This window comes from Microcebus murinus, chromosome 1, assembly GCF_040939455.1.
Source record: "Microcebus murinus isolate Inina chromosome 1, M.murinus_Inina_mat1.0, whole genome shotgun sequence".
NCBI classification, from domain to species: Eukaryota; Metazoa; Chordata; class Mammalia; order Primates; family Cheirogaleidae; genus Microcebus; species Microcebus murinus.
The window spans coordinates 91,412,878-91,556,359 of NC_134104.1; the positions used below are offsets into that span (position 1 = coordinate 91,412,878).

The 143,482-nt window shown below is 39.7% G+C and overlaps 5 protein-coding genes, 1 non-coding gene and 1 pseudogene across 16 annotated transcripts; 4 read left to right on the plus strand and 3 right to left on the minus strand.

Annotated features, from left to right (window-relative positions):
* Nucleotides 1-22,289: 22,289 nt before the first annotated feature.
* LRRC31 (leucine rich repeat containing 31) lies at nt 22,290-50,867 on the plus strand. Of its 2 annotated transcripts, XM_020286253.2 has the most exons (9): nt 22,290-22,511; nt 28,496-28,639; nt 31,859-32,026; nt 35,422-35,589; nt 35,810-35,977; nt 36,728-36,895; nt 39,934-40,101; nt 44,288-44,455; nt 49,955-50,867. In XM_020286253.2, exons 1-9 carry the CDS (start codon nt 22,337-22,339, stop codon nt 50,284-50,286), a joined length of 1,659 nt encoding a protein of 552 aa, XP_020141842.2. In that variant the 5' UTR covers nt 22,290-22,336; the 3' UTR covers nt 50,287-50,867. The 2 variants fall into 2 exon arrangements, with proteins under 2 accessions (XP_020141842.2, XP_075860108.1); XM_076003993.1 differs by lacking the exon at nt 31,859-32,026.
* A 1,099-nt stretch (nt 50,868-51,966) lies between these two features.
* Nucleotides 51,967-70,630, minus strand: LRRIQ4 (leucine rich repeats and IQ motif containing 4). 3 transcript variants are annotated; one of them, XM_012779252.3, is made up of 6 exons: nt 70,464-70,630; nt 64,559-65,617; nt 62,008-62,181; nt 60,610-60,748; nt 57,614-57,810; nt 51,967-52,695 (listed from the first exon to the last, which is right to left on the minus strand). In XM_012779252.3, exons 2-6 carry the CDS (start codon nt 65,600-65,602, stop codon nt 52,543-52,545), a joined length of 1,707 nt encoding a protein of 568 aa, XP_012634706.2. In that variant the 5' UTR covers nt 65,603-65,617; nt 70,464-70,630; the 3' UTR covers nt 51,967-52,542. The 3 variants fall into 3 exon arrangements, with proteins under 3 accessions (XP_012634706.2, XP_012634705.2, XP_012634702.2); XM_012779251.2 differs by having other exon boundaries at nt 70,316-70,630; XM_012779248.2 differs by having other exon boundaries at nt 70,295-70,629.
* A 128-nt stretch (nt 70,631-70,758) lies between these two features.
* On the plus strand, nt 70,759-99,279 carry LRRC34 (leucine rich repeat containing 34). 3 transcript variants are annotated; one of them, XM_076004014.1, is made up of 12 exons: nt 70,759-70,905; nt 74,327-74,447; nt 74,998-75,119; nt 75,219-75,283; nt 75,751-75,834; nt 79,570-79,698; nt 82,723-82,818; nt 84,921-85,075; nt 85,721-85,876; nt 86,509-86,635; nt 88,709-88,894; nt 98,721-99,279. In XM_076004014.1, the coding sequence occupies exons 1-12, from the start codon at nt 70,818-70,820 to the stop codon at nt 98,832-98,834; spliced, it is 1,443 nt and encodes a 480-aa protein (XP_075860129.1). In that variant the 5' UTR covers nt 70,759-70,817; the 3' UTR covers nt 98,835-99,279. The 3 variants fall into 3 exon arrangements, with proteins under 3 accessions (XP_075860129.1, XP_020141838.2, XP_075860135.1); XM_076004020.1 differs by having other exon boundaries at nt 70,812-71,306; XM_020286249.2 differs by lacking the exon at nt 98,721-99,279 and having other exon boundaries at nt 70,760-70,905; nt 88,709-89,084.
* Nucleotides 95,341-113,092, minus strand: MYNN (myoneurin). Of its 4 annotated transcripts, none has more exons than XM_076004010.1 (8): nt 112,380-113,092; nt 111,115-111,281; nt 105,385-105,612; nt 104,160-104,319; nt 101,817-101,995; nt 100,862-100,945; nt 99,695-99,781; nt 95,341-97,655 (listed from the first exon to the last, which is right to left on the minus strand). In XM_076004010.1, exons 2-8 carry the CDS (start codon nt 111,248-111,250, stop codon nt 97,393-97,395), a joined length of 1,137 nt encoding a protein of 378 aa, XP_075860125.1. In that variant the 5' UTR covers nt 111,251-111,281; nt 112,380-113,092; the 3' UTR covers nt 95,341-97,392. The 4 variants fall into 4 exon arrangements, with proteins under 4 accessions (XP_075860125.1, XP_075860115.1, XP_075860121.1 ...); XM_076004000.1 differs by having other exon boundaries at nt 105,385-106,178; nt 110,985-111,281; nt 112,380-113,091; XM_076004006.1 differs by lacking the exon at nt 100,862-100,945 and having other exon boundaries at nt 105,385-106,178; nt 110,985-111,281.
* Nucleotides 113,093-113,982: 890 nt separating this feature from the next.
* Nucleotides 113,983-114,055, minus strand: TRNAV-AAC (transfer RNA valine (anticodon AAC)). The gene has a single exon. It is a non-coding gene; the product is annotated as a tRNA-Val (tRNA).
* Nucleotides 114,056-115,317: 1,262 nt separating this feature from the next.
* On the plus strand, nt 115,318-119,619 carry ACTRT3 (actin related protein T3). Of its 3 annotated transcripts, XR_012919722.1 has the most exons (5): nt 115,318-115,599; nt 116,185-116,932; nt 117,035-117,118; nt 118,644-118,726; nt 119,494-119,619. XR_012919722.1 is itself a non-coding variant. In XM_012779247.3 (3 exons), exons 1-2 carry the CDS (start codon nt 115,400-115,402, stop codon nt 117,101-117,103), a joined length of 1,119 nt encoding a protein of 372 aa, XP_012634701.1. In that variant the 5' UTR covers nt 115,318-115,399; the 3' UTR covers nt 117,104-117,118; nt 119,494-119,619. The 3 variants fall into 3 exon arrangements, 1 of the variants encoding a protein (XP_012634701.1); XR_012919721.1 differs by having other exon boundaries at nt 116,185-117,118; XM_012779247.3 differs by lacking the exon at nt 118,644-118,726 and having other exon boundaries at nt 116,185-117,118.
* An 18,953-nt stretch (nt 119,620-138,572) lies between these two features.
* The window catches only part of LOC105879165 (phosphatidylinositol-3,5-bisphosphate 3-phosphatase MTMR3-like), a 26,005-nt pseudogene continuing 21,095 nt past the window's right edge, over nt 138,573-143,482 (plus strand).

Below are 143,482 nucleotides of genomic sequence, written 5' to 3' on the forward strand. Positions count from 1 at the left end.
CTTAAACTGTGTTTACTGCCCAGGCTTGTGTTCTGACGAATGGCTGGGATGTCCGCCCCACTGAATACTATAAAATACTATATACACAAATATTCTTTTAAAAAATTTTTTTTATTTCAGCATATTATGGGGGTACAAATATTACCTTTAAAAAAAGAGACAGAACAATTAACCTGAATGTACAAATTATGTAGCTACAACAATCACAAACTCGTGCCCACTCTTGTTTCATTTATACATACCTTCTACTTCTCCTTCCCCACACTGGGGTATGTGGAAGGAAATGCCAGCTATGATATTATTTCATCCACAAATATTTCAGTGTGTATCTCTAAAAGAGAAAGATATTTTAAAAATTACCAGAAAACCACGACCATACCTAAAACCTTAACAACATGTAAGATTACCTATTATGCAGGTAGTGTTCAAATTTTCCCGATTGTCTCATAATTTTTTAAAAAGTTAGTTTGTTTGAATGAGAATTCAAAAAAGATCCACAGGTTGCATTTCGTTTATGCGTCTTCAGTTTCTTTTAAGTATAGGTTTTCTTCCTTCTTTTTTTTCCTTGAAATATATTTGTATAAGAAAAGAGGTTATCTTTCCAGTGTAGTCTCCTACAGTCTGGCTTTTCTTATTGTATTCCATAGTGGGGTTAACATGTTCTGCACTGAATTTCCTAAAACCTGGCTATTAAATGTAGATGTTCGATCTGACTCAGGGTTGAGTTTTTGGCAGGACAGTCACATACATGGTGTGGCATGTTCCATCAGGAGGCTCATCATCTGCAGTTATTTCTCTTCTTGTGATAGTGGCTACTGATAGTCATGTATTAGATCTTATTTGAGATATGCCAAATGATAATATTCTAATTCTATTTTTCCTTGAGTCTGTGTGTGTATGGAGAGAGAGAGAGAGAAGACAGAAATCTTCCCTCATCAAGTATTTGGTATCCTAGGGTACAGCACACACAGGAAAGTCAGGTTCAATGCTTGATTCTTTACAGAATAATTAGTTGGTTCACTAACATCCTTCAAAGGTGAAAAATGAGTTTATTTTTAAAAAATATCATTATGGTAATCCTAGCTCTTGGGAGGCCGAGGCGGGCGGATTGCTCAAGGTCAGGAGTTCAAAACCAGCCTGAGCAAGAGTGAGACCCCGTCTCTACTATAAATAGAAAGAAATTAATTGGCCAACTGAAATATATATAAAAAAAAAAAAAAAAAATTAGCCGGGCATGGTGGCGCATGCCTGTAGTCCCAGCTACTCGGGAGGCTGAGGCAGGAGGATCGCTTGAGCCCAGGAGTTTGAGGTTGCTGTGAGCTAGGCTGACGCCACGGCACTCACTCTAGCCTGGACAACAAACCGAAACTCTGTCTCAAAAAAAAAAAAAAAAAAAAAAAAAATATCATTATGAATTCATCTATTTTTAATTTATTTAATATGTCTTAACCCATTGTATTAATGCTCAAATTGTCCCATCTTTGGCCACTTGGAGCTGTTTCAAGTTGATTCTTGAGTCTTAGACACAAGCTTTTTAATTGCCTGTGGGAAAAGGGCACAGAGACCCACTCTAGAACTTTTGCTCATAGAGCAGCGGTATCCAAACTTTTTTGATTGGCAACTCCCATCAGAAAATATTTTCAAGCATGACTCTCCTCTATATGTTTGTATATTTATAAATTATACACATGTCCTGTGATTTAATATGCTCTGTGTGTAATAAAACACCCCCAAATAGAAATTTTAAATGATGAGGTAAAGATGAAATAAACAATGTTTTATAAGTGGTAGCCACTGAGGAGGTTACTGGATACAGCTCCCTTAGCCAACACGACAGAGCGGAGGAAGAGTCTTGGCAGTGGCAGAGAGCCCCACCTTTGCCTGGTGAGAAGCCGGGCAAGAGCGAAGGGACCCGGCAGCTGGCCTCTGGCACGGGAGCCTGGAGTGCTCAGGCCAATTTCCTGCCAAGAGTTTGGCATAAGCACAGCCAAGATTCCTAAAGTGTCCTGGCCCCCAACCAGGTCCTTTCAATGTCCAGCAATCCGGTGAGCAGGCCCGAGTTCAGGAGAGGAGACACACAGGATTGGCCTCATAGAAGTGGAACCAGAATCGTACACGTCTTCTTTCTCAGAAGGAAACATTTGAAGTTAGAAAAATGCAACAGTTTTTAAGAAGGGAATCAGCTTTAATTTAAAAGAATTGATAAAGCAATTTTCCAAAAGTACTTTTTCATTGCTTTTCTAGGCTGATAAGCCAAGGGATAAACAAATATTTATGACTCAGGGGGCCAAACAAATGCAAATGCGGCTATGTTATGTGGTTGAGACAAACTCTCAACGACTCAAGTAAAGATTTTACTCCATCTTTAAGTGTCAACATATCCTCTGTTGTGTTTTTCTGTTTTCAGTTTGAAACATGAGGAAAATTGTCAAATTTTTCTAATATCCCCCATCTAGATTGCAAACTTACGTGCTTGCCATTATCTCTTTGATGTATCTGAACATAAAATCAACTCTGATATTTCCAACGAAAAAACAGTTTTTTGTTCTTCGAAACAAAAAGTCAGAACAGTATTTGGCTTTTGAAATGGTGATCACAGTTCCCTTCCTCTCTTTTGTAGAAATTTAAAAAGCCAATTTGAATAAAATTGTCTCTTCTGACAATTTCTAAATTTAAACATGCAAACTTTATTCATTTCAATTTGTAACTATAGTAAAGAAAGTTAAGAGCTGGAATAAACGTAGAGAGTAAGATAAGCTTTAAGAGGAAGTAGAGGCCAGGTGTGGTGGCTCACCTGTAATCCTAGCACTCTGGGAGGCCAAGGCAGGCGGATTGCTCTAGGTCAGGAGTTGGAAACCAGCCTGAGCAAGAGTGAGACCCTATCTCTACTATAAATAGAAAGAAATTAATTGGCCAACTAATATATATAGAAAAAATCAGCAGGGCATGGTGGCACATGCCTGTAGTCCCAGCTGCTCAGGAGGCTGAGGCAGTAGGATCGCTTGAGCTCAGGAGTTTGAGGTTGCTATGAGCTAGGCTGATGCCACAGCACTCACTCTAGCCTGGACAGCAAAGCGAGACTGTCTCAAAAGAAAAAAAAGGGGGGGGGGGGAGTAGAAAATTCTAAATGGTTCATCATCTGAAATTTTATCCTCAGGTAGACATTCCTTTGAGTTAAGGATCGTTGACCCCGTAAGAATACAAATATGCCTGAGAAACAGAACATCCTGTCACTAACATTTTGTGTGACTTGGTGGTGTTTTCCTACTGATTAGAGGGACCTAGGTAGGGACACTCTGCAACTTTTAGGTGATAGCGTCTTTAATGATGGGAAATCATTTTGCTATTGATTTTTTTTTAATACTAGCATTTAAGCCCTGTTTTTGTGATGCCAACCATCTTTTACTAAAAATAAAATTTGACCAATTTTAGGATCTATTCTAGAGATTTATTCCAACAGTTCTGTTCTAAAAACTGGAAACAAAAGGCCAAAGCCGAAACCTAGAGAGCCTTTATGTGAACAAGTCACCTCCAACGGAGGAGGGGACAGATCTTCAGTTATGAGATAGTGACCCCCTACCATTACTGCTTCACTTATAAAATACTTGGGATTCTAAGTGATTTTTCCACAAACACTCAGTGTCACCAATTTATCCAAAACAGGAAACAAATAGATTACGTCATCATCTTGGAAAAATCTCCCAGTTCATTTGATTTCCCAACAGGATTAAGTTCTTAGAGGCCCTGGTGTTGAAAGACAGAGAGTGCTCTCTGTGTCATGTAAACAAGTAAAAACAATTCCAACTACAGAAGACTTGTAGAGAATCCAGCATAGGATTTATATTTCCCATGATGACTACTTCCATTTTTTAAAAAAATATAAAATATCAAATATTTTTAAAAAGAGATTTTTCTGGTGCTTCTCCTTTGCTGATCAGCATATGCCTGTCTTCCCCTTCGTTGATGAAGTCTCATATATTTTCACCACAAAAAGCAACTAGCCACATGCGGTTGGCTCAGTGCCCAAATTTCAGTCCCTTGCGAACATCCTTACCAGTTAATAAACAAATTTTTATTGAGCATTTGCTTATGCCCAGTCCTGTGCTAAGTACTGCAGGGAACTCCAAGACTCCTCAGTATGCAGGTGGTCATTTCATTCAAAGAGTTTACAATCTGGTAGAGAAAGATGAATTACATAAAAAAAAAAAATGAGACAACAATCAAATGTCAGTTGTTGGGATATGTGGATCCGGAACTGAGTATCTAAGAGGTACTTTGGAAAGAAGTTGGACTTGTGGCTTTTCTTTTTTAATTTAAATTTTATTTTATATTTTGACTATATATAATAATAGATTCACAAGTTTCAGAATTCCAAAGATCTTTCTTTCTTGCTGTCCTTGAACTCCAAGTTCCCTCCTCAAAGGCCATCAATGTTACTGCCTTTTAATATATTTTATCAGAGATGTTTTATGCATATATAAATAAATGTGAACACATATTTCCCTCTCTCCCTTTAGAATTACAAATGGTAGCTACTCTGTGTCTTGAAACATTATAGAAGGGGAGAATGACCTCCCTGGGGCTTTTTTTATGAGGGCACGAATCCCATTCCTGAGGACAAAGGCCTCACTTTCTAATACCATCACTTTAGGGGTGAGAATTTCAACATACAGATTTTAGAGGGACATAAATATTCAGTCCATTGTAATTACTCAGTTGAGGATTTTTTTTCTTTTAAATGCTTTGTTGAGTCAATTAATATTTATTTATTGAACTAAACTGTTTTGTTTTCTTAAGTAGAAGATGGGAAAGAGTTTAAGGTGTCTGTGTGTGTGCAGTGTGTGCACGTGTGTGTGTGTTGTGTGCATTTTGGAGTGGGGCGTGTGAAGAGCTGGCTCGTGAGTAGTAAGGCTGTCTCAATTCAAAGTCATTACTATTCTCCTTACACCAGTGATTCTTAAACTTTTTGGTTTCAGGATCCATTTTCGCTCTTAAAAGGTACTAGGTGCCTCAAAAAGCTTGTTTAAATGGGTAAAAATATCAATATCTATTGTATTAGAAATAAAACCAAAATTTTTAAAATATCAATTCATTTAAAAATAATAAAAAGTCCATTATGTGTTAACATAAGTAACATTTTATGAAAAATAACTGTATTTTTAAAAATTTAGGGACAAAAGTGGCATTGTTTTCCATTGTAGCTAATCTCTGTAATGTCTGGTTTACAAGACAGGTGGATTCTGATATCTGCCTCTTCATTCAGTCTGTTGTGACATCGCATGTTATGTAGCCTCTGGAAAACTCCAGCACACAGTCATGAGAGCATGCGAGTGAATAGGCAAATGACATCTTCGTACTGTTGTGAAAATTGTTTTCACTTCAAGGACCTCAGTGAAAGTGTTTTTGTCTGCCCAACCTCTCCTCTCTGGGAGGGACCTGGAGCCCATGTCTTGTAGGACCACACTTCAGTCACAGCATACAGCTGAAAAATCCATCCTGTTTTAAAAGAGTATCATTGACTGACAGTCAACACTTTCCCCAGATATTTTACAAAATATTTACCTGATAAAGTAGCTTGAGCTTCAGAAATGTTAGGCTGGTGGAAAAAAAAGTGAATATTTGGCCAAAGATTATTAGGAACTTTTGTATATTTAATTAATATCTGTCCCCAAAGCCTTAACGAACATATCAAGACTAGATTTTTAAAATCTTCATCATGGCGAGACTCTGAAAATTGAGCCACTAAATAAAACACTATTGCTGTAGCAATAGAGGGAACTGTCTCCTGACCACATTTTTCTTGAATGGCAACAGTTTCCACTGTTCTCCTAAATAAAAACAGTTAGTCATTAAGGGCCCTTTTAGGGCCAGAACATGGTCTTCCTCTCATACCCAAACCAGTGGATTGATTTAATGTAATTATACAGCAGAAACGCAGTTCTGTGTGTAAGTGACACTGTTCCTAGCTATAGAATTTGAGAGTTGGTAGTGATTGTGTCTCCGGAAAGGTCTAACTTCATTTAATGTATAACTTACATAAAGCCTATTTAAGGAACAAAAAAGTCAATAGGTTTTGATTGTGTATTGGTTCTTGAGGTTTACCACATATTTTCCCAGTGGGAGGAAAATCAAATATATTAAAAGCCAGAGTGAATTGCCTCCTTTCCCACACTCTAGTTCTTTAGAATTCTTTCTGTTTCCATTCGATCATGTTTAATTTCACCTCATCAGTGTAGTGCAGAAGATCTGTGATAAATAGGCATAGAATACTATTAATAGTATTAGCCTTTTTTCTCAATAATTAACCCTGAAACAAGGGAGTAAGTGCTTTAATGAAGAAAGTAAAAGGAAAAAAGGAAAGAAAAGAAAAAGTTTAAACAGTTGTATTTGGGGATATGTGTCTTAATTTGGGCCTGAGGACTTGGAGTTTATTTGGGGACAGGGAAGAAGGAAACAGAGGAGGAGGAAAAACCAGAGTGTGTTAGAGAAGGGGTTACTCCTGTGGGCAACAGTGGTTCATGCCCTCTGGGGACCCTGAGGAGATGTGTAAAACCCGCACCATTGTCAGCCCAAGGTGCAGAAAAGGGGAACATATATGTACTGAGGATCCCCCAAGTTTCTCATTGGTCAAGGTTTGGCCCAGGGGATGCTAAGATTGGGCCCTGGCACTTCCAGACTTGCAGCGACGGTAGAATGTCTGGGCAGCTCCTGGAGCTTCATTCCCGGTGGTGACAGAGAGGCTCAAGGCAGAGAGGACACACTGCTGGGTTCAGCTGGGGGTGCTGTGGGGTTATACCTGCACACAGCAAACGGTGAGCCGCCAGGATGTGAGACAGGACACAAAGAATGTCTGACACGGAGTGGGATTCTGATGTGAATCCAAAATCTGGACTTCCTGGAAGAGGCAGAATTTCTGGAATCCCAGGCAGCATTATGATCTGGGCAAGAATCGAAGTCAGAACTGAGACGACCTGACAATCGGGAGGCCAGAGCGGGGCGAAGTGCCCTGCTTTCAGCGTTTCTCCTCTGCAGCTGGAGGCCGCACTCCGCAGCTGCCAGTGGTACCTGTGCTCTCTCCCCAGCCCTGTTGCTGCTCTTGTTCCTCCTCACCCTCTCTCAGCCTCCCCCTGGAGAAGCGCAGGCGCAGGAAGGCGATCCAGCCTCCACGACCTGAGTCCTACCAGCCCAAGCCAGCTCACCTTCCACATCCCCATAGCCCCTCATGACATTGTAAGATACTGGGCTATAAGGACAATGGACACCTTCCAGCTTCTGTTTACTGCTTGTTTGCTAGCCGCAAAGCATTATGAGTACATTATGGGATGCAGAGGAGAAAGACAAAGAACGCAGAAATGGGAGTCTCTCAGCTAGGACCTGGAACAGGTTAGAGCCTATCAGGGGCAGGATGAATCACTGTAAGGACAGATGCATGATCAGTATGTAAACAGCTTAGGTATAAAAGGCTCACTAGCACACAAAGGGGGGTCCCTGCCTGAAGAAGAGGCCACTTCCCTGGCACTCTGGGGGCTCGGACCCTAGCTCAAGCTAGACAATAAAACTCCTTTTGATAATTATAGCCTTGGTGACTCTGTCTCTCTGTCCCACAGCCCTGTGAATCTCGGCTATATAACAACATAACCAGTTGTGTGCAGCTTTCTCACCTCTGAAATTCTTTTATTGCCTGGCCACCAATACTGTATTTAAAAATACATGGCCATTAATTTAGATAATATTGGAGGGATTTGCATCTCAGGACCTCAGTTAAAGAGTTAGTTCCTTGAGAACAAGAGACATGAGTTGTATTTCGTTGCACCTACCAATACCTGGTAAAGGCACTATAATTTACAGATGTTCAATAAATGTGTGATTGATTGCTGATGTAGGCACATTCTGCAAAGCTCCAAGAGCAGCAATGTTTCAAGGCAAATGAGAGAGAGCAACAGCACATCAGGGTTCATGTGTAACAAAGGGACCAAATCTGCTTGTGCTGTGAAGGCAATGAATAGAGATAAGCCTGCCTGGGTAAGCAGATTCTGCTATTGACCTAAAGCTCATTTTCACAGGGGCATTTCTGGTAAAGCCCTGAGCTTAGGACTGCCAAGATAAGAATGTACATTAGCCAGTAGAGAACATGACAATGAAAGTGAAATGGGAAAAATATTCTTAGAGCAGAGAATCAATGTGCTCACTTTAGGAGGTGAAACTCAAGTCACCAGTTATAGAACAATCAATACTTCCCCTCTACCAATCCTAATGTTTAGGTCAGCATCTTGGGTAGGAGGCTGCAACAGACATTGCACACTATTATTTGCAGTCCTCCTCCTCTTTCTGGATCACCCTTTTGGATGGCCTTGGAACTTGCTTTGGCCAAGGAAATGTTCATGGAATTGATGCGCGTCACTCCCAGGCAGAAGCATTTAAGAATCAGTGCCCAGTTTTTCAAGCTATCTTCCCTTGCTGCAGCAATCATGGAAGCAGATACTCAGAGATGCAACAAGATTGGAGCAGGGAGATGGAGTGCATTCACTCAAACTATGCTTATTGAGCACCAACCGTGTGCAAAGCACTGGCCATGGGGATACTCTACTGCACAAGGCAAGGTCTCTGCTCCCATGGACTTTCCTGTCTGGCAAGGAAGGCATCTATTTTTAGGTATAAATCATTGTTTATTTCTGGCTGCGACTCATTATAAAGAGAGCAGAACACAGCAAGAGTGCACATAACACAGGCATCCTGAGATCTGAGATTTAATGGAAAGGTTGATTTAAGAACAGTAGGAGTTGCCGGTTAAGGGGTAAGGCTTGGGTTAAGGCTTAGTAAGGAGTGCAGGCTGAGGCTCTGAGTCGGGGAACGGTGCAGTGAATCTGAAGAAGGAAAGGCCACTTCCAAGGGAAAGTGGAGGAATAGTCCGTCAGACTCATGAAACGTGCAGAGGCCAGACTGCGCGGGGCCTTGTGGAATCTGGTAAAGAGTTCAATCTCTTATTCTGAAACTGATTTGGGTATTCTTGAAAGAACAATTAATGGTCACTAACCACCTAGCTATCATACTTTTCTTTTACCCCAGTAGCCCTTGTGGAGTGGCACTGCACTCTTCCTCGTTGGGAAAGTGTTAAGCAAATTGAGTTTGAGCACGTCCCCCTGCCAAGAGGTCAGTGAGTGGCCTCTCCCACTCCTCCAGGAGTGACCTCCACCTTCTGCCATCCCAGGGTACTGGGGAGGGATTTTTGGCAGAGACCAGGATTTGCTCTGGCTAGCGTAGGTAAAAAGGGATTTGTTACAAGTATTAAATAGGTTATAGAATCACGGAGGAATGGATTCTAAGTTGTGTTTCCAGGAAGTACTCCCAAGGCCCACGTAACTGGGTTACCCAGAAAGCTGCAGGCCTGCCACAGTGAGGACACTGCTTGTTGCAACTGGACGCACTGTCACGGCTGCTGGCTCAAAAACACACACCCCAGGAAATTGGATGTCACATGACCTGCCTCTCACCCCATATCCCTCAGTTACAAATTCAAGGTTTGCACAAATGCAAAGGATCAGCAGAGCCTAAATCACATCCTGAACCTAGCTCCAAGATAGGCCGGGGAAAGTCATGTTTAACTTTTTGTTCTCTGCAGTGGGGAAAGCCTGCTAGTAGAACGCTGAAATTCAGTGTATAATTCATTGTATTCCTCATACCACATTTCAGAAGCATTACGGTTGACAAGTGGGACCCTCACTTTTAAAGCCTTCCAACTTTCAAAACTTTAGCTCCTCATAACGCTGTATCTGGTGACACTCTCCTCGTCTCCCTATTGTCTTTTCCCCTATCCAGAATAAAACCACTGTAAAGTATGTACTTCGCCTATCTTTAATGACAATTTCAGGGATATACAAATCCCAATCTTGCTCTTCTCTTTGAAAATATGTTTCTGGGAACAAGTTAGGTCAGCAACAAGTCAGATCACTGTGAGCAGAATGTGTCCCACCAAAGCAATGAGAAAGCCCCTGACCCTGGATTATTTCTAGCTACTGACTACATGAAATGAGTTTAGTGACCAAAATTCTTTCTTTTTCTTTCTTTCTCAATCAATTTCTAGCACTGACATTCTAGTGGCATCATTTCCTGGACACCATGCTATATTATTAAATATAATCTTGGCTTTATTTATTTTTTCCCTTTTTTCCCTTCTTTTATTTCATTATATTATGGGGGTACAGATATTGTTGGGGTTACATATATTGCCCCTGCCACCCCTCCTCCCCTCTGTGCCAGTGCTTCATGCGAGTCCAACCCCCAGTTGGTGCACAGCACACCCATTATGTAAGTATACCCCCTTCCCCTCCTCCCCCCTCCCCCCTGCCCATAATCTTGACTTTAGACATGGCACCACAGTCAGACAAAGCACACAAATTCACACTAATTTCTACCAGAATATAATGGAAGGTGCTCTGTTTGTTTTGTAAATGATTCCATTTTGTCTTTTTTTGAAAACTTAAAAGTTTAAATATGCAAAAGATATCAATTATAATCAGAAACATATCCCAGACACCAAATATATTACAGTGTAGTGGAAGCACTGTGAATATCTCAAAGCTGAAAGTTTCTTTGGTTCAAATTTGCCTGTTGAGCAAAAACTAATGAAATCTGGCAAGCAGCCTTCCCTGGCCAGCTTCTCTCACTAAATGATTGGAGACTGACAGCTCATCCCAGAAATAGTACACAAAAGACAGTCTTTACTTACATCTCTTCCTTTGTAATTTTTGTGGGATATAGAGCATTTATTTTGTCATTTTGCATGCTGCACTAGAAAAGCATTGCAGCATGATTTAATAGTTTGTTGGAGAAAGACAAGGTGGTGTATCTGAGGACTAGAAGCAAAGGTTTGGAGTCTGATAGTTTTGGGTTAGATTTTTGACTAGGCTGCTTACTAACTTCATGACCTCTAATGAGTTTCGAATTTCGTAGGCGCCCAGAGGCTCATTTCCTTACCTTGTGAGTTAGTTCCCCTCCCTTTAGTGATCTGCTAAATATTCACCTTTGAGAGGATGTTTTGAGACTCTTGACTTCAATGGTTGAAGTTAAGACATGTCACAAATATTCTTCCAGGATTATCATAAATAAATAAATAATCAAACATGCATAAAAATTGATGGTACTTGAGAGTCTTACAAAAGATGTTTTATTTTACACAGGCTTCTTTGCATGTAGAATTATAACAATTTAAAAGGGTTTAACCTTTTTGTTTATTTCTCCCTTGAAAAATACTTGCAAAAATTACGTGCATGAAAAAAATTTCAATGGTACAGGAATGTAAAAAATAGAAAATGAAATCCCATCAATGAATTGGATAGGCAATCTTTTTGATCACACAATGCCTGAAAACGTTTCTAGGTTTGGATTATCCTCCACATATGGAAGCAGAGTCACCTCCCATTATGGAAACTGAAAATGCCCAATTCTAACTTTCCCAGCTGTCTTTGCAGCCACTCACTGGCACAGGACTTAGACTCTGCCAATAATTTTTCTAAAACCAGAGAGGACTTGTATGTTGTTTTTAATTCCACAGGTATTTCACAGAATCTCTGGGGATGCTTGGAACCAGGAGTTATGTCACCAGGAAGCAGGGAGCTTACAGAATCCAAGAAATGGCTTAGATGTTGCAATTCTATTAGGTTTCAAAGGCAGCAGGGGCCAAGGCCCTAGCAGACAGCCCAGGCTCCCACATCAGTGGAGTTGGGGGGGGGGGGGGCAGGCGGTGGCGTCTGCACTCGGTAATAATAAGGAGAAAACAGGGAATAAAATTATTTGTGTCTCTTTTCGCCCGGCTTTGATTAAAAGGAATAGCAAAGACAAAGAGTCCTGCCAAGATGCTATGCTGTGAAAGGCCTTAGTGGCAGCAAGTTCCCGGTGGTATTAAGTAACTGTTTCTTGCTCTGGTTCATAGTAAGAGAAAACTCTCAGCTTGTCTAAATACTTATAATACTTATAAGCACTTTGGTATAATCTTTTATTTCTAGACTAGAAATAATTGCTTGAATTTAGGATTTTTTCCAAGAAATTGTTAGTTCATAAAATAAATGCCTGTTATTCTTTATTTTGGTTGTAAATGACATCACCAGTATGTTTTTTCTTTCTTTTCATCATTCTCCAGAAGGTTATAAAAAGCCAAAACAGCTTTTAGTTCTTTGAGGTCATCACTATGATTCCTCATCTTCCTTTTCTAAAGGACTTAATAAAAAAATTTTTTTTAAACTTAATGTGTTTCTATCAGATTCAGAAAAACCTAAATACCATAAATAAGGATTTTGTTCAGACAACTTATCTCAACTCTTTTACTATTTTGTCTGTTATTTATCCTGCATTTCTAAATAACAGGCTTATACTATTATTTCATTTTTATATATTATCTATTGTCTTGTTTATAGGGCAGATGAGGATTTATTTCTGTTACATATTTACAAATTTCCCCTTTCCTCAACATTACAATATGGTTATTCCAGAATTGTGTTTAAATTAATATATAATGTTTATAGTATTATGGCTACATAAAGTTGTTCACAGTTTAACCACAACATATACCAAAAATGTGTATGCATTTGTGGTTTTATTCTATAGTTAATAATTTCTTCATTTTTAAGTAACAGCTTTATTGAGATATAATTCACATAAAACATGACTCGCTCATTTAATGTGTACAATTCAATGTCTTTTAATATATTCAAAGTTGTGCGACCATCACTACAATCAATTTTAGGACATTTTCGATCCTCCAAAAAGAAACCCTCTACCTTTAGCTATTATACCTGTATCGCCTCACCCCTTAAGCAGCTATTAATCTACTTTCTGTCTCCATATATTTGCCTATTCTGACCATTTAATATACATGGAATTATATATATGACCTGTTTGTTGTATCTGGCCTCTTTCATTTAGCATAATATTCACAAGGTTCATCCATGTTCTAGGTAGCATGCATCAATACTTCATTATTTTTTAATGACTGAATAATAATATATTGTATAAAATCACATTTTATTTATCCATTCATGAGTTGATGGGCATTTGAGTTGTTTTCATCTTTTACCTATTATGAATTATGCTGCTAAGAGCATTTGTATACAGAGTTTTTGGTACACGTTTTCATTTCCCTTAGGTGTATACCCAGACATGTTTTCATGTCTCTTAGGTATATACCTAGAGTGGAATTGTTAGGTCAAATGGTAACTCTCTATCTAACTTTTTGAGGAACTACCAGACTCCTTTCTAAAGTGGATGCACTCACTCTAGCCCGGGCAACAGTGAGACTCAAAATAAATTTAAAAAAAATAAAGTGGATGCATTATTTTATATTGCCACCAGCATTTTATGAAGGTTCTAATTTTTCTATATCCTTATCAGACTTTTTATTTCTAGCCATCCTACTGGTTGTAAGGTGGTATGTCATTGGGGTTTTGATTGGCATTCCCCGTGACCAATTTTGTTGAGCATCTTTTCATGTACTTATTGGCCAAAATTTGTATATCTTCTTTGGAGAAATGTCTAATCAAATCATTTGCCCATTTTTAAATTGGATTATTTGTCTTTTTATTATTGAGTCATCAGAGTTCTTTATGTATTCTAGATTATATCCTTTAGATGTAGATTATAGTCCCTTAACAGATAAATGACTTACAAATATTTTCTTTCCTTCTGTGAGGTGTCTTTCACTTTCTTGATAGTGTCCTTTGAAGCACAAAAGTTTTAAATTCCGATAAAGTCCAATTTATCTATTTCTTTCCTTTGTTGCTTTTATTGCTTATGTTTTTGGTATTATATCTAAGAATTGGCAAATTCAAGTCACAAAGATTTACCCCTATGTTTCCTTCTAAGAATGTTGTAGTTTTGGCTCTTACATTGAAGTCTTTGATCCATTATAAGTTAGTTTTTGTGATGGTGTGAAGTAAGAGTCCAACCTCATTCTTTTGCATGTGGATACAGTTGTCCTAGCACCATTTGTTGAATAGACTATTCTTCCCCCATTGAATGGTCTTGGCACCCTTGTCAAAAATCAACTGACCATAAATGTTCGCATTTATTTCTGAATTTCAATTCTATTCCATTACACTCTATGGTTATTCTTATGCCAGTACCACACTGTCTTGATTACTATTCCTTTGTAGTAAGTTTTGAAGTCAGAAATGTGAGTACTCTAACTTTGTTCTTCTTTTTAAAGATTGTTTCAATTGTTTTTGGTCCTTTGAGTTTCCACATGAATTTTAGAATCAGCTTGTCAATTTCTACAAAGAAGCAGGGATTCTGACAGTGATTACACTGAATCTGTAGATCATTTGGGGGACTATTGCCAACCTAATATTAGGTCTTCCAATCCATGAACATGAGATGTTTTTCCATTTGTTTAGATCTTCTTTAATTGCTTTCAACAATGTTTTGTCATTTTCAGAGTATAAATCTTACACTTCTTTTGTTAAATTTATTTCTAAGTATTTTATTCTTTTTGATACTATTATAAATGGAATTGCTTTCTTAATTTCACTTTGGATTGTTCAATGCTAGTGTATAAAAATTTAACTGATTTTTTGTATATTGATCCTGCAGCTTTGCCAAATTTGTTTATTGATCCTGCAACTTTGCCAAACTTGTTTGTTATTCCTAATAGTTTTTAATTGTTACTAAATTTTAAAATTTGCTTTCTATTGTACTTATTATTAATTCATCCATGAATCCTGGCAGAGCTTCAAAACTCCTTCCAGTAAGGCTGGATACATTAGAAATCATTCCCTTCATTATTTTTCATCGAAATGTCCCTCTTAAAGTCCTCTGTTTTTGACTACTTATGATTTAGTTGATCCTGGATGGGTGCTTGTCATTCTGGAATTTCCTTGTCATCTTGGGATCCCTCTTCCTTTCTGCATCCTATGTTTTTCTTCATCTTGGCTAGCTCCCTCATTTTTATGGAAAACATCATCCATTGGTTTCCTAAGAAAGTGTGCATGAGAGAGAAATTTTCTGAGACTTAACATGTTTGAAAATATCTTTACCTTCCAAAAGACAATTTCCCTGGTAAGATAGAATTCTATATTGGAAATAACTTCCTTTAGAGGTTTTTTTCCAAAATATTAAGGAGGCACAAATGTTTTTATTACATGGATGCAATGTATAATGCTGTGCTTTAACACTAAAAGTTAACACTAAAAGCCCTAACACTAAAAGTTAGGGCTTTTAGTGTGGCTGTCACCAGAATAATGTTCATTGTACCCAATAGGTAAGTTTTTAATCCCTTCTTCCTTCTTTGTTTCCAATGTCCTTTGCATCTCTTTGTGCCTGTGTGTACCCATTATTTATCTTTCACTTATTTGTGAGAACATGTGGTGTTTGTTTTTCCATTCCTGAATTACTTCATTTAGAATAATGTTCTCCAGTTCCATCCAAGTTGCTGAAAAAAGCATTATTTCATTCCTTTCTATGGCTTAGTAATACCTTATGGTATATATATCACATTTTCTTTATTCATTCATGAATTGATGGACACTTAGGTTAATTCCATATCTTTGCAATTGTGAATCATGCTATGATAAACATTCAAGCACAGGTGTCTTTTTAATTAAATGACTTATTTTCCTTTGGGTAGATACTCAGTAGTGGGATTGCTGGATTGAATGATAGATCTACTTTTATTTCTTTGAGAAATCTTCATATTGTTTTCCACAGAGGCTGTACTAATTTGCAGTTCCACCAACAACATATGAACATTCTTTTTTCTCTGTATCCACGCCAGCATCAGTTATTTCCTGACTTTTTAATAATGCAATTCTGACGGGGGTAAGGTGGTTTTAATTTGCATTTCCCTAATGAACAGTGATGTTGAACATTTGGGGTTGTTTGTATTTTTCTTCCTGATTTGAGTTCTTTGTAGATTCTGGATATTAAACCTTTGTTGGATGTATAGTTTGTGAATATTTTCTCCCATTCTGTAGGTTGTCTATTTACTCTGTGGCTTATTACCCCTAAAAACTGCAATAAGACACTGTCACCACGTCTATTCAACACAGTATTGCAAGTCCTAGCTAAAGCAATCAGGCAAGAGAAAGAAATAAAAGGCATCAAAATCAGGAGAGAGGAGGCTAAAATTATCCCTGTTCAGCTACAATATGATCTTGTATCTAGAAAACCCTAGGACTCTACCAAAAGACTCCTAGAATTGATAAAAAAAAAAAAAAATCAGCAAAGTCTCAGGTTACAAAATCAATGTACACATGTCAGTAGCATTTCTATATACTAATAACAGTCAAGCTGAGAGTCAAATCAAGGACTTAATGCCATTTACAGTAGCTGCAAAGAAAATAAAATACCTAAGAATATAGTTAACCAAAGAGGTGAAAGATATCTCCAAGGAGAACTACAAAACACTGATAAAAGAAATCATAGATGACATAAACAAATGGGAAAACATCCCATGTTCATGGATTGATAGAATCAACATCATTAAAATGTCCATAATGCCCAAAGTGATTTACAGATTCAATGCAATTCCACCAAAATACCAATGTCATATTTCTCAGATCTAGAAAAAATAGTCCTAAACTTTAATGATCATGAAAGTATGTCTGCAGAGATTAAGTTTAGTTAACAGAATCCATAAAATCCTTAGCTCATTTTTCCTACTGAATATTTCAAATATGTTATTACACTCTGGAAATAAATAATAAACTATTGTTGAAAGTCTGAGTACAATCTGATTACTTTCTTTCATAAATGACTTGATATTTGTACCTTTCTTTCTCTTTAAAGTTCATTGGTTTTATTGGAATATGTCTTGGTGTAATCCATTCCAAATTGATTTTCCTAGGTATGCAATGTGCCCTTTCGTGTGTAGACTTAAATCTTACTTTATTTCATTAATATTTTCATGAATTAAATATTTTATTATAGTATTTGCTTTAGGTTTCTGTTTTGGGGAATCCTGTTTTACAATTATTAGCTTGTCTTTGCCTATCTTCTACTTATATCTTTCACTTTTTCTCTAACCCTTTTCATATTTTGGGGCAGTTTTTAAATGTCCATAAAGTTCTTTGGTACTCCTTCCTTCTAAAGGTGAGGCCTTATTTCCCTCACCTTGACAGTGTGCTGCACCTTGTGAGTTACTTCTAAGGAAAAGGCTATGGTAGAGTTGGTGGTGTGTGGCTGGGTCGCAGTAGGCACCATAGTTTCTCCTGCTCTCTCTTGAATCCTTTGCTTTTGGCAAGTCAACTGCGTTATTGTGAGATTACATCAAGCAGCTCAGTGAAGAGGCCCATGTGGTGTGCCTCAGGAGGGGAGGGGGGCCAGGATTACTTTCCTAGCTCAGTAGCTTTTCCATTGTTATTATAAAGAGGTAAGCAATATTGTCTTATACTTTGTGAAACTTCTCTTTCTGCTCTCTTCCCCGACTTTGATCTCTTCTTTTTCCTTTGCCCATAGTGCCTCTGTGCTGCTCAATTTAGGTTCCACTCTCAGCAGATCCTCCTCCTCTGTGAGGGATTTTGTCCTGAAAGGAGATTCAATTGGTGAGTGCTGAGATTTAGCAGGGCCCCAAGTGTCCCACACCACCTAACCTTCCTTTGTCTTGTCTTCACCCATAGAACCTCTTTCCAGCTCTGGCAGCTGTTCTCAAAAAGACTCAATGAGCTTTCTATGCTGAGTGTATATCCTTTGACTTTGGGATAAGTGTCTCTGGAAATTTGATTATGGGTTTGCTGACTTTCAGTGCCACCAGAAGGCCCTTTACCTGCTTCCTACATCCTTTTGCCCACTTGCTGACGCCATGTGGGTCTTGTTGCTATCAGTTAATTAGCCCCTTCCTTGTTTTCAGCAGTTCATGAGATACACTGTTTCTTTTATAGTAGACAGTAGTTCTGCATTTTATTGTGGTTGTTGTTGGAGGATTGGGTAGATTTAAAACCACACCATTGCCATTTTGCCCAGAAGCTGCTATCATATTTTAATTTCTAGAAGGCCTTTTCTTCTCTGGCTGTCCCCTTTATTATACTTAATTCTAAGTATAATAGTGATTTTTAAACGTCTTTTCTTCTCCTTGTCTTTATTTTCTCCGAGTTTCCTTTTTCTTATTGTTTTTCTGTGCCACATTTTCATGTCAGAATATTTCCTCAAATATCTTGAGTTCCTTGGTCCTCCATGCATATACAGCATTAGTCATTCTATTGGGATATCTATGGACATAAGTAGGACCTGTTAATCAGTGGACTTCTTTGTAATGTGCTTGGGCAGGGACAGATTCGTTTAGCTGAGGGACTCTCAACAGTCAATATCTAGGTTTTTTCTCTTGGGCTGACCAGTTTCCCCAGATAGATGTCCTTGACAGTACCTCTGTTGTATGGGAGAATGGGGCTTATGCTTAGTTTCAAGTGTGTTCTTAGAGGAAAAGAAGAGAGAATATTGAGGAGTCTCATGGTTCAATATCTAGACTTTACTTAAGCTCCTTTCAGATAAATTACTCACAACATGGCTCAACATGACCAGTGTCTGAGTCTAGATCCTTTATGTTTCAACCCGTCCTGAAAATAAACTTCTTATGTTTTGCCAGAGTGGAGAAGGCATAGTTGCCCCGGCATGAGAAATGGTATTTAACAGTTTAACTCCTTACAAATTTTTCACTAATTATCCTGTGTGCAGCCCTTCCTACACCTCTCTCTTTCCTTCAGAGTTACCTACCTGGTCCCTTCAATTACTGAGACGTTTGGGATTCTGAAGTTTGAAAAGTTTGTTCTCCCAACCCTTGCAGGCACTTCACTTTAAAGTCAGTTAAACTCATCCTCATGCTCTCGAGATTTCAAAATTGTGTAGACGTCTGTCTAGTTCTCTTTATCCTTTATCCTTACAGATTGATGATTTTAAAAATCCCTTAAATGTGGTTTCAAGAGAAGTGTAGGTAAACACATGTTCACCTCTACTATCCTTTTAATAGAAGTTCATTCTTTTAATAAATTCTTTTCTGCTTAAATTAACTGAGCATGGTAGGATTAACTAAAGTGCTAGAAATATTTCTACAATAATGCTTTTTCTAGACAAGAGTTCTGAATAGGGCTCAACTAAGCCCATCAGATACATGACTTAACATACTGCATGCCAGTAAAATGCCTTAACACTGAGTGACTGAAGATTTTTTTCCCCAATTACCTAAGATTTTTATTTTTATTTTATACTTATTAAAATCTATTTAGACATACTTAGGTATGGATTTTCTAAAATCATATCATACTTATGGTTATATAAGAAGGAAAATAAAAGCAGATATTGATTAAGGTTTTCTTAAAACTTTACATTTAGAGTTCTAGTCCTCTGAATCACTTTTTAAAAATACACTTTAATAATTTTTATTTGTGGTAAAAAACACATAACAAAATTTACCGTCTTAACCATTTTTAGGTGTACAGTTCGGTAATGTTAAATATATTCACGTTGTTGTGCAACAGATTTCCAGAACTTTTTCATCTTGCAAAACTGAAACTCTATAGCCATTAAACAACTCCCCATTTTCCCCTCCCCCAGCCCCTGGCAACCACCATTCTACTTGCCATTCCCATGAATTTAACTACTTTAGATACCTCATATAAGTGGTATCAAACATTTGTTTTAGTTTGACTGGCTTATTTCACTTAGTATAATGTCTTCAATGTTCATCCGTGTTGTAATATGCAACAGGATTTCCTTTCTTTTTAATGAAGTAAGTCTTGTGGAGAAAGAAAAACACACCTCCCTTTGACAAACAACACTGAAAATATGATTCACTCTGAAACTACATCAAAAAATGCAAGGCCTTTGAAAGCATTCCTCAAAAATGTTAAAATTATGTGGAGCCCAAACCTAAGGATGGAAAAAAAAGGAAATGTATTTCTCACTGTTGCAAAAGTAAAAAAATAGAAATAGCTTACATGCAAAAGAAATAACATGTCAAATATGCATTATTCTTAGTGTCATGGCAAATAACCTTACCCACTAAGAATACAGTAAATATCTAAAGCTACCCAATCAATGTTGTTAGGTTGAATTGAAATGCCAGCTGTTGTTTTTCCAAAGGGCTCTTAAATGACAGCCTCTAGTCCTGGAAGAAGAAACAGACATTCCTAGTTTTTAGCTACTGTAGTGTAGTTGCATTGCTGTGACCTGCAGATTTTCTCAAATGCCATTTCCAGGCTTTACCTTCATAAAGTCAAGTCGAGTGTAGAGATAAGGGGGGAAGGAAGGTTTGTTTAAGCCAAGTTTTTAAAGCTTGAATTGGTATAGAAAGCCTGGGGGCTTATTATTTTTATATAACAAGGAATTTTCCAAACACATTTTGAAGAAAAATTTTTTTTTTTCTGCATGTGAGCATGCTGACTATTATTACCTACCTCGTATAGAAGAAATGTGCTTCCCTTTCAACTCCCAAGTCTCCTCCCTCATCCGGGCTGCTTTCTAGATTCCTTGTTAGCCTCCCAGTTGTTTTCTTCTCTTGCGTTTCTCTCCTTTCTTTTGTTTCCTTTCCTCTTCCTTTGGTTCCTGCTCTGTTTCTTGCCTTTCCCAGCCCCTCCCCTGCTCACAGGGGTACTAATCTGCATGGAGAACCCAGCAATCTGCAGAGCTGGGTGGGGTTTCACCTGAGTAAATTACCACATCCTGGAGCTCTGGCCAGCAGTGTTTTCTTAGGACCTGGGGAGTTGGAGTCAGTGTACTTAGTTAGGGGTGGGAGGGAGTGAAGCCATTTGGTGAGCTAGCTCCCCAGAGAATGGGCCTGCATAAATCTCCAAAAGGTGAAATTGGGTGAAAATGACCACAGAGGTAAGTCTTGGGAGGGAGCCAGAAGGCCATCAAAAAGAGAAGTGCTCATGGGTGATGGTGAAATGGGGCAGGGTGGGCAGCCAGGGCTGCAGACTGTGCTTGGATTTATGTGGTCTTTCATTTTTCTTTCCCACCTACCTAACCCTCTGAAGCTCTGGTCAGCTGTGGTGCTATGGCCTGGGGCAATGGTCTGGTTCCATTGCTATCTGTTTCTGGGTAAACCAGGGCTGGACCCAGCTCTAATATGAAAAGAAAATTTAAAAAAAACCATGGAATGTCCAATTTTGATTCCCAAAGCAGTGTTCTAAGTATATGGAGGTGGATTTCAGGTATAGAAGGCATGGAGGTGGACCCTGCAAGGTCAATTTTTAGGATTCCTTGTGCAAAATGGTTTTTGAGCTATTACTGTTACAGAAAGAGCTATTTTATAGAGTGGAAACCATGAGCACTGTAATTTAAACACCTACATTTATTCCTTTAAATTATTTAATCTTCCTGTACAGGGTAAGCAAATTCCAAGAGAGGTAATAAATCGATCCTTTTTAGCCTCAAATAGCACCAGACTCCAATCCTAACTTCCAGCCTCCACATTCCCTTACTGCAGGCCAACCAGAATCCATGCCGAGAGCCCATGCTTTTGAGCCTGCTGTTTCTTTGGCCTGGAATGCCCTTCTGTATCTCCCCTTTTTAGCTAATGCCCAGTTCTTCAAAACCCAGGCAATGTCACTGATTGTCCACAGTCTGTGCTCCAAGACAGTCTTAGTTCACCTGGGGGGTCCCTGACAACTCCCATCTCTTCTCTCCAACAGCCCTTGTCTCCCATATTCATTGGTATACAGGTCCCTCTTTCTACCAGGTTAATTTTCCATCAAAGACAAGAGCTGTGTGTCTTGTTTGTTACCAAATCTCTTGCATTTAGAACAATAACTGGCCCACAGTAGGTTCTTTAAAAATGTTCATGGAATACATGAATTCTTTACTGTCAGTTTTGAATGGGGTGGCAATCAAGGGCTGGATTAGAGAAAGTGTGAAAATACCAAGAGGAAAAGGAGTGGTATGCAAAGGAGGGTACTCACTGGGAGTCAGGGAAGGCAAAGTCCTACTGGGACAGCTTTGCAAATGGCCAGCCCATCCTGGAGGCAGACGAACTACTTTACTACCGTCTCTTTCTTACAAGGTAACTCTAATTGACTGCTGTAATTTAAGATGTATTGACACACTTGATGTGTTTGCCAAAGTGGTGTTTAATGACCTGTATCTCACAGGATAAAATAGGGCAATATTAAAAACTCAAATTTGCTTTGGATTTATTTCTATTACCATCTGTTGGTTCCCGGATCCTGGGTTAAGTCATTCTTATTTTTATGTTAAACAGGGTCAGCAATAAAAAACAGGAAGAAAAAAGTGGGACTCATATAGGGGAGAATGTTTTGATTTCACAGAGGCTTGAGAGAGGCTTATTTTCTTCTCAGATATCCTAGCAAACAGAAAACAACAGGAAGGTGTCTTATGAAGAAGGACCCCCTTTAACTTGACTATGAGTCAAACAAGGAAGAAAAATTCCTCAGAAGGAGAAAGTAAATCCCAGACTTCATTTGTTAACAAATTCCTCAGGGACTCCAAAGCTGAAAGCAGAAAGGAGAACAATGACCTTAAAACAACTGATTCCCAACCCATCGATGGGTTACAGAAGACAGCCACCTTCGACACTGGTAAACTTCTGGTTGCTGGTATTTCTTTAATTTTTTCTTAAATAATGTTTTCTCCTACAGAGATCGTAAGGGTTAAACTACAACTATGACTCTCTGTGCTAAACATCTATTGTGTCACTTAAATGCTTTGAATAACTTGTAATTTTACTTATTATAAGTAGTGCATTATATAAGTGCATTCTTATTATAAGAAGTGCATTATTCTTCTTATTATAAGAAGTGTATTATAACGCTACAGAATGGTTTATGGGAAACACCTCATTTCCTTTCATTATAACACAAATGATCATTATTTCAAGATTCGTTTGAGTCTTTTTTTAATATATGTATTCATTTATGGTCGGTCATCCAGCCATTCAACAAATATTCACTGAGTGCCTACTATGTGCCAGCTGCTGTTCTAACTGTTAGAAATACAGCCATGAAAAACAGGGTCTTATGTAGACAACCAAATGCAGATATAATTTCAGGTGAGATAAGCGATATGAAGAAAAATAGTAGCCAGCCACGGTGGCTCACACCAGTAATTCTACCACTCTGGGAGGCCGAGGGGGAGGATCACTCAAGGTCAAGAGTTCGAAACCAGCTGGAGCAAGAGTGAGACCTTATCTTTACTAAAAATAGAAAGAAATTAATTGGCCAACTAAAAATATATAGAAAAAATTAGCCAGGCATGGTGACGCATGCCTGTAGTCCCAGCTACTCGGAAGGCTGAGGCAGGAGGATTGCTTGAGCCCAGGAGTTTGAGGTTGCTGTGAGCTGGGCTTGACGCCATGACACTCTAGCCTGGGTAACAGAGTGAGATTCTGTCTCAAAAACAAAAGAAAAAGAAAAGAAAAAGAAAAAGAAAAATAGTGTAGGCTAAGGAGATAGAGGATGATGGGATGGTGTGCTACTTTAGATGGGGTTGGAGGAAAGGAGTCTCTGATTTGGTGGCATTTGAGTAGAGATATGAATAAACAGCCATGTAGAATGAATGAATAAAGCCACCACTTAGGTATTTGTGGGAGTAGAGTCCTAGACAAAGGGAACGGTAAGTGCAAAGGTGCTAGGTAGGATTGAGCCTGGAGGTTTGAGAGAGAGCCAGGAGGTCAGGGATGCTGAAGCAGGATGAGCAATGCAGTGAGAAAGAGAGTAGTAGAAGATGCAACAGAGAGGTAGCTGGGGCCAGATCAGCATTGTTTGCATAGTTGTAATATCTTACGAATCCCTCCTGAGCTTACATGGAGCTGTGATCCTAATTCTGGAGCATACTTTAATACTGCTCAATTCCCACATTGCTGCATGATGCTCACATGCATAGTTTTCATGGTTGCATAATATTCCATTATATGCATATATCATAATTACTTAATAAGTTTCTCCTTTTATCCTTCAGTGAATATCTTTGGCTTTCCCTCTTCCCATTCCCTCTTCACTGGGTTTCAGCTTTTTTTTAGTATAAAATTCCCCAAACAAAGTTTGTAAATATAAAGGTTATGAAAATATTGCCAAATCTCTTTCCAAAGTTGTGTCATATGCAATGCCATCAATATATTATCTATTAGATTAAATGTATTTTAAAAACATTTAAAGTGTTTTATACAAAAACAAACAAACATATGCAAAAGTACAGAGACTAGTATAAGGAGTCCTCATAGTCACCCACCTTTAATAATTAACAACCTGTGGCCAATCTTGTTTCATTTCTACCTACCCTACTGTCCATCAGATTGTCTGGCATCAAATGCCAAAAATAATATAGTTTTACCAGCAAGTTGACTAGATGTACTTTAAGTATGTTTTTTATAAATAGGAAGTTAAAGTTTACCTTTAAAAGAATAAGTGACTGGTTTCTCTGCTTTTAGTCTTGCTCTCTTGCCAGCCTGTCCTCCACACTGCCCCTGAGTGCTCTTTCTGAACCACCGATATGATGATGTCTCTCACCTGCTTAAAATCCTTTGCTGAGTTTTTCTTGCCTTGAAGAGAAAGTCCACTTCCAAGCGTGGCCTTCCAGGTGTTCGTGATCAGATGGGTGTTGGCTATCTCTTTGTGACCTCTGCCTTCTCCCACCTCCAGCCACGGCCCCATGGCCATCCTCTACTTCCGACGTTCTGATTTACTTGCAATTTCCTGAACTGGCCACCTCCCCCGCACCACCCCAAGTGGTCTCCTGTGCCTAGGAAGAGCTTCCCTCGTGTCACCATCCTCCCCTGCACCCGTCCCTGCCTTATCCTATCCCTCCCTCATGTCCACCTACCTGGCTGACTCCTGCTCATTCTCTAAGGTGCAATTCAAGCACCAGTTTCCCTTGGAAGCTTCCCAAGACCCACCCACCCCCACCTGGTCTCACCATATCTGAGGTACTTATTGTCACTAAGGTGTGCTACCATTCGCCTTCCGCGTCTCCACTTCTCTTCTGTATTTCATCAGGCGGGTGGCTCTTTGAAAACAGGAGCTTGTGATCTTGGTTCCCTATACAGTACCCTCCATTTACCAACATGTAATAGTGTCTTGTAAAAGTTATAAACACAAACCAACAAACACAAACCAACCTTGACAGATTGACGTTGGAAAGGAACTTGGTGAGAAGATACTGCTTAGCTCAAAGAACCAAGAGCTTTGTTCAGAGCTAAAGCAGCCTGGAAAAGGGCCAAATTGCCCCACAGGCCACTCCTGTGTGATCACTGTGTGTCCCCCGTGGAGTCCCAGCCCTCCCAGCCCCGCCAAACGCCAGCAGCTCCGACTCATCTGGTTTCCAGACTGAGTTGAGCAGTAACATGAGGTACCCCTCGAAGAATGGGCTTCATAGATTTAAAACAAAAATTGAAATAGATGTTCTGAGAGGCCTTGTCCAGGGGTCTCATAAGTTGGTATTAATATTTATATTTAGGTATTTTGTGAAGGCTTTATCATGTTTGATTTATTTTGTAATTGAGGTACTGTAAAACCAATATTTATTCATTCGATTATTTGTACATTCAACAAATATTTACCAAGTACTTCTCAGGTAAAAGGCCCTGCACATTCCCATATGCCTGGAAGGCTCCAGTAAGTTTAAGTCACTATCTTCCTGAGAAATGACCCAGTCAGGAAATATAGTCTTCATTTTATAGGTGAGTAAATCAAGGCTCAGAGAAGTTACGTGACTTGTTCATCTGATGGACCCATGATTTGAACCAGGTCTTCTTCAATCCTATCATACTGAACACCCAAATGGAATGTGGACTTAGAAGAGATTTCTGAATCTGTCAATTGGTAGGTGACTGTTAGTAACCTTTGAGAAACAACTTATTGGGATAGGTGAGTATAGTAACAAGAAAGTGGAAAGTGAACTGGTAAAGGTGGTGAAGAAGTTGGGCCAGCAAGTGCAAACCACTCTTTCCAAACATTTGCCAGGAAAGGAAATGATTGATAGAACAGTGGCTTGAGGAAGAAACAGAAGAGAAGGTTTGTTGGTGCTGGAACTTGAGCATGATTGTAGGTTGAGGTGAAAGCTTGAAAAAAGAGAGGAAGTAATAAGATGCAATGCACAGAATTTTTTTAAATACAGAAATAAAACACACGCATATAATGAGCTTTGGAGCAAATATTCTGAGTTCAAATTCTGTCTCTTGTTCTTACCAATTAATAGTCCCTCTGAGTCCAAGTTTCCAAATCTATAAAATGGTTTAATTGTGACTACTTTAAACAGAATGCCCTGTACTTGCTGGCAAGTAAGAGGCAGTCCCTCCCTGTCCCCTATCCACACTCTGCTTTGTCCCACCCAAAATTAGGGTTGCCAGAACAAATACATGCAATAGTTGGAGCACACTAAAAAATTATTCTTTATTTATTTGAAATTTAAATTTAACGGTGTGTCCTGTTTTTGTTTTCCCTAAATCTGGCAACCCTACCCCAAATAAAATACCTTGTACCCAATGTGCAATGATACAAATTGAAGGCCACAGTGAAGAGGTAAAAGGGTGGATGATGCTGCCTCCTACTGGTGGAATGTGGCAACACTCACCATCCCATCAAGATGTGCACCCTACATATAGGTAGGTGGTTTTCTCAACAAAAATGGCACGCCACAGACACACTGTGGTTTAGAGGTGAAGTTTTTTTATTATCTTGCTAATATTTTAGTCTCAATGTATCAATAATGCAATCCCACTATCTTTTTTTTTTTTTTTTTTTTTTTAATTATTTTTTTTTATTTTGGCATATTATGGGGGTACAGATTTTAAGGTTTCAATAAATGCCCATTTCCCCCCCTCCCCCCTTTTTTTTTTTTTTTTAATTATTTTTTTTTATTTTGGCATATTATGCCCACTATCTTTTAATTTTCACTGGTACCAATGTATTTCTTAGCTATGCGGTTTTATATCTTTTTGTCAGGGTTAGTAAAAAATTACTTACTGCACTTCAGAACTTTTGATTTCCCACTGGAGTCCAATATACTTTCTATATGTTTAAATATACATTTTCACTTAAAAACCACTTTGAAGTCATTGTCAGGGCCAGGCTCGGTGGCTCACGCCTGTAATCTTAGCACCCTGGGAGGCCAAGGCGGGAGGATTGCTTGAGGTCAGGAGTTCGAGACCAGCCTGAGCAAGAGCGAGACCCCTGTCTCTACTATAAATAGAAAGAAATTATCCAAACAACTAAAAGTAGAAAACAAATTAGCCGGGCACAGTGGCGTGTGTCTGTAGACCCAGCTACCCAAGAGGCTGAGGCAGGAGGATCACTTGAGCCCAGGAGTTTGAGGTTGCTGTGAGCTAGGCTGATGCTACGGCACTCTAGCCCAGGCAAAAGAGTTAGGCTCTGTCTCAAAAAAAAAAAAAAAAAAAGTCACTGTCAGTACATATCCATTTTTTCCTGCCAAAAGTACGATGTGTTTTGTGTGTGTCTAAAATGTGGGCACATGGAAGTAGGTAGCACTACCAGGTGCTCAATAGGATAATAGCTTTTGTTATTACAGTGCTACCGTGTTTGTGCAGTGCTATTACAGAGGAACTTGGTGAGGGTGCACCATGTGTCCCTAGTGAGGGTGCACCATGTGTCCCTAATAAAGAGAAGGACAAATGAGGCTTTCTGAATGCATTTTCTAGCAGGAATTGAGAAAATGCAGATGCTCTCCCGGCCACTACTCTCTTTGTGTTTTTCAATTGAATGGTGGTCTAGGAACTGACCAGCAAGTCTTTTACCCCCCTCGCTGTAGCCAATTAACCACTTCGGTATGAGCGTCGACTATAGTTGACAGCCACAGATGAACGCGCACAGCGACTTTAGCCGACAGCCGTGATATGACTTTTATAATTTTTCATTTATCAAAATAAAATTGTGAACATTTAAAAATAACGTAATGAAAACATATATGTACATGTTACCTACTCTGATTTACATTACGAGTAAAGCTGCCTGTAAAGTAAAACAAGCTTTCAGTGCTTTAAAGCTTTCCTCATCACACGAGAGCAAAACGGATCTGTAGTCAATGCACACAGCACACGCTGTTGTGCGGACCATGAGTGCCGGCTGTGGGCAAGGTGTCGCGGCCGGCGAGCGCCCTACGGAAGTGGTTAAAGCTCACTGATGGTGATTTCAGTGCTTCCGTAGTCCAGCTGTTTGGCTTTAGGAGGCAAATACCTGTGCTTCTTCCCCAGCCATTGCATCCACCAAAGAGATGTGTGGTCTCCAAGCAGCGAGAATCTCAAAGGCTGCGCTAACAGGTTTGCTTCTCCCCCAAGAATACAACACAGTCTTCACCCCGAGAAGACCAGGTTAGGCCAGGATAGAAAAGCCACTGAGTTCCCCAGGCTCCTGAAGCAATCAGTGTTTGAGCACCCAATGGCAGGAACGGTGGCTAAGTTTTGTCCCTGGTGAATGCCTCCCTTTCTGGATTGAAGTTTTACCAGGGACAAGTTCAGGATTGTCGGTCTTTTCACTTGTCTTATTGTGGTCATGATGCATTTTTAATACTATCTGTCATTAACAACAAATTCTTCTTTATTCTTATCATACAGCTAAGCCTCTCAGTTCAGAAGTGGAATTTAGACCCAGGACGGAGAAAAATGAGCAGTTCCTGCAGAAGCTGGGCAAAAAGGCTGTCGACAAGTGTCTAGATTTGAATAACTGTGGATTAACAAGAGCGGACCTGAGGGAAGTGGGTCTGTATGCAGTTGACCTTGTGCAGAGGAATATATGTCTTTACATTGAGATGAACAGGCGAAACATAATCAGTTACCCACCTGCTCACTCCAAGTCTGCTGAGTGGTCCCAGACAATTGCAGGAAGAGCAGCTGCATCACTATTTTTTTTAAGAAAAGCTAATTGATCCTTCTTCAAATTTTGAAGATTTGAGCTGAGTTTAGGAGGAAGGTTCATTTGTTTCTTTTTTCCTGCGAAATTTTATCTACCTGATTGCCTCTTGCTCTCTGGAAAACATCTGTTCTTGCAGATGTTATAAACTAATGAAACTCGTCCATAAAACTGAGCCCTACTGGGAATTTAAAGGAATATTGTGTTGTTTATTATCTGTGGTATGAAAAGTATAACTACCAGCAATTATTGCTAACACCTTCTGTACACGAAAATGTGCCTACTATTTGTTACACCTCAGCAGGAGTTTGGTCGAGAAGTGCCCTCCCCATATCACATCACCCTTTTTTTCTGTTTCTCAGATACCTTACATCAAATTGGATGTGTTTGCCAACAGAGTGCTATCAAACAATTTGCATTTTGAGTGAGGGGTCCTTAACTCTTTGTGTTAGTCTGTTCAGGTTGTTATATAACAAAATATCTTAGAATGGGTAATTTATTTATTTTGAGACAGAGTCTCACTCTGTTGCCTAGGCTAGAGTGCCATGGCATCAGCCCAGCTCACAGCAACCTCAAACTCCTAGGCTCAAGCGATCCTCCTGCCTCAGCCTCCCTAGTAGCTGGGACTACAGGCATGCCCTACCATGCCTGGCTAATTTTTTATTAATATATTTTTAGTTGTCCAGCTAATTTCTTTCTATTTTTAGTAGAGACGGGGTCTCGCTCTTGCTCAGGCTGGTCCTGAACTTCTGAGCTCAAATGATCCTCCTTCTTGGCCTCCCAGAGTGTTAGGATTATAGGCGTGAGCCACCTTGCCTGGCCTAGACTGGGTAATTTATAAACAACAGAAATTTATTTCTCACAGTTCTGGAGGCTGGGAAGTCCAAGATCAAGGCACTGGTATATTTGGTATCTCGTGAGAACCCCTTTCCTGGTTCATAGATGGTGTCTTCTAGTTGCACTCTCACATGGGGGAAGGGGCTACCTGGCTCTCTTCCCTTTTTATAAGGGCATTGATCCCATCCTGTGACCTAGTCACCTCCTGTATTAGGAGGGTTCTCCAGAGAGAGAGAAACAGTAGGATATATATAGATGTAGATACAGAGATATGACAGGAGATTTATTAGGATAATTGGCTCATGCAATTAAGGAGGCTGAGAAGTCCCACAGCAGGCCACCTGCAGGCTGGAGACTGGGGTGCTGGTAGTGTGGCTCAGTCCAAAGGTCTCAAAACCAGGGAAGCCAATGTTGTAACTCTCAGTCCAAGGCCAAACGCTGGGGAACTCAGGGGTGCTGCTGGTGTAAGTCCTGCGGTTCAATGGCCAGGGAGCCTGGAGTTGTTGTCCAAGGACAGGAGAGGAAGAATGTGTCCCAACTCCAGCAGATGTATCGACATGTTTGCCTTTTCTATGTTTTGTTCTCTCCTTGCCCCCAGCAGATTGGATGGTGCCCGCCCACATTGAGGATAGATCTTCCTCACCTAGTTCACTTAGACTCATAGTCTCCTCTGGACTCACCCACACAGACACACTCAAAAATAATGCTTTACCAGGTTTCTAGGCATTCCTTACTGCCCAGTCAACTTGACACTAAAATTAACCATCACGCATCCTAAAGGTCCCTCCTCTCAGTACTATTGCATTGGGGATTAGGTTTCAATATATGCACTTGCCTCGGGTAGGGAGGAACCCAAACATTCAGACCAAAGCACTATTTTAATTAAAATTCACACCATTGTATTTGGAACAGGTCACTTAAGAGGGAACCCTATGCTTGTGGTCCTCTAACGCCTGTGTCAGAATCACTCCTGCAGCTGCGGAAATGCAGCCACCCGAGTCCCGCCCAAACCTGCCGAATCCTAATCTCTCAGAGGGGGCCCCAGGGGCTCCTCATGGGATTAACAAGCCCCTCACGGGAGTCTGATACAAACTACCCTGTATTTTGTATATGGCTGTTAATGGGGTTACTAACAAAGAGGGAGGCTTGATTTCCTTTATGCATTAAAAAAAATTGGGAGATAAAAAGTTATGGGACAGAGTTCAGCTACTAACTGATGTTAGAAAAGCAAGGTTTTTGGTGGTCTTTTTTTTTGCTTTCTTGATATGTTCAATAGACTTTTTATACTTTATGAAGTTAGGATCATGGTGAACAAGATGAAATCGCTAAAGTGCTATGAGTACTAGTAAAAAGAAAACCATTTTTCGCTCATAAGCATGACTTCAGAATTTCGGAAGGTCTGGAATTGCTGTGCCTGTGACTACAGAGGCCCAACACGCTGCTCTGACTGCCGCCCCCGCGCAGCGCTCATCACAGACATGCAGTGGCGGGCGGGCAGCACAGACGCTTCAGCCTCTACTTTGACATCCCCATCTCAAGTCTTGTTGCTTCAGGAGATAAAGACGCCCTTTGAGAATCTTTGTCACAGAGAGTAACTGCACGTTTAAGGAGCGGTGGCAGAGACTCAGAGAAGGCTCCAGTCAAGCTTTGTCCCTGTCTGAACATCCACATCTTGGTCCCTTTGAGCATTACAGAAGCTTTTCAAGGTGGTGACAGCCAGGTAGTCAAGATAAAAAAGAAAAGGGAACAGGCACGCTCAGTCTCAGCAGTCCTGGCCAACAGAGCACCTCTCGGGCCTTTCAACCTGGGGACCCAATAGAGTGACTGCTGATGGATGTCAGAGGATTTTGCAAAATAAAAGGGCCAGTACACACATTGCAGAAGCAGTGGTAGTAGTGGTTATGGTGGCCGAATTACCATTACCATTGTTCAGTTCAACTACAATAAAGGAGGTTCTGTGAATTCTTATGGAGATAACACTGTGTTTTCAGAGTGTAGTTATTTGCCAGAAATAGAACACATCTCAAGAAATAGGAAATGTAAATGTCACAGTTTCTCGAATTGCACAGCTGAGAGATCCCTGCTTTGCTAAAAGTCAACATCCCCACTCCCCTCTAGTCTCTTACAGTGCAAAACTATATCCTATGCATGTAGGCATTGGATTCTATTTACTACAAATCACAAATTACATATATTAATATAAACCTGTGTTTTCTTCTGTTCGTGTCTAGTTGCTTTGCTGCCTTTTCTCCCAGACCTGGAAGAACTGGATATTTCCTGGAATGATTTTGTAGGTGGAACCCTCCATTCAATCACTCAGCAAATGCATCTGGTCAGCAAGTTAAAAATCCTGAGGCTGGGTAGTTGCAGACTTACCACTGAGGATGTTCGAGCACTGGGTATGATGAATTTGTCCCTTAAGAGATGGCTTCACTCGAAGCAACCTGAATCCTCAAAGCCAAACTACCTATGTCTCCTCTTCCATGGGTGATGGTGGATCTGTGTTGAGCACGTGCGTAACGATGAGCAGCTGTGTAACCCTGTACCTAGTGTTGTGCTAAGCGACATGGACAGAGAATGGAATGAGGTTGACTAGGATCCTGCTTTCATGGAGGTTTTTTTTTTTTTTTTTTTTGAAACAGTCTCACTCTGTTGCCTAGGCTAGAGTGCCAAGGCGCCAGCCTAGCTCACAGCAGCCTCAAACTCCTGGGCTCAAGCAATCCTGCTGCCTCAGCCTCCCAAATAGCTGGGACTACAGGCATGCGCCACCATGCCCGGCTAATTTTTTCTATTTTTAGTAGAGATGGGGTCTCGCTCTTGCTCAGGCTGGTCTCAAGCTCCTGAGTTCAAGCAATCCTCCCGCCTCGGCCTCCCAGAGTGCTAGGATAACAGGCGTGAGCCACCACGCCCGGCCTTTCATGGAGTTTTAATGGAGGTTATTTTAAAACATGCTCGCTCTGGGTCTCAGTTACCTCATCTGTAAAATAGAGGAGTTGGAGTAGATAAGAATTAAGTTCTTTTCCAATTCCTAAATAATTCTTCTCTCTTCTATTTTTTCCTCCTCCATTTTAAAAGATTGATCAGAACCAGATTTTTAAAGCAAAAACAAGGGTTGAATTAGAACCAGAACCTCATTTAAGTTAGTTTATTACTGAACATAGGATAAAATTTGTATGAAGTCATGCTACTTACACAGCTGCTGTTTTAAAATGCTTGCAGGTTTATTAGATGTCATGAATACTTTTTAAATTGTTTTTATGGTCTGATGACAGATTTTGATCATTTACATCTCTCTAAAGGTTTCTGTAAAAACAACACAATTCATGTCACTCGTTAGTCCCTACCTGGAAAATGGAGGCCAGCCGATGTCCCCTGGTCTACCCTTCCCATAGCTGAGGAGAAACATTATACATCTTAGGGTTGCCCACATCCTAGTGCCACGTTTAACTAGCTTTGTGAACATGGACAAAAAATTTAACTTTTCTGCACCTCAGTTTCCTTATCTCTGAAATGGGGATAAATCTCCCTCTCCAAAAATTATTGCGAGGACTAAATAATTTCTGTGAAGTACCTGTCACATGCCTGGCACATGATAAGTGCTCAAGAATTGATAGTTCCTTTATGCCCTGTTCTCTCATCAAAATTACTTTTCTGTGGGTTTACATGATCAATTTAGCCCCAGGGTTAGCAACTTGTTATTGTGTAGCAGACTTGCAAATTTAATATAAACTTACTCAGGTGTAAAAAGACAATTTAGTTTCATTTTTTCTATGATTAACCTGATCTTTTTCGTGATCTTCCAATTCTTAGGAGGCAAGAAAGTGGAATTGCTGCCCTGGGACCCATTCCAAACTTATCTGGCCTTGGAGAGAGCCTGCATCCTGGCCACTCTGACGCTTTGTCCCCCTCCCTCTCCCGGAAGTCCTCCCATTTTCCTCTCTGCAAGGGGGGGTGCTTATCACCATACTCTGTTCTCCTCGCTAAGCCTTAATGGCAGATGGAGTCTAGGGAGAATAAATGGTTTATTGATAAGACAACATAAATCAGGAGGCATTTCAAAATTATTACACCCGTTACAATTGCTTAGTGCAAGATGGCTAAAGCAGGGGACTCTAGTACTGTGTCTGCTGCAGACACTATTAATTGAGACAGGGAACTGGCAGGCACTGCTTTGGGCATTGCTTCAAGCATTGCTCTGGGCATTGCCTTGGACACTACTTTGGTCATTGCTTAATTGTGCAGGCATTGTTTAACTGAGTCACGCAAAACAAGTTTCAAACTACCCTGATCAACACATGATGGAGGCAGGACAAGTTCCAATTGGTTAGAACCAAGGTGGAGAAATGACCACCTCTTGACCTTACAGCTCCACTATACATTTCATTACCATAAAAGTTTTTAAGGAAACCTCTTACTCCCATCATGCACCTGACACCATGACACATCCTGTTTGGCCATATTTACTCAAAAGAAGAGCATCACCCTAATTCCAGGAAAACATCACCCGTTTCCAAAAAATAACATGAATGCTACTCCCCTTGTTTAGCCTATAATTAAGCTGTTGCTTAAATAGAGGGGCAAAATGAACCATGGGGTGGGTTCCCCTCCACAAGGGGAACTAGCCTCTACTCTGTCTGTGGACTAGACTTTCTATACTTCCCAAATAAAACTCCCTTGCACTTTATACTGTCATCTGATCCTGAATTCTTTCTTGCATGAAGCCAAGGACCCACTTGGACTTCAAGTGATTCCCAGTACTGGGAGTCACATTTCTGTGTCATAATCAGTCATGCATTCTCTCCCTGATCCTGGGGGACACTCAGGACTATAGACAGTCACTCTCAGTGACTGCCAACGGGCAGTGACAAAACGACACCTGTTCACCCCTGCCTTAAGACGCTGTAACTCCCGGACAATATGCATTTTAACATGGGGCTCCTGGACTCCTAAAACTTTAATCCATGGAATAAATAAATAATGGTAGATCTTCAAGTCCAGTGGCAACCAGTGAAAGAGAGGCTCTGGATACAGGGGACTTCCCGGGATCCTTAATTGTTGGGTCTTAAGGTTGATACTACACAGTGAGGGTCCATCTTCCATGTGTGTGTTCTACCTCGAGGCAGTGGAAATCATTCCTAAGGCTGGATCTCTCTGGTTACTTCCCCTGTTCTCTTCCAGGCTCTAGGCCATAGCCCTTGGATGCTTTCCTGTGTGCATTGGTTTCAGAAATGTCAGGGTTCACCCCTCTTTCACTGAACCCCCATCTTCCCCTGAGGCAGTGTGGCTGTTGTAAGCTGCCACTACCTGATGTTCTATTGTCAGTTCCTCTCTGTAGCAGTTGGTTCAGTTGTGTGATGTTGTTGATGTTGAAGACAGCTTCGCTGCCGTGGTGGCCAGTCCTCTGCTTTGCCTCATTTCTACCCCTGGTCAAGCTTCTCAGAAATGCTGACCCCTGAGAGGGTGAATGAGAGAAAGTAGATGGACTGCCACAAAAGCGACTTCCTGAACCACCCTACCAGTATATGGATTCTTTTACAACTACAATATTTTACTCATACACATGGTTTCAGAATGTTGGAGGGATGAGAGTTACTGCCTGTAAATACAGAAGCTCACACTGCTGTGAGCTGGCAGGAGCTGGACCCTTTTCTTCTTGCTGTTCCTCATCAGCTAACATAATCCAGTACCTGGCTCAGCTTCCATACTCCGTAAATAATGTTTGTATTGATTTTGAAATGCATGCCCTGCTTTTCTGACTACCGAGCAACAGAGTTTTGGGGATATTTTGTAACAGGAGAAGCACTTGAAATGATACCTGAACTTGAGGAGCTAAATTTGTCCTGGAACAGTAAAGTGGGAGGAAACTTGTCCCTGATCCTCCAGAAGTTCCAAAAAGGAAGCAAGATACAAACGCTTGAGCTCGTGGACTGTGCCCTCACGACAGAAGATGGGGCATTTGTGGGTAAGTGGAATTTGAAGAGTCCATCCCAGAAAAGAAGGGTGAAGATGCCCGTGATTGGATAATTTGGGAATCCAAGTTTGCTGTGTTGCTTTATCCTGAACTTAAGGGGAGACTCACTCTGTCCCAAGGCCATGGCAGGCTGCTGTCCCCCTTGTGCATGCTGGTTTCACACCCTGCGTTTTCATGGTGTTGCTCTTCTGTTGCCTTTTCTTCCTCCCAGGTCAGTTGCTACCTGTGCTGCAAGGTCTTGAAGTGCTTGATCTTTCCATGAACAGAAACATCGGAGGCAGTCTGGACAGGCTTGCTCAGGGATTAAAATGTACTTCAAATCTGAGGGTGTTGAAGCTACATTCATGTGGATTATCACAAAAGAGTGTCAAAACATTGGGTGAGTTAACAATGTCTAAATTTAGGATATTATATAGAAATATATTTAAAAACCATTAGGAAATACAACAAAATACAAACAGTGGTTATGTTGGGGAATAAGATTATGGATAATTTAAATCTTCTTTATGTTTTATTCATTTTCTAAATTTTTTGCAGTGAATATAATTTTTTTGATTACAAAAATAAGCTTTTAAAATGATTGAGTCTGAAAAAGCCAGTATATTTTATGTTTGAGAGAGACATTGAGCAAAATAAAAGTTTCTTTGCTACTAAAGCTACCAGGCTTTCTCCTCTTTTTGAAAACCTCACCATTATTTTATGCTCAGTAGTAGGAAGGAATTGGCACTGATGAAAATAATGGCTTCAATGGCATCTTAGCTAAATCGTATACCCCTGTACAGAGCATCCACATTCACAGAGGATAGGAAATGACATTGTGTTTTTCCCTTCAACTTACAGAGCCTGTAATATCCTCACTCGCAGCTTGAGTAAGCCTAAAATTCCGTGTTAATGCCAATGCTCAAGTGCAATAGGAGGTATGCTCAAGGCAGTTGCAGGATTCACGTCAAAGGGGGAGTATGTGTGAAATCACCGCCAGGTGCACAGAGGGCAGCTGGCAGGAAGTCTGCAGTCTCTTCCTTTTGGCTTTTGTCAACACAGCCTTCCTCCCACCCCCACTACCTGCCTCCCTACATACTTTCCTACCACCTTGAGACATGTCAGAGCGGGATTTTGACTTTCTTTGTAGAGATTGCTTTCAGATACTTGGGTGAGCTGAGGAAATTAGATCTTTCCTGCAACAAGAAGCTGGGTGGAGGCTTTGAAGACTCGTCTGCCCAGCTGGCGCTGCTAAAGCATCTGGAAGTCCTAGATCTTCACCAGTGCTCCCTGACAGCAGACGACGTGGTGTTACTGAGTAAGCATCTGTTGCAGAATGAAAGAAAGGCCTCTGGAACCTTGGCGTGTACTGGGAAACTTAGAACATTTGATATGTACTGTTAAATTTACTTTCTATGAAGATACTGGAAGGATCACCTCATAAAAGTTCTATGAATGCCCCAATATAGTATTTAGCATGCATTAAATGCCCAGTAAATGTTAGTAATCTAACATTTCTGTTAATACTACAGACATCATAACATGTCTATAAATGATTTAACACCTAGGGAAAAGTTTGAATTTATGTTGCTGTTTAGAAATGAATCTCTTAGTGTCACAAAGTTGATCACAAACAGGTATGTAGAGAAAACGCCAAAACAAAGGGTATCAGGGTTTTCTGACAAACAAGTGAAGTCAAGCTACTCAGATAAAAATGCAGTTACAGAGAAAGAGTCAGCAGGATGGTGGATAAAGGGTGTACATTACAACTTTAGGTAATTACACTTATTTTCTTGCCACGAACATAGTTCTGTAATTACAACATGTAATGTATAAATGCAATTTCCCATAACAAACAGAGCAAGCATTACCTGGAGATTAAGGGTTTTATTCTCTCTGTGGCCACAGTAAACCTTCAATATACATCCAGCATCTGCTCACCAGGGCTCACCATGCAGATCTCTGCTACCCTGGTCCAGGCCATCGTTGTCTCATGCCTAGATCAGTGCAAGAGCCCAAGTGGTCTCCTTGTTCCTCTGTTCCTCTGACTTCATTCTCTTCCCCTCCCGCTCACTGACTCCAGTGTGGGCACCCTGTCCTAGCTGACCCTCAGACACGCCAGGCATGTGCTGGCGTTGGGGCCTTAGCCCTTGCTGTCTCTCCAGATTGTGGGCAACTCCAGGGTAGAGGTGTGTCTAGTTCAGCATCTCCCGTTGCTCAAGCACAAGCACCTGCACATAGTTGGCATCCAGTAAATGCATGTTGAATACTGACTGAATGAACATCAAGAATAAAACAATTTTTTTCTTTTGAGACAGAGTCTCACTCTGTTGCTCGGGCTAGAGTGCCGTGGCATCAGCCTAGCTCACAGCAAACTCAAACTCCTGGGTTCAAGCAATCCTTCTGCCTCAGCCTCTCAAGTAGCTGGGACTACAGGTGCACACCACCATGCCTGGCTAATTTCTTTCTGTTTTTAGTAGAGACAGGGTCTTGCTCTTATTCAGGCTGGTCTCAAGCTCCTGAGCTCAAGCAATCCTCCCGCTTCGGCCTCCCAGAGAGCTAGGATTACAGGTGTCAGCCACCACGCCCAGCCAGTAAAGCAATTTTTAAGTTCTTTTTAGTAAAATTTGGGAAAGAACACAGTAAAATAGGTTTTTAGGTCTAAAATCTATCATTTAAACCTGCTAAATTATTTCTCAGACTCTTTTCTCTCAATTTAGGAATATGAGAAGAGTTCAAGGTTTTCATGAAGATTTTAAAGTAATGAAACACTCCCTTTTTGAGCTTTTTATGGTACCTTGTGGGGTATCACCATCCTCTTCATTTATCTTACCCTGAGTATTAGACCTAATGAGACACCAGTTATCAGTCCACCAAATTCCTCTGATACAACTAAATAACATGGATTCCACATCTCATCTTGTTACACAGAGGAAGATTAAAGTGCTGGAGGACCTGAGTTGTTATCACCAGTAACAGAGGGATAAGCCTTCCTTATCTAGGTTTCCAGCCACCGACCAGGGTGAATGGCCTTGGAAAGCTAATATTAAATAATTATTTAATAATTGCAGTGAATTGCATTGCTCTCCTTCTGCTTAATTTTGAAAAGATGGAAATGGAAATACACCCTGCTTTATACCTTATGATATTAAGTAATTGAACATTCTTTTATCTGATCATTCTAAATAGCTCCAAAGAAATGGAATTGTAGTTCATTTATCCAATAACTATTGGTTAATCCTCTAATTGTACAAGGCACTGTACCTTGGGCTACAGAAAATGCAGACAGTGAAGGAGCTTCGCTGTGGTAGGAAGAGTACATACCCAAATGACATGGTGGAGTACAAAGTACTGTGAAGGATTGGAAGCAGGGGAAATAGTTACACCTGTTGGGGTCAAAGTGCCCACCTGCCTTTCCTTCCCTGTCTTCCCCGGACTTCCTCTCCTCTTTCTACAAACCTCTGTGACTCTGGTTGGTGTGCCAGGTACTGGCCCCACTCTGGGGAGGGGATAGTCCCTACACACATACACCTTGCCTTTAGTGAGGGGAGACAGAAAACAAATACATAAACAAGAAAATATCACATAATGGTTGGTGCTGTGATGAAAATGATAAAATCGGGTGATATGTGGCCCTGGCAGGCTCTGAGGAGGTGAGCCTTCCCCCAAAGATCCCAGGATACTGCATTTTCTGCCTTGGTAAGAGCTGGGGCAAAAGCAGGAAAAGTAGCAGAAAGATAAGTGAACTAGGGGTAACTCCTAGGATTCCTGGGCCCCTTGGAGACCCCACTCCAGGGGGCTATTGCTATTACCAACAGGCATCTGTTCTTGTTTCCATTGCCCTACTGGTGCTTACATTCTAAGAAAAGAATAATAATATCCAACATTAATTGAGCAGTTACTGTACCAAGCACTTTATTTATACCAAGTCATTTTATCTTCCCAGTGACCCCATGAAGTAGGTATTTTACAGTCAAGAAAGCTGAGGTTCATCACAGGACTTGTATACTGAAAAAAAAAAAAAAAAAAAAAAAAAAAAAAAAGAAAGCTGAGGTTCAGAAAGGTTAATTAACTTGTCCAAAGTCACACAGTTCTTTAGTAGCAGATCCAGGATTAGAACCCAGTTCTCTCTGTCTCCAAAGTCTCTGCTCTTAACTTCTAGCCTGGAGAGAGGCTTGGAAGTAGAAAAGCCTGAACAGCATCCTGGGAAGATGGCTGGTTTGGGGTGTGGGTAGGGAGGATAGGGTGAGACCAGGGAGAGCTGTGATTGCCAGATTAAGAAGATTATAGGAAGCAAATATCCAAGAGTCTTTGTGAGATGGCACCTGAAACATGACACTGTTGATGTATTAACAGCCCAGGTTATCCCTTTACTCTCAAATCTTCAAGAATTGGATTTATCAGCCAACAAAAAGATGGGCAGCTCTTCTGAAAACCTACTCAGCAGGCTCCGGTTTTTACCAGCACTGAAGTCGCTACTAATCAACAACTGTGCTTTGGAAAGTGAGACTTTTACAGCTCTGGGTAAGAGAATCTCCCAGGTCCCTGCCAGGGGTGGGGAACCTGCAGCCTTAAGGAAACTTGTGGCCTTCCTGGTCCTTAAGTGTGCCTTTGGATTGAATTCATATTTTACATAACAACTCCTTTCATTAAAAGGGGTGCAGCAGAGAAAGATGAAACTTTTCTTGCTTCCTTTGGTGCTTAAATAAAAAACAATCTTGAAATCAGAAGGCCACAGTTTCCCCACACCTGTTGAGAGGAAGGCCTCTCTTTACAGATTTCATTCCAAGACTAAGCCATAGGCAAAGGTTTGAAGTTCTAATTTGACTTCTTTTCAGGAAATATGCCCTCTTAAAAGTGACCTTCTGAAAACCTTACCAATGATTCTGGCATTTGCAGATTTAACATTTAAACTTTAAAGTGTATATAACCAACTCTGGAGGTCTATGTTGATAGGAACTTATAATTTCGCTGAGCTGCCAGTATGAGTGGGGTTACTGTGAGTCTGATGGGAAAGTGAGGGATTTACCAGTGCGTGAGCCGAGCTGACTGCCTTGCAGTCACATTCCCACAAGATGTGTTATGCTTTCTCAGGAATCTGGGTATTTCTGAAGGTCATGGATATGCCCCAGCCTAGATCAAGGGTCTACTGAATCTGAGATTTGCACCCATTTCACAGCAGGTGCGTTGTCAGCAAGTAGGATATACTTTGAGGCAAAGGGACATTGCAGCATTTTTCCAAATAAGCCACCTAGATAACCAGTAGTGTTTGCACACAGTGCTGGGGCTCCCCGACACCACCTCCAGGTTCAGTGAATCTCCAGGAGGACTCGGGTCTCAGCACATGTTGTAGTCATGGCTAAGATTTATTTCAGTGAAAGGATATGAAGCCAAATTGGCAAAGAGAAAAGTACAAGAGGCAAAGTCCAGAGGAAACCAAGCACAGCCTTTCAAGAGTCCTTTCCCAGGGGAATCACACAGGACACACTTAATTCCTCCAGTAATGAGTTGTGACAACACGTGTGGAATGTTGTCTACCAGGGAAGCTCACCTGGGCCTTTGAGTCCAGGGTTTTTATTGGGGTTCAGTTAGATAAGCACCCTCTTCCAGGCATGAACCAAAATTCCAGACTCATAGAAGGAAAGGTGGTGTTCAGCATAAATCATACTGTTCATATAAACAGGTCGGGCACAGTAAACCACTCTTAGCAGTTGGGGAATGGTGGGAACCCTCCCAAATTCCAAGTTCCCAGACATCAGCCAAGGGCCAGCCTTTCTGGTTGATAACAGACTTTTCCAGGGATAGCAGTCTCAGGCCTCCTTTGTTAACTCTTTTCTATACACATATACATGATTAGAGTTGTTGGATTTGGGTGCTTCTAGGTTAATGATGAAAATAGTCTTTCTTTCTAACTCTCTTCCAAGTGTTATATTAGTTGACACTTCCTTAAAAATGAATTGTGTTACCCAGGTGCTGTGGCTCATCCCTATAATCCCAGCACTTTGGGAGGCTAAGGCAGGAGGATGGCTTGAGCCCAGGAGTTTGAGTTTGCGGTGAGCTTTGATGACACCACTGCACTCTAACCTGGGCAACAGAGCAAGACCCTGTCTCAAAAAGTAGAATAAAATAAAATAAAATGAAATGCATAATTTAAAAAATAAATTGTGCTATGGACCAGATACAGGCTACTAGTAATAAAAGAAGTTCATTCTATTAATAAAAGTAATTAGGGCCGGGCGCGGTGGCTCACGCCTGTAATCCTAGCTCTCTGGGAGGACGAGGCGGGCGGATTGCTCAAGGTCAGGAGTTCAAAACCAGCCTGAGCAAGAGCGAGACCCCATCTCTACTATAAATAGAAAGAAATTAATTGGCCAACTAATATATATAGAAAAAATTAGCCGGGCATGGTGACGCATGCCTGTAGTCCAGCTACTCGGGAGGCTGAGGCAGGAGGCTCACCTGAGCCCAGGAGATTGAGGTTGCTGTGAGCTAGGCTGATGCCATGGCACTCACTCTAGCCTGGGCAACAAAGTGAGACTCTGTCTCAAAATAAATAAAAGTAATTAGCTCTTTATTATAATCTATTAATAAAAATAAATGTATATTATAATATTTACCCCAAATTCTAAGAATTCTATATTTAGGGTATTCCTGCCCTCCTTTCAGCCTGAGTATTTTGTTCAGTCCACGTAGACTTAGTCCTCCCTGGCCACGCACTGTGCCCAGCCTCCCCCTGGCATCGCTGGTCTCATTGTCCACACGCCTGAATGAGGAAAAGTCCCAGGACATGTACCTTTCAGATCTGGTATCTGGGGTCCATGGACCGACCAGAGAGTATATAGGTATGCTTGAAGCGGTGCCTGTGAACTCCCTACAATTGTTTGTAATTATTCCGTGCGGGAGAGAGTGGTAGATTTTCTGGCTCTAAAACATCTGGAATTAGATTGCCTAAAATCAGATCCTGGCACTGGCTCTTGTGACCTTGAATGACCTCAGGCACTTAACATATCTAGGCTTCAGTTTCCTCATCTGTAAAATATAAAATGGAATAGTACATACCTCATTAGTTTGTAATAATTAAATCAACTGATGTATATAAAGTTTTTGGAAAGGAGCCTAGCACATAGTAAATGCTCAATAAATGTTAGTTATGATTATGAGGAGTGAGTTTATAAATTTCATTTAAAAAGTAATATTGACCTTATCACTGCCGAGTTTAAAAATAGTCTATGGCTTTCCTGTAGCACCTTAGGCAAAATCCAGATTTTTTCTTGTGGTCTAACAAGTCGGAGTGATCTGGCCCCTGTGTCTCTCAGCTGCTCTCCCCTCTGTTCCCTGACCCCAGCCTCAGTTGGCTTCTTTCTGCTCCTTCATGTCACTGACCTCTCTCCTGCCTTGGGGCCTTCCTGTTCTCCAGAATGCCCTACCTCCCATTCTTTCCTGAGGGCTTGGGCCTTGTGCTTCAGGGCTCAGTATAAATGTCCCTTTTTAAGACAGCCCCTCCCTATCTAAATTAGGAGCCCTCGTGCTTTTTCTTTATAGCTTTTATCAGAATTTATAATTATGTATTTATTTGTGTGGTTATTTAATGTCTGTATTTCCCCCAGATTGTAACCTTCTTGAGGGCACGGACTGTGTTTATTTTTCATTGCATACCCAAAGCGCATTTAGGTATTATCTATATATCAGTTAAGTAAGTAGGTAAACAAAACAAACTTCTTAAAGGAGTCTGTAATCCCCCAAATGGTTAGGTAAACACACAAACACACACTCACCCAAGATACATTCCACTGCTCAGACTAATGTTTGCTTAGGAAAGTTTCATACAAAAAAATTTGAGAACAACATGATATCTCATAAATATACTCCCTAGTTGGGAAAAGTTTAAATTTTTTTAGAAAAAAATATAAAGGAATTATGGCCATTAGAAGATGCAGCTCTTTCTAATTCTAGCTGCACAATCAATGAATGATAATCAAGTCGATATTTAATATTACACTAAATTACATCACCTGGCACAAGTTTACCATTCAATATGAGTAAATCACGTAAATATATGTTTTTCTACATCACTTTTAGAAGAAAAAGTTCTGTTTCTCCTTATTGTAGGTCTCTATAGCAGGAGTGGGAGAAATTTTCTTACTAGAATTTTCCCCTTGGAGACATATTATTCTTTAGAAAGAAGGCAGAGCAGTTTAAAGCATAATTAACTACTGTGCTTGGGAATGTGTTATTTTGGTTAATTTTAACTTTGGGGGCAACTGAGAATGAAGCAGAAAATCTTTCCAAAGTGCATCAGCTCCCTCCCTTGCCTCGGTAATTGCAGTGAAGTAAACGCAAACACGTCGCGGTGTCCCAGTCTCCGCATTTCGGCGGTGGCTGGGCGGTGGAACCCGAGCCAGCCCGACACACGCCGGACATCTGACCAGCTGTTCAAGGCCTGTGCCTCGTTCTCCTCCCTAAATGTGAAGGAAAGAAACCCCGGTGGACAGTGAATTCCATGTAATCAAGGTTTACTTTTCTAAAGCTTCCAATATTCCCCCAAATAACAATAGACAACATAAACTGAGGCTATGAAGACAGAAAACAGCCTCCACAACTTTCTCAGCCCAGTTACAGTAATGTTGTCCTAGCCTAGTGTCCTCACATTCAAGGCTATGATCACCAAGGAAACCTAAATTGTTGTTGTTCTTATCATGCTCACTTTTAGCTGAAGCCTCCATTCACCTCCCTGCTCTGGAAATACTCAACCTTTCTTGGAATAAGTGTGTTGGCGGCAACCTGAAGCTGCTGCTGCAGTCGCTGAAGCTTTCCGCGGCTCTTCAGGAGCTGAGGCTGAGCAGCTGCTCCCTGCTGACAGAGGACGTGGCTCTCCTGGGTTTGTACCTTCTAGTTCCCAAGCGGCCTTGGCATGCGAGCTCAGGGTGCCTGCCCTGCAGGGCCCAGGGCGGGTGAGGAGGCCGGCAAGGCCTGGGGCTTAGCCCTCTGTGCGGCTTCCCTGCTCCGTAACGTCTGCTTAGGACGGATTCGTCTGAAACAAGTGAGGGCAATTCTAAAACCAAACGACAGTGAGGGTGTTTCCTAAAAGGAGGTGGATACAGACCGGGGTGGGGGATGGGGGGATGGCGGTATGGGGGATGGGGGATGGGGGGATGGGGGGAGGTTCCTGCCAGGCAGGCAGCTTGGGCTCTACACCTCCTCCATCCATGAGGGTGTTCAAACTTCAGTCATCTACATTTTACCTTCACAAATTTCACGCTATCCACATGGTTCCTGAACTGTTAGGTAATTTTTTCCTTTAAATTGACTCTTCAACTTAAATGCTTTTATTTAGACAGGAAACTGATTATCACCATAGCTGAATTATGGGTATCACTTCTCATAGATATTAGATTGCTGAAGGTTTTGAGTACAGGTTTCTTCTCTGTTAGAAAAAGATGAGAGAGGTTAAAAGCACACTGCAGAAGTGCCAGGTCTGAAGTGGGCGGGGGGACGCGTGGTCGAGAGGGCCGTTTTTTTGTTATTGGCTGCAGAAGCGTCGGAAAATTGCAGAGGAGCGTCTTTTATTTGCGGCTTGTTTTTCTTTGTTTTTATTTTTTCCTCTTTTATTTATTTTTTTTTTACGTTAACTGAAATAATGGGGTTTTTTTTTTGAGACAGAGTCTCGCTCTGTGGCCCTAGCTAGAGTGAGTGCCCTGGCGTCAGCCTCGCTCACAGCAGCCTTCAACTCCTGGCCTCAAGCGATCCTCCTGCCTCAGCCTCCTCCCGAGTAGCTGGGACTACAGGCGTGCGCCACACGCCCGGCTCATTTTTTCTATATGTTTTTAGTTGGCCAGATAATTTCTTTCTATTTCTTTTAGTAGAGACGGGGTCTCGGTCTTGCTCAAGGCTGGTTTCGAACTCCTGACCTCCAGCGATCCTCCTGCCTCAGCCTCCCAGAGTGCTGGGACTACAGGCACACGCCACCACTCCCGGCTAATTTTTTCTATGTATTTTTAGTTGTCCAGCTAATTTCTATTTTTTTTTTAGTAGAGATGGGGTCTCGCTCTTGCTCTGGCTGGTTTCGAACCCCTGACCTAGAGCGATCCTCCCGCCTCTGCCTCTCAGAGTGCTGGGAGGCCAGGCCTGCGGCTTGTTGTTAACTGACACACAGAGAGGGTCCCCATCTTGCGTGAGGGCACTGCTGCGGTGGTGTCGTCTGCAGCTGGGGGCGCCAGCCAAGCCTCCCTGACACGCCGGAACTGGGTAGGGGGATGGTCGAGAGTGCGTTTTTTTGTTTGCTGCGGAAGCGTCGTTGTCGGAATGTTGCGGCAAGTCTTTTATCTGTGGTCTCTCTTAACCTGGCACACGGGGCGTCTGGATCTTGCGTGATGGCACGCCCCGCCCTCTCCAGATGGGGAGGAGGCAAAAAAAAGTAATTAATGAACGCCTGGGTCTGTGTGAAGGGGCTTCCAGCAACGTTGTGTTTATATAAGGAAAGGGCCTCTCTGTTTCTTTTTTTTTTGGGGGGGGAGCGGGATAATTTTTTCTATATATTTTTAGTTGTTCAATTAATTTATTTCTATTTTTAGTAGAGACGGGGTCTCGCTCTTGCTCGGACTGGTCTGGAACCCCTGACTTTGAGCGATCCTCCTGCCTCGGCCTCCCAGAGTGCCAGGATTACAAGCGTGAGCCCCTCGCTTGGCCTATTTTTTTATTTTTCTTTTCAAGAAGTGAATTTCTTACCACTCTGGGCAGATTTTTTTTCACGACACTTACCAGTCTGTTCTGCAGTCAGTCGTTGATTGACACGTCTGCAAACTTAAGAGCAGAAACTATGTTATCACACAGTTTAATTTTGTACCTAGCACATAATAAATATATATATAAAATAAAAAAATAAAATAAAAAAAAGCATACTGCAGCACCAGTCTGACACTTTCCTCGTGTCAGTCTAGAAAGAAAGATGGAAAGAGAATTGAAGAAGGAATAGCTTTTGCATTGTGGGATTCCATACTTACCGAAATACTGTCCCCAAATATCCCCTACAATCATTCCACATGTCCACTTCCCATTATGAAATGATGAATCAGAGAGTACCATCTCTGTCTTCCATCTAGTCTCGTCCACAGAGCGATTCACTATTTAGCTATCAGCTACCAGATCTCTGAAGCAATGAGCACCTTTCCAAATGAAGGGTCCAGAGCAGTCATTCCGGGTGGCTGTATGTGTTATCATTGTGTACACTGTCCATTTTGCTATGACAAGACACATGTGCCTAAAAATCACAGTATGCAAAACTCATAGAGTAATAACCATAGGCCTTATTTAGAAGTACAGCTCTCAAAAATTTCATCATTGGCACATTTGAAAAAGTAGAAGCTAAGAAAAATGTTAGTACACTTTTATCCATGTTAAATATTTAAGAAATACATAAATACTACACTTCACCCTGAGAAAGACCTGAAGTTTGTCTAGAATTGGGTCGTCCTCACTCCCATTGGTGGAAAGATCAAACTTTCTATTTGACCTGAAGTCAAATAGAAAGTTCTAACACCAGATGTGGATGGGTGAGCATTGTTATCCTCATGAGAAGGATGCATTTCCTTTATCCCTAAACTGGGGTCAGTTTTATGTTTCCTGGAGATAAGTTGCGCATAAACAAACAAGAAATTTGCATTATGCTCAAATTGTTCCCTGACATTTCAATCTCATTGGAATAAATTTGTGTTTTCAAAACAAATGTTATAGCAAAATTGGAAGATGGGAACAAAACACTGTGATTTTAATTTGCATTTCCTTAATGACTAATGATATCAAACATCTTTTTATGTACATACTGGTCAATTTTATATCTTCTTTAGTGAGGTGTCTATTCTAAATCTTTTGCCTAATTTTAAAAATTGGATTGTTTGTGTTCTTATTGATGACTTTTGAGAGTCCTTTAGATTTCCTACACAAGTCCTTTAGCAAAAATGTAATTTGCAAATATTTTCTCTGAGTGTGTCCCACTGGCCTTTCCATTCTCTTAATAGTGTTTTTTACAGAACAAAACTTTCAGTTTTGATGAAGATCTATTTGTCAATTTGTTAATTTGATGATTAGAGGGTTTTGTTTTACATCTTAGAACTTTTTGCAAAACCCAAGTTCTCAAAGATTTTTCTATATTTTCTCCTAAAATTTTTATATTTACATTTTATATTTTGACCTATTATTTATTTTGAGTTAATTTTTGTACAGGGTATGAGGTATGGGTAGAGGTTAATGTTTTTGCATATGACTGTCCAATTATTCCAGCACCATTAGTTGAAAAAACTTTCCTTTCCCCATTGAGTTGCCTTCATATTTTTGTGAAAAATCAATTGGCCATCAGTGTGCAGACAGGTGGATACAAAAAAAAAATCAATTGATTATATTTGTGATGCTCTGTTTCTTGTCTTACTATTTAGTTCCATTGATCTATGTGTCTGTTATTTTACCAATATCACACTATCTTAATTAGCAAGGCTTTACGTAAGTCTTGAAGTCAGGTAGTATTTCTTCTTTCTCTTTCAAAGTTGCTTTGGTTATTCTAGTTCCTTGGAATTTTCATATAAATTTTTACATCAGATTGTCAATATCTATTTAAAATATCCATCTGGAAATGTGACTGGGATTGCGTTGAACCTATAGATAAATTCAGCCATTGCCACTTTTATATTACTTTATTTCTAACTGAAAAATTCTTTAAGAATTTGTTAATCTCTAGTATCTTATATTCATTTCTTTTATAAATAACAGCATTCATTTTTTTACATAGTAAACTACAAAAATAATATTTCTGTGGCCCACATTTTTGCTACCAAGATTTTTAATAATATAATGAACCTAAAATAGTAAAATACAATAAACAGAGTATTCACGTGATTGGAAAATTCAAACAGTACAGAAAGGTAAAATGATGGCTGAGATTTGCTTTAGAATACTAAAACAAACAAACAAAAAAACCAGAGGAAAGGGGACTGTTGAAGCTGAATGATGGACGCACAGGGGGCCAAACGCACAGGGGGCCACTCTCTCCTATTCTCTGTATTTTTTATGTTTGAAAATTTCCATAATACAAGATTTTTAAAGGGAAGCAGCATGCACATTGTCTTTAACACTTAGTTAGGTCTTGAGACTATTGTGAGTAATGTTGCAAGACAGAAAGGAAGAGAGACACACTGACATGGCCACCTAGAGACAGAGTGCAGCTGCTGTGTGTGCAGATGGCTAAGCTCTCACACGCAATGTGGAGTCAAACTGCCTGCAGGTGAAATTGATGGGGTTGGAGCAGCCCGCTTGGATGCCGTGGTGTGTAAGGAAGGATTTAAAGATCAGGGTACATTTAGTCTGAGAGGGGGGAACTTTGAGGGAGACCTGACTGTCATCCAACGCTATAGGGCTGGCACGAGGAAGAAGGAGCTGCGTTTTTCAGCTGGCTGAGCGGGCACTGGGTGAAAGACACGGGATGACAGATTGGGGCCCCATGGAAGGGCTTTATCCTGCTGAGAGCTGTTCACAATGTTGAGGACAACCTTGAAAGGACAGCTCCTGTAGAATCGTGGTGGTCACCAGGAGAGAGGCTGTGAAAGGGATTCCTCTCTGATCATTGATCGGGAGATTGGGTGAGGAGACTTCCAAGGTCCCTTGCAAGTCTGATATTCTATCCTGTTCATCTGATCCCTGTACTCCATTCATGGGTTTGGCTGAGAAGGGAAGCATATGCCCTTTCTCTTGGGTATCTCCCCTACCCTCCATTACAGAGGTCGTTATTGTCTCTTCACTTCATCATTAACTATTATTTTTAAGTGCCATTGTAGGTAATATTGTGATATGTGCTATTCAAAGGGAAAATTGTCCTGTTCATTAGGAGTCTCTAAGGTGCATTAGAAATTATCCAGGTATGTTTTGAACATGGAAAGTGCTCAATTAAATAATTGTTGAATGAAGAATGACCAATTGAATGAGCCATGAACAATTAAACAGCATTAAACAGCAAGAAGACTATTTACAAATAGTCCTCAGTTTTAAAGTCAATGAGCTATCACTCCTTATAATTTAATTAAAGCAAGTCTATAGGAAGAGCTGGGACTCCAGGGGAGCAGTGGAGCAGAATTTCTTTTTCTTGACAAAAAAGAAATTCTTTGGACTAGGATTTGGAAAAAATCCACTTTTCAAGCTGTACTTTGGCTGTATAGAGAGGAAATTTATTACTAATTTCAGATGCCCTAAATAAAACTGCTAGCTAATAACAAATCATTACTAATTACTAATCTTGTCATTATGAATCCTGGAGACACTGTGTGATGGGAAATGGGAAATGGCCATAGTAGAAAGTGTTCTTATACTTTAGCATTAGGGTGATTTTGTTTTCCAGCATCAGTCATAGTGACGGGTCATCTGGCCAAACTGCACAAGCTGGACCTGAGCTATAATGACAGCATCTGCGATGAAGGATGGGCCATCTTCTGCCAAAACGTGTGGTTCCTCAAAGAGTTAGCCGAGCTGGATATTAGCCTTCGACCATCCAATTTTCGGGATTGTGGACGATGGTTTAGACACTTGTTATGTGCCGTGACCAAACTTCCTGAGATCACTGAGATAGGAATGAAAAGATGGATTCTCCCAGCTTCAGAGGAGGAAGCACTAGAATGCTTTGACCGAGATCACAAAAGAAGCATTCACTTTGACCATGGTGGGTTTCAGTAAAGTGATTTCCCAAGTCTTACTAAGCTGCAAACCATTCTCCGAAGGAAAAGAGCATGAATGGATTCCAGTGTCATTAACTGAGTATCAACTTTGGGGCCACTTATATAATAATCTAATATGAGCATGTCATTATTCTCTATTTTATGAAACAAAAATGGCATTTTTCAATATATTTAATTTGTTTTGAATATATAGTTTGCTCACTGTTTAGAAGGCCTTACAAAAATATTTAGATTCTGCTACTGCAACTGCTTTTTTCTTGCCGTGATTTCTGCCTTTTCTTTTCCTATGTGTTAAATGTTCTGAATATAAGGATGTGTGTGTGTGTGTGTGTGTGTGTGTGTGATGCTAATGTGAAAGGCACTGGCTGTTTAATAGTTTCATGGCATGTTTACTATTGTATGTATCATAAGTTGGTCTACTTAGAAAGTGTACCCATCTATGGTTTATTATTATATGTTATGGTGCCTTTTTATCTCAGATATAAATAATAAACGCCAATAATAGTCACTGACATACAAATCTTAGTAAAAAGTGGTAAAAAATTTAAAACCCACTATCAAAAACACATCTTGGCCGGGCGCGGTGGCTCACGCCTATAATCCTAGCACTTTGGGAGGCCGAGACGGGCGGATTGCTCAAGGTCAGGAGTTCGAAACCAGCCTGAGCGAGACCCCGTCTCTACCAAAAATAGAAATAAATTAATTGACCAACTAAAATATATATATACAAAAAATTAGCCGGGCATGGTGGCGCATGCCTGTAGTCCCAGCTACTCGGGAGGCTGAGGCAGGAGGATCGCTGAGTCCCGGAGATTGAGGTTGCTGTGAGCCAGGCTGACACCACGGCACTCACTCTAGCCTGGGCAACAGAGTGAGACTCTGTCTCAAAAAAAAAAAAAAAAAAAACACATCTTGTTAGAATAAATTAAAACCTTTTATTGTGAAAACAAAAAATTGTTAATATGGTATCTCTAGGCATTTCTTTGACATGGAATTTGCTACATAAAACTGATTTGGTTCACTAATGAAAGTTCTTGTGTTGCTCTAAGCGATTTTTGAAATTTTTGGTTTTCTTTTACTAGAGCATGAAAGTCATTGCATGGCAGAGATGTTTGCCTACACATTTCTATTCTGATACTCTCTAATCAAATTAGGTTTTGCTTTACTCTTGCCACACTAATACTTAGTATTACAATCATTGTTTGAAAGATACGGAAATTTAAAATCAATACTACTCCAAAAGAAAAAGTCATCAGGATGAGGAATTTTTGAGTGCTGTAAAAGGGAATGTTTTAGGTAATGTGGTATTCTTTTCTCTGGGCATTCCCACGGATTCCATGAACACCTATGCTTCTGCAAAAACGTATGCATGAATGTTCATAGCAATTTTATTTATAATAGCCCCAAACCGGAAACAACTTGATATCCTTCAATGGGTGAATGGTTAAACTGTGCAAATACTGTTCAGCAAGAAAAAAGGAACAAAACACTGACACATGCAACAACTTGGAAAGACTTCAAGTGAATTATGCTGAGTAAAGAAGCCAATCCCAGTTACAGACTGAGTGATTTCATTTATATGACATTCCTGAAATGACAAAATTACAAAGATGGGGGCAGGATAGGAATCAGGAGACGAGTAGGTGGTAGTTGTATCTACAAAGGAGTAGCACAAGGGAGACTGTGGTGATGGAGCAATTCTGTGTCTTGATTGTGGCAGTGGTTGCACAAAGCTACGTGTGACAAAATTACATCGAATTACACACAAGTGAGTGCATATATAATTGAGATCTCAATAAACTCTGTTGATTGTACCAATGTCAGTTTTCTGCTTTTGTTATTGTGCTATAGTTATGTAAGAGGTCAGCACTGAGGGAGGGTGAGGGGTACATGGATCTACCTGTGCATTTCTTTGGAACTTCCTATAAATCTATAATTATTCCAAAATCAAAGTTTCTAAAGTAGACAGAATAGTTTAATGAATATCCATGTACTCATCTTCTTCTACGGTTATCAATTTATAGCCAGTCTGTTTCCCTTGTATCCCTACCTACTCCCCAAGCCCCTCATGATTTTGAAGGAATTCCCAGGTGTCATATGACTTTATCCACAAATATTTCAGTAAAAGTGTCTTTTATCTTTACACATAAACATAATTCTATGAATATTTTTAATGTAGTAAGACTCTAATTCCTAGATATTTTGCCTTCCTAATCCGTTAGAGTTCATTACCTCAGTTCACCAATTTATAGAATTATTTCTTATTTCCCTTTCCAGGTTTTCCTTTTGGAGCCTTATCTCCTTTCTTATCTTTTGCGGGGCTCTTTGCTTTCTTTCGTGCTTTTAGTAGCTCTTCAAATTCCCCAAATCCTTTCCGCACCATTGTCCCGTGCCACCATGCCTGAATCTGAAAACAAGATAAACCTGGTTCAGCATCAGCGGGTATCGTGACGACATGAGATCATTAAATCTCCTTATTCCGATATTGGTATTGAAAATGTGGAGAATAGGAGGTAACTAGAATGCCAAACCTTATTTTCTGTCTTCCTCCATTGGCCAGCCATTCAGGCAAATTTTTTAAGAATGTATTTAGCACTTTGGTACGCCAGGCACTGTTCTAGATATTTGGGCAACAGCAGCGAAATGCCAATGTCACTGACTTTCTGGAGCTCACAGTCCAGTGGGAAGAAGAGACAGTAGATGATAAACACATGAATGTATGATTTGACAGGTGGTGACCAGCGATGTGGAGAATGACAGCATGTGGTCAGGGCAATCTGAGTGCCTGCATCCTGCCTTCTCTCATTTTATTTATTTATTTTTTGAGATAGAGTCTCGTTTTGTTGCCCAGGCTAGAGTGAGTGCCGTGGCGTCAGCCTAGCTCACAGCAACCTCAAACTCTTGGGCTCAAGCAATCCTACTGCCTCAGCCTCCCGAGTAGCTGGGACTATAGGCATGTGCCACCATGCCCAGCTAATTTTTTCTATATATATTAGTTGGCCAATTAATTTCTTTCTATTTATAGTAGAGATGAGGTCTCGCTCTTGCTCAGGCTGGTTTGGAACTCCTGACCTCAAGCGATCCGCCTGCCTCGGCCTCCCAGAGAGCTAGGATTACAGGCATGAGCCACCTCGCCCGGCCCTGCCTTCTCTCTTGTTACTGGCCTGTTGGTGCTCTTACCGAAAGCCAGCCCTCACCTGTTTCTTGGTTGCTCTTCCCTTCTACCTGTGTAGGAGCATCCCTCCTCTAGTAGTAGACTCTTCTCAGGACCTTCCAGTGGCTCCCCATTTCTCTCAGAATAAAAGCCAATGTCCTTATAATGGCTCACCAGGCCCTATCCCACCGGCCCCTCTCTCTTCATCTCTCTGATCTCTTAGCTGCTCTTCCCCTAGCTCGCTCTGCTCCAGCCGTGTGGGCCTCCTCCCTGCTCATACCCTAGGCCCAGTTCCAACTTTGGGCCTTGGCGTCCACTGCTTCCTTTGCTTGGAACACTCGTCCTAATATTCAGATGGCTCGCCCTCCACTTCAAGTGTCTGTTCAATTATCACTGCTATGAAGCAAACTGCGTCCCCCCACATTCATATGTTGAAGCCCAAATCCCCAAGGTGATACAGTGTTTGGAGGTGGGGTTTGGGGGAGATAATTAGATCTGAATGAAGTCATGAGGGTGGGGCCCTCATGATGAGATTAATGGCCTTAGAAGAAGAGATATCAGAGAGCTCACAGCTTTCTCTCTCTGCCCTGTGAAGACACATAAGAAGGAGACCTCTACAAGCCAGGAAGAGGGCCCTCACCAGAACTCAACTGTACTGACACCTTGGTCTCAAGGTTGCAGCCTCCAGTACTGTGAGAAAGTACATTTCTGTTATTTAAGCCACCATTCTGTGGTATTTTGTTATGGCAGCTCAAGCTAAAACAATCGTCTTTTCAATCCCTTCCCCACCTTCCACACATGGGCTACTTCCGGCAATTTCAATCCCCCTTAACTGGAACTCCGCCCCCCTCCAGCACTCTCTAACATAGTATGTAGTTGTATGTTTTATATTTCGTGTTTTTATTTTCCTCTCACTAGATTTTAAGCAATATGAGGACAGAAATATTTGTTTGGTTCACTGATGTCTCTCTAGTATCCAGAACAGTGCCTGGCACATAGCAAAATCTCTATAAACACTTGCTGAATGAATAGTGTAGTGGGGTATGCTGTTTTGTATAAGGCTGATCTAGGGAGGGCTCTCTGATAAGAGGACATTCAAGCAGAGACTGAATGAAGTGAAAGCCTGAATCTTGCCCATATCTAGGGGGAGCATCTCTGCAGTATAGGGAAGAGCCGGTTTTTAAGGCCCTGAGGCAGGACCATGCTTGCTCCTGGGAAGAACTAGGAGGGTCCTAATTGTGACTGAAGCATGTGAGAGTGGGAAAGATGAAACGGGGAATGAAAACAGCAGATCAGTTAGTGCGGCGATTCTCCAGGGAACAGTATTGCCTCCTAGAGGAATTTTGGAAATGTATGGGGCTTTTTGTTGTATCAAGGTTAAGCGGTCTGCAGGTGGGTGATGTGTGCCCTGGTTTACAAAGCCTTTCCAAGGCTGTGCAGGCATGGAGGCAATCCACTTCCTGTGCTTCGACTTCCATACGTACCCCTTCCTAAAGTCAGCCTGAGAACATGACAGCTGCCCCCCCTTCCCTATCTTCCCCTCCACAGTTTCCCATCTGACACCCTACAGAAGAAAGGCACACCTTGTACCTACTGAATCTCACTATGGTGCATTGCCCTGGAATCTAAAAATCTCTAGAACACTCCCCCGCAAAAAAGACAAGTCAAATACTAGTGTGGATGTTGAGAAAATGAATGACTCTGAGGATTGGGTAATCAATCTTTTTGCAAGACAGGTAGTTTCCAATTCTACCATCAAGAAAATTGAGGGAACACTAGTTGATATGTCAGCTAAGAGCTGCTATCTTACTTTGGGGGATATAAATCTGGAAGAAGTTCAGAGGTGTGTGAAGCATTGCTATTTAAAACAAAACAATACAGGCAAAGAAAGCTTCTTTCAGTCTCACCAATTCATCTACATGAATAAAGTTTCTCATGGCTTTTATCTGTAAAATAAAAAATATGATAAACCCTGTCTTATTCTAGTAATCAGTAATATTTATGCCTGAATATATAAACTAAGTGGAAAAAAAATCCCTCTTATTTGGGTATGATGTTCTAAAAAAATCCTATATGTCTATTAATTATCAATTATTTATTATAAATAATTTGTGATAAATTTTATGTTGTTTTAGATGATTTTATACTACCAATAATGCTGATGTAATATATAAAGGTTTTAATTTTAAAATTTAATTTATATAATTATTTTTGTTGCATAGAAGTATGAAAGAGCAATTTATAAAAGACTTCACATAAAAAAATGTATATCAATAACCTTAGGATCAATTCTGAGGGGAAAATGGAGCGGAAAATACATGTTCAATAAAAAAAGGAATATTATATAAAATTTTTCTGCCTGTAAAATGAGAGCTTGTTTAAGTATTTATAAATTGATCTTGATAAATTATAATGGTATTTAGATTCCACTGGATACATTTAAAATATGGATCTAACAGTTCCATTATAAAATGTCAACATTTAAAATTCACCAGAAATTACATCCTTTGCAATTTTATGGCAAAAAATGTAAGTCAGTTTAAAAATATGCAAGAGGGTGCATGGTTTTAAGATGCTTTTAGGAAGTATACAATCAAAAAATATAATTTTCATTCTTTCATTGTAGTTATTCCTGAGTATATATACATTGAAATAAATATTTTTTAAAAATTACTTTCCTTTTCTTTCTCCTTTATGTTGTAAATTCAGGCATTATTTTGATTTATTAAAATTATGTATTTTGGTAGTTTTTATTATCTCTGAATTCAATTTCAGAATACTAAAGGTGTATCAAAAAGATTTCTTAGGCCAGATGTGGTGGCTCACGCCTATAATCCTAGCACTCTGGGAGGCTGAGGCAGGCAAATCACTCAAGGTCAGGAGTTTAAAACCAGCCTGAGCAAGAGCAAGACCCCTCGTCTCTGCTAAAATTGGCCCACTAAAAATATATAGAAAAAATTAGCTGGGCATGGTGGCGCATGCCCGTAGTCAGTCCCAGCTACTTTGGGAGGCTGAGGCAGGAGCATCGTCTGAGCCCAGGAGTTGGAGGTTGCTGTGAGCTGGCTGATGCCACGGCACTCTAGCCCAGGCAACAGAGTGAGACTCTGTCTCAAAAAAAAAAAAAAAAAAAAAAAAAAGATTTCTTATAAAAGAGAGTATGTTAGGTCCAATAGGGTTCAGGGCCATTGATAGTGTCTTGCAAAGCCTTTGACTCTCACTCCAGGTGAAATAGAGAATTGCCAATTTCAGCAGAAAGTGGAGAGATCCAACCCACGTTGTGCAGTATCGGTATGACTACTGAGTGGAAGCTGTGTTGTGGGGGAGGCACCGAGAAGGCAGGGACACTAGGTAGGTGCTAAGGTAGTCATCCAGGTGAGAGATGATGGGGACTTGGGCCAGTTGAAGAATAAAGAGTATTGCCTGACACTAACTGATCAGCAAACACTATAGTGTTCACACAGTAGTAATATTCTCCAGGGATTAGGAGGTTAGGGGGCGTAAACTCACAACTAATGGACTCGGTGGGCATTGTAGAGGGGAAGGGCATGCCTCTAATCCTCGCTTGGGTGAGGTAAAGACATAAAATGTAAACTAAATGTTTGTACCCTCATAATCTCCTGAAATAAAAAAAGAATAAATTTTTTATCTAGTTATTGTGACAATTTTTAAAAGAGTATTGCCGGAAGTGGATACATTCCTGGCCTGTCTGGGGTCTCCTAGGCCTCCATGGGCTCTCAGCCCTTTGATCCTAGTTAGTGGCAGAGCAGAACCCTGGTCTCTGGGCCTCTGATCCATAAGTGCTTTCATTTCTGATTTTTCAAACTTATCTTACTGCCTTTGTTAATACAAGCTTTTTTTCACTCCAATGAAATAGTCCAAGAATTTTAGATTGTTTTAAAATTTGAAGTTTTAGTTTCCTTTGCCTGTGTGTTGGCTTCTTATCCGACAAGAGAGAAGGGACATAAAAGATGAAAATGCTAGGGCTGACATTAAAAAATTATCTCCCTTGGCCCTCGGGACATAACAATAAACAACAGTCTCCTCTTGAGAAGGACAGGGTGTAGATTGATAATGAATCTCTTTGTAGAATAATCTGCAATGTATTTAATACTAGACTCCCCCCAAAGCAAGTGAGCGTGAGTGAGTTATCAGAAATCTGTGCTGATTTTACCTTTGTTGCCATTATTTTCATGGTTCTCTTTTCCTTAAGGAATGTCCATATGACCTCAATGCCTTCAGCACACACTTCTTCTGGAGGTTCAATCATGGGATTGCCCATCAGTGTCAGAACCTTAAGATTCTCCAGAGAATCCAAATTCTCCGGAAGACATGTGAGCAAGTTGTCGTCCAGCAGAAGTTCTCTCAAAGCTGAAAAGAGTTATTTTTTTAAATGGTGAATTTATCTTAAGAACAAACATTAACTTGTCACCTAAACCTGCCCAGGTATGTGAGAGATCCACCTCTGCATTTATAAGAAGACCAAGAGGAAGGATGTATAAGAACTGACACAACTTTTTTTTTTTTTGAGACAGAGTCTCACTGTGTTGCCCGGGCTAGAGTGCCGTGGTGTCAGCCTAGCTCACAGCAACCTCAAACTCCTGGGCTCAAGCGATCCTTCTGCCTCAGCCTCCTGAGTAGCTGGGACTACAGGCATGTGCCACCATGCCCGGCTAATTTTTTCTATATATTTTTAGTTGGCCAATTAATTTCTTTCTATTTTTAGTAGAGACGGGGTCTCGCTCTTGCTCAGGCTGGTTTCGAACTCCTGACCTTGAGTGATCCACCCGCCTCGGCCTCCCAGAGTGCTAGGCGTGAGCCACCGCACCCAACCCTGACACAACTTTTTATACTATCTAATAAAAGGTCTGTCTCTACATTTGTTCCTTCTCATGATAAGGAGAATAGAATTCAGTCTTCAGATACTCCTATCCCTCTAAGAATGAATGTCTTTGTTTTGTTTTTCTAGTTTAGAGTAACAGTTGCTAACTGGAACTGACAGCTCACTGGCAAAACCCACTCTCATACCTGTTCCTTGGCTCAGCAGAATATTGGAAAAATTGGCTCTGCATGCCTTTGTATGGGACACATCATTTTCCCACAGGCCTCACTACCCCCTGTTATTATACCAAGCTTTGGTCCATCAATGTCCCTGCCTGACGCCTAAAGAGAGTGGAATGTGTGGCACCTGAACCATAGAGTCATTTCTCTACTACTCTCAAATTAATTTTTGAAAAAAAATACTGTCTGTCATAAAAGTAATATACATAGCTTGTAAATACAAATGCATGCATGCAAAAACAGCAAAGAAAGGATAAAAATGATTCTCCCTCTTATTCTCTTTCCCACCAACCCTCTCACATCTTAATTGTCATAAGGAACCACTGTTACCAGATTCTTGTGAGTCCTTACAGCAAATATCTAGGCAAATGCAGGCTTATAGATATATGCACTTAAACGCTTGTAAATCAAAATGCTATCATATCATAGAGAATAGTCCAAATCTATATTTTTAGTATAAGAAACCATCTTAAATTGTTCACTGAGAGAGAAAAATGGCTGGTAAGCATAAAAAAGATCCTCAAAATTGCTCAATGGAAGAAATGTAAATTAAACACCAAAATACAAAGTTTAACCAATCAAACAGGCAGAGATGAAAAGTCTGGGAATACCCAGTGTTGAAGGAGAAGACAGAAACACATTTAAATCATACTTAGTGATAAAAGACTTATAAACTCAGTCATTTTTCTCCATATGGTTCACCAAAAGAGAAGATAAATATAGGAAATTTTGTCATGAGACTGGATGTTTGGAAAACATAAGCAAATTATATGCATTTAAAAAGAACAAGCAAAATTTAAATTTAAGGCCAGGTGTGGTGGCTCACACCTGTATTCCTAGCACTCTGGGAGGCCGAGGTGGGTGGATCATTTGAGCTCAGGAGTTGAGACCAGCCTGAGCAAGAGTGAGATCCAGTCTCTACTAAAAATAGAAAGAAATTAATTGGACAGCTAAAAATACATAGAAAAGATTAGCCGGGCATGGTGGCGCATGCCTATAGTCCCAGCTACCCGGGAGGGTGTGCAGGAGGATTGCTCGAGCCTAGGAGTTTGAGGTTGCTGTGAGCCAGGCTGTGCCATGGCACTGGGGCAACAGAGTGAGACTTTGTCTCGAAAAAAAATGTTAAATTTAAGAAATCCAGTTACTTTGACATGTTAATTTCCTGCTGTGCTATCTAATAAAATTCAGCTGATTTAATGAGGCACACCAAGTTCTCTTTTTTATAACTTCTTTATAACATCTCAGTCATTGGAGCCAGTGTAAATAAACAACAGAGACAGGAAAATGGTAAACACAAAAAAATTTTGAGAATGTTTCACTCCTGCAGGGACCAAAAATAGGATAAGAATTTATGGTCAGGAGCCTTACTAAGGAGTACTGCACCCCACTCCATCTCTAATTTTTTACTGTCTTATGGGGAAGCAATGGCTTCCACTCTCATATTCATTCATCCTGCTTTCATTAAAGAATAGCTATAGTTATAAACTTGGGGATTCAGTGCATTATGGTCAAAGAGTGGATGGATGGATGATGGATGGATGTACAGATAAAGAATGGCCTAACCTGAGACTATAACTGTGAATGAAAAGAAAAAGAAAAAAAAATGGCTTAGCCTAGTGGAAAACATTTGGGTATTTATATAGGAATCATATATGATTTTCCATGTCAATCATGTAGCTCCAAGAGTCCCCTTGCTGATTTCACCACTGTGGGTCAATACTTTTTCTTTTATTCAAGTGACTTAGTGACCTAGATGAACATTTACTACAGGACCCCAACTCCAAATTCTGGCACCTAGTAAGTATTCAGTAAGTTATTGCTGGTTTTGTACTGAATGTATGAATGAATACTAATTTTCTTAGCAGTTGCCATTTACTTCTCTTTTCACCCCCCACTAAACAATCTAACTGCTTTTACAAAACTTTTAGCTATACTAACCAGGGTACCTGGCCTCACCCACATCACTCGTGAGCCCTGCAAGGCGTTAGTGGGATAGGGCTCAGCTCTCTGTACACTGAGTTCAGTCTACAGTAAAGCAAGGAAGCCATTCTTCATGGGAAATGCTGGCTGCAAATTCTACTAGGCTATGGATCTACTCAGTTTCCTCACCTTGTGCTTGGCAAATGGCATCTGGAATTTGCTTAAGCAAATTGTGCCGGCAATCAAGAACTTCCAGGTTAGGCATTGACCCCAAGGCTACAGGCAGGTACTCCATATGATTGTTCTCTATATACAGTTCTTTAAGATTCTGAAATAACATGAGAGTATACCATAATGATCCTTACCTTGATAAATGAATTATAATAACCAGAATCACCTGTGGGCACCCATGCACTTTTAATAGGAGAAATTATGTACTGGGATAAAGGGAAAAATATATTTAAATGACCATGATCAAGAAATAAAATTATTTTTGAGTAAAGCCATTAGACTTCATTTCCACTTAGGCAGGGAAAAGAGAAGATGGGAATCTAGTGCTTATTTGTTTTACTAAAACTTTATGGAAAAATAATTTGGATCATTTATCTACATTTATCATTTGCTCCCTTTTAATAGATAATTATCTGTGGGAGTTGCTACAGATTTATAATTGCCTCAAATACCAACCCAATATTACCTAAGTGGAAGTAGCCAAAACATAGAAAATGGGTTTGAATATATTCAAATGAACTCTTTTCTACTTCACTGGGCAAAAATTTAATGTTTGCATTTTGCCCTAAGATTGTGGCATGGCATGTACAAAGAGCAAGATGATGAAAGGGGTTCCATGAACACAGAGCAAAGGAATGGAGAATTAGGGATAGGAGCCCTCAGTCACATTGAGAATTACTGGTGCTGTACGTGCCATTGCGTTACATACCATTGCATTACCGAGGATTATGTAGTGGCCCACACCTACGTTACCATTAAGAGTGCAGTAACAGGAACATGAAAAAAACCCCAAACCAGTTCTTTAAAGCATGAGTATTTAAAGACACGCAAGTATGGCTACTTTGAATGAAGTTATAATATCTTGCTCTTTTGCTAGGAGTCTGCACAGTACTGTGGACCCATCTTCAGCATAAACCTAATGTAACATAATTTCCCCTCTCCAAGCAGGGAGGGAGGTCACACTGCCCCTAACAGGAAACCCAAGCCTGGGTACCAAAAGGCAGGCTCCCAGCCATACCACGTATACAATACTTTAACTCAAAATAGCTCAATTTTTAGGGGGCTACTTATAAAAAAAAATGGAAATCAATAGAAAGAGGTATGACTCAATTTCTGCAAATGAAACATGCCAAACCACACAGTGGAAAGGAATATGGCATGACATGTCCCCATAGCAATCACAAAAAAAATGTTATGGGGGTTGGTCAGTGACAGTGGAAACCTCAAAATGTAAAAATGACTGCTTGTTTGGAACTGGAAATCTAGCATGGATGATTCCACATCCGGCCTGTGGAATACCTCGTGCTTAAGGGTCAGTGGCTTGTGTTTCTTTGCCTGCTCACTGGGGAGGCTTACCTGCAGTTTCCTAATGCTCTCTGGCAGGTAGGTAATCTTGCATCCCTGGTCTTGCCCAATGTATAATTTTTCTAAAGATTCTAAAGACAAGACTTCCTCTGGAAAGGAACAGAACTCATTTCCTGTTAGTCCGAGTATCTTCAGTTTTGAAAGTGAGCTCAACTCTGAAGGTAACTAGAAGTATTTCAAAAAGATAAGTTTCAGGTTAAGATTATTTTTAACAGTCAGAAAATAAATTGGGCTTTTGGTTTTAAGGAAGATTGCTAAACAAAAAGTGAAGCAACTTAGTATCTTTTTTTTTCAACTTAGCATCCTATAGTGATGAATAGTTTGCATATATATCTGCACGTTAGTATTTACACTAGGAGATCTGAAGTCTCTGCTCTTCACTTTCATACACTCCTTTAAACTGGAGTAATATTAAACCTACTTTCTTGCAATTTGTGAACTTTAGTGTGGCAAATGATTAATGCCATTGAAAAAAGTACTAAAGTTATGTGTAATATTATGATGATAATATTCATAATAAATTCAGTTATTTGAACTGATAAATTTAGTGACATGACAAATTTAGTTCTAAAAGGCTTTAACAATTTTGAAACTCCAGTCGAAATCTCAGCTGGAAGCAAACATGTTCAAACCATTTCTAGTCAGAGTGTTCAGCAAACACGATTACAATTCTATCTTGCCATGTTCTGTTTTCCAGTAAATACTGAGGCTTGTGTTCCCTGTGTGGTTTTGCATAGGTGTTTCACAGCCTGCCATACTTTCAGGGCTGGAAGGCCTTAGGAAGGTTCTCTATTCCAACCCTCTAATACAGTGTGGTTGAATATGTTTTATAGCTAGCCATCCAGACAAGTTATTTACTTTGCTTATTTATTTATTTTAATTTTTTTTTATTTCAGCATATTATGGGAGTACAAATGTTTAGGTTACATATATTGCCTTTGCCCCACCTGAGTCAGAGCTTCAAGTGTGTCCATGCCCCAGACAGTGCACTGCACCCATTAGGTGTGCATATACCCATCCCCTCCTACCCCCACCCATCTGCCCGACACCCAATGAATGTTACTACTATATGTGCACTTAAGTGTTGATCAGTTAATACCAATCAGACGTTATTTAAACACCACCTCCTGTAAGGAAAAGTTAAGTTACCGTCAAAATGCTTACTTCCCAAAAAGCAGTTTTATAACCTCATAGTAACTGGGGTGGGGGGCTAGTTTTAGAAATTGAAAATCACATAAAAGATTTTTTTTAAAGTTTAGGGCCCAGGACTTTTATAATGTATGGTGAACACATGAGATTGGTGTTCCTGGCACCTATTATTAGATGAATAATAGGTAAAGCACATCTATTATTTGGTTATGGTTGTTGATTTCTAAATCCTCCTTTTCTCCCTCTCTGTAATTGTCCTTTGCTTTCAACATCAATTCTGTTCTTTTTAATTTAAATTAAAAAATAATAGAGAAACATAAAAACATGTATGCCTACTGCCCAAATCTTTTAATAAACAAAATGAAATACTGCAATTAAAGTTGAGTTCCCTTACGATCCGATCCCTTCCCCATTTTGTCAACTTCTTCCCCTCTTCCCAGAGGCAGCCACCATCAGGAATTTACCGAGTTTTCTTCCAATCCATATTTTTATAGTTTTATTACATATATCCATAAAGTATGTGTTGTGTGTATATCTATATATATATGTGTGTGTGTATATATATGTAGTTTTGACTGATTTAAAAATTTAAAAATGGTTTCATAAGGTCCTACAATTTGATATGTAACCTTATGTTTTTCTTTTTAATAAACATCACAATTTTGAGATGTATCCACATTGACACATATACTTCCAGCTCACTTAAGTTATTGTACAGTATTCCGTTTTATGAATTACACTGGAGTTTATTTGCCCACTCCCCTACTGACTGACATTTAGGTTGTCTCTCATAGTTCATGATTATCAACAAAGCTAAAGCAACCATTTTTTAACATGCCACCCTACACACACATGGGATAGTTTCTCTAGGGACAAATCTGTTTTTATTGTTTCCTATGAATGGAACATCAAGCTTCTAATGCTGTATGTGTCTGAAAAATCTGCTGTTTAAGGAAACCATGTCAGGAAATGGTCTTTGTTGAGAATATATACCCTGGAGCCTAGTAGCTCTGGATTGGAATCTTGGCTATATCGCTTACAGGGTGTATGGCCTTGGACGAGTTAGTTAAGCTTCCTGTCCCTCATTTTCTTCATATATCATTGAGGACAAAAAGTCGTTGTGAGGATTAAATGAGATGATCATGTAAAACACTTAGTTCATGACTGGCACATACATATTCTAAATAAACATTAGCTACTACTTATGATTACTATTGCTATCAGGAAAAAAGAAAGTAACATAAAATACCACCTTGTCAGATATATTTGGTAACCCTGGATTTTCGCCCATAAAGTCAGTTCAAATTTGCTGTCTAGACCGAGAACCACACCAACTTAGGGCAGGAAAGGGCCCCGATAAGAGCATAGTGACAGCCAGGAAGGGAATCAGTACCTGCCCTATTTTATTATCATCCAGCGCCAGGATTTCCAGGTCGTGCAGCGCACAGATCTGCGACGGACAGTGGTCCAGGTGGTTGCAGCTGAGATCCAGGAAGGTCAAGCTGACCAGCTGTCTGAAGCAGCGCCGCAGCCGGTGCAGGCCGGTGTCGCTCAGGTAGAGCAGGTGCAGCAAGGGCCACCTGCAGATGAGGCGTGGCAGTTTCTCCAGGGGGTTCCCGCTCAGCCCCATTTCCGTTATCCTGGTGAGCTCGGCGAAACAGTTCGGGATGGAGTGGAGGATGTTGTGGGATAAATCGAGCACCGAGATCATGCCACATTGGCGCAGCGACTCGGGCAGAAGGGACAGGTTGTTATAAGCCACGTAGAACTTCTTCAGCCTCGTCAGATTCCCAATTTCGTCTGGAATGGCATTTAGTTTGTTCTCATCCAGGTCAATGATCTCCAGGTTGTAGAGAACGCAGAGCTCCTGAGGGAAAACGTCAAATTGGTTCTGCTTCAGGTAGATCTCCCTCAGCTTGGTCTGGTTCACTATTTCCTTGGGCAGACATTTCAGGTGGTTCCCGGTCAGTCCGAACAGCTCGAGATGGTGAAGGCTTTTACAGATCACGATGGGGATCTCCTCCAGGTCAGTATGGTGCAGCCGGAGCTCGCGCAGGGTGCGGAGGCAGCTAACGACGAGGAGAGAGGCGGGGAGGATGGGGTTCCAGCTCAGGTCCAGGCCCTCCAGGCTGCTCAGCGCCCCCAGCTCCGGGCACAGGCTCCTTAGGTTGTTCCTGTCCAGGTAGAGAATCCTGATGTTCTTTAAATGCTGAATGTCCTGGGGAATTTCTTCAATCTGGTTATTTTCCAAATGCACTTCTTCTAATTCTTCTAATGCTAAGATCTCCGGTGGAATGGCAGTCAAGCCCTGATGAGAGCCATCCATGAAAAATGTTCTATCAGTGACCTGTGGATCATCTCTCTGAAGAATTTTAGGTAAATGTTCTACTGATTTTATTCGTTCTTTTAACATCATTTTGATGGCAAGTTCAAACATTTCCAATCTGAAATACTGTGAAAAGAAAAACAATTAGCACTGACCTCCCATGAGACTTGCTATCCTTAAGAATGATAAAATTAAAATGTAGTTGGTTAAACTCGAAATTATGTCACAATATAAAATTTAGGTTTTTGTGTTTCATGTTAGGAGAAGAATTAAAGTATAGGCTCCTCTTTCTTCTAACAGGTAAATCAAATGAAAATAAATGTCTAATTTCAGTTTTTAAAAAATGCCTATTTTGATTCTGTTGCCAGGTAGGATGCAAAAGGTTGCAAAAGATAATTACCATAACATTGAGAAAACACTAGAAAAATAATTCATATTTTAAAATAATCACATTTTTTAATAAAGCTAACTGAGTTGTAGATAAAAAGAAGGCTAAAGGAACTAACTTCTGGAGATGGGCCAGCCTTTCCTAAATAACTAGAGACCTTGAGTGGCCCCTTTCATGCCTGGTGGCATTTTCAAGTTTGAGGACTGGCAGGCAGAGAAGCAGGCTTTCCCTAGGCACAGGCAAAGGAACTTCTGGGACAAGGGGAAACCAGCCAAACTTCTAACAGCCATGTGTGGGTTGGCATGGTGGATTCGAATTTGGAGTAACCTCAAACACAGAGTCAGTTCTCCCCACTGGCCAGTTCTCCCCTAGACTTTGGTTGGCTAAATGGCCTTAGGGATAGTTGCAGGCTGGTCTAAAAACCAAGGGCAAGATCTTGTAGTTTCATGGTCTTACATTGCTAAGCCTGGCTGGAAGGAGGGATTTAACTTTTAAATAAGACATTTGAAATTGCAGTGAATTGAAATGAACTAAAACTGCAATCTAGAAAGAAATTAAAGTCCTTAATAAGTGGAGGAGAAGCTTATGGATTAGAATACTCTGTAATTTTAAGATGTCAATATCCCCCCAACTTGATCTATAGTTTCAATGCAATTCCATAAAAACTCAGCAATTTTATTTTCTTTTTTGGTAGAAGTTGACAAGCTGATTCTAAAATTTATATGAAAGTGCAAAGGATCTAAAGATAATCTTGAATAATAAAATTTGCAGACTTATCCTACTAGACTTATAAACCTTATAAATCCAAGATTTAATATTATATTACAGAAAACTAAGTCTTTAATATACACACCCCCCTCCCCAGAGTCTACCACAACATGATGTTGGGCGGGTTGACTGCAGCATCTTTGACCTTCATTTTAGGATGGGGGCATTCCTGCAGGAGTACCCAGACCTCTCATCCATCACAGAGGCCCAGTCCCTAGATGAAGGGGGTGCATTTCCAGCCCTATGGTATCACTGTTCCTTACAACACAACAGTATGTGGTTCAGATCCTTGTTACTTTATGCCTATCCTCAAAAAGAGCTCTGGGACAGTGATATGTAAAGAGAGGAAAAGATTTAACAGTGATCAATTTGTGTCTAGAACTAACCATCTTCAACATTTTTGTCATTAGTCACTAGGCAGATTCTAATACTGTTTAGTGCTGTGGGATAAAAAAAATCTCTAGTTTCTGGAATATATATTTTTCAAACTGCTGAAGTTTCATAGACTATCCACAGTATCTAGACTGAGGAAATAATACAGATAAACATAGAGAATACCTATAACACTTATTGTGTGCCTTCGGCTTTACTTAAAATAAACTATATTAATCCTCAATATAATCTTATGAAGGAGGCACATTATCTCTATTTTACATATAAAGAAACTAAATACCTAAAAGGGCTCTTCTCAGAACATGGTAGAAAGAGCAGGAGCAGAGAACTTGACTCAACCTTACCTAGATATTTAACATCATTAGTTCACAAGAAGCCTGGATTTTGTTAAAATCATTCTCCTTTGCTTTGATAATAAAAACTTCCGGGAAACTATAAAATTCCTTGAAAAATTAAGTCTCCTCTCAATACAGAGATGAAGTTCCATATAAACTTCAAACTTGAGTGGAAATATTTTTATAAACAAGCAATGTAAATTTTCAGCAGCAGGTGGAAAGAATCTCAAAGGCCAATAATAAAGGCAGATTCTGGGGTATTCATATCCTTGATATGTTTCTTCTTAAGAGAAATGGTTGGAGGAAAAAAAATCTACAATCTTATAATGAGCTCTGAGAGATTCCTAGAGTATTACTAGGCTGGGATCCAGTCACCACATCCTTTTGAAAACCTCTAATCAGTTACCTAAAGTTGGAAACATTCCTTTGCAACAACTGGTAGTGCTGAGCAGTGTGCCCCCATCACCAATGTCACCAATTACTGATCTGAAATAGCTTCTCAGGATTTGTTAAATAGACTCAAAAGTGGCATTTTCTCCATTTTCAAAAATATTCTACCCTTCATTCTTTGCTACCAAACTACAGATCTAGTAATTCACAGGCAAAATCTTTTTTATTTACTTATTTTTAAAGAATTCAGTCTTTCATCAAACTGTTATCTTACATAAACAGCAAGAAGATTTTGGTCACTATTCCACTACTCTACTGTCTCATCTTATCAGAAAATAACACTGTAGGCTGGGCGTGGTGAATCACGCCTGTAATGGTAGCACTCTGGGAGGTGGAGGCGGGCAGATCATTTGAGCTCAGGAGTTGGAGACCAGCCTGAGCAAGAGCGAGACCCCTGTCTCTACTAAAAATAGAAAGAAATTAATTGGCCAACTAAAAATATATAGAAAAAATTAGCCGGGCATGGTGGCATAAGCCTGTAGTCCCAGCTACTCAGGAGGCTGAGGCTAGAGGATCGCTTGAACCCAGGAGTTTGAGGTTGCTGTGAGCTAGGCTGACACCACAGCACTCTACTCAGGACAACAGAGTGAGACTCTCAAAAGAAAAGAAAAGAAAAGAACACTGTAAACTTTTCATATTATCCACTCTTCTTTTATCCATGGTCCAAAACATTTTTAAATAACAGAAAATTAATTTTTCTGCTTGCATATTCAATACCTAAACAATATGCATGCCTGAAAAATACCAGAAGCCAGAACTTCAGATATTCGTCAGAAAATTTAACCATGAATTTATCCCTGGTCCAATACTTGCTAGCAGCTCGGTTAGCCATCTAATAATTGGGAAAAATAGCTAATGGATGTGTTACATATTAATTCTGTCAGATCCTTTGAGTTCTATCTTTAAATTATCAGAAAACATACCTAGACCATATTATGTATATTTCCTGGAGAAATGCCTTCCTTAAATTGTAATTAAACACCATGCTTTTGGCTCTTTAAACAGAGTTACAACAAAAGAAACAATCATTTGAAAAATGTTTCTGGATCTTCCATAAAACTATAGTCAAAGACATTGTCTATTAAGTTACTTACATAAAGATACTCATACTAAATCTTCCTCACATGCAATGCCAGAGACATGCAAAGGATGGCTTTTTATTGGACCCTGGAGACTACATGCTCTATGTATTCCCGTTCTCTTTCACTTCGACTTATAGAAAACTTAGATTCAAGTTACTTCCTTCCACTCCAGTACCTTTGCATATAAGCACTCAGTGAACCCACTTAAGTTTTCTCCAAGCTGGTTCAGCAACATCTTCCTCCCAGCAATCAGCAATTCCTAAGCGGAGGGGACTATTTCAACTACTGCCTCCACCACGCCAGGACCACTGGGGGTAATATACTGATGGAAATGAGTCGTACATGTGGTCAGTGTCTTTTTGACCCTCCTATTTGATATGCCTTTGACATGCAGGCTGTACTTCTATGCAAACACTATTTTTTGTTTTGGTTTTGTCTTGTTAAGTCAGACAAGAAAAACAGTGTTGTAGGTGCTGTTTTACTGGTGAAGGCAGCTCTTTTCTGTTTATTCTGGCCCTGTTTATCTGTCACTCTCTAGAACCAAAGTCTGATTTTGCACTTCTTATTTTCTTGTAGGAGTATCCCTCCCTTCCCCTGAAGCAGGATCCTCCACCTCTCCTTATTTTCTCTTCTTAATTCAAATTACTTTTAAGGGTGGGATAGAGAAGGGCAGATGCGAAATGGAGCCTGGACCCCTCCTGCTTTCGTATTCTAAATTGCCTGCCAACTTTGTAGGGAGCACATGGGATAAATGAACACATTGTTTGTCTTCTGTCATCATCATGGTTAGCCTGCAGAACAAGTGATGCTTTATATCTGCAGGCTACACGGGGTTTTAAGAGATCTCTGTCTTGGCCAGCACGATGTCATGGCAGCGGAGAGCTGACACGGAATTGCCTAGCGGGATAGTGAGGCTTCACCTTGCAACTCTGCTCCTAAGCGGCCCGGTTTCACCTTGCGGGTTTTCCTCCACCTTCTCACCCGAAGGCTCAACTCCTCTACTCGCCCCCTCCATCTCCTTCTCTTCAGAATGCAACCCCCAAACAGAAGATCCTTCCTTTCTTCCGCCTTCCACGTTCAAGTACCAAATCCTGACCACGTTACCCTGTGATCTTGCTCGCCTCTGTCTCCCGCCCGCCTTCTGAGTCTCCTGATTCCAGCCTTAGCCGAGGCCTTATTGTCTCTCCTGGGCTCCCGCGGCTGCTTCAGACCCAGTTTCCCCGCGAGGTCCCGTCAAATCCGCCCTCCCTGGCCGGCCGCCGCGGATCCGAGGGCTCCCTGCACCCTGCCCCATCGCAGCCGCGCTCCCCGGGAGACGCACAGGGCTCCGCGTGCGCCCGGCCCTGCCGCCTCCCCGCTCGGTACCCATCTGGAAACACCAGAGTACCTGCGCGCCTGCAGCACGCACCAAGCAGTTCTGTCCTCTGGCCGCCTCACCCGCACCAGTCCAGTTGTCACCTCCTCCGAGAAGCCATCCCTGATAGCCCCGCCCCTTCGCAAAAGCCTTTATGCTCCCAAAGCCTGACGCCCTTAAAACGTGCTACTGCTGCTACTACCTGCTTCTGCGCGTGCCCCCGCGGGCCTGTGCACGCCTTGCGGGACGGGATATGTCATAATCGTCTTTGTAGCCCCGGGCCCCAGCAGCTGAGCCCCCCTCCCCCAAACCTCAGGAACTCCTCCCTGCAAGGGAGCCAGGGCGCCCTCACTCCGTGTGCCTTTAACCCAGGGCGGGGCGGGCGGGGCGGGCCGGGGAGCCCGCACAGACTCTGCGCCGCCCCTGCGCAGCGAGGCCCCGGGCCGCGCGGGAAAGGCCGGGACGCGCAGCGGCCGCACTCGGCGCTCCCGGCCCCGCCCCCGGCGCGCGGTCGCCATGGCAGCGCGGCGGCCGCGGCCTGCGGAGCCCGAGGAGCATGTGGAACGGCGAGAAGGCGGGCCCGGCCCCGGCCCCGGCCCCGGCCGGGCCCCCCTCTCCGGACCCAACCCTAGAGGACGAGCGCGGTAAGAAGTCGGGTGCCCTTCGGCCCGGCCCGGACGAAGCGCGCGAGCGGTGCCGGTTGGCACCGGCCGGTTCCCTGGAGGGGCTGCGGGCCCCCCCCAGCTGCGCGAAAGGAGGGTCGCCCCTGGAGGGTCGCCCCGGGAGGGTCGCCCCGGGAGGGTCGCCCCGGGAGGGTCGCCCCGGGAGGGTCGCCCCCGGGCATCCCAGCTGTCGCCAGATCTTTGGGGCGCCCCCAGACGCGGCCGAGAGAGGAGCGCCCGGCCGCTGCGTGGGTCCGCCTTTTGTGTGAGAGGTTGCCCAGGTGAAGGTGTGCCCGTCACTGTGCTGTGACAGTCTCCAGGAAGGAGTGTCAGGGCCCTCTTCTCGGCCCGCATTTTGTGGAAGCCCCGGAGAGCAGGTCCAGGTGGGCACCTATATACCACCTCCGTCTTCAGTATTTCTCTGCCCGTGGACTATCTCTAGCAAGTTAAGCATAGCCGGAATGGCAACCCCCTCCCCCCCATTTCGATTTTGGATGCTTGTTTTAAAGTGTGTGTTTGTGGATAGGGACCTGTGCCAGGAGCCTTCCTTCATTCTCACTGCACTCGGGAAATGGGCATTGTTACACTCTGACTTTAACATAAGAGGAAATTTGAGCTCGGAGAATTGAGGTTGCTCAAAGTTACCCATTGCAGATTCTGGGCAGGGCACCCAAGTCTGACTCACTCTCAACCCTTGGATTTCCCAGTACTTGGCTGCTCCAGTATAGAAGAGCATATTTTGGAGAGAACCATCTCCAAAATATGGAAATTTTAAAACATGCTGCCAGAGGTGCAGATGAAAAATGAAATTTGGGTTAGTTAGATTCCTGACATTTTCCTGCATAGCTGAGTTATTCCTTAGTTTTTACTTCACAATTTGAAGACTGATTATTTTTCTCCTAATATGAATACAGCATAGGAATTAAATTATTGGTGCCATAAAATCCTGACATACAATACAAAGATGAATTTTAAATCAAAGGGAGAGTAGCAGAAAAATATAGCAGGAACTTTTAAACATTTGAAATCTATGGCTAGCTAATTAAATAAGAATATTTATGTAATCTTCTATGCTATTTTTAGCTTGTAATCTAAGATTCGTTTATGTCTTCACAAAAATGAGTTGAAAATCTGACACAATTCTGTGTGTCCTGTCAGCACTGAATCTCAGATTCTCAGGGCAATCATTCATTCTCTTTTTAATACCAAGGAAGATAGTAGCCAGAAGAGAGGAAGGAAGCCCAGTGGGAGCCCAGTTCCAACTTCTGATGGGGGAATATACTTTCTTTGTTTCCTGGCAAGGATGCTAAAGCCACATTTTCAAGATTGTATTCCAAGTGAGCTATGGTCACATAAGTCTGGAAAATGCAGCATTCTCATCTTTCCTCCCCACCAAGCTCAACAATTTGAAGTCTTTGTGCACTTGAGTGTTTTAAATTGTAGATAAGGCTCTGCTTAGGCTTGTTTAAAACTCAGCACATTTCAAACTTACCTGACAATAAAACTTATTCTATTTGGAATGTCTTTAATCAGAGAATTGAAGTTGCTCAAAGTTACCCACTAATGTTCTACATCTTGAACATTAGTATATCACAAAACACAGTTTGGGGAATATTGTGCTACAGTTTTATTTAAATACATGAAAATGTCCTAAAATAGGTGGAAGTTTCATTATGTGCATCCATCCAAATGACAGAAATTATGTTGACATTAAAAATTTTCAGAGAATATCCAATGACATGGGAAAACTGCTTACAACGTTAGCTAAAAAAAAATAGGCTATAAAATTATATTCAAAAATTCCTATTTTGTTTAAAAAATACTTATAAAACCAATAGGAAGGAAGTACCCTTAGACCTCAATTGTGGTTGTTCTTTGGGGGTGGGATTGTTGATGAACTTATGCTTTTTTTTTAAATTGAGATTTCCAAATTTTCTGCAATAAATGTATATTAAATTTATTTTTAAAAAGGTTATTTTAAAAAATTATAAGAAGCCAAGTATGGTGGCTCATGCTTGTAATCCCAGCATTTTTGAAGGCTAGGGCAGGAGCATTATGTGGGGCCAGTAGTCCAAGACCAGCCTGGGCAAGACAGTGAGACCCGCCCCCTCTAAAAAAATTAGCCAGGCATGGTGGCGCATGTCTGTAATCCCAGCTACTAGGGAGGCTGAGGCGGGAGAATACCTTGAGACCACGAGTCTGAGGCTACAGTGGGCTATGATCATGCCACTGTACTCCAGCCTGGACAACAGAGTGAGATCTTGTCTCAGAATAAAACAAAACAAAACAAAACACCCACAACTGTAAGAAAATTTTACTTGCTTTCATTTAAAGTATAATGTTCCTCATCTTAAATGTTGTTTTTCAGAACTGTTTAGCAAACTCCTTAATTCATATAGTGCAGAAGACATTTCTGAGATGTAGAGACTTAGAGGAGAAGCTACCTCCTAAAAAACCAGGCTGGTTGAGTAGTGAGATCTCTGAGCATGGATTTTTAAATAGACATCCATAAAAGGCGGAAGGACAGGAAACAAAGACAGACAATGGCCTATACTTCTAAGAAAAGTAACAACATAACTTATATCCCAGAAGGATCTGAGCCTTGCAAAAAGATGCTTTATAAAGTAATATTGAAAACACTAACACCATTAAGGAAAGCTGCACATATATTAGAGAAAGGAGATCTCAACTCCTGCTTTGTTTCTATCTTCTTAAGAATTTAACAGGGAAAAATCACCTTTAGAAAGAGAAATGGAAGGCCAGATAGGTAAAGAGTTTCTATGAGCTAGACCTCAACTTGGTATTGAAGAAGAACTGACAGTTATGTTTGAAGATGCTATCAACTTGGGATGGTGTAAAGGATATCGAAGACACCTGTGAGACTAATGATTTTTTAGATCCCTTTTGAGATACATTCTTGGATAAAATTGTCTTTACTTGAACTTATTTTAAGAAACCTTGAGTCGCATTAAGTGGTACAGTGGAAAGAGGTTTTGAGTCAGTTTGATTCTGCACTCTCCCATTATCTGCTGCATGGTTTTGGACAAAATATTTAATTGCTCTGGATGTCATTTGCCTTAGCTACTGGTCCTGGCACATAATAGAGGTTAGTTCTCCCTGTATGTCACTTCCAAGTTTGGATGCTGACTCAAGCCAGTGTCTGCTCACCCTCAGTGGGTACTTCTATGGCCTTAGTTCTCCAAACAGCATTTTTATTCTCTCCCATTCCTTTTATTTCTCTCTTCTATCCTTACTTCTGTTTCCTTTTCTATTCTACCCCTACTGTACATACACATACTTCATATATTTGAAAGAAGTGTAGTGCTTTTTTTTTTTTTTTTTTTTTTTAAAAAAAAAAAGGCTCTGGAATAATGTGATGAAGGATGCATTTATTTTTCACAAGCTCCAGAATCTATTGCTGGTCTCCAGGAAGATTATTATAATTTGTGTATGGAAAAATCCCAGAATGTTAATCCTTTTATATTGCATATACTCCAAGAAGTGGATGAACAAGTTCAAAAGGGGTAAGAAAGACAAATACTTGGTTACATCTATAGTGTTTAATGATATTCGTCTGTGTGAAAATCCTGGAATACTAAGTGATTTTATAGCCATTTGAAAATGCTCAGTAAAATGGAAATGCCTTTTGATTCAGGTAAGTAAGTAGATAAGTGATACTGTTAGTAGGTCTTAGAGGTGGAATTGTGTACTAGAAAGAGTACTAGACCAGGAATCCCCGAGTCTGGGCTCCAGATTCATATTTAACTGTAAGCTGGGTGAATTTAGGCAAAACATTGACGTTTTCAACGTCATTATTTATAAAGTGGGTATACTTTTCATGTGTGGGAAATTAAATTATATAGTACATACTAAAGTGCTTTGCAAAGCTGCAGAATGTTTAGCAGTTTTAAGTTACCTGTCTAAATCTACTTTATACTTATAAGTCTACTGCATGTTTGGTTCCAGTAATGTTATCAGTGATGTTACTATTAATATTTACACATGAAGCAAAGATACTTTTACTTCTTTACTCGGTTTCTTTGTATTTCAGAATCTTTTTGTGTATTTTAACAGACTGGAAGAAGGAATAACATTAAACATTGGTGGTAACAATCGCTTAGTGCCAGTAGAAAGAGTAACAGGTGAAGATTTTTGGATTGTTTCCAAAATTTTAAAGAATCATCTATATATTAATGGTATGTTTCCTTAAGAATCAATACTTTCTGCTTTTCATTTTCCTGATTTTAAGTATTCTTTGTAAGGAATATCAACTTTTATTCATCTGTGTCCTTTAGGTTTGGATGTTAGATATAACCTACTAAAGGATGTTGGTGCATACTATGCTGCAAAACTGCTTCAGGTATTAGTTCTGTTTACGGTGAAACCACTTAGTCTAGTGACACACAGAAAACACTAGTCCTGCAAAATGTCATGGGGTCCTGACTGTGTTATAACAATTGAAATACACTGGAAACCCATTGTACATTTGGTCTTTATTTGTACAGAGTTGGTACCTAGAGTTCCTGAGTCTTTTGCAAACTTGTATACCATGATTAAATACATAAAGCACATCCATCTTTCAATTGTTAGTCAAAACTGAATATTGTCTTTTTACTTTCATTTATATTTTGTTTAAATGAGAATGGTGATTTTTTTTCCTTAATGGTAGTTGCTTTTGTTGGAATTCAGGTTTTCTTTGTTGTATTTTCTTTGGAGGTAAGCACATTTATTTATATAAAGTGTATTTTGTGTGTGTGTGTGTATATATATATAATTGATCAGTTTTCAATAATAATGTGTAATAACATCTCTTCTCTCTTTATATAGAAGCAACTTAATCTCGTTTATTTAAACCTTATGTTTAATGATATTGAGCCCGAAGGTGGAAAATTGATTGCTAAAGCACTACATGTAAGCATTTATATAAACATTTTATTTGGGAATTTTAACTTCTGATAGCTTAGAACCAACAGACTCAAATGTTAATGTGAACTTATATTAATATTGTAGAAATGTATATTTTTATTGCACTTCAGTTAAAGTATAGATATTAAATGAATACATTTAAACTCATTTTTTAAAAATAAAGTTTTATTAAGATATAATTCTGATACATAAAATTTACCCTTTTAAAGTCCTCAATTCAGTGGTTTTTAAAAGATACAAAGCTGAGCAGCCATCACCATTATCACTATTTTTAGAACATTTTTATCACCCCATAAAGAGGCCCCATATCCATTAGCAGTCCCTCTCCATTCTTCTCTCTCCCAGTCCCCAATCCCTGGCAATCACTAATCTACTTTCCATATATATATTTGCCTATTCTGGACATTTCATATAAACAGAATCATACAATATGTGGCCTTTTGTGACTGGCTTAATGTTTTCAAGGGTCATCTCTATTGTAATATACCTTATTCCTTTTTATTGCAAAATAATACTCCATTGTATGGATATATCGCATTTTGTTCACAGACATGTGGTTTTCCACTTTTTGGCTACTATGAACATTCACGCATTTTTGTGTGGACATATGTTTTCAATTTTAGGGGTTATATACCTAGCAGTGGAATTGCTGGATCATATGGTAACTCTTTAACATGTTGAGGAACTGCCAAATTGTTTTTTAGAGTGGGTGTACCTTTTTACAGTTCTACCAACAATATGAGTGTTCCGATTTCTCTACATTCTCACCAGTACTTGTTATTGCCTTTTTTGATTTTAGCCATCCTAGTGGGTATGAAAAGGTTTTGTGGTTTTTGATTTGTATTTCCCTTTTCATGTGCTTATTGCCCATTTGTATATCTTCTTTGGAAATATATCTCTCAGATCCTTTGCCATTTTTAAATTGGGTTGTCTTTTTGAGATGTAAGAGTTCTTTATATATTCTAGATACAAGTCTCTTATTGAATGTATGATTTGTAAATATTTTCTTTCATTCTGTAGGTTGCCTTTTCACTGCGTTGGTGGATTCTTTGAAGCATAAGCACTTTTAATTTTTTTTTTTTGAGACAGAGTCTCACTCTGTTGCCCTGGCTAGAGTGCCGTGGCGTCAGCTAACTCACAGCAACCTCAAACTCCTGGGCTCAAGTGATCCTACTGCCTCAGCCTCCCGAGTAGCTGGGACTACAAGCATGTGCCACTAATTTTTGCCCAGCTAATTTTTTCTATATATTTTTAGTTGGCCAATTAATTTCTTTCTATTTTTTTAGTAGAGACAGGATCTCGCTCTTGCTCAGGCTGGTTTCGAACTCCTGACCTTGAGCAATCCACCCATCTTGGCCTCCCAGAGAGCTAGGATTACAGACATGAGCCACTGCGCCTGGCCAACACTTAAGTTTGAGAAAGCCCAATTTATCTATTTCTTCTTTTGTTACTTATGCTTTTGGTGTTATATCTTAGAAGGCTTTGCCTAACTCAAAGTCACAAAGATTTATATTTATGTTTTCACTTGAGTTTTACAGTTTTAGCTCTTTGATCCATTTTGAATTAATTTGAGAATACAGTGTGAGATAGGAATCTAAATTTATTCTTTTGGGTGGGGCACGGTGGCTCATGCCTGTAATCCTAGCACTTGGGAGGCTGAGGCAGGAGGATTGCTCGAGGTCAGGAGTTCAAAGCCAGCCTGAGCAAGAGCAAGACCCCATCTCTACTATAAAAAATATAAAGAAATTAATTGGCCAACTAATATATATAGAAAAAAAAATTAGCTGGGCATGGTGGCACATGCCTGTAGTCCCAGCTACTCGGGAGGCTGAGGCAGAAGGATTGCTTGAGCCCAGGAGTTTGAGGTTGCTTGTGAGCTAGGCTGATGCCACAGCACTCACTCTAGCCTGGGCAACAAAGTGAGACTCTCAAAAAATTAAATTAAATAAATAAATAAATAAATGTATTCTTTTGCATGTGGATATCCAGTTGTTCCAATACCATTTGTTAGATTATTCTTTCCACCATTGGATTGTTTTGACAACTTTGTCACAAAAATCAGTTGGCCATAAATATAAGGGTTTATTTCTGTACTCTCAATTCTATCCTATTGATCTACATGTCTGTCTATATGCAAGTACCATACTATCTTGATTACTATAGTTTTATAATAAATTGTGAAATCAAAGAAGCACGTTCTCTAACTCTGTTCTTTTTTTCAAGATTATGTTGGCTTTCTGTGTCCCTTAGATTTCCGCATGAATTTTATGATCAGTTTATCAATTTTTGCAAGAATAGCACCTGGGATTTTGATAGGAATTGTATTAAATCTGTAGATATATTTGGAGAGTATTGCCATCTTAACAATATCAAGTCTTCTAAATCTTGAACATGAGATGTGTTTCATTTATTTAGGTCTTCTTTAATTTCTTTCAACAATGCTTAGTTTTCAGTTTATAAGGCTTGCTTTTCTTTCGTTATATTTATTCCTGATATTTTATTCTTTTTGATATTATTGTACATGGAATTTTTGTTTTCTAAGAGACAGGGATTCACTCTGTCACTCAGCCTGGAGTAAAGTGGCATAGTCCTAGCTCACTGTAACCTCAAACTCCTGGCACCCCCACCTCAGCCTCCTGAGTAGCTGGGACTCCAGGCACTCATCAGCATGGGTGGCACTTTTTTTTTTTTTTTTGCCCAGGCTGGCCCAGGCTGGCCTCAAACTCCTGGGCTCCAGTGATCCTCTTGCTTTAGACTCCCAGAGTGCCTGGTGGAATTGTTTTCTTGATTTCACTTTTGGGTTGTTCATTGTTAGCATATAGAAATTCTGTTCTGAACTAGTTTATCAGTTCTGACTTTTTTCAGTGGATTCCTTAGGATTTTCCACACGCAAGATCGTTTCTTATACAAAGTTATATTTGTTTTCCAATTCGGATGTTTTCTGTTTTTATTGCCTAATTGCCCTTGCTAGAACCTCTAGTACAGTGTTAAATAGAAGTGGTGATAGTGGACATCCTTATCTTCTTCCTGATCATAGGGGGATTTGAATTCATTTGAGAGATAGTTACTTGCGCTATTATATACCCTAATATTTTATTCATTAGAATGATGAAACATCTATAATTTTCTTTGTGAAATATTTATCAAGAATATAAGAGATGGAATTAAACCTTGCAAATGTCTGAGAAATTATATTATTTTAAAAATGATATAGGGGAAATGGGGAGCAGGAACTGCTTAATGGGTATAGGGCCTTCTTTGAGGTGAAAAAAATGTTTTAGAACCAGCTACAGTTGATGGCTACACACACTGTGAATGTACTACCTGCCATTGAATTGTATGCTTTAAAATGGTTAGTTTTATGTTATATGAATTTTACCTCAATCAAAAAAGTGAAGTGGTATAAATTTTATTAAAAGATAAGTTTACAGAATTTCCAATGAAATGAAAGTTTATTAAAATCTGCTTTATTTACTGGTTATTGCTTGGGCATTTGTTTCTTGGGCATTCTTTCTATTAAAGTAGATTAAACTTCTATTAAACTAGATTTTTATCTCTTATGGGAAATTGAATATTATCTTTAAGGAATATATCCTGTTCTATCTCCTTGAAAAATCGATGAGTTTGCAAATAGTAATACAGTCTCCCAATTCATGTAATTTATAGAATTCTGTGGATTAAAAACTTAAGTGACTAAGTTTTGATTCTTTTTCTTTTTAGACAAATACAACTCTGAAATACCTAAGAATGACTGGAAACAAGATTGAAAATAAGGGTGGAATGTTTTTTGCTGCAATGCTGCAAATTAATTCATCCTTACAGAAATTAGATCTGGGTGATTGTGATCTGGTAAGTAAATTGGTTATAAGAAAATCACTCAGATTGTGGGTCATCCTCCTAGGAAACCAGCCTAGAGAATTGTTCAAGAGACCAGCTAAATGACAGTCTTATGAATAATTGTGCATCTAATGTCTAATACCAGAGAAGAGGTGTTTTTTTTCCTAGATAATAGTACAGACTGTTAATAAAATAAGATCATGGTAAATAATATCATAGAAAATATCTAATATAAATATTCCTTAATTTCTATCCATAGCTTATCTTAACCTATATGGAAATTTTAACAAAAAGATCATGTTCATTTTAATTAAACAAATACTACCTCATTTGTATGATTTTTTTTTTTTACTTTTGAAAATATTTTTCAGTGAGTAGTTATTTATATTGTAGCTTAAAAACTTAAGTTGAAAATACTAAATGCTGCTCCGAAGTTGGGCAAGGTGTTGCATGCCTGTAGTCTCAGCTATTCAGAAGGCTGAGGTGGAAGGACCCCTTCAGCCAAGGAGTTCCAGGCTGCAGTGCACTGTGATGATACCTGTGGATAGCCACTCTACTCCAGCCTGGGTAATGTGGTGAGACCCATATGTGAAAAGGCATAAGATAAGAGCTATTCTGAGCCTTTATCTGGCCCAATAATGAGAAACGTATGTTTTTTGCATGTCTTCAAATTCCAGGCTTCACTTTCTAAAACATGCTTTCAAATCTTCAGGACTACTCTTGGGAACCTGTTGTATAGCCTCAGATTAATGCAATATCAATGTGACATGAAAACAATAAGCATGGGCCAAGAGGCTCTTTGGGGTAATAGTTTTTGAGTGACTATCTTTTTAAGGTGGTAGATGCAGCCAGCATGGTTCTGGGAAAGCATTAATTTGGTATTTATTGTCTACACATATCAGTTACTATGTTAGATACTAAGGATACAACAGTTAATTATATGGCCTCTGTCCTTATGAAGCTTATATTGTAATTGAGAAAACATTGATAAAGAAATAGAGAAAAATGGCCAGGCACAGTGGCTCACATCTATAATCCTAGCACTCTGGGAGGCCGAGAAGGGAGGATGGCTTGATGTCAGTCAGGAGTTTGAGATCAGCCTGAGCAAGAGTGAGACTCTGTCAGTCTCTACCAAAAATAGAAAAAATTAGCTCGTTGTGGTAGCACAAACCTGCAGTCCCAGCTACTTGGGAGGCTGAGGCAGGAGGATCGCTTGAGCCCAGATTTGAGGTTACAATGAGATATGAAGCTGCTGCTGCACTCTAGCAGGGGTGACATAGCGACTCTGTCTCAAAAAAAAAAAAAAAAAAAAAAAGAGAGAGAGAGACAGAAAAGTGCTACAAAGATAATTATGTTGATAATGGGGAGGAGATAATTCTGCTTGACAGGCTGATCACCTGAGTAGGTAATACAATATTTAGAAATTATGAGTGATGAGAAAAAATTGCCATGGAAAAGATCCATGGCAGAGCATTCCAGGCAGAGGATCCAGCATGCAGACACTGAGATGGTGCTTCCTAAGTTTGATATGGGTAGCACTACTGGTGCAGGATGAGGTAATTTTAATACTCATGTATTTATTTTTACAAGTGTTTTCTATTTATTTCAAGGGATTATGGTTTTCCATTTGTGAGAGTGACACAAAGTTTTATTTAAAAATAAATATAAGTGAAAAAGTCAGTTGGCTTAATGGAAACATTAAGTAAATATTTTACATATTCAGATATGGCAAAAATCATGAGGTATGTGAATAATGAAATAGCGAATCTGAGAGGTTTTAAGAACTGAAAAATCAGAGTGGCTTAGCAGAGGAAATTAAAATAATATCTCAAAGTAAAGGTGGAGAGGTTCAAAGGCCAGATCTGACAAGGTTGTGTGGGGTATGTCATGGGTCAAGGGAAGAAGAGGGATTGTATTACAAATGCAAATTATGGAAAGCCTTTATGTTAAGGGGTAACATGATCTGATTGGTGCTTTTAAATCACTGATTTCTCTATGGAAAATTAAAGGGTGACAAGAGGAATCCAACTGACCACTTAGATAGTTACTGCAGTAGTCGAGGTGAGAGATGAGGACTTGTGCTGGGGTGTAGCTCTAGAGATGTACAGGAACAGAATAATTTGAGGCATCTTTTGGAGGCAGAATCTTTAAGATGTACTGAGCAACTGGATGGGAGGGTGAGAGGAATGGCAGAGGGAGAGGAAGCCCATGTTTTCTGGCATAACATCTAGGTGTGTATATTGGTGCCCATTATGGGTATGGGGGAGGATTCAGCTCTTCTAGTCAGATAGAGGGAGGACTGTGGGAACTGTAAAAAATGTGACTAGTAACCCTTTACCACCATATACGCACTTAAGTACTAGTATGAATATAAAAGAATGCTGGCACAAGGGTGTGTATTGCATAAGTAGTATAAGCTCCAGCTGGGATCCACATAGAATCTTGGGGGCTTCGGAGTAAACCTAGAGCCAGTCGCCCAGGAAATGGATGCTGAAACATTAAGAAAACCCCCATGCATGTTTTAGATAGATTTTAGGGCAGGGAGAAAAGAACACTGAAACTGTTTTTTTTTTGTTTTTTGTTTTTGAGATACGGTCTTGCTCTATTATACAAGCTGGAGTACAGTGGTGCAATCATAGCTCACTGCAACCTCAAACTACAGGGCTGAAGCGATCCTCCTGCCTAAGCCTCCCAAGTAGCTGGGACTACATACATGTACCACCATATTACCTAATTTTTAAATTTTTTTTTTTTTAGAGATAGGGTCTAGCTATATTGCCCAGGCTGGTCTCCTGGGCGCAAGTGATCCTCCTGCCTCAGCTTCCCAAAGTGTTGGGATTATAGGCATGAGCTACTGCACCCAGCAACAATGCATTTTTTAATTTGGTTGACCTACAATTCAAAGTATACAAAATGCTTAAATGTTAAATACAATTTTGATTTATCAGAATTCAGATAACTGATCTTGAAATATTTATATAGGAAGATTAATTTATATAATTTGTCAGTTTCTTTAATGAATTTACTTGTTTTTAGGGGATGCAAAGTGTGATAGCATTTGCTACAGTACTAACCCAAAACCAAGAAATTAAGGGAATAAACCTTAACCGACCTCTACTATATGGAGAACAGGTATGTATTCAAAGTGATGGTAGTTAACATAATGTGAATAAAACTAAGGCACCACTGAAGTTTATGTCAAAGTATATGAATACATTGTGTTTGTAGAATGATACCTACTATATCTTGTAAACTCCTGTTTACAAATAAAAACCTTCATTTAAAGGAAAATTAGGGCTGGGTGCAGTGGCTAATGTCTGTAATCCCAAAACTTTGGGAAGGCAAGAAGATCACTTGACCTCAGGAGTTCAAGACCAGCCTGAGTGACATAGCGAGACCCTGCCTCAAAAAAAAAAAAAAAAAGAACTTTATGGACTATATCCCTGTGAAAATAAGTATGTTTAAGTTTATGAAATCATATTATAAGCATAATTCCTCTTTTAAATATGCTGTGTGGTGTCAGTATTCCCAAATCCATCTGAGAACATTATTAAAACACACCAGGGCCCCTTTCGCAGGCCCATGCCCTTGATCTCAACCTGGTGCTTCTGGCAACCAGCTAGGCTCTAGCCTGCTTTGTTCTTCCCCAGGGCAGCCACCACCTTGCCTATCCTCGAAGGTCCTATTCCACATATTAACCTGCAAACCTATTCCATTTAAGGGGTTTTACTGTTCATTACCATGCAGGAACAAGCAATAACAAAAAGCTATGAGATGGTGGGGCCCACCTTTGACTGCTCATTGGCATTATCTGGGGAACTTGGAAAAATACCAATGCCAGGTGCCACTCTAGACAAGTTAGGTCACAAACCCAATAAATGGGGCTAATGCCCTTTAGTATTTCTGACAGTATTTCCTATTTTTAATAAGGATAGTCCCTCATTCAAGATTTTTAGCCTAAAACTGCAATCATGGCACAGACACAAAAAAGAACCAAGTCTGTCCTCCGTGCTAGGCACTAAGCAAACCTCCCCAAGTGGTCAGTTTGTATTTTTTAATACCCCAGACTACACAGCATTCCCTTGGGTATATCTTTTCAGTGTCAAAGCAGTAATTTCAACAAATCAAACACAGAATTATAGGATTTTGAACAGTAATAAATGCTTTGCAGTCTGCTGTAGAACACTTATTTTGTACTAGATGCTTTTAAATTGTTAACTTATTTAATTCTGTGAGGAAACCATAATTTCACCTACTTTACAGAAAAGGAAACTAAGACTCAGCTAGATGAAAATAATTTGCCCAAAGTTATATAGCTAGTAAAGCTATTATCTGGATACTTTTGATTACTATAAAGCTCACATGTATTTTCTGCTATTGCTAGGTGGTTTATTTAACTTCTAAAGTTTTTCTCAAAGTGCTTTTACATAATTAAAAAAATAAAGCTATCCATGTTCATCAACATTTCCAATGATTATAAAACTTATTACATGTTATATATAGCAACCATGAAAGAGGACTCTTGTCACAAAATACTTTGGCCCATTCATTTCAACATATGCTTTGGTTTTGTTAAAAACTTAAAATGCTTGGTATTCAAATCCTCATTGAGGGTAAATACCTTTTGCCTAGAAACAACTAAATTGTGGAACTTAAAAGTATTTTGATGACCAGAAAACAAGAGTAAAACATATTAGGAATTTGGGATGATTATAAAAGGGAAGAATCAGCTATATCAGAGGGTTAATGAGAATACTTTTAAAATAAAACCAAGACTGGGAAATTTCTTTATGTTTTGTCTAAAAACCATCAAGAAATGAAGACCAGGAGCAAGGTTCAGAAACATATAGAGAGTACCAGAAAGATTTAGACACTATTGAAAGGACAGTATACATGCTCAGTACAGGATGGTCACAATTGTTTTGATTTTTTTTCCTTCTGAAATGCATGTTTGATTGTTGGGTTTTTTTTTAACTAAATTAAACAGACTCTTTTACATCACTTTTAATCATGGTATTTTACAAGTGCCTGCTACCTGTGTCTGAGGTTAAAGATATCATTTGTGGCAAAGATGATTTTTTTTTCAGATAGGGCCAAACAAATGCAAACTGTAGACCAACAGTCTTAACCAACATAATTTTTTTAAAAAGTGAATTTAAATAACAGCATTTATTTGGAGTAACATGTACTGCTTCCAAATTATATTTTAGAAACAAGATTTAATCCATTTTTAGGAAGAGTCCACAGTCCATCTAGGCCATATGTTGAGAGAAAATCACTATCTTATTGAACTACACGTGTGTAAACATGGTATCAAAAACTGTGGTTTTCAACGGTTATGTAATGCACTGTATGTGAACACTAGTCTACGTTACCTTGATGTCAGCTGGTAAGTGATAATTTACATATTAGTAATTCGAAAGTTAAGTCATGAGAATAATCTATGTAAATAATTCATAGTCCATGGGATACTGTTAAGACGCTATCTCTTAATAACTTGAAAGAGGAAATTTGGTTGTGTATACTGGAATAAAAACAATATTTTATGGTGAATTTTCATTAACTTTCTTGGAAATTGAATGATTAAAATAAATCTTTACTGGCTGGATGCAGTGACTCACGCCTGTAATCCTAGCACTCTGGGAGGCCAAGGCAGGATCACTCGAGGTCTGGAATTCGAGACCAGCCTGAGCAAGAGCAAGACACCATCTCTACTAAAAACAGAAAGAAATTAGCTGGACAACTAAAACTATATAGAAAAAATTATCTGGGCATGGTGGCACATGCCTGTAGTTCCAGCTACTCAGGAAGCCGAGGTATAAGGATTGCTTAAGCCCAGGTGTTTGAGGTTGCTGTGAACTAGGCTGATGCCATGGCACTCTAGCCGGGGCAACAGAGTGGGACTCTGTCTCAAAAATAAATAAATAAATAAATCTTTACTGAGATATAAAGTACTGTTTAATAGTTTTCAAATATCTTATTTCTATGAATAAAACACTATTTCATATTTTAAAATATATTTTTATTTTCCCAGCAATAAAATAACTCGTGATGGAATAGAGTATTTGGCTGATGTATTGAAAAGCAACACTACCTTGGAAGTAATAGATCTTTCTTTTAACAGAATAGAAAATGCAGGAGCAAACTATCTCAGTGAAACTCTTACTTCACACAACAGGAGTCTGAAAGCGTCAGTATGGCTTTATATTTAATCAAAATAACAGAAAAGCTTAAATTTTTAAATACCTTAAACCCCTTAACTCTTAAGATTATGATGAAATATGAAAACTCAGTTTCTAAATTGAAATAGTACTAAGTAATGGTAAATGTTTCAATTTCTATATTTCAAAAGTAATGTCTTTTACAAGATACTGTTTGATTCTAATTATGATTCCTTCTTAAAATTAATGATAAATTATTATTACTTATATTATTTATCCTGATTTCTAATAGAAAAATCATAAGCATTCAATATGATCAAGATGTAAAAATAAAATGAATTAAGAAGAAAATACTACTTAGGTGACTTTAACCAGAAAGCAATATGTATTTTTATCATATACCTATATAATCTACCCAAATATTTACTGAATAATATAAAACAAAAGACTGTTTTCAAAATGTAGGTAGCTCTACTAGGTATACAAACATCCAGTTAGAAAACTAAATTTCTTGGATTTTATACTATATTAAAACATAGCAAAGAATAATGCTAAGGCTTTACATAAGAAAATGTTTGTAATAAATATTGTTGCTAACTTATGCATTCTTTCTTTGTGCAACTATTGCTTTTCAGGGTTCTTACCTTTTGTTTTTTCACAGGTTGTCAGTAGTGAGCAACAGAATAGAGGGAGAAGGACTTATTGCACTTTCACAAGCAATGAAAACAAATCCCATATTTTCTCATATCTATATTTGGGGAAACAAATTTGATGAGGCTACATGTGTAGTAAGTTTTTTTCTTCACTGAAGTTTTTTTCTGGGATCTTCTCTTTAATATCAGATATTATTTACAGGTGCCTTAGTAATGGCTACAAAGTATAGTGAGACATTGCAATTTTGTTAGTTTTTAATATAATCCTAAAAATTAGCTACTTGAAAATTTTGTAGTAAAAATAATAATAATAATAATAAAAAAGAAAATCTTGCCAAACTTGGGAAAAAATATAATTAAAAAAATGAAAATGTTGTGGTTGAATAACAAAAGATATCAAATACCATGTATTAGTATTAAAGATCACTGAATTACATAGTTCCAATTTTTCCAAAAGTTAAAAAAATATCACCTGGCTGGGCATGGTGGCTCAAACTTATAATCCTAGCACTCTGGGAGGCCAAGGCAGGAGGATCACTTGAGGTCAAGAGTTCTAGACCAGGCCAGGCGTGGTGGCTCACGCCTGTAATCCTAGCACTCTGGGAGGCCGAGGTGGGAGAATCCTTTGAGCTCAGGAGTTTGAGACCAGCCTGAGCAAGAGTGAGACCCCGCCTCTACTATAAATAGAAAGAAATTAATTGGCCAACGAATATATATAGAAAAAATTAGCCAGGCATGGTGGCGCATGCCTGTAGTCTCAGCTACTCGGGAGGCTGAGGCAGGAGGATTGCTTGAGCCCAGGAGTTTGAGGTTGCTGTGAGCCAGGCTGACGCCACGGCACTCACTCTAGCCTGGGCAACAAAGTGAGACTCTGTCTCAAAAAAAAAAAAAAAAAAGAGTTCTAGACCAGCCTGAGCAAGAGCATGACCCGTCTCTACTAAAAACAGAAAAAATTAAACAGGCGTGTTGGTGTGCACCTGTAATCCCAGCTACTCAGGAGGCTGAGGCAGGAAGATTGCTTGAGCCTAGGAGTTTGAGGTTGCTGTGAGCTAGGCTGATGCCATGGCACCCTAGGTAGGGTGACATAGACTCTGTCTCAAAGAAAAAACAAAAATTACAACTGTTGATTTAATATAGCAAAAATTCCAGTCTGCTCCGTAATAATTATATAAAACTATGGAATTGGAGAAAGATAGTACAAGCTGTCAAGATATTTGGTACATTGCTTATATAAATACAGAGAGCCCTTGATTCTACTTTCAGAGCAAACAAAAAGCATAGTAACAATAGTTTTCATTTGGAAAGAATGAAGGAAAAAAGTAGATGTTAAAATTCTAAAAATTAACAAAAGGACCAACCCAAATCCCACGACTAAAAAGATTAATAAAATGTACATGATTGTCTGAATAATAACTCTTAATTTTAGAAACACATGCATATCCTTTAGTAGCTAGTTCTACACACCTAGAAGCTAAGTTGGGTTTGGAACTAATGATGAATGACAAGCCAAAGGAGAAAGCAAACTAGATTTTAAAATTTTTTAATGTCTAAATATCTGCCTCTTTCTCTATAATGACAACCAATTCAACATGTTTGTAATGACAACTTTACATAGGTACCAAGGATCCATAAGAGATGTACAGAGAAAATTCTACAATGACGAAATAATTAATAGGCCAGCATCTAATACTACAGAATTGTCTCTCTTAGCCTAAATGTGTAGATTAGCTTCAGGGGAATGATGAATTCCATATAATTGTATGTCCAAATCTGGAATTCTCTTTATTTTTCTGGGTCCCTAGCTATCAGCAGAATTTTCAGAGTGTATACAATAGCCCTCCTACCGCCACCCCCATCCCAATTTAAGAACACCTATTGGGACTTGAAAATTTTGATCATAGGACCCTTGGTGCACAAAATTGGTAGTATAGAGAACTAACTCTAAGAGTTACAAAATGATAAAACATGCTTAATATATCAAAACTGAGAAATAAGTTTTACAGTATTATAATTTCATTGTGTATAATTAAATGAATAAAAATCTAGCTACAATACCTGGGAAATACTAAAATCCAGCAATGTTATTAAGAATATTTGATTTTAAACTACAAATTAGCATAGCTAATTTGAATCTTCAAGTTTAAGCACTGTAAATTGAATAAATTATTTTCTCAGTGATATAGTTTTTCTTTTTTAAAAAAATCCTAGGCATATTCAGACTTGATTCAAATGGGCCGTCTAAAACCAGATAATACAGATGTGGAGCCTTTTGTGGTGGATGGACACGTGCATCTTGCAGAGGTCTCCAATGGCCTTAAAAAGCATTATTATTGGACACCAGCTTACGGAGAAGCTTATGGTCCCTCATCTAATGCAGGTTTTGCTCTTACTCAAGTAGGTCAACATATGTGAAAAAGAAGCTTTAAGATATTTTCATACATTTATCTTATTATTTTCAGAGATTAATATTTAAATTAAATTTGCCTATTAAAGCTTACTAAATGTTTTCTTTCATAAATTAAAACAAGTTACTTTTTTCAAATGTGTAAAAGATAATGACTATATTAAACTTTGTATAACATTCTATGGTGAAAAACTGAGTAGGGTAATTTTTTAAAAATAATTTTACAATATAGAGATCACAATTTTAACCCTGGAGAAAGAAACCAAGGAACTAAACTAATTTCTTTTTATAATGAAAACAAAAGAAGCATACAAGTACAGAACTTATTCACATTAGTGTCACTAAAGTTGGTATTCAACCCCCCACTGCTAAATTTGACTGGCTTTAAAAAAAAGAAAAAATAATAAAAAAAAATAAAAAATAAAAAAAAAAAAAAAAAAGAAGCATACAAGTAAAGGTCATTATAGATAACTGAAAAGTTGTTATGAAGTGGTAAAAAAGTTTGTGGTAGCAAATTCCCAGTAAATTTCAAGGGGTTTCAAAGTTCAGAAGTTGAAAAGTATTCTACATATCTTATTTAGTTCATGCAGTGGGTGTAATGGCAATTTCACAAATATAGGCAAATATATATAAACATATACATACCCCTTTCCAAATAAGTCAGTGCTGCCAGCTCTTCCAACCCTTCTCTCACAGACAAATACTACCCTGACTTCTAACACCACAGAGTAGTTTTTCCTATTTTTGAACTTACATACATGGAATCATACAAAGCGAGTATGTACTTTTTGTGTCTGGCTGCTTTTGTTCAATATATGATTAGTATGATTCATTCATGCTGTTTAATGTAGCAGTAGTCCATTCATTTTTCATTCCATCACATGCTGAGTAGTAGAGGAGTCTACTGGATTTTGGAAACAGATAGCCTTTCAGAGTAAGACACAGCCACATTAAGTCTTAGCAACATGGTTTGCTTTCCCAGGCTACTAACCTATTCCTGTGTGCTATGGAAGGAACACACAAGTTCCCATATTCTTTCATGGGAAGATAGCTGAAGAGGAAGCAAGTAAGCTTACCTTGAGTCCACAGTGAGGTGGCATGTGGTAAACCTCCAATCTGACCTACACTGGATTGCTTGAGACAGAGTTGCAGGTTCTCCACATCCAAGAGAACTGAGGTGCGGTCAGTTCTGCCAAGGACAACCGGGTTCTGACCAGGCTAGTAAAGACCTGATGGCATATTTTATAAGCTGCTGTCTATTCCAGCAGAGGCCAGCAAGATGCCCAGAGAATGGGAGAGCTAAAGACCCTTTCTATTCTGATGCCATTGTGTCATGTAAGCCCCCTCCTCCATATATCTGGACACCATTTTAGAGAGAAGACAAAGGGCAGAAATAAGATAGTGCTTTCCTGAGAGATTAAGCATTACCTTAAGATACCTAAGGAGGCCGGGCACGGTGGCTCACACCTATAATCCTAGCACTCTGGGAGGCTGAATCGGGCAGATTGCTCGAGGTCAGGAGTTTGAGACCAGCCTGTGCAAGAGCAAGACCCTGTCTCTACTATAAATAGAAAGAAATTAATTGGCCAACTAATATATATAGAAAAAATCAGCCGGGCATGGTGGTGCATGCCTGTAGTCCTAGCTACTCGGGAGGCTGAGGCAGGAGGATTGCTTGAGCCCAGAAGTTTGAGGTTGCTGTGAGCCAGGCTGACGCCACGGCACTAGCCTGGGCAATAAAGTGAGACTCTGTCTCAAAAAAAAAAAAAAAAAAAAAAAGATTCCTAAGGATATTATAAATTATATCCCTTTTATATCAGGCTAGGTTTTAAACTCACTAAGACTGTAAGTTAGTTAATCTTTTTCCAGACTTACCACTGGGTATGGACTCAAGAGGAAGGACATATAAGTTCTGTTGGAAAACTCCATTTTCATTGCACATCTGAATTATAATGAGTAAATCTGCAACCATTATATGTGTTGTAAGTTTCCTTCCATTTTCCTCTTAGCAATCATCCGTTAAGACCCAGCTCAAATACAGCCTCACATTCATTACATTGTTGCGGATCATATTCTCATTATTTTTCAAATTTGAAAGTAAAAAATCAAGTATTATATATTTTTTAGATATCTGATAAAATAACAAACTTTTTTGTCTTACATACTCTCCCTTTCAAACTTTGCTATAGTATTATTCATTCACTGTGTCTTCTTAATATTTACTACTCAAACCATATCCCTCTGGCTTCTGCTCCTAGAAGCAGCTGTCTTCCAAAGGATCATCATGCTCCAATTACTCAACCCAATGTTGTCTTTGATTTATATCCTATTTCTCTGTACCATATGACCACTACAAAGCCACTTTTGTCTTTGAGAAATCTGCACCACCCTGGTTTTCTTCCTTTCTGTTAATTACTTTCCATCTCCTTCTCTTTGCTCATCCTTTAAGTGCATTTCCGCCAAGATTTTGTCCTCATCATTTATTACACCATTTCCAATAGTCTTAATCATTTCTATTTATAGAAATTATTATTTAATAGTTGCAAGATCAGCATTTCTAGCTTTAACCTCTCCTGAGTTTCAGGCGAGGTTTCCAACAACTGCTAGACATTTCATGTGTATCTCACACCACCAATTAAATTTGGTACATCCAAAACTGCTCCTTGACTTGTCTTTCCTATCACAGTCAATTGCATCACTATATTCTCAATCACTAATGATCAAAGCTTGTGTGTCCAATTCTGGGCTGCCTGATTGCAAGGAAGAGAAACTGACTCAAACCTGTTCAAGAAAAAGGGGATTTAATGTGAGGATAAAACAGCCAAAATCATTGGCATCCAGGGGCAGGAAATGAAGCACAGCTGTGCCCCTCAAGAATGAGATCGCAAAACCAGAAACAAAGGCCACTCCCTGATCTCTCTAGGACAAGTCTCTTGGCTCTGCAAACCTGCTTCATTCCCTAGCTTTTCTCTATAGATCAGCTGTCTCTGCTTCTTCATAGTTTTTTAGGTTGCTTCACTGACTTCTGGGCCAATTCTAAATGATCTTGTCATTTATGGATGTATCATTAACTGATTGTCTGAATCTCATAGCTCATATTGAGAAAGAATCTGACTAATTCAGCCTGGCCTAGGAATTGTTTTTTCCCTAGTAAAGCATCCAGTTAGGTGCGGTCACAATTATGGAATCACATGTTATAAATACGGCTGTTTAATCCCTGTTACCCAGCAGTCAGTTGTGGTTGGCATGTGAGGGTCATGCGTTATAAACCTGACCATCTAATCAATCCCACACCTTCAGCACAGAGTATGAGTAGGACTATTTCAAGTAAGATTGTATAGGTGTAGTGCTAGATATATCTGACTCCTATCTCCTCCCTGCTGTCTCTCCATTCTGTCTACCTTACTCCTCACTCAGCTACAGGCACATTCCTGCCATCAGCCATCTCCTCGTTTGCCTATCCAGGTGAGCAGTGGCCCTCGCTCTGTCCATCCAACTTTCGTTGACTGCTCAGCATTTCCTTTCTTCCCTTCCCCCACTATAACACTCAAGTCTAGTTTTATTGCTAGTTAAGACAGGCTTGGCTTTCCCATTTGACTGTAAACTTAAGGGTAGAGTTTATCTTACTTACCTCTGTAGCTTTATGTACTCTGATTTCAATGCTTTTCTAGCATTTGAAATACTGGTCAGATATTTTTATTCAAGTATGTAGATGTTCACATCCATGATGTTTATTTTAGTATATTCCTCTTGAAATTAAATACCCTATTTCTGGAAGGTTACTATGTTTGTATGATAATTATCTAATTTCTTAAACATATGCAGATGATCTAACTTAAGATGTTTAAGATGGTTTGACTTACAATTTTTCAACTTTACAATGCTACAAAAGCAATATACATTCAGTATATTCAGCTGTGTACTTATATTTAATATTTCATCGTAAGTCAAGGAGCTCTGTACATCAAACTTGAGTGGAGGCAGGAGTTGCAGACGACAGAAGAGTAGACTATATTATTGTCTCGATAAATTAATTGATTTAATAACAATCAATTAACTTCAATAACTATATCTCAATATTTTTCATAAATAAAAATGTATAATTTAAATTGTATTCTAATGCAATTAAATTAAGATTGCATTAAAATATAATTTCTTTTTACTTGGTGGTATTTCTAGCCAGTTCTAGAGACTCACAATCTCTAGGTAAAAGACAGAAAGTTATCTTCAAGAGCTGCATTTTTAACTGCTTCTCTAAAGGTAGAACATCAAGAAATGTCAAGGATAACAGTTCTCAATGTTTGGTATACATTAAAATCACCTGTGGGGCTTCCAGTAGGTATAAGGTGGGGTGGGCCTGGGTATTGTTATCATTGACTGCCACACTAGAAAAGTTTTTTCCTTTGCAGTCACGGTGTTTTATTAGGAAAATAGAATAAAAACTTGAAAACAAAACAAAATGATCCTTTCTAATTTAATGAAAAATTTGTGGGAGGCTGAGGCAGGAGAATCGCTCAAGGTCAGAAGTTCGAAACTAGCCTGAGCAAGAGCGAGACCCCGTCTCTACTAAAAATAGAAAGAAATTAATTGGCCAACTAAAAATATATAGAAAAATATAGCCGGGCATGGTGGTACATACCTGTAGTCCCACCTACTCGGGAGGCTGAGGCAGGATTGCTTGAGCCCAGGAGTTTGAGGTTGCTGTGAGCTAGGCTGACGCTGCAGCACTCTAGCCCGGGCAACAGAGTGAGACTCTCTCAAAAAAAAAAAAAAAAAAAATTTGTGTTTTTAAATTGCTTTCTGTGAGTTATATGCAACTTGAAAAATAGTTCTTGCAGCTCCCCAGGTGAAGAGACGTGTGAGTTACATATGCTTCACAAGGCCCTGGGCTCAAAACTAGTGTGAGCTAAATGCAACTCACATGGCAGTTAGTGTGTTAAAAATGTTTCTGATATGTACCAAATGTTAGAACTATTAGTCTAGGATATTTCAAAAAAGGAGTACATGTACATTGTCTGTTTCAGCTACTTATTTACATAATTTCTGTAGGATTGAAACAAAGAAATGATAAACTACTGTTGCAATGGAACTGACAAAACTTTTAACTTTGAAAAAAAGTTTGTCTATCAAAATAATCCTGTGACATTATTAAGACAAATGCCATTTAAAAACAGTAGAAAAACATTTATACATAATCTATGGTTCCTTTAAAACAATCTAAAATCTAACAATATAGTAGGAATAATCTAATACAAAATTAAATTTGTTTAGGAAATTACCTTTTCAGTTAAGATCTTCTGCCTTCTAAAGACTTTCAGAAAAACTTTCTAATACTTAAATAGAACATGCATATTATGATAAATAATAGCACACCATTATGAGAAGAATGACAAGAAGGGAAACTCAGGCTTCAAGCTTTCTGTACATGTCATTTTGGAAGAGCAGATGATGGCTCAAGCCATGTCAAATTTAAAATAAGATTATTTTAGCTGAGAAGCAGATAATGTGATGAATAAAAGCATAGTCAGTCAACTTCAGCCACTCTAGTCCTATCAAATAATACTACAGGGGGCCGGGCGTGGTGGCTCACGCCTGTAATCCTAGCACTCTGGGAAGCTGAGGTGGGCAGATTGCTGGACTTCAGGAGTTTGAAACCAGCCTGAGCAAGACCGAGACCCCATCTCTACTAAAAATAGAAAGAAATTAATTGGCCAACTAATATATATATAAAAAAAAAAAGAAATTAGCTGGGCATGGTGGCGCATGCCTGTAGTCCCAGCTACTCGGGAGTCTGAGGCAGAAGGATTGCTTGAGCCCAGGAGTTTGAGGTTGCTGTGAGCTAGGCTGACGCCACAGCACTCACTCTAGCCTGGGCAACAAAGCTAGACTCTGTCTCAAAACAAAACAAAACAAAACAAAATAACACTACAAAGAATAAATTTGAAGGCTAATCTATACAAAGGCAAAGTGCTAATTATATTAGAGGCAATTTGGCAACTGTTGCCCTCATGTAATTATAACATCACTGTAGCAGCTTTTAAAATGAGATTTTGTTCATTAGATGCTTAGATTAATGAAGATGAAAATTAGGCCTGGCACAGTGTCTCGTGCCTGTAATCCTAGCACTCTGGGAAGTTGAGGTGGGATTGCTTAAAGTCAGGAGTTGGAGACCAGCCTGAGCAAGAGCAAGACCCCCTCTCCACAAAAAAATAGAAAAATCAGCCGGATGTAGTGACACATGCCTATAGTCCCAGCTACTCAGGAGGCTGAGGCAGGAGAATCACTTGAGCCTAGGTGTTTAAGGTTGCAGTGAGCTATACTGATGCAACTGCACTCTGGCCTGGGCAACAGAGAGAGGGACTCTGTCTCAAAAAAAAAAAAAAAAAAAGAAAAGAAAAGAAAAAAACTTAAACATAACCTCTCCATTTCAGCAGACTTCTTAAAGAGGCCAAGTCTTTTAATTTTCTTTAATTTCTTCACATTCCAATAAATTCCTATCAAATTCAAGCCAGAACAGATTAGCTGAACATTGTATAACTTTACAAATTTTATTTAAACCCAGTATATTACACATGCATAATTGGATTTCTTAAATAATCAAATATTAAGTTTGTATTATACAAAGATGGTACTTCAACCTTGAGTTTACTATATTAAGTCAGTCCCACTGGTGGCAGTTTATTATGAATATACTGTGCGTGCTATGAAATGGTGAAGATTTCTACAGTCTATAAGAATTAAGTGTATTTATTATGTTCTCTAATTGGTTCCTATGACTTGGACCTCAAATAGAGAAAAATCACAATTAAAGAAATCAATACCAACAAAAAACACATTAACTTTATTACAGGTGTAGTTTAAAACCAGAAAACAAATAAGCTATGACTAATGCATGGCAAAGATAAGAAATGATATCACTATGGTGTTTGATCAGCACTATAGGCACTAACTTTGTGGAACTGATAATTTCATGTCTGAAGATCAAGTAGTGAAATAAATTAATATGCAAGAAAAGTGAGATGGGAAAGAGTGACAGCAAATGTCAGGGTAATACTGAATTTTCTACATTGATTTGGAAGCAAAAGGACCACTGTCAAATTACAACATCAACTAAAAGTTGTGGTTTAATTTATAAAATGTAAAAAAAACTCAAAGTTTATAGAAAACTCAAATATAAAATATTTAATAAACTGTCTTTCTGCTAACCCAAAATGTTTACTTATAAACGGAGTTAATTTCTTAACTCTATGCAATATATCAAATTTAGAAGCCAAGTAATTTCTAGTATGCATTATGTTTATACCTAGAAAAATCTTTTTAGAATTTTTTATTTTGAAAAGTACGTAACAGGTATGAGAGGCTTATCAAAGTTTTTCAAAACTCAGTATATTTTTCATACCTCCAGTAATCTAGAAACCTAAAACATAAACTGAATTAATTTTGAAACTATCTTTGACAAGATAAAAACACCAAGTATGTATCCAAAATTCATTTTGAAAATATAGTCTCAAATAACTCAAACCAAAGGTACTGACCATTGGCATCCTCCAGAATACTGAGTTCTAAATGAATAAAAATTTACATGCAGTTTTCTAGCTTTTAAGAGAAACATTTCTTTTTCATTAGAAAAGCTGTCTCTAATGAATACAGTATTAGAGAAATAGCACAATTCTTATTCAGTCCCTAAATTTTCCCAGACAGAAACAGGAAATTTTATTTTTCCCCCTAGTTTTATGTATTGGTCTATGGGGCTTACAAATAGCAACACCCTTGGGCTGATACTATCATAAATTTTGCTTAAATTTTGAGGGGAGGAAAATAAAAAATCACACAGGTCAAAACTGAATCACATAAACTGACCGATTGTACTTCAGTAAATGAAAGGCAATTCTAAAATGCAAAATAGGAGGTACAGTGGCTCACACCTATACTCCCAGCACTTTGGGAGGCCCAGGCAGGAGGATCACTTGAGGCCAGGAGTTTAGGACCAGCCTGGGAGAGACTCCATTTCTATAAAAAGATAAAAATTTAGCTGGGTGTGGTGGCACATGCCTGTAGTCCTAGCTATTCAGGAGGCTGAAGTGGAAAGATCAATTGAGCCCAAGAGTTCAAGGCTGCAGTGAGCTATGATCCACACCACTACACTCCAGCCTGGGCAACAAAACAAGACCTCCTTTAAAAAAAAAATGCAAAATAAAAGAGAATTAAGGCAGCTGTAAAAGAAAATAAAACTTATCTACCCAAAATAGTGCTACGGTAGTATAATTCATTCCTTAAAAAGTTGTGTGTAAGTCTAGGTCTAGATATAAGAGCCAAAAATCAAAACAAGTATTGCAGTTATGATGCAGTATCAGGTGCTTTTACTTCAGTGAATGAAAAATAGTCACAACTCAAACGAATGGGAATTTAATATGAATATATGCACCTCACCAGAGATGTTTATGTTTATTACCAGGGATATCTTAGCAAGTCCATATTCCTCACAAAGTCAGTACAATTGTTGTAAAAAAATCAACTGTGGTTCTGAATACCCATTCACAGTTGACCTCAACAACGTATCTGATATAGGAGACTGATTATCTGTGACAGGCAGAAGCATGTGGTGGTCCTCAGTCCCAAGTGGAAGAGCTAGTGGTAAAGTCACATCAGAAGGCTTCACATCCATTGTTTCTGATAAAGGACTTTTTTGTATGGAATCTTGCTCACTCACAGTATGATCCTCCACACTGGAATCTAAAGTTTTATCTGCACCTAAAATAGAAGGGGAAAAATTTATATTATCTCTTAAAAACAAAACAAAATCCCTAAGGTAGATTCCCAGAACTGTACTCCAATTTCCACACCTTTACTAAACCTGTTTCTTTTTGCTGATATGCCCTCTTCATTATCTACACAAATTCAATCTGGTCCTCAAGGCTAGATTCAAGTATTAACTCCACTATAAAAATGGACTTGCTGGGCGTGGTGGCTCACGCCTGTAATCCTAGCTCTTTGGGAGGCTGAGGCAGGCGGATCGCTCAAGGTCAGGAGTTCGAGACCAGCCTGAGCAAGAGTGAGACCCCATCTCTACTAAAAATAGAAAGAAATTAATTGGCCAACTAAAAATATATAGAAAAAATAAGCCAGGCATGGTGGCGCATGCCCGTAGTGCCAGCTACTCGGGAGGCTGAGGCAGGAGGATCGCTTGAGCCCAGGAGTTTGAGGTTGCTGTGAGCTAGGCTGACGCCACAGCACTCACTCTAGCCTGGGCAACAAAGTGAGACTCTGTCTCAAAAATAAAATAAAATTAAAAAAAAATAAAAATGGACTTAATCATTCTAAGAATGAAATAGAGTGTGTTGTTTCTTATGTACTTTATCACACATTTGCCAATTTTCATCTCTCTTCTTGCTATTTAACATTATACTCAAGTATGCCTTGAATCTTCAACTAGACTATAAATTCCTTGACAGTAAACGTAAGGTTATACTTCTCTAACTCCTTCAAAGTACTGAACAGTAATATACCTTAAGAAATACTCTTAAGTCATTCATTGAATGTTTAATGTTCTTTCAATGTTTTAATGAGTAGTTCATACTATTCTGTGAGTTCAATTTCAGAAGTATGGCACTTTCATATATTTTTAGAGGTAAGAAATTCTGTTCTACTCAAGGAAGCAATTATCATACTGATGAAAGATATACTTTTGCCTTCAAATTTTCCACTAGCTTTAACATGCCTGTTAGTCCAAAGATTTCAGTTTTACTATCTTCATTAAATACAGACAAAACTGTATATTTACTTTCATAAAATTATAATTTTCTGTATTCTTACCAGACTATTCTTCAATTCAACCAGCCAAGAATACAGCCTGTGCTTTCTTGTTCCAGCGACTTTTTACAATGTTCTCTGCCTGGAATGAACCCTCCATTCCCCGTCTCCATACTTTGAACTCTTCTCTAGCCTTCAAGTGCCCTAAAATTAAGCCTTTTCTAATACCTCGGAAATATTTAATATCTTCTTTTTAGCACTTTTGCATTTATTATGTCCTACATTTTCCCTTGTAATTATTTATTTAGATTTCTGGTCTCCCACAGGAGGTTGTAAGCTCTTTGAGGACCAAGACTATGCCTTGTTCAACTTCATATTCCCCACATTTATATGTACTTTATAGGAACTTAATAAATAGCTGCTGTAATTAATGACTCACTGCAGTTTTTTGAGTTTCTAACTTAATCTCTACAATGTTTATTATATTAAACTTACTATTATCTTTATATACCAAAGAAGCCTAGTGTCATTTCTAATCATGACACAATAAAATGGTACAGTGAAATTTTCTTAAGGATTTCTTTTAACCAATGGACCCAAACCTTTGTAGTCTGACTTTCCATTTTGATATATTATAACAATGTGGTGCTACCCATTACCCTATTCCCTCTTTATACCCTTCTGACTAGTGTTCATGAGAACATTTTTCTTCATAATAACTATAGTAAACCTTGGGTTACCTAGACTCTGGTATGGGGGACAGTGCTACATAGCCTGCTTCTATATTCCTTCATTCTTGAAATTGTTCATTAGTCAGGTTTTTAAAGAAAAATATTTCAGAGATTTTTTATTAGAAGCTCAATATGAGAAGAAATCCTGAGTGAACTTTTCTGCAAATTCTAAAGCCACTTTTGTCATATTTATATATCTAGTTTTTAAACAGACATTTAAACTGTTTAAATACACATCTTAACATTTTAAGAAACAGCACCAATGTGAGACCACTAAATTAAAAAAAAACAAACAAAATAAGCATTTACCAGAATGGACTTTTGTTTTATGCTTCTTTAAATTTTTGATATCTGTATAAGAATTTCCACATAATTCACAGATAAATGGTCTTTCTCCTGAAAAACAATTTTAAAAGTTTAAAACTTCAATATTTAAAAGCTGTCAGCTAAGACACAAGTATCAGTGTTTATGAACACAAGGCAAATATTATATTATTTAAATTTGGTTTCAAATTACCACTTTAATAATTTTGTTATAATATAGTAACATGAAAAATTTTATGCATATAATCACTCCTTCTTTACTGTATACAAAGCATCCCTATTTAGGGAAAACTGAGCATTTTCATTAACAGAAATTTGTTTGCAAACTAAAAAAATAACTTATTCTTTTATTTCTATCAGATATAGAGTGAGTGTCAATTATATGCCAGACCCTGGCTAAGAGCTAGGGGGGGAAAAAGCATAACTATGGTTTTTGCTCTCAGGTACTTTACAAATTAGAAAATCCTCAAAAATAATTGACAGCATGTTACATTATTATAATTCTTTTTAAGTAAGAACTATTCAGTGCTTTATACTATAAACTAAGGAACATGAGAATATAGGCATTACCAATAAGTTTATTAAATCTCTACTAAGAAAAATAAACAAATAAATCTCTACTTAAGTACTTATACTATTCCAGGTAGGAATTACGAGAAGGAACTTTTAAAAAGAAAAAGTCAGAAGAGTACACTTTCAAAGTGGCATTTTCCTTTGTTTTTAACATTTTTTACATTCATTATTTTCTTCATACTTATACACTACTTTTTACAATAAACATGTCAGTATTAAAATTTACTCTTAAAACTTGCATAATAAACACTGTTTAATAAGAAAATCTGATGTTATTTTGGTATTACCTACTCCTTTTCATTTCTTGGTAAATCTGTGCAATTTAATCTGAATCATTTAAAAACTATTGATTATCTGGCATATTTCTTGGAAAATCTATACAATTCTTTACCAAATTTAATTCACACTCCAAATGATTAAAAAATAAGCAAGTAAGAAGTTGATATTTATACACTAAAATATTGCTATAGGTAAAGTATGATTAGATATCATATAGTCCAAAATGGTTTAAAAGTCAAGGTTTACATAAAAAGAAATTAAGAGAGAACAAAAAATAATACGTTCTCCCTAAACACAGACCTGTATGGGATCGAAAGTGTTTGTTGAGCTCTCCTGAGGAAATAAAACTTTTCCCACAAATACCACATATGTATGGTTTTTCACCTAGATGGAAAATAAAAGATAGCGAAGTGGTATACTATACCAATATAATATTTATCAGTTACAAATAATCTAAAGTAAGCTGTTCTCAAATACTATTTAAATTAAAACCTCTCTATATTGTATTTTAGAGGTATTTTCAGTGATTCAACTTAAATGAGTGAGTAATTATTTTATATTATTCATGTAACCTGATAATCTTCATATATTAAAACTTTATTCCTGCAAATGTCCCTCCTAGTAGAGATGAGCTGGGTAAGGAGTCAATGTTTATATGATTAAAAACATGTAAATTCATTAATCTATATTTCTATTCTTGCTATCTGAATTATTAAAGGAGAATAAGAGCATTTAGGGAAGATTCTTTTAAAAAATGTACCCTATAAAAAATGAGAATCTTTGACCAATACAGTTTGCTTCAAAATTAATATTTTGCATTTGAATTATCTGTTCTATTTGTAAATCTCAGAATGTTTGTGCAGGAAAGGCCCTAAGAAGTTATAAAATCAATGTTCTACCCAAACCCAACCCCTACCTCTTAACTTCGCTCCACAATTTTATCCAAAAGACATAAGCCTTCAAGAGGCTAAAAAAGCTTTCTAAAGTCATAAAACATGTCTCAAGTGTATATATTATTAAAATTATCTCACTGATTTTAATGTATAAGTTACATGATAAAAAAAATTTCACCCACCTTATATTATTCTAGAAGAGAAGCTTTCATATCTAACATGTATGTGAAGATCATAAAGCTTCAAGTACAAATATCTAACTATAAAATCTACAATATACTCTCTATAAAACACTAATTCCCTTTTTTATTTTATTTATACCGTTCCTTATTTTAAGCAGTTTCTCCCTATCAAAATCTTACCTGTATGTTTTCGAGAATGAGTGATAAGAGAACTAGAGACAGCAAATGCCTTCCCACACGTATCACACACGTAAGGTTTTTCTCCAGTATGCCTACGGACGTGATAGGTCAGGGTGCTGGCTTGGGCAAATCTCTGTCCACACCTATCACAGACATATGGCTTCTCTCCACTATGCTTCCTGTTAGTAAATAAAGTTAAGTAAGTAAAACAATTTGTAGGTCAATCTATATAGCAAGCATTTTTCATATCATTTTTCATATAGCATTTTACTTCATCTTAACAGGCTAAGATTATATATTTACAATCAATAGTTCTTTCAGTGTAAACACTGTCAAAATAAATGTTTTAGTTATTGTCAAAACATTAGTTCTGAGATCAGTCCAAAGAATTTTGCCATCATCTTTATAAGGTTGTCAGTGGGCCCCTAATAATGCAGGCAATTATTTTCACTAGTCTATTCACTCACTTGTCAAAGTTCTTTCCTCAAACCACCAAAGTTCTTTCCTCAAACCTCCTCCCCTACCCTCACTCTCCTCTGACATCCCTACTTCCTATTTCACTGAGAAAAATTTAAGTAATCAGAAGAAAATTTCTACCATTGCAACTCTCCACCTATAGCCATTTGTACCTATATAATTTGCTTTCCCTCTGGTGGTTAACTATAGCATGAAGGTGACAGTTCATCTGAATCTAACAACTCCCATTTGTATACTGGATAATCCTACTCAATGATTTCACTCCTACAATTTCCCCCATCCTACATCATCCATTTTTCTTACCCTATTGGATCACAGCAGCATACAAATATACTGATATGTCTCCATCTTAAAAAATAAAAAAAAGACCCTTAATCCCACTTGTTCCTCATTTCTCTGCTCCCCTTTATCAAAAACTTGAGATTCTAACTGTTCTCCCATTTCTTCTCTACTAGCTTCTGTTAACTTGCTTTTGTCAAGAGTACTGCTGACCTCCTACTTTGCTAAATTCAAATCAATTCTCAGTTTTCATTTCCATATCATAGAATTTTACATAGTTGTTCCCTCCCTTCTGGAATAATTTCCTTCACTTGGATTCCAGGACAGCCACTTTCCAAGTTTTCCTCCTATACCAGAAGCTCCTTTCTAGTCACCTCTGCTGGTTCTCACCCATCTCCCTGAACTTGTAAAGTTAAAGTGCTTCAAGACTCAAGTCTTTTTTTTTTTTTTTTGAGACAGAGTCTCGCTTTGTTGCCCAGGCTAGAGTGAGTGCCGTGGCGTCAGCCTAGCTCACAGCAACCTCAAACTCCTGGGCTCAAGTGATCCTTCTGCCTCAGCCTCCCGGGTAGCTGGGACTACAGGCATGCGCCACCATGCCCGGCTAATTTTTTTATATATCAGTTGGCCAATTAATTTCTTTCTATTTATAGTAGAGACGGGGTCTCGCTCTTGCTCAGGCTGGTTTTGAACTCCTGACCTTGAGCAATCCGCCCGCCTCGGCCTCCCAAGAGCTAGGATTACAGGCGTGAGCCACAGCGCCCGGCCAAGACTCAAGTCTTTTGATCTCTTTTCTATCCACATTCACTCTCCTGGTGACTTCATTCAGTGTCGTAGCTTTAAATACTATCCATATGCTGATGACTGCCAAATTTGTATCTTCAGCTTGAACCAGTCCCAGAACTCCAGACTATCTATTGCACATCTTTATTCAGAAGTATAATAGTCATCTCAAATTTAACATGTTCAGAGAACTGTACTCCTAAATTCTTACACTACCACTTAAACTGCTCTACCCACAAGACTTCTCCATCTCAGTTAATGGCAACTCAACTTTTAGGTACTCAGGCCCCAAACTTCACAATAATCTTTGACTCTTTCCTTCAGATCTCACAATCCGTCTGCAAATTCTGTTAGTTCTACCTTTAAAATATTGTATATCCAAAATACAATTACAAATGTCACTGCTATTACCCTAGCCTGAGCCATCATCACTCTTGCTTCGGTTTTATCTGTAGATTCCTGTTTACCCTGTTTCTACTTTTGCAACCCTACAGTCTTTTCCTATTATAGCAGCCAGAGTGATCCTCTTAAATACATTTTAGACCATTCTGATCTTATTTCTGGACTAGTCTGATCTTATTTCTGGACTAGTCTGATCCTATTTTCTAGTAGTTTTCCCCATTTGCTTATTCTCCTCCAACCACCATGGTTTCCTTGTGGTCCCTTGAATGTGCTAAGAATACCGTATGGAAGAACCACAATTAGAACTCTGGCTATTCTGAATTCTAATATAGTAGTCTATTCATAAGACTATGGTTATTAACAGACTAAAAGATCAAACAACTCCTGTTTTTTGTTTTTTTTTACCTTGCATGAATCTTGAGATTGCTAGAAGTTGCAAATTGTAAATTGCATACATCACATTTATAGGGTTTTTCCTCACCATGATGCATGCGACTATGGAAGACTAGCTGGCATTTCTGAGCAAATCCTTTATCACACAATTCACATTTGTATGGCTTCTCACCTAAAGGAACAAGTAAATAAAATTTATATTTAGAAGAAAATATTCTGTTTTAGTTGCTTAAGTAATTATCAGCATTCAAAAGAGTTCATCAACAGTACTAGTTTGGTATTCAGAAAATGTTAACTGCTGGAAGTAAAAGCAAATAGGATTTCTTTCCAGACTACTGAAAACACCAGTAGAAGTAAAATAAATTAGTGTTTAACTTGTAATAGTGAAAGATGATCAATGAGAGACATACATACTGCATCTTAAAAAGTACAAATCTAAGTGTACCAATGGATGCTCATACTTTACCACCAGAAAGAGGACATGCAAAATAAAGGTAAATGTTGAAGCTGAGGACACAATGTTTATGTGTAATTCTAATAAACATATTCATAAGTCAACAAAATCTATGAGGTATATAACAAGAAGTGTTGGCAATATCTGAAAATTGGCCTGAGGTGTAATTACTTTTTCTTTATCAGTTTTAGTATCTTTGTCTCTGTTAAGTATTTGGCAAGCTAGAACCAAATTTATGCTTACTTTGAGGGAAAATGGTATAAGGAGCTGATGCATTAGGACTTAAAGTATCAGTTATAATAAAACAAATGGCCATTAAATACTTGGTTACAAGTAAATTTTCAATAGTCTGTCCAGGCACGGTAGCACACGCCTGTAATCGCAGCACTTTGGGAGGACAAGGTGGGAGGATCACTTGAGGCCAGGCATTTAAGACCAGTCTGGGCAAGACAGCAAGGCCCCCAACTCTTTTTAAAAAGAAATTTTTTAAAAACCAAGGCATGGTGATGCATGCCTGTAGTCCCGGCTATTCTGTTGGCTGAGGTGGGAGGATCGCTTGAGCCCAGGGGTTCAAGGTTACAATGAGCTATGATTGTACCACTGCACTCCAGTCCAGCCTGGGTGACAGAGCAAAACCCTAAATTTGAACAGTCTAACATTGGTAAATACTTTTATGAATAGAATATATCAAATTTTGGTGACAAGTAGTATGTGATATGTTCTGTATAAAAAAATTTAGACACAGTATAAAAATAATTATATTGCCTCACAAACCAGTCTTACCTGTATGAGTTCTTACATGCGTTTTCAGCTGGTTACACTGGGTAAATGCCTTTCCACACAAGTGGCAGACATAAGGTTTGACTCCTTTATGTATTCTCATGTGCCTTCTCAAGCTGCTGGCTTCTGAAAACACTTTCCCACATGTGTTACACATTGGCTTGGCCTTGGAATACCTCTGATCCAGCTCTTCCCCAGAGTTCTCCAACTCATAAGGACTCTTGACACTGGCTATATTAGACATAGAGTGTTCTTTCAGAGCACAGTTTGGCTGTGATTTTCCTCGTTTCCGTTTCATTGTAACAGTTTGCACAATATCTTGTGCTGGAAAAGTATTTTCCATAACTGATGTCAATTCGAGTTCTGAATTATCATTTCTTTGTGTAACTTGTTCTACTATGGGTGCGGACAATTTATTTGTATCTAAGAATAATTCAACAGATGCATTCTCTAAAATGTCACTGGGATATTGCACTGTTTTATTCTGCCCTGTTTTCTGGGAGTTGAAAGACTTCTTTTTCTTTTTACTTTGAGATGACTTCTTTGCTAAAGCTCCTTGTTTAGGATTTGCCTGAACTAAATCTGTAGATACTTCTGATTTTTCCCGATTGTTGTAATCTCGTAGAGTAAGAAGACAAGTCTGTTGATTCAATTCAATGTTTCCAGTAATACTAGACAACTCTGTAGAAGAGGGATTAGCAATAAAAGCAAAATCTTCCATCTTTATTTTACATTTAGTGACCACCTCTTCCACTTTGAGATAGTCAGCAGCCTGATGAATTTCTTTAACATTCCAACTGTAAGGAAACAAGGCTAAATGACAATATTCTGATCAAAGAAAAACTGTTTTTGAAACAGAGATGCAATATACTTCAGTGTCTTTTAAAGACCTAATGAAGCAGAATGCTGAAAAAGGTGTAAGTAAGAGAAAAACATTTATATAATTAATTCATTCAGAATAATGTTCAGATAAAAATCTCCAATTTTACAGAACTTGAAAAGACGAAAAATAGCTATTCACAGGTGTCAATGAACCAGTACATAAAAATGAAATGTTAAGTTTTCTGGCTGTTTTTAAAAAAACCCTAGAACACAAAAATAGCTGCTGGCAACTCACTGCCTACTCCCATTCACCCTGAGGCCTCTTCAGATAGCAACCAACTTTTCTGGATTGGCAACAGGAAGAGTAATAAAACTTGTTTCCTACTATCTTCCCCTGCTCCCCTATGAGGGACTTTAAGTTTCTCAAACTTTACTATGCATGTGAATCACACAGGGAGCTGGTTAAATGTAGATGCAGATTCAGGAGGTCAGTGATGGGGCCTCAGATTCTGCATTTCTAGTAAACTCCCTGGTGATGCCAATGCTGCTGGGTTACAGTTAGGGTCACTTGGAGGAACACATTTTAGAATGTGTTAAGCTCTCTCTAGCAACCCTCCCACACCTTTTTTGGTGACACTCAACCCAAGTTAACTGGAGAGTTTGTCATTAGATTTATATAGAAAAGTAAATGCCACCATGTTCAACATTCTAGTCAAGGTTTACTGAGCATCTACCATGGGTAGTACTAAGGAGATATTTAAAAAATAGCAAAATGAAAAATAAAAAAAAATTAAAAAGGAACAACAAATAATCCCTGCCCTTCAGAAGCTTCCAATGTAGTGAAAGGTTTGTTTTAATCCAGCAGTGGCTCTGGCATTACTAGCTGAATTAATTGGGATAAGGCTGCACCTTTAGGGGCTTCAATTTTCTTGGCTGTATAATTAGAGAGTTTAGTTGGCATTAATACTAAAAATATGACCCTTTTAATTATGTGAGGATGGAAATGCATACACACACACCCTCCAGTAATGTTCCTATTTGCCATTTTCCCCAAATATTGTTTAGCTCTCTAGGAAGATGGTATCTTTTCCCTCTTTATTATAAGCCAGAAACATGTTTATATAGTGCTGGTAATACTGTTTTTTAAAAAGGACTAAATTAAAAACTAGTGTCAAGAATCTCTAGGATCTCTAGAAATCTACAAATTTCTATCCATGTTCCCATCATCTTCTAATTAAACCTGCTTTGACTCAAGTGCCACCTGTATGTTTCCTCTTATTTAATTTAGCATTACAATGGATTTTAAAAAATTGTCTTTTATTATAAACTTAATCATTTTCCAACTCATTATAGATTTATAGGCTAACATGAAAACCCTGACCACCAACTTGGAGAATATTTCATTCTCTGGGAAAATCCATCCCAAGTTCCTAAATATATTACAAATAAACTTTTGGTATATAATCTGAGTCTTTTCCCTAGATAAGAAAAGTTACCTAAGACATTCTTTTCTTACAGCTCTTGGCTGTAATTTTTAAACTATATAATGAATGATTTTTGTGATCGAGTTAATTCGCTATTTTGTAAAGAAACAGAACAAATTCCCCAAATATAAAAACAATCGTATCCACCTTTTATGCAAAATGTTTTATACGTATATACAGCATCATCACTCTCCAAAAACATTACATTTCTTCTTATGCATTTTTATTGATTTTGTCACGTAATCTATTATTAAAAAGTACAATAAATGAGTGACACTAGTAGAATGAAAATCAAATTTATTCTACCACTTATGTGTTACTGAAAAAGATCTTTTGGTCTCAAATTATAATTATGCTTCTTAGTGTTCCAGAAAATGAACCACCAAACAGATAACAAGGTCAGGTAGCCTTAAGACCAATATAAACTAGCATTAAGTGATACACTAATTATACAATATCAAAATAGTAATTCATATAAACTATGTATTTCATAGACAGCCTATAATTTCAGTCAGTTAAGAAAACCAATCAGCATTTATTTACTTCAATAATTGATCTGCTTTTGTTTGTAAGTATTAAGTAACAGTGTTTCTGAACTTGCTTTCATCTTTTTTTTTTTTTTTTTTGAGACAGAGTCTCACTTTGTTGCCCAGGCTAGAATGAGTGCCATGGCGTTAGCCTAGCTCACAGCAACCTCAAACTCCTGGACTCAAGCAATCCTTCTGCCTCAGCCTCCCGAGTAGCTGGGACTACAGGCATGTGCCACCATGCCCGGCTAATTTTTTCTATATATATTAGTTGGCCAATTAATTTCTTTCTATATTTTTATAGTAGAGACGGGGTCTCGCTCTTGCTCAGGCTGGTTTCGAACTCCTGACCTCGAACAATCCAGAGCAATCCACTCGCCTCAGCCTCCTAGAGGGCTAGGATTACAGACGTGAGCCACTGAGCCCGGCCTTGCTTTCATCTTTTGAACAGCCAGGGAAGGTCATTTAATTACATATTGCCGGATATATGCCTAAATGGTTTATAAGATTACTTCATTTAATCCTCAAAACATGCCTGTGAAATCTATTATAATCCTCATTTTACATACAAATGAAAAATCAGAGATCCAAAGAAATTAAGTAACTTGTCCAAGATCACAGAGTATTAGAACCAAGGTAGTATGGCACCAGAGCCTACTTAATTCTATTATTCTGCCTGTTTTCTTAATCATAAGTTGTAAGCCTTTTTGTTTTGGTGTAAGTCCTCTCTTACATTTCTGAGTGGGCTCAAAGAATTAGCTCCCCAGCTCCGCAGGAAAGACATGTACCAGAAAAGACTGAACAAAACACCTGGCTCTTCTTTACCCTGGCTCTTTCCATGAAGGCTCAAAGTGCTCTGCCCTGTGTTCAAATCAATTTAAGGTTTTTCTCTGGTATAGTTAATTGAGAAAGGGAAACCCTTTAATTGAAAGTCAGCCAAAATTCACTGGTCTTGTTATTTTTTACTAAATATTCTAAATTTTAAGATCAGAGATGCTTGCATAGTTAACTTTAGCAAATTTAAATAATTTATCATGTGAGGTTAATCTATGACACTGTTCCTTTAATCAATTAACACAGAAGTGACTCACTTAAAGATTTCATTATACTAAAATTTAAAAATAATTCCAGAACAGCACGAAGGTTGCCTTTTCAAAAGGATTAAGTAGTACCCTGATTCTAGTTTTTTAAAGAAGTTTATTTCCATGATAAGCTACAATATAAAAGGGAGGGGAGGATTTTGCTTAATGTGTACATGCGTATCTCCATAGAGATCATCTGGAAAACAAAGAATGAAAATATATAAAAATATTAATAGTGGTTATCAGTGGGTGGCAGAATTTTAAGTGTTCCCATTTTTTGATTTTCCTAATTTTTCTCCAAGAAAAGTGGAATTAAAGGGAAGGGAGGGGAGAAAAAAGAAAACAAAGGAAGGAAATTAATGTCCACTGGGAGTTGGTTCTTTAAGTAAATCCGTATTTAATCTTCATAGTTAACACCAAAGTAGGTATTACCATCTCATTTTTAAATGGGGAAACTGAGGCCCAAAGAGGTTGCATCTTGCTCAAGGAGACATAGTGACTAACACACAAGATCTAATTCCAAAGCCTATAATCTTTCTATGTCACAAGATTATGAACAGTCTACTTGTACCCATATTTTCATAAGAGATGGAATTAAGAAGACAGGGGTAATCCTGATGAGTTTCTTTGCTTTTAACACCTCCACATTCACCCCACAATCAGTAAATGTAATGCTATTAATTCATTAAGTGGGGAGACACACAGTGCCTGCATTCATTATCAGATTCATTAGAACCTACCTGCTGTTAATGCACTGACAGCAGTAAGCATTTTAGAGAAGAATTCTAGCATCTCCGACCTGACTTAAGCATTAATACAGTCAGTTAACAGAGATAACAGAAGGAGCCCCTGCCATGTTATGCTCCAACAAAGTTATTTTCCAGAATCTAGATCAAGAAGAAGTCCCACATGCTGCTGTTTTTGTTGGCAATGGGAGCACTATTATATGACCACAGAGGTTCTTCCTTCTTTCCCCATCTACTCTCCACTCCAAACACCTTAAGAGGTAAGGGATAGAGTGAGGGAGAGAAATCAGAGAAATATGAAAACCAAAAAGCAATGGGAAATTGGAATTCACTTAGAATTTGTTGTGTTTGAACTTAGAGTTTACATAACTAAAATCACAGGCTTTGTTTCAGTAAATAAATGTGTCAGAAATCCTACTAACATCTGTGCTTTTTGTGCTTATGAAATGTTGTCTGCTCATCCCAAATCAGTAATACTGACTTTTTTTTTTTTGAGACAGAGTTTTGCTTTGTTGCCCAGGCTAGAGTCAGTGCCATGGCGTCAGCCTAGCTCACAGCAACCTCAAACTCCTGGGCTCAAGCAATCCTGCTGCCTCAGCCTCCCAAGTAGGGGGTACTACAGGCATGCGCCACCATGCCCGGCTAATTTTTTCTATATATTAGCTGGCCAATTAATTTCTTTCTATTTATAGTAGAGACGGGGTCTCACTCTTGCTCAGGCTGGTTTCAAACTCCTCGAGCAATCCACCCACCTCGGCCTCCCAGAGTGCTAGGATTACAGGCATGAGGCACCGCGCCCCACCCTGACTTCTTTATTAAAACATTGTGTGGGTAAATATTTGAGGACTGAGTTCAGAAAATGGATGTTAAAAAACAAATCTACTTTAGCTCTAAAGACTTACTGACTAGCTTTTACAACTGAAAATAAAATGTGTACTTTACCTGTCAAGATTTAAAGTTCCTGTATATATAAACTCCAACAATTTCTGAAATCCATCAGCCTTCACCTGACTCTGATCAAGAAAGACATTGTTCTCAGAAGTGCTTCTGTAGATTGCACCAAAATACTCACTAAACGAGGCGAGCACATTCCTATGAGCTTTAAACTGGAATTCCCCAATCACTATGGTGCAGTCACAAAGAAAACCTGCTTCCCGTTGTTTGTTCAGTCTCTCTAAAAGGTGTTCACAGTGGTGTGAATACTGCATTTTGATATCAGAATGGAATTTCACCCGAGATCTAAAAGACAAAAAGAAATAGTAAGTCAGTAACCGTACATTTTTATGAAACATTCACTCAAGCAATTGATGGGGGGAGAAGGGACAGAGGACATAACATGAAGTTAGCTCTCATTTTATCATTATCAAGCACATATGGTTAAAAATGTTGAAAGGCGATGCACGGTGGCTAACGCATGCATTCCTAGCACTCTGGGAGGCTGAGGCAGGCTGATCATTTGAGCTCAGGAGTTCAAGACTAGCCTGAGCAAGAGTCAGACCCCGTCTCTACCAAAAATTAGCTGGGCATAGTGGCACATGCCTCTAGTCCCAGCTACTCGGGAGGCTGAGGCAGAAGGATCGCTTGAACCCAGGAGTTTGAGGTTGCTGTGAGCTAGGCTGATGCCATGGCACTCTAGCCCAGGGAACAAAAGTGAGACTCTGTCTCAAAAAAAAAAAAAAAAAAAGTGCTGGAGGGGTATGTGACTGTTTTATCTTGACCAACTAACACAATTTTTTGGACACCTCAATAAATAAAGATGAATGAAAACACTTCCACTAGCTGAAAAAAGCACCACAAAATTTCACGCTTTTACATCAGTTGAGCTTTCAGACTTTCAAGCTCAGGAGACATATGCATGTCAAGAAAAAAAATTTAAAAGCCAGTAAGAAATGATCACTTGAGACAGATGGGGGGAGACACTGTAAGAGTTGTTTAAAATTGCTCTGAAATCACCAAAACCTGTTAGTTTCCCCAGTGCAGTTTCACTAAAACGCAAGGCGGGTGCCCAGGGGGCGGGGAATGCACCGAGCCTAGGACTGTCAAAGGTTCCATTACTCGCCACACTTTCTCCCCTCCCTCTCTCCACACGAGGCGGCGTCAGAGAGTGAAAACCAAAGCCGGTCCCGCCTCGGCTTCTGTTACCCAGCCCTCCACCCAGCTCCCACTCCCGCGAATTCCCACAGCAGAGGTTGTGACGAAGGCCACCACCCGGGCTGCCTCGCCCAAGCTTTCCACTTTCGCTCTGACCAGTGCTACAACTCCAAGGAGGCTGCCCTCCGATGGCCCAGGGCCTGGAAAGAGCGGAGATGGCAGGCTGGGGGTAAAGTCAGAACTCACCGATAGCAAACCAAGGGGGGAACACAGTTTCTTCACAGTCTCTCCGCCATCTTGGGAGGACGTCACCGCGCTTCGCTCCGCCTCTCCCTTCTTCCTCCACCGCGGCGTCACGTCCGGCTTTGTCATCCCGTAGCAACGCAGGAGGCTCTGGGGCCGTGGAGGTCCAACGCTGGCCAGGTTGGGACTGGCCGACCCACAGAGACCGCACTTCCCCTCATGCTAGGGACCCCCCACCCCGGGACAGCAGGCATTATGGAAACGAGATCTGAGGACTCGCTCACAGCGCTCAGCCTGTCCTCCTCGTTCTAAGCATTCCGGTGGGCCGACAGGCGTCGTCTCGCGGTCAGCCCGGATTCCAGGCCGAGGCCGGGCAGTGCCGCACAGCGATCGTGTCTCCTGGGGCCAGCTGCGCATTGCATGCTGGGGCTTGTAGTTGCTAGTCTTATCCCATCATCCTCCCCTTCCTCAGGGCCCCACCCGTGGGAACTGCTGCGTTGTGTACCCGCGCTCTCGGCCATTCGGGATTTTTGAGCTGAGACTGAGCACCCCTTTCCCGTTTACGTACCCGAAAGCGCTCGGGACCCTCTCGTTCTTGTTCGCACCAGCCAACTCTAGCTCAGTTTCCAGGATACCCTTACCTGGTGATAGAAGTCTGAGATGCACGAAAGCGAAGCCAAGCAGTTGGGCACGCTGGGCATGCGCAACGTTAGAGGAAGGTGGGCTTTATACCGGAAAAGGTTTTCCTGCGTCTGGACTAGACAAATTTTAATAAAATTATTTATATCGATTTCAGAATTTGAAGGATAAGATACCAGTTTTCTTTGTAATATACAAAAGTATCAGAAAAAATAAGTCGTGTTGGTATGTTAGAGTGGATTCTTCCCCAGTACCCGCGGACATTATAAACTCTCAGAAAACCAGAACTTCAACATTTTTTCTTGTTAAAAGTTATGTGTCAGGACTGCAAGGAATCTTCCCTCGACTTTATTCATCTCTTCACTCCTTAACGTATTTTTCTCCTTGCTCTATTTATAAATTCCTTTGTTCTCTAAGAATGGTTTTGAATAAAAACCATAGCCGTATTTTTATAAGGAAAAATTTGAGGCTATTTTTTTCTTGATTTCATCTTTCTGAGTATTATGTTCTTTCTGATTACATTTTTTTTGTAGGTGCCCTTTTCGATAATTAATTCAGAAATTTTTATGAACTTAGGTATCACGCATGACTGTGTAGAATAGGAATAAAATATGGTCTCCCGGAGTTTAGGGAAAAATGCAATCTCGAGGGGAAAACTACGAAAACCCAAGTGACATAAAAAGAATGTTCAAGAAGCGCCCATTCTTACACTGTGTTTGATATCCACTTTTAGTCTACATTATTTTTCAATATTAAGATTGTGACTCGAATTCATTGTTTTAAACCTGGGGCACATCATTCGCATGTCAAGCCTTCAGTAAAATCCTTTGGTAAACGAATAAAGTAACATTCAAATTGAAAGCTCAAAAAATTCTGCAAGTTGCTATTATATCATGTCTTTGAGGGATCAGAATAATTTATAGTAATTATAGGTTAGAACACCAGTCCCAATCGAAAAAGGAAAGGTTGTTTCCGCGCGGTTTCGAACCGGGGACCTTTCGCGTGTTAGGCGAACGTGATAACCACTACACTACGGAAACCTTGTTGAGGGCAGTAGCTCTATAAACCCTTGATATGTATGTGATAGGCAGCTCGTAAGTATTTAAATCAAAGGGAATTAACGTAATTTTAAAGGTAAAACAAACAAAAACGGAAAAAATAACCATACGCTCAACTGAACAGTGCTGAAACTATTTCGAAACTTTGAATTTGCATGCACTTTCTTTCAAAGGTACCCTGGATACCTCTGCAGAAATCAGGCGTTGCCTTTGGGTACACTTTTTCTTTTCCAGGAATGAAGCGTTTTATAACGCATCTTTCCGCATCTCGCTCTCCTCACAGTCTGGGGACAGCTTGGGCCTTCCGCTGGCGCTGGCAGGCTGGCCGCACGCGGATCCCGAGTCCCGTAGCTTTCGTTCAGCCGGAGAGAAAGCGACTTCAGACTCGGGTGGAAGGACCTGTAAATTATTTTTGAATTTCCTCCCCGTGCTTCCGAAGACCAACCAGAGGTTCTAATTTGTGTGGTTTAAAAATCTTCCACAGAGTGTGCAAGATCAGACACCAAGATGCATTTTTTTCTTTTACATGAATCTACTTAAATTTTTCTGTTTAAGAATTTCCTATGACCTTAGAAACTTCACTTTTTCGGCAAAGAGGCAGCCTCCGTATTCCTGAAAATCCAGACTAGAGAATGAGAATTAGCTTCTAGATTACACCACAGGGATATAATCCGACATTTTTTTTTAAATGTTCTACCATTTTATTAATAATTGTATGGATTTTGTTTAGAAACCGCTGGAAGGAAACACAACAAAGCATTGCTCAGGATACAGAAGGAATATTAAACGCTCCTGAAACTCATTTTTAATCCCAACATTTTCTTTCTCCTTTTAGAAGTTGAGCGTTTCAGAAGCAAGGATACTGCCTCCTCCTGCTACAACTTTCCCGTTCAATCTCCTCCTTTCCCATTTTCATGGGCGCATTCCAGAGCTCCCTGGAGCCAGCACTTGCTAACCAAACTTAAGCGGCTTTGGAAAATAAAACTCTTTGTGGCTCTTCAGAATTTTCGAGAAATGCCCTGGTGAAGGGTTCGGTTTGTATCTTTTGGTAGGAAAGCCGAGTTTTCCCCGATATTAGCTTTCCGCCAGTCAGGGTGGGGGTGGCCCAGCCCCTAGGAGAAGCAGCGGCGGGCGGCACTACGGGGCTCACCGGGCGTCCAGAGAGCCCAGGGGCCCGGGGCTCTCCCGCCGCCGCCGGCCCGAGCCAGCCGGGCGCAGGCCTCACCGGGCCGGGGCCTCTGTGACGCGGCATTCCAGGCTGTAGGCCCTGGCAGAGCCTGCCGTCGGGGCCGCCCGGCGACAGGAGGCGGCGGCGCCAGCGGCGGCATGAGCTTCCACCAGCTACCGGTGGTGATCGACAACGGCTCGGGAATGATCAAAGCGGGCCTGGCTGGGAGCCGGGAGCCCCAGTTTGTCTCCCCGAACATTATGGGCCGCACCAAGGGCCACGGCTGGGCGGCCGAAGGCGAGCAGGAGCTGTACGTGGGCGACCAGGCGCAGGCCAGGAGAAGCTCGCTGTCCGTCAGGTACCGCCTTCCCGCGGCGGCTGTGCCGGCGTGCGGCCGGGGAGGAGGAGCCCGAGGAGGGGAGCGGGCGTGACAGGGTTGAATAAGGAAGCCAGGAGAGGGAAGGGCTCCGCCCGTTGGCGTGGTTGCAAGTTCGCGGGCCGCAAACCTCCTAGAGTACCAAACATCTTAAGGACTGAACACTACTGTTCTCTGTGTCTAAACAAATGTATTCAAACGTATAAATAAAGTTATCGTTCATAATATATGAATTCATTTAAGAATATTACTTAATTCATGATCCCTTTTGTCATTTGGGTTATTCTCTTCAGTTAATTGATATTAAACTTGTACTGTAATGTAGGGATTTCCCAATTTTTTAAAGTCATAAACAGTCTTCCAAAAGGAGGAGGAATGGAATGCAGCAAAAATTGCAGAGGAAGGTGGCTGTGCTAATTTTTGTTGACAGTTACCTTCTCTGAGAGGCTGTGGCAGTTATTGCCCATAAGGGGTAGTGGTAACAAATACGGGGATTAACCGTGGTTTGAAGAGAATAGGAACTGGAAAGATAAAAAGTTGTCCTTTATCTTATTGCTCTCCTTACAGCTACCCAGTGGAGCGTGGTCTCATTACTTCCTGGGGGGACGTGGAGATCATGTGGAAGTATATCTATGACTATAACCTGAAGCTAAAGGCATCTGATGGCCCCGTCTTGATTACCGAGCCAGCACTGAACCCACTGGCCAACCGGCAACGGACCACTGAAGTGTTCTTTGAGCATCTGGGTGTTCCCGCCTTCTATATGTCCATCCAGGCTGTGTTGGCTCTCTTTTCTGCTGGCTTCACTACTGGCCTTGTGCTGAATTCGGGTGCCGGCATTACTCAGTGTGTGCCCATCTTTGAAGGGTACTGTCTGCCTCATGGTGTCCAGCAACTAGATCTGGCAGGCCTTGACCTCACCAGCTATCTCACCATACTGTTGAAGAACCATGGTGTCATGCTGCTTAGTGCTGCAGACAGAAAGACTGTTAAAGACATTAAGGAGTCCTCTTGCTATGTGGCAATGAACTATGAAGAGGAAATGGCCAAGAAGCATGACTTGACAGAGAAAATTTACAGACTACCTGATGGGAAGATTTTCAAGCTCCGTGATGAGCTCTTTACTTGTCCAGAGGCCCTCTTCTCCCCCTGTCTCATGAGCCTTGAGGCCCCTGGCATTGATAAGATGTGCTTCAGCAGCATAATGAAATGTGATACAGATCTGAGGAATTCCTTCTTCTCCAATATTCTTCTTGCTGGGGGATCAACCTGTTTTCCTGGTTTTGACAAGCGGCTAGTTAAAGATATAGCAAAGGTGGCTCCTGCCAACACCCCAGTACAGGTTACAGCTCCCCCAGAAAGGAAAATATCAGTGTGGATGGGAGGTTCTATTCTTGCATCCCTGTCTGCCTTCCAGGACATGTGGATCACTGCTGCAGAATTTAAAGAAGTTGGACCCAACATAGTACACCAAAGATGCTTCTGAAATACAGATGAAATGGTTAGAAGAAAATGTTTTGCATATTTGCATATATGTGACAGAAAAATTTGGATATTATATGTTTCTGGGAGAACAGAAAATACTTCAATTATTGGGATGTGCATGTCTTTGTTGCTTTTCTATAATGGGGGGGATAATAATGGTGAAGCAGTCAAACAACAGATGTTTATTGAGTAGAACCAAGTTAAATATTTTAACCAAGTTAAAATAGTGTTTCCTATATTGTATCTTCTAAAGTTGACCTTGGGAGCTTACATTTCCCTTGGAGAGAGCACATAGTGGTATGTATACTGTGTGCCAAATAAGTGATCAGTTTAAGCTTGTTGAAGTTTAGGGAAAGAAGGTTGCTGTCACGAGGAAAGACTTCATAGCAGAGGTATGTCATCATGGATGGGGTGGTATTGAGATTGGTAGGGGAGGGCAGACATCCAAGCAATCATAATAAAATGAGCAAAGGGCTAGAGATGAGAATGAACAAAGCATATTCAAGGCATGTTTAGTATAGACTGATTTTGTTTAAGTGAAGAGCTCATATGGAGAAGAGCAAGAGCTATGAGAGGCCAGGAACTGAAAGGCTTTAAGTGCTAAATGTCCTATTGGCAAAGGGGAGCAATTAAAGATTTAAAAACAAGAGACATAAGGAAATTATATTGTGATAAATGTGGTGGTTTGAGAATAAATTGAACTGGGAAGGCCCTGGAAACTCAGTGATCAATTAGAAAGTTAGTAGTCCAGACATAAAATAGTCAAGTCTGATACTCAAGATTATAAGCAATAGGAATTTAAAAGAAGAAATTATGAAAAATTGACAAGACTTCGTGCCTAATTAGATAGACAGAAAGGGGAAGGAAGGGTCTGAGGTGATGTGGGAAGCTGAAAGCATGGTGGTAGCATTGACATATAACATATTCAGTATCTACTGTATGTAACGTGTACTAAGTGCTAAGGAGTCAGATCCTGCTCTTAAAAACCTGGCAGTCTAGTAGAAGAGGTGGAATTCATACCTAAATTACAATAATATAAGGTAGAATATAAGAGTGTCTTAAGAGAAGTATAAAATGCTCTGGGGTCCATAGCAGGCTCCAATGCCAGTTGAAAGCACAAGGAAGATTTTTGGTAGATGTGGCTAGAATTTAAACCTAATGGAATACCTTTCTCTCAGAATTTAGAGGGCAACATATATGGGTTCAGGTCCAAACCCTGCCACCTGCCAGCTGCATGACTTAGGCAAGTTGTTTAAACATTTTGAAGATAAATTTCCTCATCCAGAAAATGGGGTTGCTGATCACTGTCTCACAGGGTCATTATGAAGTTCAATGAGACAATGTACTTAAAGGCACTTTCAAAAATATGTTATTTTTGCTTATAGAATTAGAGAATTTACAGGTCCAATTCAGATACTACTTCCTCCAAGGCATCAAAATTGTTCCTTTGTGTTTCAGCGCATTCTATAGCTTGTACTTCTATTGACCACTTAATTTATGCAGCATTATTTTTTGATTTGCTTGTCTTTCTCCCTCATTAGATATGCTCTTAGAAGACAGGGATTGTGGGCTTTTCCTTTTCATTTCTGCCCCCTTCTCGGATGCCTTCCATGGTACATTTCAAGTAGGTATATAGATATATAGAATTGAGCAGAAGCACATTGCTAGCAAAGAGAACTGATTTCATTCCTTGGCAAGGAGTCTCCCATTTTAGTGATTGTAAGACTAGGTTGAGTAAGGTATAGAAATTATCTGAGGGCAGTTTGAACAGTTGATGCTCACACTCACTAGTTTCATAAGCATTGTAGAGAGAATGATCCCAACTCCTCATTTTAGAATTCATAAAGCATTTTTTAAAATGATAATAGGGTTAGCTATACGTTATCCAATTTAAACTTCAACATCCCAGAGAAATAGGCAATATAGGTATTATTCCCATTTACAGATTAAGAAATAGAGATTTAAAGAATTTAACAGATTTAAGTTTTAATGTGATCCCAAAGTAGCTTGCTCATAGTAGGGCACACAGTCCTTGACCATAGTCTCTTAGGCCAGCAATCCCCAGCTTTCTTAGCACCAGGGACTGGTTTTATAGAAGACCATTTTTCCACCATCGATGGGGGTGGGGAGTTGCAGAGGTCTGCGGCTGGTCCCCAACAGTCCTGAGGACGGGAACTGGTTTATGGCCATGAGGTTGGGGACTGCAGTCTTAGGCAGTTAACCCAGCAACTGTCCTGGAATGTCTTGAACACACGGGATCATAGATGATCCTTTTCAAGTAATCTAGGGAAAGGGAATAAGATGTTGTAAAAATTCTGTTTAGTTATATTTCCCTGCCCTTAGAATGGTCCTAAACCAACCCGTGTTAACATTTCACTTTTCTTCTCACAGATGGAGGACCAATAGCGATTACTGCACGTTTACCCAACTGAACACGAGTAAAACTTTTAAGATCAGCCTCCTGGTTACATGGAAAACCGCATTATTCTGGCCATTATAAAAATCTGCTACAATTTATGGTGGAATGTTCCTCTCTTTTTACCTACTCACGACACAGCACTATTTTAAAGCAAAGTCGATTGAAAAACCTTTCTTTCCTAATAAAAGGGAGTCAGTCCTTAATGTTAAGTGTCAATGGGAAAAGAAAAGCCAAACTCTGTAAAATAATTTTAAAGATTTACTCTGAGCCAAATTTGAGGACCATGACCCAGAACCAAGATCAAGAAGCCTTGAGCAAGTGGACTCAGTGTGGCTGGGTTACAATTTGGTTTTATACATTTCAGGGAGACAGGGGTTATGGGTAAAGTTATAAATGAATACGTGGGAAGCATACATTGGTTTGCCCTGAAAAGGTGGGCCATCTCAAAGGGGGGAGAGAATGCTTACAGGTTATAGATTAGTTTAAAAGTTCTTTGACTTGTAATTGGTTAAAGACATGAAACTTTGTCCAGAGGCTTCAAGTTTTAAGATAAGAAGCTGTTTATCACCGAGAAGCCACAGGACATATATTTGTTGTGTAAATTGAGGACATGCAGCTTTGTTTAGCATACCCATAGGCCAGTTAATGGGTTACAAAGGATGTCACCAAGAAGGGGGGTGGGGCATGATGAGGCATATCCAACCTCCCTCCTCTTGGCAGGCAATTTAGGTTTAGGATATTTCTTTGGCCATGAGCGGTCCATTCAGTCAGCCAGTAGGGGGGTGAGCCTTAAGATTTTATTTTAGTTCACATAATTTTAAGAATGAAGTTGTTACACTTAATAAAACCCATCCTCTGTCCAAGAAGAGGCTGAAGAAAAGGCATTCTAAGGAGAAGGGAACAGTCTGCTGAGCCCATAGGAGATCCTGGGTTAGTGCGGCCTGTGAATCTATTTGCGTAAAGTTCTCCAACAAATGTGATGATCCGAATTGGGAAACACTGTTCTGTGTCCTCAGAACAGTGTATTTTTTTGTATTTTCTGTGAATGCCCTTTTAAGGTAGTAGATAAACCACATCTGGTTTCTAGGGCATAGAAAAAGGCCCTCGGGAAGCATCTAAACTTTGTCTCACCTTCAAAACACGTAGCAATGAAGAACTAAGCGGAGAAACGTACAAAAGCATTGAGAGTTTTCCGCGCCATGGGGGAAGGGCGTCATTCGAACTCCAGGCAGGAAATGGAACTTAATTTTTTTTTTTCCCCCCCTGGCGAGACCGACTCTCGCGAGAGCTGTGGCGATGATCCGGGCCAACCCGCGCGGGCGGCGGCTGCGCCCTTTATAAGGAGATGCGGAACGCCGAGCCGCGGGTTGCGGAGGGTGGGCCCGGGAGGGGTGTCGGCCATTAGTGCCTAACCCTAACTGAGAAGGGCGTAGGCGCCGTGCTTTTGCTTCCCGCGCGCTGTTTTTCTCGCTGACTTTCAGCGGGCGGAAAAGCCTTGGCCTACTGCCGTCCACAGTCTAGTTTGGAGCAAACAAAAAATGTCAGCGCTGGCCGGTTCACCCCTCCCGGGACCTGCGGTGGCTCGCCCGCCCTGCCCCGAGCCCTGCCTAAAGGCCGCGGTCGACCTGGGGCTTCTCCGGAGGTGCCCAATGTCGCCGCGAAGAGTTGGGCTCTGTCAGCCGCGGGTCCTTCGGGTGCCAAGGGCGAGGCTCAGGCCTGCTGGCCGCAGGAAAGTAACGGAGCGGGTCCCTTCACGCGGTGCGCTTCCCTGAGCAGTGGGACTTGCGCCCGGGACTCAGCTCCTACATACATCTTGCTGGGGGTGTTGCAGGGGTCCTGCAGCCTGCTTTCCCACTGGAAGGGGGATGCCGATTTTGCGCGTCGGTGACCCTTCGCCATCCGTGGTGGTTGTGTGGACCCTCAAACCTGGTAGATTGGGTTAGGGTGCGTGCAGATTGGCAGGAGACGTGAAGGCGCCTCCATAGTTGGCCCAAATCAATGGGCATTGAGCCGGGGTTGCCAGCCAGATGTTCCTGTGTAGATTTGTTTTCCTCTTCCACTCCCATCTTGCGTTGCCCTTTGTCGTCGTTTTACAGCTTGCCTCTCCCAAAGTTGGTCTCTACCAGTCCCCTCAATTGGGTGCAGGAGAGCACTGATTTTTTGTGAGAGCATTAAAAATTTAATAAGTATTTAACTAGAAGACATAGTTCTCTAGAAGAAAACTATTTTTAATGGTCGTTGCTTTTCTTTCTTTTTTTTAGAGACAGTCTTGCTCCGTCGCCCTGGGCTACCTACCGAGCAGTGGCTGATCCAAGGTCCCTGCAGCCTCAAACTACAGAGCTCAAGTGATCCTCCTGGCTCAGCTTCCCAAGTAGCTGGGACTAAAAGTGTGTGCCACTATGCCGCCTAATTTTTTTTTTTTTTAATGTATTGTAGAGATATCCACTCACTTTGTTGCCCAGGCTGTTCTGGAACTACTGGCTTTAAGCGAGCCTCCCACTCTGACCTCCGGAAGTCTTGGGATTACAAACCTGAGCGGCCCAGTTGTTTTTTTGTCTTTGCCTCGCCTTTAGATGCAAAGTAATAAGTAGTGTAAGATGGAAAAGAAGTTTACAAAGGAATATGTGTCCCTGCCCCCAGAATTGGGTCTGGTTTCCTTTAAGAAAGGAAGCTGATGGCTCACTAAGTTAAAAGAAACAAAGGACAAAACAGGCCTTGGTCCACTCATCCCGAATAGGAAAATGTAATTTCAGTCTTTTGTGTGGATTCATCCCAAGTCTGCACCCTGGCTTCTTTAGGACTGCTATTCTGGGGTCAGTTGCCAGGAGAGATAGCAGCCCAGGGGCCTGCATATAAAGGCAGACCATTAGGGTGATACTCAGCCTAAAACCTGTTTATTGAAAGGGTCAATAAATTTATGAATATGTATGTTTGTAGCATCTCAGCCTATTACCTGAAGTGGGTTTCTTGGAGTTGTGTAACAAATACATTTCTTAGCACTATTAGAGTTATAAATGTGAAAAAACTGTGGTTGCTGGTAACATTCTTTAAGAAGGAAAAACAATTTTGTGGAAAGAACACAAGGTAAGTAAAAAAGGAAGTTCTAGTTCTGATTTTGCCAATGACTTCTAGATTTTTTTTTTTTTTTTTTTTTTATGAGACAGAGTCTCACTGCTGCCCGGGCTATATAGTGCCATGGCATTAGCCTAGCTCACAGCAACCTCAAACTCCTGGGCTCAAGCAATCCTTCTGCCTCAGCCTCCTGAGTAGCTGGGACTACAGGCATGTGCCACCATGCCCAGCTAATTTTTTCTATGTATTTTTAGTTGTCCAATTAATTTCTTTCTATTTTTAGTAGAGATGGGGGCTCTCGCTCTTGCTCAGGCTGGTTTCGAACTCCTGATCTTGAATGACCTTCCTGCCTCGGCCTCCCAAAATGCTAGGATTACAGGCCTGAGCCACCACGCCTAGCTGATGTCTCTAGATTCTTGAGGAAGTAACTCAGTTTCACTAAGCCTCCATTACTCAAAAGGTGATCTTTAAGATCCTTTTTGAAGACTGCCAGGGTTCCTTCAACTACAGATAAATACATGTCTGTTGTTCCTGCTCCATCTAGTGGTACTTTTGCTTCTCCACATTTGCAAAATTTGTGGTAGTACAAGAATGACTGGGAATGCTTTTCTCTCTCATTATTAAAAAGAAAATGATGACTTAATAAATTCAATTTAAAAAGAAGTCCACAGTTGTTGTCTAGCTCTTATATATGAAGTCCTCCCTGTGATTAATGTCTATTATAAACAGTCCAATGGACAATTTTTTTAGTATTATAAACATTTGATATATTTTTTGTTTTTGATAGAATGATTCCATTCTTTGAGTTATATAATTCTAGAGTAAGAAGGGGCCATTGAGATTATACAATGAGATAATTTATGTGAAAACCTTTTGTAGATAGTAAATAATTATGGCAAAAAATGACTTCTTACTGCCATAAAATTTAAATGACTCAAGCAACTGATGTTTAGAGGGTTAATTTTTTGCAGAGTTGGGACAAGAAACCAGGCCTCCCAACTTTCAGTCCAGTGTTCTATTCACTATGTTGCACCTTAGGCTTTGTTGGTTATTCTGGGAAAGATGGTTTACATTAACTCCACCATCACTTTTTGGTTTAAAATAAAATAACATCCTTAATGGCCATTTGTCTTTGACCTTGGTTTCCACCCTGAATCTGCCTCCTTTTCTAACATTCTTTGATGTGATTTTGTGATGTGTGTATGTGATTCACTATTTTACAAGTACAGTTATTTCTAGTTATTTGCAGTAGTTATGTTCTCTGTGGGCCAGGCATAGTGGGTCACACCTCTAATTCTAGCTCTCTGAGAGGCCATGGTGGGAGGATCACTTGAGCTCAGGAGTTTGAGACCAGCCTGAGCAAGAGTGAGACCCCGTCTCTGCAAAAAATAGAAAAATTAGCCGGGCATCATGGCGTGCACCTGTAGTCCCAGATACTGTGGAGGCTGAGGCAGGATGGTTGCCTGAGCCCAGGAGGTTGCAGTGAGCTAGGATGACACCACTGCACTCTATTCAGGGTGACACCGGAGTGAGACTTTGGCTTAAAAAAAGAAAAAAAAGGAATTGAACCTCATTTTCCCCTTTAGTAATAAAAAAATGTAAATATGTTTATATATATGTGTATAAAGTATATAAAGTCTTTGTGAACACTGGATTAGTGAATTACTGAACCATTGCTTCTAGAGGAAGTACAGGATTAGTTCTTGAGAAACTTTGGTCATGTTTTTGTCAACTGATCAATACATAATTTTGTTTTATGTGTGTTTTTATTTAAAGACACCTTATTTAATGTATACTGTTGATTCATTAGCATTGTACTTATGTCCAACAGTACTATAACTTAAGGCTGAAAGAAGCTTAGCTAACACAGGTGTTTTTTCTATAGGGTACTTCATAGACCTCTTGTACTTAGGGGTCATATAAACAGCAAAATCACCAAAAATACAAAAATCTGAAAAACATGCCATTAAATAGACCGCAAATAGGACACATGTTTATAGCTGAGAACCTGCATGTTGGGTGAATCAAAATTTTCACTGCTCTTTCTATGTCCATGAATGACCATGAAAGCCCTGCCTGTATTGATTTTGAGGTTACAGAAAATATTAATGAGTCAGTGAATTCGAAAATACAGAATCTGTGAATATTAAAGGTTGACTGTACTTCAAGGTCTATGTATATTAAGGGTTGACTGTACTTCAAGGTCTATGACTGTACTTCAAGGTCTATGTACAAGGTCTATGTGACACCTGAAGTATTTAAGCTTGTTTTATGCCTGTGATATGATTTTTATTTATTTATTTTTTCAACGTATTATGGGGGTACAAATGTTAAGGTTACATAATTGCCCTTGCCCCCCCCCAAGTCAGGGCCTGTGATATGATTTAAACCAGTGATTCTCAAAGGGACATAGTAGGAGAAAGGTTATATGAAGTTTGCAAATAACAATACTTGTTCCCTTTATTTATTTGCAGTTACTTATGTTGCATTCCAAATAATAAAGAAGGATGTGAGAATTTTATTCTCACCAAGGAAGCTATAGCTTTAAAAATATTGAGAAACAAGGATTTTATTTTGTCCTTCAGAATGAGAAGATTCTTTTCTAAGGTCCCTTTCTAAGGGTTGACTGGTTTTTGACTGAGGATGACATTGAGGTCAGTTCAGCTTGTCTTGGTTCTTTAGTTAAAAATTCCAGATTAGCTGGCCAAGACTTAAGAGACAAATGGATGGTGCAGGCACAAGTATGTGTACACATGCACCCACACTCATACAAAATATAAAGGAGGAGTGGTTTTTAAATTTTTTAAAGATCTAATGGGATTTTATTAAAGGATCTTGAATGAGGCAGCCTCCATTCTACAAAACAGAATGAGAGCTCCCACTAGGCAATGGTGGGGAAAGTGGGCTTTGTAAGGTGGGACCAAAGAGCATAACAATAGAAAAAACCTGATTGGTTGATGTTAGGTTACTTCAGGTTGCTTTTTTGTAAGGGTTAAAGCAGAGGAGACTTCCTTCTCTCAGGTAAACTAGAATCTCCTGTTTACAAGAAAAACCTGGTCTGTTTGAAAATCTATCTGCTTCTTTTAAGTTTCAGTTTGATTATGTGGCATTTACCACAAGTGATTCCATTTTTGTTTGATCTGCTGTGGCTTAGTGCAGGAGCTCAGTCCAAAGCTATGGTCTCCCTTATTTTTTTAGCAGCGGGGTTTGGATCCCTGTGTACGGGACTGCAGAGTTTGTGCCACTGCGCACATCTCTTCTCTTTTTTTGTTTCAAAATCATCTTTATTTTCTCCCATTTTTTTTTTTTTTTTGTGTGTGTGTGACAGAGTCTAGCTTTGTTGCCCAGGCTAGAGTGAGTGTCGTGGCATCAGCCTAGCTTACAGCAACCTCAAACTTCTGGGCTCAAGCGATCCTACTGCCCTAGCCTCCGGAGTAGCTGAGACTACAGGCATGCACCACCATGCCTGGCTAATTTTTTTCCTATATATATTAGTTGGCCAATTAATTTCTTTCTATTTATGGTAGAGATGGGGTCTCGCTCTTGCTCAGGCTGGTTTTGAACTCCTGACCGCAAGCAATCCGTCCGCCTCGGCCTCCCAGATTGCTAGGATTACAGGCATGAGCCCCCGCGCTCAGCCTATTTTCTCCCATTTTTTACTATAAAAATTTCATCATATAGAGTAAGTGGAAAGAATAGTCAAATAAACATCTCTAAGTGCTGCACATTTTGCCATATTTGCTCTCTCTGTTTTTGATGAACTCTTAAATACTTTACCTTGGTGGCCTGCTAGGAGGCAGTGGCAGGCTAAGATCTCCTCCACCTTGCCCAGGGAGGCATTGGAGAGGGGGATCGGAGGCTCCCCGGGATCAGCCTGACCCAGGGAGCCCTAGGACCTGCAGTCTGGACAGTCAGTCCTCTCCTGAGGGTTGGCAAGAGGAGTGGTTTTAAATTAAGATGGAAATGAAGTGACAAAAGGTAATTGCTATTCCTTCCATGTTCATTCTTTTAAGGTAATCATGTGTTGGAAGTAAAAAAAGCTAAAATACTCAAGGCTTAGGTCAGGGTTTGAAAATTTAAATGCCTGCAGTGGACAGGAAGGAAACAAAGGAGTGAATCCTACCAGAAATAAGAAAATAGAGATTATGGAGACAGTTGGGAGAATGAGTGTCCCTTTTTAAGCAAGCAGCAGGCTTGTGGGACTAGAGGACTAAAATTGTCAATATTGCAAGGAAAGGAAGAAAATTAGATTTTTATGTGAACACTACTGATTTTAAAATGTCAGTAGCTAATTTGAAATAAAATTTAAGTATCATATGAGTGTATAATAAAGAATTTGGCTGGCCTTTGTTCAGGAACCCTGGGATTTCCCTAGAGTGGTAGGAGTGTCTTATTCCTGGTGGGTCCCTTAGACTAGATCTAACAGTTTATGCTTATTAGATGCCTCATGATGGGGAAAGACTTACCATATGATTAGAGGGTTGGGGCTTTGGGTCCCATAATATCAGCTCAGTCTCTTGGGAAAGGGGAGGGGCTAGAGACTGAGTCACATGACTTATTCTTTTTTTTTTTTTTTTTTTTGAGACAGAGTCTCGCTTTGTTGCCCAGGCTAGAGTGAGTGCCGTGGCATCAGCGTAGCTCACAGCAACCTCAAACTCCTGGCTCAAGCAATCCTCCTGCCTCAGCCTCCCAAGTAGCTGGGACTACAGGCATGCGCCACCATGCCCGGCTAATTTTTTGTATATATTAGTTGGCCAATTAATTTCTTTCTATTTATAGTAGAGACGGGGTCTCGCTCTTGCTCAGGCTGGTTTCGAACTCCTGACCTTGAGCAATCCGCCCGCCTCGGCCTCCCAGAGAGCTAGGATTACAGGCGTGAGCCACCGCGCCCGGCCACTTATCATTCTTATAACAAAGCCCCAGTAAAAACTCGGGACACACTGAGGCTTGGATATGTGTAATGTCACACACAAATGTTCTGAGAGGATAATGTGTTCTTGAGGATAGGAGGAAAGGGACAATGGAAGCTTCACCTTTGGAACCCTTCCAGACCTTACCCTATGTGTCTCTCCCTTTGGCTAGTTCTGATTTGAATCCTTTTGCCATAATAAAACAGTGATAATAAATATAGCACTTTCCTGAGTTCTGTAAGTCATTCAAGTGAATTATCAGACCCAAAGGGGCAGACCCAATCAAGTGAATTATCAGACCCAAAGGTAGCCCCTGAATTTGTAGCCAGCTGGTCAGAAGTGAGGGTGGGCTGAGGACCCCCAAACTTATGGCTGGTGTCTAAGGGGAGTTTTGTGGAAGACTTTGTCCTTCACCTATGAAGTTTGGCCTAGTTTGGGTTGTTGGTATCTGAAGTCTTTGCAATGGGCCAATCAAAAAACCTTTTGAGAGAAAATTTGGCCCACTATAGCTACTAATATGTGACCTTTGGTCTAGGCAGGTTCAATGATGCAGAAGTCAAGAATGCCTTCCCTAGAAGCTTGGGGGTTTGGGCCACCCTATCAGTTCAAGGCCTACCCAAAATAAGAATATTTGAGAGGTATCTATACTGTTGGTATCTTTTATAGGTTTCTGGGGATATCACTAAACACAGAAGTTTTTAAATTAAACTTTATTAATGTTCTTAAAATAATAAGAAAATGGTAGTATTATATGCCTTCTCCACATATGGGGTCTAGGGCGTTTGTTCTAGTGGCTCTGCCTGGGGATTTGGCCTGTTCTTCTATGTCCATTCTGTCAGATCCATCACTCAGTGGAAATGACACCAATTTTTCCATGCCTGTCCTTTACCCTGGTTTGTATCTTCCCTCCTAGGAAGGTATCAAAGTGTATAGGGTCTTCATTTTTGTTGCCTCAAATTCTCATTTTTTCTTTGAGATAAGAAGTGAACAGGAAGAAATGGAAATAAGGGTATCATTGTGGTCCAGAACTCTTACCCTCTTCTACCCTGGCTCAGGGAATCTGAACTTGGTAACTGAAACTTCACCCTACTTTATATTCCACACATATGAAATGCATATACTAAGACTTACTTTGAAGGATAGTTGGAAGGGGATACATGAGTAACATATATAAGAGCAACTGATAATGAGAGTGGTCTGTTTTATTCTCATACTTTGCAAGTAGTGATTTTACAGTACTCTGATGGGTATATTGGAGTTACTCTAGCAGGAAGTGATTTTGATTTGTGTTAGGTATATAGGTAAGGGATATGTGGAGAAGGGTGCAAGTGTTAATGGTTTGTGAAATTTTAAAATAGCACTAATTATGAACTTATTGCACACCTGCAATAAAAATGTTGCCCCAGATGAAGTTTGACTATCCTGTATTTTCTCTTGAGGGCTGTAGATTTTTATGTTGGTGATATTTATGTGTATACCATGGCTGTCTATGTTAGAAGTGTTAAAGGGAATAATTATAGTTATTAAAAACAATTTAAGGAAAACCTGTTACAAAAAATGCAGCAATAAAGAAATATAAATACTAAATTTTTCCTATGATCAATGAGGATATTATAGCTAAAATAAAAAACATTATACATATCATTTGCAAAAAATAGTTATATTCTGCCACAATCTGTTTTAAAAATATGAGTAGCTTGCTAAAGTAAACAAAATGACTTATTTTCAACCTTGGAAAAAAAAGTCAATTAAAGCTACACTTGAACTGTAATGGCACCAAGGAGTTCAACTTGACCTCATATGCCAAGATGATAATCATCTTTCAAGTGTACAAACAAGGAAGCATAGTTATCAAAGAATGAGAAATACATTTGTTCAAAGACCATTTACTGCTTTAACAAGAGGTGAAAGCTTGCCAGAAATGTAGAAACACCTAACCCAGTGCCTATTCATAGGTTTAACATGTTCAAAGACTTGGGGAGCAATTTAAAAATATCTTTGAAGTTGTGTGTGTTCATCATCATATCTAACAATGCTTACTTTCTAGAGCCCCTCTCCAACAAGGGCAAAGCAATTTATCTGACTTATTTTCATGACATCCTTGTGAGATAAGGCAACTACTATTATCTCCATTTTGCGAATGGAGAAACTGAAACACTGGGAGGTAAAATCACTTGAGAAGGTCAGGTAGCAGGCCCAAGAATTTAAACACACACGATAAAGCTTTTAACTCCTGCTTCACTTTAACTACAAAAAACTAAACAAACAAAAATAATTTAAAAAATAAGAATCCCATACTTGTACATTCTCTTTTTAAGTTAAAGAGTAATTAATGGTCGGCTGGATGCAGTGGCTTACGCCTGTAATCATAGCACTCTGGGAGGATTGCTTGAGCTCAGGAGTTCGAGACCAACCTGGGCAACAGTGAGACCCCATCTCTACTAAAAATAGAAAAAATTAGCTGGGTGTGGTGGTGCACACCTATAGTCCAAGCTACTTGGGAGGCTGAGGCAGGAGGATAGCTTGAGTCCAGGAGTTTGAGGTTGTAGTGAGCTATGATGATGCCTCTGCACTCTAGCCCAGGCAACAGAGTAAGACTCTGTCTCAAAAAAGAAAAGAGAATAATTAATAGTCAATCAATTTTTCCTTGTCTTTTTTTTTAATTTTAAATTTTTTATTTTTTTAATTTTATATTTAATTTTTTTTTGTTAGAAAAAATCAGTGCCTAAAGCATTTTGATCTGATTCCTTGTCTGTCATGGTAAGGAAAACTATTTAAAGGGCTTTTCACAATAACTAGAATCTTATTATACTGTAATGAATGAAATATTTGTAAAGCTGTGATATTAATTTAACAAACACTTACTAAATACCTAATCTGCAACCTGCTATATTGTTCAGGTCGTTAAGACTTCAGAGGTGAAAAACATACTCCCCATCCTTAAAAGTCTTCCTGGAGAGAAAGATTATCTAAACGGATTATACAGTCCTATGTTATTTAATTTTACTAATTTCTTCATTTTATCCCCCAAATCTGTATTTTCCTCACTTTTCTTATCTCTGTAAGTGCCACTGCCATATACCCAGTTGCTCAAGCCAGTAATCTATGCACCCTTCCTGATGTCTCACTCCTCCCTCAACCCACCTTATCTTATCCTCTGGTCAGTCTCAAAAATATACCCTGAAGCCTCTCAGTCTCACTCATCTTCATTGCCACTACCCAAATCCAGTTCACTATCTTCTGCAAAGACCTTTTAACTAGTTTCTCTACTTCTTATCTTGCTTCCCACCCACAACCAAATCATTCTTCACAATGAAACCAGTAATCTTATTAAAAGACAAACTGAACCACGTTTCTCCTATGCATAATCCTTCAATGATTTCACAATGCACTTTGAACAAAATCCAAAGTTCTTATCAAGGCTTTGCGTGATCTGGTCCTTGCTTACTTCTCCAAGCTCCTTTTAAGCTCTCTTCTCTTGCACCATGCTGTAGTCACACCAGCCTCCTCTCAGTTCCCAGGATGTATCAAGCTTTTTCTCATTTTAGGTCCTCTGCTTAAATTGCACTTGTAGCCTCTGGCACTTTCTCATCCTCCAGCCTCAGCTTCCATACCACCTCCTCAGAATTCTCTCTGACTCCTCTTTTAAGCAGGCGCCCCTCCTCTTATGACATTCTGTTGATTATCCTCATAACTTGTTCTCCTAATTTGTAATAAATTATTTGCTTATTATCTGTGTTCTTCACTGGGCTATGAACATGGGGCAGCGACCAAGTCATTTATCTCACTGATAGATCCCTGGTGCCTAGTGCATAACAGGTGCTCAGTAATTGTTTTTTTTTTTTTTTTTTTTTTTGAGACAGAGTCTCACTCTGTTGCCCCGGGTAGAGTGCCGTGGCATCAGCCTAGCTCACAGCCACCTCAAACTCCCGGGCTCAAGTAATCCTCCTGCCTCAGCCTCCTGAGTAGAAGGGACTACAGGCATGTGCCACCATGCCCAGCCAAGTTTTTCTATATATATTTAGTTGGCCAATTAATTTCTTTCTATTTATAGTAGAGATGGGGTATCGCTCTTGCTCAGACTGGTATCGAACGCCTGACCTTGAGCAATCTGCCCACCCTGCCTCGGCCTCTCAGAGTGCTAGTATTACAGGTGTGAGCCACCTCGCCCAGCCAATAATTCTTGAACAAATGAGTGAATGCTGTTGGGGTGTGGAACAGACCAGCTAATTATAACTGCTAAATAGATATATGTTTTTGTTTGTTTGTTTGTTGAGACAGAGTCTCACTCTGTCGCATAGGCTATTGTGCCATGGAGTCAGCCTAGCTCACAGCAACCTCAAACTCCTGGGCTCAAGTGATCCTCCTGCCTCAGCCTCCTGAGTAGCTGGTTACAGGCATGCACCATGATGCCCAGCTAATTTTTCTATTTTTAGTAGAGACAAGGTCTTACTCTTACTCAGGCTTGGCTAAGTAGATATCTGTAATTAATAATGTTTTCTAATTTTGTCAGCTATAAAATTATGCAACTGTCACATAAAAAGGTGAGAAGTAGAAAATAGTCACATTTCAGTAAAAGTCAAGCTATCAATTGGTACATTTCCAGTCTCTTTTTACATGTATATTTTACATAATTATATGTGATATGTACATTTTACACAATTATATTTCAAATTCTGCTTTTTTCATGTTAGTAACAAATTATAAGTATTATTTTATGTTATTATAGAGCCTTCATAACCATTCTTGGATATTGTTGCCTAATGTTCCATTGAATGGATGTACCATAATCTATGTAACACTTCACCTAAAGATAGATATTTAACTTATTTTCAATTTTTTTACTGCTATTGTGAATAATCACTATGCACAAACATTTCCTTAATTACTAAGAATGCATGACTAGGTTGGGTGCAGTGGCTCACACCTGTAATCCTAGCACTGTGGGAGGCTGAGGTGGGCGGATCTTTTGAGCTCAGGGGTTCGAGACCAATCCAAGCAAGAGCTAGGCCCAGTCTCTACTAAAAATCAAAAGAAATTAATTGGCCAACTAAAAATACATAGAAAAAAATTAGCAGGGCATGGTGGTGCATGCCTATAGTCTCAGCTACTTGGGAGGCTGAGTTTGCTCAAGCAAACTCCTGATTGCTTGAGCCCAGGAGTTTGAGGTTGCTGTGAGCTAGGCTGATGCCATGGCACTCTAGCCCGGGCAACGGAGTGAGACTCTGTCTCAAAAAAAAAAAAAAAAAAAAAATAGTGTAAAAAAGAAGAAAAGAAAAGAATGCATAACTAACACAAAAGCAGTATTTGGTTTGAAGGAGAATTGTCCAGACTTGTGTAGTATCTCTAGGTAATCTACCCATTTTACTTTCTCTTCTAGAATTTTTCAAAATAGAATTCATCTTTTTTTCTTTTGTTAGGTTTGGCCCCTCATGATGAGATTAGTGCCTTTTTTTTTTTTTGAAAGAGATGAGGTCTCATTCTGTTACCCAGGCTGGAGTGCGGTGGTGTCATCCAGGAGCTCAGGCTCCTGGGCTCAAGCAATTCTCCCACCTCAGCCTCCTGTGTAGCTGGGACTACAGGAGTGTGTCACTACACCTGGCTGTAGAGAAAGGGTCTCACTATGTCCAAAATAGAATTTATCTTGATCACCACATACATCTGGTTGTCCAGAGGACTAGATCTGGCCACATCTTCAGACCTTGAGTATCTGTGCAGATTGAATCATTCAATCTTTCCCAGAGTCCTTCTACTACTAAAATCATGGGCACATTATATCTTGCCTGTCTTATCTTTCTTCATCCTCTTTCCTGCCTTGCTTTCACTGCCAACAGTTCTGACAAAGCAGGAGGTAAAGATAGCAGGGAGAAAGAGAAAGAGATAATGGCTAAAACCACTGAGTCTATTTCTCAGATTTTTTGTGTGTGTGATTCTAAGTCACGGGTTCAGGGGTCAAGGGTATCGGTGCAGAGGCTGGATATGGACATGATGCCTCTTCTACATTAATGCCCACCTCCTGCATTTAGTTGCAGCCCTGCAGTGTAGGTGGGATAGATTGACTCTTGCTTATATCCCAGGATGGTTCTAATCCTCTCTCTTTTTGCCACCATGATTGGTTCTGGGATGGTCCAATCAGAACAAAGAGCTGAAATTCAGTTAAATGGTTGAGTGAAGTTAAGTGTCTCTCTCATTTAATGGAAATGAAGAAGTAACCAGTGTTGCTGTTATCAGCCACTCGCAACTAAGAGGGAAGCCAGTTTGAGAACAGAGTTACCGTACAAAGGCAAAGCTCAGAAAAACACAGAGAAAGAGAGGTGGAGCTCTGAATGGAATGAACTTAAAAACTTGCCCCAGCTGATAAATCACCATGATTGTTTGAGCCATTTGGAGTGTGTGTGTGTGTGTGTGGGGGGTAGTTTTGTTTTTTCCACTCAAAAGCACCTTAGTTGTTGCAGAAAGAGTGGCATGACTGTAATGTGATTGCTGTCTTACCAAGTAATTGTATTTTGGCACTGTCCTAGAAGAGAGATTAGGGTGGTTTCTGTTCTAGAAGGAAATGTTCTCTACAACACAGAAGGCCTGCCTTAGAGACTTCTGGGCCCTGCTTTTCTCCTACTTTGTATTCCTCTCCTCTTCCCTGGATACAGTGACAGGTGGCATTGCCATTTCTAAAGACAGGATATACAACTTTCAGATGTTATATTTGCAAATAAATTTCCTCCTATTTGAGATTTTTATAACCATCAAATACCATGGACATGGTTTGTGATTATTTATAATATCAAACAGCAAAGGCACAGAAGCTATAATTGTGGGGCAGAACCAATCTTGACAACAACGCTATGTATTCAGGGATGTAGGCTCCAAAACCAGCAAGTTGGGACCAGAATGTTTGCTTAGAATGTTTATCCTTAGAGGTGAAAGACTCGTGTGTGTGTGTGTGTGTGTGTGTGTGTGTGTCCAATGTGTAGCGCTTTTTTTGTATTTTTAATTTCATCATAAAATGTGTAGCTTTTTAATAATGAGATCTACAATAATGAAAACTCACAGTTTTCCTTGCCCTTCTGCATCTTTCACTCCTTTTTTCCTTTTCTCAGTACTAGCTCTCACTTTATTTGGTTGATTGTTTATTACAGAGAAATTCATATGAATGATGTTATAATTGATGTGAGAATATTTATCTAGTTAAATGTGTCTTAAAATTGAGTTTTTAAAAGGTGACTATTAAAAAGTTAAATAAATATTATTTGACGGCTATCCAACTTGTTATTCCTATTATAAAATAAATCTTCCTTTAGTATTTATTCCAACAACCTGACTATAGCAAAAAATAGCACTGCTGATGACAATCTTTTTGAATGTTTGACTTCCATATTAACATGTCTCCCTTCTCTATCAGACAGAATGGTGTTCTTTAACCAGAGAGATTGCTTTGATCTGTTCATGAGTGTAATTTTCTCTGCTGGTGCAAGATATGGATTTAAAACAAGGTTATATAGAAAGTGGGTATCAAAGGAGAGGAGTAGAGGGAATTTTTTTTTTTTTTTTTTTTTTTTTTTTGAGACACAATCTCATTTTGTTGCCTGGGCTAGAGTGCTGTGGTGTCAGCCTAGCTCACAGCAACCTCAAACTCCTGGGCTCAAGCGATCCTCCTACCTCAGGCTCCTGAGTAGCTGGGACTACAGGCATGTGCCACCATGCCCAGCTAACATTTTCTATATATTTTTAGTTGTCCGCCTAATTTCTTTCTATTTTTTTTAGTAGAGATGGGGTCTCGCTCTTGTTCAGGCTGGTTTCAAACTCCTGACCTCAAGCGATTCTCCCTCCTCCGATTCCCAGAGTGCTAGGATTATAGGCATGAGCCACCTCGCCCAGCCGAGGAAATATTTTGAATTCACCAGTTCTCTCTACTTTCCTCTGTTCCTGTTATCATTCTTACCTTTTCCTGGCTCTAACTCTGATCTTATTTGGTTGTTTGGTCTTTGCCTCAGAGATTCAGCTGCTGATTTATTTACTAGGGCACAAAGACCCAGCCATAGTATTCTCAGTTTACACTATTTATACCACTATTTTCCAAAGGTGTTCCTCAGGGAATTTGTTTGTTTTTTATTTGTTTATTCTTGTTTTCATTCATCCAATAAATATTTATTGAGCCCCTGCTATGTGTCAGCATTATGCTAGGAGGTGGGAATGCCGGGAACTGGGTTGAAGAACTTCAGGGTCCCTGAAGTTTGGCAGTAAATTAGAGAAGACAGACAGTGACAGAAAAACTATTAAATACATAATTAGAGAGTATAAAGAGAATTAACAGGGTCTTATGCCAGAATAGAATGGTAGGGAGGAGGACTTAGGTAGTTGATGTAGGAGAAATGAAGTAGACACATTTGGGTTATATGTTGTAAGATAAATCTATGATAGAGATTTTATGGACTGGATAGGAGAGAATCAGGGGAATGATTCCCAGGCTTCTGGCTTGAGCAAATGGGATATTATTAAATCTATATGTGGGATTTAATAATATGAGGAAGAACAGATTTTGTAGGAAAATTAGCGATTCAATGTTTCTATGTTGAATGAAATATGAAAGGTCTAAGTAGAAATATTATAGAGTTACCCTAAGTCCCAGTTTGTATATGAGACAGGCTCTGTTTGCTCCTATCATTTCAGAGTAATTATTAATTAATAATATTCATTTTCATTCTCAGAAGTTCTGGTTTGGACAATACATTATATGGTCATCCTGTCTATTGTAGCCAGAGTAGTTTTGGTGGAGTGGGGAGGCAAAAAGCCACAGTGCAGTAGTTGAGAATTGAGTTGTAGGAATTGACGTAGAGCTGGTAGATGTAGAAATTAACGTAGAGATGGTAGATGTAGACAGTTCTTTAGTTTAATGGTGAAGGAGAGGAGAGTAGTAGCAGAGTTAGCCGACAGAGTTATGGTTGAGGAAGGGCGCTTCGCATGTGCTGACAGGAAGAGCATGTAGACCAAAAAAGGTTGATGACTGGAACTGGAGAGAGAGGTTTCTAGGAAGGCAGTACGAGAGAAGAAGGGTTAGCTTCAGAAAAGAAAAGCACAAGAAGAAAGGAAAGGGGCCATCAGATATAGGCTAGTTTAAAGGCTTGATGGTGAGGGTAGGGCCTGGTGTCTCATGCTTATAATCCTAGCACTTTGGGAGGCTGAGGCAGGAGGATAGCTTGATCCAAAGAGTTTGAGATTTCATTGAGCTATGATGACACCGTTGTACTCCAGCCTAGGCAACAGAGGGAGACTCTTATCTCAAAAACAACAACAAAAAAAGATTTGACTGTGGAAAATTAAAGGAGTTCATACCGATGGCTTCTTTTTTCTCTATAAAGTTAGAGCCTAGGTCACAAGCAAGAAGCCCTTCATTCTTATAATGTTCAAACTACCTTTATTGAGTACTTAAAAGTGATTATCTTATTAGTACAAAAACACTGTATTACAGCCAGTATTATCTGAATTTTATATAGGATAAAATTGAGGGTAAGCAAGATCTGTGACTCCCTTCCTTAAGCAGTGCTACTACCTCTGTTCTTCCAACTTCCCCCTGTGCCATGTTATCAATACTTATTTTATTTATTTATTTATTTTTTGATACAGAGTCTCGCTTTGTTGCCTGGGCTAGAGTGTCATGGCATCAGCCTAGCTCACAGCAACCTCAAACTCCTGGGCTCAAGCAGTCCTTTCTGCCTCAGCCTCCTTAGTAGCTGGGACTACAGGCATGCGCCACCTTGCTCGGCTAATTTTTTCTATATATTTTTAATTGGCCAATTATTTTTAGTAGAGATGGGGTCTCGCTCTTGCTGAGGCTGGTTTCGAACTCCTGACCTTGAGCGATCCTCCTGCCTCGGCCTCCGAGAGTGCTAGGATTACAGGTGTGAGCCACCATGCCCGGCCTTAATACTTATTAAACTTCTCTCCTTCCCGCTCTTTTGCTGGTGGAGTGGAAAGGGATGACAGACAGCCATCCTTTCGTTGCACTGACATTTAGGGGGTTAGCTTGAGTATCTGACCTGATTCCTCCTTTGAGAGCCCTCCCACAGTTCTAATTATAGTGCTTGTATTTTATTAATTTAAAAATCAACTCTTATGTTTCAACAAATATGAGTGTGGTAATGGGGAGACTGACTTGATATGTGAAGTCTGCACTGGTCCAGAGAAATCTGATTGATTGTCCCCGCAAGTAGAAAGAACACTGAATTGAGAGATAGATTATCTGGGCTTAAATCTCAGTTTTGCCAAGTAGTTTCTCAGTGACCTTGGGCAATTCACTTAACCTTCAGCCTTCATTTCCTTGTCTCTAAATGAGGTTCTTAATATCTGCTGTCTTTAACTCACAAATATTTGCAAAGATTAGATTAGGCAAACCATGTGAAAGTGCACTGCTATGCAAATTTAAGTTATACAGCTTTCATCCTTAAAAGAAGTATTTTTTTTTTTTTTTTTTGAGACAGAGTTTCACTTTGTTGCTCAGGCTAGAGTGAGTGCCATGGCGTCAGCCTAGCTCACAGCAACCTCAAACTCCTGGGCTCAAGCAATCCTGCTGCCTCAGCCTCCCGAGTAGCTGGGACTACAGGCATGCCTGGCTACCATGCCTGGCTAATTTTTTCTATATATGTTAGTTGGCCAATTAATTTCTTTCTATTTATAGTAGAGATGGGATCTCAGTCTTGCTCAGGCTGGTTTTGAACTCCTGACCTCAAGCAATCCACCTGCCTCAGCCTCCCAGAGTGCTAGGATTACAGGCGTGAGCCACCATGCCTGGCCAAAAAGAAGTATTTTGAGTCATCTCTTCATGTCCTGAGAATGAGAGTAAAGGAAATTCACCTAAAGTCATGAAAAGGGTCTGATCCTGATATTAGAGAGCAATCTTGGACAAGGTATGAAATACAAAGAACGATCTAAAGAAGAATTTCAGTCAGTTAGAATTTAACTAACCAAGGCCTGTAATTAGGATTAATTTTTACATTTTCTGATTCTAAACCCCCAAAAGCGATTTCTTGGCTTTATCTTGGCATTAATGAATCATCCGTCTACGTTCTGTGGCCATGAAGGGTAAGTGTGAAGATTGCAGAGGGGAATATGAAATGGATGGTCTCCTTGCTTACTCTGCTGCTATTGTTAAGCTGCTATTTTGATTACTCTAGAATCCTCTGCACTTGGACTTTGTTATATCGGATTATACATTTCTTTATTGTGTGAGGCTCCTTTAGTTGTGTTTAACTGTTATTTGCAGCCCAAATCATCCTAACCAATACACTAGCCTCTACTAATCTTACACGAAGTAATCTCAATCCTTTATTCTCTTCGAAGATAGGCTTTTATGGCAGGTCTTTGATCTCTTCCTGGCTAGAACCCAAAGGCCAGGGCTTCATAGAGGCAGCAGGCAGCAGAAAATGGATAAAAAGCAAAAAGCCCGTGTTCTAGAACCAGGAATTCATCCACCCTACTATCCTTCTGCTGACCTCCCAATAGCTGACTGTCGTTGCCTGGACTCAGGTGCATTTCTGCCCTTTGTTGCTTCTGTTGGCCTCCTTGAACTTGGCCATATATTGTCTAAATCTCTGCTTTTATTTGCCCTTTCCTGCTTGTCCAGTTTCCCACCTAGAGCTGGCCTCCCTTAAAAGACTTATGACATTGCCATCCCCACCCCTACTTGATAGACCTTTATTTTTCAGCTTACCCTTAAACTACATACAGAGGATGAGTCATAATGTTTGCTGAATTGGTCATACATTTTTTTTTTTTTTGAGACGAGTCTCACTTTGTTGTCCAGGCTAGAATGAGTGCCGTGGCATCAGCCTAGCTCACAGCAACCTCAAACTCCTGGGCTCAAGCAATCCTGCTGCCTCAGCCTCCCAAGTAACTGGGACTATAGGCATGTGCCAGCCACCATGCCTGGCTAGTTTTTTCTATATATTTTAGTTGGCCAATTAATTTCTTTCTATTTATAGTAGAGACGGGGTCTCACTCTTGCTCAAGCTGGTTTCGAACTCCTGACCTGGAGCAATCTGTCAGCCTTGGCCTCCCTGAGTGCTAGGATTACAGGCGTGAGCCACCGCGCCCGGCCCATGCACATGTTTTATCCTTCCCTCTGCTTTCAGCTCTAAGTCCCTTACAGAAGTTATAGCTCAGAACACCACCAGAACCCTGCTAAACCGAAGAGTCTTTCGTTAATCATGGATCCCACTATTTTTTTTCTGTGTGAGCCTTGACACTGGCTTATTCTAGATCCTCCCTCAGATGAGCCTTAGCCAACTTCTCATTCTCCTCTCCCATCTCAGTCTCTAGGACAGCCCCTGCTCCTCTTAACCTCAGTATAAACTGCCCCAGTTTCTCCTACATTCTCAGTTCCATTCAGTCCAGCTTCCCTTTTCTTTCCTCAATAACTGACATACTTATGCATTTCATAGCTGGAATCCTACCGTACAGTAAAGCAGGAAATTATTATGGTGGTGCTATTCTGAAGACATTGAAAGGTTACAGAAATCTGCAAGTGAGATAAAATGACATAGAACTTATAGCAAGTTTAATTAATTTGCCAAATCCCATAGTTGGTGATGGGAGTGCCAGATTCAACCCCATGTCTATGTGTTTCCAAAGCTTGGGCTGCTAATAATCATACTTCTCATTTATTATTTTCAAAACGAAGATAAAATAATACTTAACTTGAAAGATTAGCCTTATTCAATTTCTTGAAAAACTAAACGTATACTTACCATATGGCCCTCCAACCGCACTCCTAGGCATTTATCCAGAGAAATGAAAACTTATGTTCAAACAAAAACCTTCACACAGTTGTTCATAGCAGCTTTATTTTTAATAGCCAAAAACTGGAAAAACCAAAATGTCCTTTAGCAGGTGAATGGTTAGACAAACTGTGGTACATCCATACCTTGGAATATTACTTGGCAATAAAAACAAGCAAACTATTGATACATGCAACAGCTTTGGTACATCTCAGGCATTATGATGAGTGAAACAAGCCAGTCACATACTGTATGATTCCATCTTCAAAATGACAAAACAGTGGCAATGGAGAATAGATTAGCAGTTGCCAGAGAATAGGGGTGGAGAGAAGGGGCATGAATGTAACCATAAAGGGGTAGCGTGTGGGAGATCTTTGCAGTGATGAAATAGTTTTACATCTTGATTGCATTGGTGGTTACTCCAATCTATTCATGTGATCAAAGGACAAAACGAAACACACACACACACACACACACACACACACACACACACACACACAGTACCAGTGTCAATTTCCTGGTTTTTGATATTGTGCTGTAATTATGTAAGATGTTTCCAGTAGGGGAAACTAGGTAAAGGATACATGGAACCTCTCTGTGCTGTGTTTGCAACTTCTTGTGAATCAATGGTTATTTCAAAATAAAAAGCTAAAAAAAAAAAAGCCTTATTTTCTTGCATCATCCCTCCTTACTTCTTTTTTTTTTTTTTTTTTTTGAGACAGAGTCTCGCTTTGTTGTCCAGGCTAGAGTGAGTGCCGTGGCGTCAGCCTAGCTCACAGCAACCTCAAACTCCTGGGCTCAAGCGATCCTCCTGCCTCAGCCTCCCGAGTAGCTGGGACTACAGGCATGTGCCACCATGCCCGGCTAATTTTTTTTATATATATATCAGTTGGCCAATTAGTTTCTTTCTATTTATAGTAGAGACGGGGTCTCGCTCTTGCTCAGGCTGGTTTTGAACTCCTGACCTTGAGCAATCCGCCCGCCTCGGCCTCCCAAGAGCTAGGATTACAGGCGTGAGCCACCGCGCCCGGCCCCTCCTTACTTCTTATTCCCCAGTCCATCTTGTCACTCAGCCAGAGGTCAGGTAATGTTAGACTCTGTTCTCCCCTACCCCCCAATCTAAGCAGTCTTGAAGTCCTGTCCCTCTAACTCCAGTGTGGCATCTTTTCAGTCTGACCCCCCACCCCCACCTCTGCTGCTGTTCTGGGTCAAATCCTCTAGTCTGTCCTGCAGTAGCTCCTGACTCCTAACCCCGACCTATCTTGTACAATGCTGGTGACCTCTTTAAAATATAAATCAGATCCTATTGTTTCTCTGCCCAAGAATAGTTAGTGGCTCCCTGACACCACAGTGTTGAATCAACTCCTTGCTGTAGCAAATAAGAGCCTTCAGGACCTGTTCTGTACTCCTCTTAGAAGTAACAAATCTGGATGTACCAGAGGCTCATCTCCTTCTCATTTTTGGTAGATTGGTAGAAAGTTGGTTCAGCAAGTCAGAGTTAACTCACCAGAAGAACAGGCTGATACCAGCTCCTGGGCTCCAGAGGATTCCCTTTCTATGAAGGCCACGCCTCTGACCAGGGGTGTCCATGTCATGAGGGTGCATAGACGTTCCTTGTTCACTAGAGGGTCGCAAGGCAGAGCCCCTTTCCATTGAAACGTTAGCCATGGGCATGGGGCCCATCTACACAGGGCACAAGCTGGGGGATAATGAGAGTTCAGGGGACTGTGGATACTCCGCTACTTCTCTGCTTGTAAGCTTTCCACCTATAGCCTTTGTTTTTTATCTTCCCTGTGTGTCACTAGGCATATATGGGACACCTCTGCATGACACCTCCTCACCAGACTCACCTGCCGATGCCCACTGAGCATGTGGTATCCAACGATGACCCATGGTTTTCAGAAGTGTCCCTCTCTGCTGGATCATGTGCTATTCAGTTTTCTGTCACTTATCCTTTCCCAGATTCCTGCTGTGTCCCTTGAAACAGAAACAGGTCTACTGTCTTTCATTTTACATAGTGCCCTTCATTCCTCTGTCATGGAACTTCTAACATTTTTTCAACTTCCAGCTGTGAGGTTTGCTTCCCTCTCACTTCCCCCTAGACTGTGAAACTTTTTGAAGGATGGGATGGTTTCTGTTTTAGCTTTGTATTCCTGATGCTCATGAGAGCCAGGCACATAGTTGGTGTTTAGTACACGTTTGTTAAATGAACAAATAAGTTGTGCTGTGCGTAAAGGCATTTTATAAACAGCATGTTCTATACCATATACCAGTGTTAGTTATGATGGAAAAACCTTAATGAAACCAACAAAATGAATCATAATAGGTTGAGACCAGAACTGTTGATCCAGCAAAATCAGTTACCAAGTTTTGAAACATAACTCCTCTACTCATGCACGCACACACATGTACACACCATCCACAGGGCATAGTGTGTAATTAGCTTTCATACTTGGCCCAACACGCTGCAAAGGTTAAATGTCCCTTTCCCCTCTCTTCACAGACATTCATATTGGGGGTTTGTTCTGCACCATCCACACATCACGCTTCACATCTGCTTCTCTTGGCTACGAGATAGCTGACACAGGACGTATCGTGGTGCCTGGCTGTTGACAGAGTTAAATAAATATTCTTTAAAGGGGAAAATACTTTTTTATGGGCAAAAACAACTGAATTTCGGCCATCAAATCATTTCCTCCTGCTCAACACCAGCCACCAGAATAAAGACAGGTCATTCCTCACATTGATGGATCTGGAGGCTCAGAACTCTGTTGCCATTACTAGTGGGAGAGTTTCAGTGTGGCTGGGTGCTCTGACTCAGATGCATTGCTTTTGTGGTAGCTTTTTGCCCTAAAGTGCTTTTCTCTAAATTTGAGCTTAAGTATGTACTACTAGAGGCCTACAGAAGGCTAAGTGGTAACTACCCTATTTTTCTAAAGCATACTTACAGCTCAATCTAAAGTTAAAAACTGACTTTTTCCTGTGTGCTTCTAGTGATTTTACGAGGAAACAAAGAAAATAAATTAACCTATGTCTTAAGTTAAATTTTGAAATGAAGTGAAGTTAAGGCTAAAAGCGACACATTCTTTACATTTCTTCTCCTTCATTGTAGCAGCTAATAATTGTGGGCCAAATGGAAACCAATAAAACATTATTTGCTTTCAACTTTTAATCAAAAGTAAGAATAATTACACATAACAGTGTTTCTG

Excerpts from the sequence above, each read along its gene's own strand:
- ACTRT3 (XM_012779247.3), top strand. The coding sequence starts at position 115,400 with ATGAGCTTCCACCAGCTACCGGTGGTGATCGACAACGGCTCGGGAATG. Across the intron at positions 115,600-116,184 it reads AGAAGCTCGCTGTCCGTCAG|CTACCCAGTGGAGCGTGGTC; the intron begins GTACCGCCTTCC and ends CTCTCCTTACAG.
- MYNN (XM_076004000.1), bottom strand. The coding sequence starts at position 111,250 with ATGCAGTATTCACACCACTGTGAACACCTTTTAGAGAGACTGAACAAA. Across the intron at positions 104,320-105,384 it reads GCATGTAAGAACTCATACAG|GTGAGAAGCCATACAAATGT; the intron begins GTAAGACTGGTT and ends TTGTTCCTTTAG. Across the intron at positions 97,656-99,694 it reads TAAAACAAAAGTCCATTCTG|GTGCAGATAAAACTTTAGAT; the intron begins GTAAATGCTTAT and ends CTTCTATTTTAG.
- LRRC34 (XM_076004014.1), top strand. The coding sequence starts at position 70,818 with ATGTGGAACGGCGAGAAGGCGGGCCCGGCCCCGGCCCCGGCCCCGGCC. Across the intron at positions 70,906-74,326 it reads AACCCTAGAGGACGAGCGCG|CTCCAGAATCTATTGCTGGT; the intron begins GTAAGAAGTCGG and ends ATTTTTCACAAG. Across the intron at positions 85,877-86,508 it reads CACAACAGGAGTCTGAAAGC|GTTGTCAGTAGTGAGCAACA; the intron begins GTCAGTATGGCT and ends GTTTTTTCACAG.
- LRRIQ4 (XM_012779252.3), bottom strand. The coding sequence starts at position 65,602 with ATGTTTGAACTTGCCATCAAAATGATGTTAAAAGAACGAATAAAATCA. Across the intron at positions 62,182-64,558 it reads ATGATAATAAAATAGGGCAG|TTACCTTCAGAGTTGAGCTC; the intron begins GTACTGATTCCC and ends AAATACTTCTAG. Across the intron at positions 60,749-62,007 it reads AGAGCATTAGGAAACTGCAG|AATCTTAAAGAACTGTATAT; the intron begins GTAAGCCTCCCC and ends ATGTTATTTCAG.
- LRRC31 (XM_020286253.2), top strand. The coding sequence starts at position 22,337 with ATGAGTCAAACAAGGAAGAAAAATTCCTCAGAAGGAGAAAGTAAATCC. Across the intron at positions 22,512-28,495 it reads GACAGCCACCTTCGACACTG|CTAAGCCTCTCAGTTCAGAA; the intron begins GTAAACTTCTGG and ends CTTATCATACAG. Across the intron at positions 36,896-39,933 it reads AGACGACGTGGTGTTACTGA|CCCAGGTTATCCCTTTACTC; the intron begins GTAAGCATCTGT and ends ATGTATTAACAG.